The sequence below is a fragment of the Drosophila kikkawai genome, chromosome 2L, assembly GCF_030179895.1.
Source record: "Drosophila kikkawai strain 14028-0561.14 chromosome 2L, DkikHiC1v2, whole genome shotgun sequence".
NCBI classification, from domain to species: Eukaryota; Metazoa; Arthropoda; class Insecta; order Diptera; family Drosophilidae; genus Drosophila; species Drosophila kikkawai.
This window is the reverse complement of record NC_091728.1, coordinates 7,229,663-7,363,803: the sequence shown is the minus strand read 5'-3', so window position 1 is coordinate 7,363,803 and position 134,141 is coordinate 7,229,663. Positions and strand designations below refer to the sequence as shown.

The 134,141-nt window shown below is 42.0% G+C and overlaps 14 protein-coding genes across 20 annotated transcripts in view; 9 read left to right on the top strand and 5 right to left on the bottom strand.

Annotated features, from left to right (window-relative positions):
- Positions 1-35,103: 35,103 nt before the first annotated feature.
- LOC108081967 (mitochondrial sodium/calcium exchanger protein) lies at positions 35,104-37,163 on the bottom strand. Of its 6 annotated transcripts, none has more exons than XM_041775863.2 (5): positions 37,020-37,163; positions 36,709-36,947; positions 36,041-36,642; positions 35,451-35,978; positions 35,104-35,393 (listed from the first exon to the last, which is right to left on the bottom strand). In XM_041775863.2, the coding sequence occupies exons 2-5, from the start codon at positions 36,770-36,772 to the stop codon at positions 35,184-35,186; spliced, it is 1,404 nt and encodes a 467-aa protein (XP_041631797.1). In that variant the 5' UTR covers positions 36,773-36,947; positions 37,020-37,163; the 3' UTR covers positions 35,104-35,183. The 6 variants fall into 6 exon arrangements, with proteins under 6 accessions (XP_041631797.1, XP_041631798.1, XP_070139309.1 ...); XM_041775864.2 differs by having other exon boundaries at positions 36,041-36,669; positions 36,713-36,947; XM_070283208.1 differs by having other exon boundaries at positions 36,041-36,659; positions 36,713-36,947.
- Positions 37,164-38,038: 875 nt separating this feature from the next.
- LOC108081985 (uncharacterized) lies at positions 38,039-39,590 on the top strand. The gene is made up of 2 exons (XM_017177223.3): positions 38,039-38,654; positions 38,851-39,590. The coding sequence occupies exons 1-2, from the start codon at positions 38,231-38,233 to the stop codon at positions 39,516-39,518; spliced, it is 1,092 nt and encodes a 363-aa protein (XP_017032712.1). The 5' UTR covers positions 38,039-38,230; the 3' UTR covers positions 39,519-39,590.
- A 1,960-nt stretch (positions 39,591-41,550) lies between these two features.
- On the top strand, positions 41,551-47,200 carry LOC108082077 (mucin-1). Its single transcript, XM_017177369.2, has 3 exons — positions 41,551-41,630; positions 44,849-45,933; positions 45,996-47,200. The coding sequence occupies exons 2-3, from the start codon at positions 44,850-44,852 to the stop codon at positions 46,943-46,945; spliced, it is 2,034 nt and encodes a 677-aa protein (XP_017032858.1). The 5' UTR covers positions 41,551-41,630; position 44,849; the 3' UTR covers positions 46,946-47,200.
- Positions 47,201-47,301: 101 nt separating this feature from the next.
- LOC108082078 (uncharacterized) lies at positions 47,302-48,193 on the top strand. The gene is made up of 2 exons (XM_017177370.3): positions 47,302-47,559; positions 47,618-48,193. The coding sequence occupies exons 1-2, from the start codon at positions 47,394-47,396 to the stop codon at positions 48,112-48,114; spliced, it is 663 nt and encodes a 220-aa protein (XP_017032859.1). The 5' UTR covers positions 47,302-47,393; the 3' UTR covers positions 48,115-48,193.
- A 175-nt stretch (positions 48,194-48,368) lies between these two features.
- On the bottom strand, positions 48,369-49,558 carry LOC108081994 (serine protease grass-like). The gene is made up of 4 exons (XM_017177238.2): positions 49,217-49,558; positions 49,116-49,158; positions 48,877-49,055; positions 48,369-48,809 (listed from the first exon to the last, which is right to left on the bottom strand). Exons 1-4 carry the CDS (start codon positions 49,428-49,430, stop codon positions 48,382-48,384), a joined length of 864 nt encoding a protein of 287 aa, XP_017032727.1. The 5' UTR covers positions 49,431-49,558; the 3' UTR covers positions 48,369-48,381.
- A 29-nt stretch (positions 49,559-49,587) lies between these two features.
- Positions 49,588-50,078, bottom strand: LOC108081982 (MICOS complex subunit MIC13 homolog QIL1). The gene has a single exon (XM_017177218.3). The coding sequence runs from the start codon at positions 49,994-49,996 to the stop codon at positions 49,637-49,639; it is 360 nt and encodes a 119-aa protein (XP_017032707.1). The 5' UTR covers positions 49,997-50,078; the 3' UTR covers positions 49,588-49,636.
- Positions 50,079-50,097: 19 nt separating this feature from the next.
- On the bottom strand, positions 50,098-52,503 carry LOC108081981 (uveal autoantigen with coiled-coil domains and ankyrin repeats). Its single transcript, XM_017177217.3, has 4 exons — positions 50,902-52,503; positions 50,740-50,844; positions 50,592-50,688; positions 50,098-50,526 (listed from the first exon to the last, which is right to left on the bottom strand). The coding sequence occupies exons 1-4, from the start codon at positions 52,372-52,374 to the stop codon at positions 50,132-50,134; spliced, it is 2,070 nt and encodes a 689-aa protein (XP_017032706.1). The 5' UTR covers positions 52,375-52,503; the 3' UTR covers positions 50,098-50,131.
- A 1,135-nt stretch (positions 52,504-53,638) lies between these two features.
- Positions 53,639-63,079, top strand: Dlg5 (Discs large 5). The gene is made up of 10 exons (XM_017177310.3): positions 53,639-53,958; positions 55,743-55,834; positions 55,889-59,995; positions 60,051-60,422; positions 60,642-60,896; positions 60,957-61,176; positions 61,228-61,466; positions 61,518-61,747; positions 61,809-62,025; positions 62,085-63,079. The coding sequence occupies exons 2-10, from the start codon at positions 55,780-55,782 to the stop codon at positions 62,183-62,185; spliced, it is 5,796 nt and encodes a 1,931-aa protein (XP_017032799.1). The 5' UTR covers positions 53,639-53,958; positions 55,743-55,779; the 3' UTR covers positions 62,186-63,079.
- A 549-nt stretch (positions 63,080-63,628) lies between these two features.
- spz4 (Spaetzle domain-containing protein 4) lies at positions 63,629-69,664 on the bottom strand. Its single transcript, XM_017177311.3, has 3 exons — positions 69,565-69,664; positions 64,149-65,416; positions 63,629-64,088 (listed from the first exon to the last, which is right to left on the bottom strand). The coding sequence occupies exons 1-3, from the start codon at positions 69,613-69,615 to the stop codon at positions 63,629-63,631; spliced, it is 1,779 nt and encodes a 592-aa protein (XP_017032800.1). The 5' UTR covers positions 69,616-69,664.
- Positions 69,665-73,493: 3,829 nt separating this feature from the next.
- Positions 73,494-75,557, top strand: Cog8 (conserved oligomeric Golgi complex subunit 8). The gene is made up of 4 exons (XM_017177381.2): positions 73,494-73,653; positions 73,719-74,191; positions 74,247-74,460; positions 74,519-75,557. The coding sequence occupies exons 1-4, from the start codon at positions 73,581-73,583 to the stop codon at positions 75,457-75,459; spliced, it is 1,701 nt and encodes a 566-aa protein (XP_017032870.1). The 5' UTR covers positions 73,494-73,580; the 3' UTR covers positions 75,460-75,557.
- Positions 75,558-76,168: 611 nt separating this feature from the next.
- Positions 76,169-82,359, top strand: LOC138927879 (uncharacterized). Its single transcript, XM_070283212.1, has 3 exons — positions 76,169-76,307; positions 76,365-76,466; positions 82,179-82,359. Exons 1-3 carry the CDS (start codon positions 76,253-76,255, stop codon positions 82,322-82,324), a joined length of 303 nt encoding a protein of 100 aa, XP_070139313.1. The 5' UTR covers positions 76,169-76,252; the 3' UTR covers positions 82,325-82,359.
- A 13,808-nt stretch (positions 82,360-96,167) lies between these two features.
- Positions 96,168-98,355, top strand: LOC138927999 (uncharacterized). The gene is made up of 3 exons (XM_070283891.1): positions 96,168-96,697; positions 96,871-98,288; positions 98,344-98,355. Exons 1-3 carry the CDS (start codon positions 96,232-96,234, stop codon positions 98,353-98,355), a joined length of 1,896 nt encoding a protein of 631 aa, XP_070139992.1. The 5' UTR covers positions 96,168-96,231.
- Positions 98,356-98,449: 94 nt separating this feature from the next.
- Positions 98,450-100,794, top strand: LOC138929656 (uncharacterized). Of its 2 annotated transcripts, XM_070289086.1 has the most exons (3): positions 98,450-100,031; positions 100,089-100,125; positions 100,211-100,794. In XM_070289086.1, the coding sequence occupies exons 1-3, from the start codon at positions 98,559-98,561 to the stop codon at positions 100,213-100,215; spliced, it is 1,515 nt and encodes a 504-aa protein (XP_070145187.1). In that variant the 5' UTR covers positions 98,450-98,558; the 3' UTR covers positions 100,216-100,794. The 2 variants fall into 2 exon arrangements, with proteins under 2 accessions (XP_070145187.1, XP_070145186.1); XM_070289085.1 differs by lacking the exon at positions 100,211-100,794 and having other exon boundaries at positions 100,089-100,172.
- A 33,280-nt stretch (positions 100,795-134,074) lies between these two features.
- The window catches only part of salm (spalt major), a 14,434-nt gene continuing 14,367 nt past the window's right edge, over positions 134,075-134,141 (top strand). The window contains exon 1 of the mRNA XM_070287314.1: positions 134,075-134,141. This exon is cut by the window's right edge and continues 79 nt beyond it. The gene's annotated coding sequence lies outside the window, so the exon portion shown is untranslated.

Below are 134,141 nucleotides of genomic sequence, written 5' to 3'. Positions count from 1 at the left end.
ATTTGCTTAAGAAATGTCCCTAATAGAGTTCTTAATTCAAGTTTAAAGCCACTTTCATTCTATTAAGAACTCGGCCAAGAGAGCCAAATAAATAATGCCACTAAAGGCAGAGTTGCATTCAGTGCTTGCCGTTCATTAACCCGCTTCGAGGAGTTTATTTACTTGGATAAACTGTTACAATTGTCCCCAGCTCAGGTTCGGTCAATAAACGAACTTTCCATGGACTTTAATTGAAGAAGTGGCAGCATCTGCATGCAAACCAATCTCGGGCAAGGAACTCCATCGTTTGCACTTGAAAAAACATTTAAAACAATGCAAGGATACAGATAATTAGAGTTATGAAACAAATGCTTAAAGCTCTTAGTGCAATAAGAAATGTATTTTGTGTGCATTTTTTAAGATAGAATTAAATTTTTACAACATACATATTCCACAATGGCTTTATTTTTTTTTCAGTACGAAATGATGGCCCCCGCCATGGCCGTTAATTAAAGTCGCCCTTAGCCAGGATTTGACGTGCAACTGTGAGCCAAAGCCCAAGGAACGTACCGATCTAAAGTATAAGCCCGCGGAGGACCAACATTGATTGGCAGTGCGAGACGTAGTTCTTTGATTTGTGTCTAGACCAAGGAGCGCGTGCCTTGGCAGCTCGCGGAAAAGACAACTTGGCTTGGAAAATTCATAGAGGCACGCTCGCGAAAGTTTATTAGATGCTCTCTGCCCTCTTTGTGTTTGGCTGTGCCTTTGTTTTTGTGTTTGTTGCCTTGATGTCGCCTCCGCCATTGAAACGCCGCCAGAATTTTAATTTCCGCCCAGAGCGTGTCGCACGTGGCCGCACTGTCAAGGAAGTTGACAAAGCCGGCAGGTCCTTTGAATTACGGCCAAGTGCTGCCGGTATGCGTAGGCGTTGCGCCCTGCCTGCCTGTAATTATGACCCGCTCTAATCAAAAGTCAAACTAGTTGACCTTGATGTCGGCTTCAATCTCACCATGAAAAAAAATATATAAAATACCGAAAAGTAATAGAAAAACTGGGAAAGCACAAAAAGTGAGCAGTGAAAATATTCATGGGAAATAGTTGGCGATTGTTTTCAACGCATTCGAGCGTTCGATGCACTCCAAATATTTGTTCAAATACCAACACGCTTCAGCTTTTCCGCTGTTCTATTTCACTTCTGTTCCCCTTGTTAATGCTATTGTTGTACAACTTTTGTGCAAAATATTTTACGCCCCACAATTTCCTGGAAATCTACATTTTCGCTCTTGATTTTTTGTTCTCTCCCTCTTTTCGGGGCAGGACACAACACACACATTTAGAATAGAGAGGACTGTAAGGGAGTCCTCAGTCCTGAGACAGACACACATTTATGAGAATGGCTATTGGCATCGAGCCACGGCCGAAAGCCGTGATGCAGTTGGCTCGTTTTGGGCCGGTTCCCCGTTCGGTATTTGCAGCTTTTGTTTCGATTCGCAGGCACCAAAGGACGAATTTCTATTACCGAAACTTTGTCTGTACTCTATAGGGATATAAAAATGGTATCAATCGCTGGCCATATCAATTTCCCAGTCAATGTGTTAAGACCTCTGTGGAGGGGAGTTGGAGTTGGAGTTTTCAAAGTTTTCAAAGGAAACTCTTGCCGAAATGGGGTTTTTGCATGTCTACATTTTAGTTTAAAATTTTATTTAAATCCTACTACTTTTTTTGTGTATTATTTATTATTTAATATTTATTTTCCTAGGACATTTCACTTTGGAAATAAATTAAACTCTATTTAAGCACCATTTCAGTTTAGAGCTTCCCACATTCGTTCGCCTCGTCCTTTCCAGAGATTTGCTCAAATTAATACTTAAAATGCGCTGCGTTGTCAGGCTGGGATTTGTCTGGCTGCTCTGCCTGCCAAATGGGAAAAATGTTCGCTCCGTCGGCTCTATTTGGCACGGATTGCATAACAAATGCAGAGACCTGGAATGGGAAGGAAGGGACATAGTTTCAGGGCACAGGCAACGTGCTGGCTCTGACTGGTTGTTATAACTCAATTTAAGGTTGAAATTCGGGCAATTAAAGAGACTTCAGACTCGAGTGGCAAAGGCAATTGCCATTTGCCTACTTTTGTTGCGTTGCGCACTTCGCAAATGGAATCATTTAGACAAGCAGAAGAAGCCTCAAGTCGAGCACGCATTTAAAAGGCATAAGCCCGACTTGAGTTAGTTGAGTTGGGAAACTCGAAGCGGATGCTCGAGTGCGCAATTAACAGCCCTTTAGCCGAAAAGAAATAAATGCCGGCTAAATAGCTCAGGTAAACGCACAGCTCCAGCCAGGCTAATTGCAGGCCATTGAGACTTTGAGCTGAGCTGGTTAAAAACTTGCAGCCTTCAAAGCCTGAAGTGGCCGGCAAACACAGACCCGACAATCCTGCATGCACAGATATAGATACAAATGTGTATATATAGACCCACTCTCGGGCCGGGATATAATTTGAAGATGTTCGCAAGTGCGCCACAACTGCCAAAAAGACATGAAGGTTAATTGTGGTGCACTATGGCTGGGGGCCCATCTTGTATCTAGTATCTTGCATCTGTATCTGCATCCGTATCTGACTGCACCCGGGGATCTGTGTGAGTGTGTGTATGCGGTGTGTGTATGTGGCAAAATAAATTACATTTGTCCGGGCTGCCAAGAAAATTGAAAAATTCTGCATGGCTGGCAAGCATTTGGCCTGCAGCCTCAGCAGTCACAGTTTCCAGTCGCACAACAAGAAATAAGGTAAGATTGGATGTTACGACCACTAAATACCTGGTGTCTACGTTCTTTTACCTTGAAATACAAGCACATGTTTTAGTTGAGTGAGAAATAACAAGTTAGAAACATCAACATATGAAGTAGTAACTTTGACTCTGTTATTAATGCTAATCGAGGCTGGGTATTTTGGCTAAAATTATAACATTTGATATATATGATAAGCCTTATTGACTCCAGGACTTTACTCCATTCGACCCCAACAGTATTTGGTATAGAAACTGTCGCCCTGGGAAACCTCCTACACTTCAGCGACATACACCTTAATGCACATGTGAAGCAGAATTCCACTTTCATATACATACGGACATAAATGCATTCCCTGGTTTATAAAGGGGCATTTTGGAGGGTGGGAAGATAACTTTGCCATTTTCAGTTGGCTTGAGAAACAATTTGTGAGAAATTCGAAATGTATTTTCATTGTCTGTGCGACAGTTTTCGATGTGAGCCTTTGACACAAAATAGCAAAATTTCACAAATATTCCGTACACAAAACAATTAAAACAAAGCCACTACCCCCCGTATTGTAGAGTCCAAATTAAATATTAATGAAATATATATTACATTGCTTAAAGCTTCTGTAAAGCCAAAACAATTAGTTTTAATTAGTGAACATGCATGCGTCAAAAGCTCTGAGCTGTGCACTTTAAAAATATATATTTTATATGCAGTAAAAGTTACCTTTGTACATTTGGTGTCCCTCTGTAGCTTATGAATTTTTCATTTTACTTTACAAAGACTGAACAAGTTAACATATCATATTACTTTTCAAACTTTTCTGCAGGACTCGCTTAGCAATTTAATTTTAAAATGTGAGCCAGACTTAATAATGCCTCAAGTGTTGGGCAATTTCAACCTTGTATCTTCGAGGCTGTTAATCGATTCTTAAGGATCGCTGGAATTGCCACTCCTGGCCACGTGTGTGGCCATCGAAATGAATGCTCTTTGTTCTTTGAGCTCCTTCCATGCATTCCACGTGCTGCACTATAATTCACACTTAACACTTGCGCTTCAGCTTCTTTTTTTTCGCCAAGGCTTCAGAGGTCGAGGGTTGAGTTGTTGAGGGCCGGAGCCATTCTTGGGGCAACTATTTTGCACTTTGCGGAAAGTTTTTATGCCACTTTTATCTGGCAACGCGTAAATATTCGTTAAAAGTTGAAATTTAATTTTATACCCTTGGCGCATCTTGCAGCTGCATCTTGCAACAGCAGCAGCAACTATATATTTCGCCATTTTCGCTGTTTCGTCAAGTGCGATGGAGGGAAAATCAGCCAAATAAATTTCACTTGCACCTTTTGCCGGGCGTGGCGCGTCTGCTTTGGCTGCTTGTTAGCGCTGAATTTATGTCCGAGCATAAATAAAGCTTTTCCAAACGTGTACTTTGCAGCTCGCCCTAAGAAATACTTGCCGGGCGGAAACGGACCCGGACCCGGATTAGTTTGTTCGGGCGGCGCATCTTCATCGGGCAAATGCTGAATGGAACGAAGAATGCGCGGCGGACTCGCAATTGAATAGCAGATTACGTCGTTTAGATAATTTCATTGAGATAAATCCGAAGCAGCTGTAATGGCATTTAATATTTATTATTATGATTATTATTAATCCGCATGCGCAGGCCGCCGCCCTGGATCGCTTCCTTTGTTTGTCTAGGAAGTTGCGTCGTCATCGGTTCAATGACTTCATCTCTCTGGCCTCTATTTGCGGCCAAATGGCCTTTATTATTGATGTCCTTGGCTGGTTTATGTGTCAACAACAAGCGAATTCGCATAAGCAGAAATTTCATTAAGTTTGCGCTGTGTTCCCGGCTTTGTATAATGATCCCGGGACGAAACAGAAATCAATATATATTTGGCTGGAGGGGCGAAAGAAACTTTTCCAATGTGTGTTCTCATATCGCTTTAATTTGGCATTAAGTTCTCTTCAAATTGTTTTATATTTTTCTTTTATGCACAGCCTGAGGAAGATTGATTGAAAATTCATATCAAAAATGTATATTAAAGGATATTTATAAGTTTATTGCAGCCTTTGATGGCGTCGAAAAAGACTTGTGTGTGCACGTGTATATAAATAATCGGCAAGCTTTTCTTTGTTTCTTGAAATGGTAAATAAAACGGTATTTTAATTGCTTAAGCGAACTAAGAATAAATTGAGTAAAAATAATAATAAAATGTAATTTAATTTCAAAAGACTTCACCACACTTTTTAAAGCCTTAAGTTTATCATATCATACGTAGGTAGTATACAACGTCTTAGCACAAAGTCTTTTCTTCCCAAAGAAATCGCTTTTATATTCCTGTAATTTCCTTTTCAGTTTTTAGCCTCAGTTAGCTGTCCACAATTTCCTTATTATGGCACTCCATTTCAGGTTAATTACCAGCGAGCCACATGCCGTGTTTATCATTTGAGAAATTGTCATAATTGATTGTCATTTCGAGGCTAATGGCGTGCCCGGTCTCTCCTCAGTCAAGTTGTTCATTTCCATTTCGATTCTCCGCTTTTCCCATTAGTCGTTTTCAATTTCACTGGCATTTCAGATGTCACGGCATCATTTCAGGGCAACATCAGTTTTTGTTTCGCCGGCTAATTAATATTGAAACACAAGGCGGGCGTTTGTTGGCCAACTGTTTCAACTGTCAGAACTTGCGCAATTTATATTAAATTACGATCGAGTGAAAATCAATTAGAAAACATTCCATAATAGCGGCTGGCCACAATTTCCCCGCATTCTTGGGGTACCTTCTATATTTGCTGCTTTCTTTCCCAGAACTGAAAAGTGCTTGAATCGAAAGGACGCTGCTTTGCCGGCATTTGTAGTGAATTATTCCGAGCTGTTCGAGGTGCAGGGCGGTGCACAAAATATTTTTATAATTTACAGTTGACAGCCAGGGCACAAACAACAAACAACAATAAGGGGCGCGGGAACAACAAATGTTTCGAAGAAGCTGGATGCCCCAGCACCTCGCCGCTCTAGAAACGGCGGCCAGAATAAATAGTTGTGCAGGTGGTGTTAATTGAAAAACTTTCGCAACACTAATTAAAAGTTTCTAAACAAAATGCCATGCCGAACTCCCGGGATTATACGAGAGGCTCTAGTACGCCATACAGCCAGCCAGCCAGTCAGCCACTCCTCGCCTGTGTTGCCGCTTTCTTTATCGGGCAAATTATGTGAAATGTCGAATGTGACAGGCCAAATTGATTGTGGATTGCTCCGCGTGGGTGTGGGCTAATTAAAAGAGCAAAGCAATACATAATTGATTAGGTGAGAGCACTTGACAAAGTGCACTTTTCCCTGCCCCTCCACGTACGCCATGTTTTTTAATTGCTCTGTAAAGTGGGTATGATTAATACGGAAAGGTTATGCTGGGAAATGGGGACTGAGTCTGGCTTAACTTGATATATAATTCAACAATATTTACCTGTTCAAATCTGTTAATAGCTTATAAATCATATTTACCATCTTATACCTTATTTTTCCACTCTTTTGTTTTAGAAAATTTGCAATACCTGCCATAAAGCCTTGACCAAAGTATTAAGAAGACTTAAAGAGGAAAGTCCAAAGTGCTTGTCGACAATGAGTTTAATTTCCTCTACATCTTTCTGGACTCACCGCAGTTCCTGCTCTGGCTCCTGCTTCTCCTCCTCTTCATCTTGATGGGATTGCGTTGGTCACTTTCTGGCTGAGTTGTCATATTTTTCGCCCGGACAGGCGGTCGTCAGATGAGAGTGAGAAGGCGAAAAAAAAAGAAGTGCCAGCGAAAGCGCAAACTTGGAGCGGAAAAAATGGGAAATATATTTCATATCAAGTGTTGGGGCATTGTCCGAAACGGGCCACGTTTCAAATTTAAAATAACTTAAACGACTTGAAACAAGTGGCTGTTGTTTGTTGCCACGCTGACAGCCGCTGTGTCACGCCGGAAGTCTGGGGCAATAATAGAAAACACACCCAATTTACGTGAAAAGAAGGATAAAAAAAAACAAAAATAATTCACTGGGCACAGCACGAGCGGAGCAACAACAATAGCAACGAATAGCATTTGGAGCAGGTGGCTCTGCTTCCTGGGAGTCCTTTGAGTCCTCTGAGTATTTGAGAGCTGTGGGAGAATTTTACCTTTTGGCCCCCTGTCTCGCTGGTTTTTCAACTGTTGCTGTGGCGCGTGCAAGTCACAAAAATGTGAGTGAAAAAACCCAGAAAATATTTTTATTTTACACGTGTAAACGGGGGCAGGTATATGGTTTCAGTAAAAGAACTGAGATCTCGGCAATCTGAACTTAAGCTGATTTTCTTAGAATAAAGCCTCTTACAGAATTGTTCTTAGAATAAAATTCTTTATTTAAAATCGTTTGAAAATGGAAATGTTAATTATTTGTACATAATAATATTTGTGTTATTAAAAAATTCTATCAAATGTATGTACAAAATCTTTGCCTTAGAAATATTTATGCATTCACTTTTTAGAGGACATCACCTGGTCGTTTCCCAAGCTCAACAACTTCAAGTTTATTTATTTTAGGCTAGTGCCTAAACCTGGCCAACGGGAAAACGTGTCAGGAGTGTGGAGTGGGGGCTCAAAAAAAAAAGAAGGAATTTCCATGCCAGGCTCTGGCTTGAGATGATAATCAAGGTAATGGCTAGGCCGTTTGGCCGGAAATGACTTAGTGTTTTGCTGGGAAATTAAGCGACAGGAAAGCGACAGGCGGCGGAAGAAGGTGTAATGAATTTAATTGAAAAGTTCGTATATGAGCGTCATGTTGGGGAAATGTCCGGCCATTGTTCGAAGCCCCCAAATGAATAATGGAAAATTGCAGGCACGCGCCGCAAATCGACGCTCTGCGCCACAAATCGCGCTAAATAGGCCGCTGGGAGAGATTTTTATTATTTTCGTTGTTGGTTAGAAAATGGTCATAAAACAGTTCAATAATAATTGCTAATATGGTTATACTTGGCCTAAACAAACATACAATTCCGGTTGTTCGGTAATTAATTAGACGACAGACCGATGACAGTTACATGTGCCGATCAACCAACCAACCAACCAGCAGCCAAGAGAGTCCTTCGACACCGATGTAGATACCGATATAGATAGGGACAGCGCTGCTCGTGTGTTAGATAAATGCCCTGGCAGATAGTTCCCACGAGTGCCGTTTAGCATGTGCGATAAATGGGGACACTCGGCCCGTCGGCTGGGGCAAAATACATTTGTGTTAATAATAGACATTGGCAGTGTCATTTTTCATACACCCACCCGAGCAGCGCGAATTTGGGCGGTGGCGGGGCCCCAATTGCCTTTGCCTGGAAGGTAAACAAATGGCGGCGCAGGATAGCTGAAAAATTGAGCCATGAAGCGTCGCTACAAGTTCGCAGACTCGCAGCCAGCTAAATTATGGTTAGATAAATTATACGATTTATTGGCATCACAGCACTTGCCCGAATATTTATGCCGGCTAATCTATGGAATAAAAGAAAACATAACTCAACCGAGTAGGAGGTAGATAACTCATATAGGTTTTCCAAAAATACCCTTTCAATATAAATAAGATGATATTCAAATTTGTAATTTATTTTTTATAATTTCATATTCGAAATTCTGTAAAACTTCATTGCCATGTTCCACAGCCAACCCTTGTTTTTCCCCCCCAACAAGTGGCCAATTAGTTCACTGCAGTTTGCTCATATAAGTATACATGTGCTTGATATGTACCTGCGCAACTGCACACAGGTAATTGAAAGTCATCATCTCCAGCTCTTCCATAGAGACATGCTACGAAAAGAAGCCAAGTCGCCGGGACCAGACATAAATTCAGCCATAAAAGAGCATTTAAGATAAGCTTGCATTTATGGTCGTTAAAATTCAAAATGCCATTTAACCGGAGCCAGAAAGAAATAATAGCCAGGCGGGGAGCCAGCTGGAAGGAGATGAAACCAGCACGACATTGCGCGAGGTGATGCATAAAGCCAACTTGCAGCGGATGCGGCAAGTAAAAAACGCAAGCCATTTACCTAATACGCTAAATATTCAGAGCCACATTGGACGAGGTTCGGTTCGAGAATTGGCTCTTGTGGTTCCCAGACACTCCCAGCGTTTTATGTGCCAAGCCGGGCTCTCTCGCCCACTCACAAACACAATCGCATCCCGGCAAGCTTTACGCTGCCAGTGATAGCAGTTTGGTGTCGTTGATGTTAATTTTTGCAGTCAGCCAAGAGATGGGGTGGAATGGCAGGTGGAAATCCCCGCCAGAGCCAAACATCGTCATCAGGCTGTCTCTTGGATCTGCTGACTTTTCGCTCTGCGCCACGCTCGATTGAGTGCACAATTTCATTAACCATATGTACTATACACATATATGTGCCTTCCAAAGGGGGTCAGGTATGTATATCTGGGCGATCGGGAAGCAGGGGGATCTGGGCTAGCGGGAATCCAGGATCCGGGAATCCGAGGCCAATGCAGTTAGCTGGGTGTCAACAGCTGTGAGATGTGACCCATCACCAGAGGCATTTCAGTCATTCCCTCGCCGGAGATACACACTCGCTGAAAAATAGGGCAGAGTGTTTATCCGTGACTGAGGGTTAACAATATCTCTTTGTTGAAGGGAATATTCTTTAAAACTAGGCTTAAAAATACAGAACTATAAATATTGGTCCTGATTCACAAACATTTAATAGCTTAACGGAAATACAAATTGTTGTGAAGTAATTTCCAAAAAAGCACCAGATGAAATGATGGATTCAGTTACTCGGAAAGAAAAATGCAACTGCAAGCATGCCAAAGATTGATATATTTTTTGCGGCTTCTGCGGTCACATTGCGGAATCGGCTGGTAATTAGTTTCCAGGTCCGGGTTCGACGACCCGTCGACCTGTCACTACTCACTCGACGAGACCCAGACGTAAAAAAACTTCTGTCGCCGGCCGACTGGGCCGGGTTGATAGCCCACAAAAGTATGCCACACTCTCTGAATGCCTTTGAAGTGCTCCTCTCTGAATGCAAGTGTGAATGTGAGTGCGTTATTCATGCCGGCAATGGCTATGGTGTTTTGTGGCTTTTGGCATGCCACAAAAGTTATGCACTTTGCAAATTTATGCTCTGGGCCGGCGACTGGTCTTCTTAAAATGCACTTTTTGGCAGGCCAAAGTTGTCGGCAATTGGAAAGTTGACTTGGCCAGGGCCAATAACTTTTTAAACGCCTTGGCAGGCGCAATTTCGGTTGGAAGTCTTCAAAGTACATGTGTCCAAAATAAATAATCTTGGGCCCCCGGCTCAATTGTCTGTGCCAGGCTCCCTGCTCTCCAGTGTGTGAATCAACACCATTTGTCGTTTGTCAAGTGACAATTGAATGCAATGACTTTTGCCAAATTGATTCCCGACAGCAGCAGCAGGAGGAGCAGAAGGAGCAGCAAAGGCTACAGCAACATCCACATCAGCAGCAGTGAAGGCGACAATGAATTCGACTATCGAATGCAGGACACTCCTTGAGAAAGGATCCTCCAGAAGCGAGTATTTATGTGTGTCGTCTGGAAATGCTGGTCGCATCTGTGTGAATGGGTTTCGTTTCATTTCATCGCAGTGGGTTTCGTTTCGTTCGCTTAGCCTTCACTTCCAGCGAAATAAATGGCATATTAAGTATACGCTCAGTGGCACCTGCGACTCGGCGCCAAACAAACACAGAATGCGCATCATCGCCATGCTAAGTATATATATAGATGCAAAATGGATAATCATATTAAAAGGAAATGGATTACCGGATCTAAAATGGAACGAATTCGAGGAAGTGAATGGATATAAATATCAGGGAAAGTAATGTTAAATTATTTACTATGAGAGGTGTAAAATGTCTATATATCCAAAACTGACGTCAAAGATATCAAGTCTAGCTTCAAAGGGTTTGCATTTATTAGTAAATAATTTATTGTTCCTCGACTTATTACTATTTTATATATTTTAAGAGCTTAAAGTCTGGCTCATTGCCCTCATTGCTCATTTAGTTACCTCTAGAAAACACTATTTACTTTCCCCTTTTTAATGGCTTGACTCATCAACTACGAAAGTAACTTAATTTGCATTTTCTACAGTAAAAGCAAATCTCTTGGCTCCGCATATACATATACATGCACTTGAAACTTTCGTAATGAAGTTAAAGATTCTCAGAGACCAGGAAGTTGCAATTGTCTATCCTCTGCCCGGACACTTGAGAGTTAGTTTACCATAACCATTTCATTAGGGGCATATCATGTGGCCATTGAAGGTTGGCCAGGACCTCGGCAAACACCTCAAGATTTCGAGACAACACTGGCAGCTGAAATGGCAAGCTGCACAGCCTTAAGATTCACCGAGTTGCGACCTTCAAGCAGCCACTTGGCAGTTGGCAACTCGTCATTACAGGTTGCATAAATATTTACAAGGTACACAGCACACACATGCACATGTCAAACCACTCGAAAAAATAATTTAAAATTTAATTAAGTTAAATCTAATTATATTGGTCAATCTCAAATAAAAACGTCTTAGAATTAGTTTAAAAAAACTACAGATAAATTGATATTGAGAGCAAGACACCTTTAAATTAGTTTAAAATGTATTAAATAGTTTACTAACAATTTCTTCGAGTGTAGTGTTAGCAGAGGGAATGGCGAAAGGCTATGCAACCAGGGGGTGGCAGGCACATGGGCTCATAAATTTAGCTAGCTGCAAGGCGTTTGGGCGAAACACAAATACGAGTGCAAACATGGCCTGACATCGACACTGACGTCTCAACGGTTGGCTGAAGCCCCCACTCGGGGAGATTTCCCTGCTCCACTCCCAAGAGATTTCCCCGTAAGACTCTTCCTCCCCCCAGTTGTTTAATCGCGTTAATTGCGAGCAGCTTGTTACCTTGGCCAACTACGAAAATTCGACCCTGCTTAATTGCCGTGCACTGGCTGAGTGGAAAAGTTCGGGCCGAGTCGACTGTCTATTTTCGGCAGCATCTTGAGGCGTAATTGGTGGCGTAATTTCCATCGACTTCTTGACTTTGTCGCGGTTTTTAATTGCACATGTGCTGGCTCTCGGAAAAGTCACCGATTATTAATTAATTTGCGGTTTGTAGAGGTGTGGCGAGGGCAGTTGCCTGGACTTGGATTGACATAAATTATTTAAATCAGAATTATTCTGTTTACTTTCCATTACTTGGCCTTCAGCTTTAAGTGGCCTGAGTCATTGAGGTCACTGAACAAAATATTCTTAATGGGAAAACACTTACAAAGCTAGATGAAAATTATTCAAGTTATATATCCTTAAATTAAATGTTTGCTGAGTTCAAGTTCTTTCTTCTTCTATTATAAATCTAAAATATACATTTTTTGTGCTTCAAATTCACCTTGTATGTTAGCTTTTATATTCAAATATCTTTCAGTGCTGCAGCTTGAGCTGGAGTTTAAGTTTGAGCTCAAGTGGCCGCGACATTAACGAGAGCTGACAGGCAGCAGGAACAGCAGCATTTGCCCTGGGCTTACGTCCCCAGCCCCTCATTAACTTCGCCTGGCCCGCGGCTCAAGGACCAGCCACACTCACCTCCCAGTCCACCAGCAGCAAACCACGTCCACTTATTGTTAATCCTCGGCGGCCTAATGTTCAAATGTTGGAAAATTGAGCCGACAGCCACGGCTGGCTGGCAAAAGTGAAAATAAAGCAGCGCAAAACAAGGAACACGGAGCACGGCAGGGAAAAGAACGCAACTTTTGAGTGATGCTTGCAGCACGATAAGCACCACCAGCTAACCAAATCCCGGACCCGCCTCGGTGGCGCAATGTCCTAAGAAAGGCTTTGCCACTGCCTCACTATACTGCAAGCTATAGGTTTATAAAAATAAGAAATAAATTTGCTTGCTTAATAGATTATTTAACTAAATAAATTGTAACTTTATATAGAGAGTAGGAAATACTTGCTCAATCTGGAAATACCGTCTTTTTCCCACAATTTATATCGAATCAATACATCCTTTAAAAAGTTTTCTATTCAAATAGTCGTTTTCCTTTAAAGCTCTTTCTGCCACAGATCCAAATCCTGGCTGCACAGTGTTATTAGAGCAAGTAAATGTGGCTCAGTTGGGTGGTTAGCTGGAGGGTTAGTGGGGTTGGAAGTTGCGGGGTCAGGCGGCGCTTATGCCGCGGCTTTTGCCTTTGCCGCCGCTTCGTCCAGGACAAGAGAGCACAAAAGTTTGTTTGTTCATTTGATGGTAATTATTGTAAATGGCAGGCAGCGGCGCAGGTGGAAGTGGCGGTGGCAGTGGGAGTTTGTCGGCTCTTTTGATAAAAATGAGAGCCAGGAACGGGTCCCCAAGGTCCACGGGCAGGACGGGCAGGACGGCTGGCACGGAGGAGCATTGAGAGCGAAAGCGCTTTGGGCGCTGATTGAGCAACCAAATAAATGCGCCAAACTTTGACAATGGCTGATGTTGTTGATAATAGCATAAGGATGATGTCCCGCTTCCACCGCCGCTCCTGCTGCCGGATGCCGCCGATGATGGTAATGATGATGACGATGATGCCCCCCGCCGCTCGGTGTTTATGGCATTCGAGTTTGCCGTAGCTGAGCCAAGGTGTCCTCTATGTGCTGTGCCCAGCGGCCAAAATGTGAAAAGTTGTCGCGCCACCAACTAGTTAATGGCATTTGTGTGTTGCTCGGTTTCCCAGCGGAGTCTGCAGCATGTTGCCGTCCCTGTCTGTCTTGGAGTCTGCAGGACTTGATTTTTATATCAGTGCATTGATGAAAAATCAAATATAAAGAAATTAGATTCATAGCTAAAAGTTCAATAAAAAAACACCATCAAATAATGCAACTTAAAGCTGTAAAAACAGACCGGAAAATGCCTCCATTTTTTTTTATAAATTCCTCTTGCAGCAAATCCTCCTTCGCCCCCAGCTAAATGTCCACCTTAATTAGATTATTTCACGGAAAGTGGACAAGGCTTGACAATGTCTTGGGCGTATGTGGAGAAAATGCAATAATAATGACATAATTTAATAAGCAAATAAATTAATAGATTGACCACACAAAACACACACACGCATATGTATATTCTCCCCGAGCTCCTTCGCAAATTGCCATTGATTGGTCCCCAGCCATCGATGGTGGCCCAGGAAAAAGGAAATATTTTTCTAATTTTGCGAACATGCCCTGGAGCAAAACACAAACAGACAACAACTTTTTCCAAGAGGACATAAGAGGGCGGAGTACATATGCAAAGTAAGAAGCTGGAAAATCATGTTAGCATCTCACATTATGGCCAAGGCACAAGATGAACGGAAAACTCGTTCAATTCTCGTAGCAAAATAAGAGAATAAAAAGAATCTTTCACTGGACATTATAATTTTATAAGAAAATTGCAATGTACTTTGTTGGCCATAAAGGAGAATGGCAGAATATAGCATTGAGGAGCATTGAGGCTGCCAAAGGTAGGCCAAAAGGGGTTAACAAGGTGAACAGGAGAAATGGCAGTCAGGCGAAATGGAAAATGGCAGGAATCGGGTTGATCTGTACTCCCAGTGTCAGTCTTATGGTTTTATATTCTCGTTTCCGCCGCCCTCAAACCATAAATGGAATATACGACTTCCGCCGAAAATTTCCACTAAATGCAAAGCCCTCTTTGAAGGTGAAATGAAAGTTTCAGCGGTCATTGCATTGCAGTTGGTCTTCCAACTCCCTTCACCGCTGGTGGCACTGCCAGCTTAGCTTAGGACAGTTGGCCAAAAAGCCAGACACATCATTTTGGCTTAGTAAATGTCCCAGCGAAATGCGTGCAAGTTCAGGTATTTCTTTTTTTTTTTTTTTTTTTGGAGGATTTTGAGTGCATTGTTGTCCGCTTTCATTTTCCGAGCTATTGGCTTTTGAAGGGGTTTCTTTTCGGTTTCTTTTCGGTAATTTTCTCCCTTTTTTTAGGGACTAGTAAAAGCTAAGAGCATCATAATGAGTAGCGCTTCGTTGAGTCTTAGTGGATAAATGCAACCAACTGAATAAATCCCATTTATGATGCACAAAAAATCCAACAGTGAGTTTAATTTAATATTATTTATTTTATGCAATTGATGTCAACAACACAAAAAGCGGAATAAATTGGTGACTAATTAGTTATCGCATTATCCAAACTGTTAGTTTACAAACTAAGTAGACATATTTGCGCAAATTGCAAAATAGTCAGATAACCATTTTTTTCCTGGTAAAATTGTTCAAGATACAAAAAAAAAGTGAAAAGAGTAAAGTTTTCTATAGATTTTTTGAATAAATAATATGAAAATTAGGTAAAATATAATTACTACACCTACCAATATTTATTAAAGCTTCAAAGACTAAAGCCATGACAGGCAAACCTACAAAAAAGCATCACAAATCATGCGAAATAATTAGTGGAATTATTGAAGCTAAAGATAATTATAAAATTATCTATGTTAATCCGTGTGAATTATATAAAATAAATTGGCTTAAATACAATGAGCCTTTTTTTCACACCTGAGGGGAGTACTGCTGTTGTTCAGCAACTCTAGTGGTCATCCCCCAGTCCATCCCCGCCCACTATCCAAGTGGAAAAGGGCAAGTTTTTAATCTGATAAACATCGCCAGCAGCCCGAACACGAAATTAAATTAAAACTTTTTTTTGCTGCTTTTCGGGGACGCAAACAGAGAAATCGAATTGGCCAGGGGAATGGCGACTGCTGAGCAGAAGGGGAAGCCGCAGTCTGTCCGAGTCCACATCCGAATCCGAATTCGAATCCGGGAAGCAAATAAATGTATTAAATCAATACAAGTTACCCAAGGAGGAGAGGACTTGGGATGAAGGACTCGCCGAATCAAAAGTGATAAATCTAAACTGAACGTGTGCGTGTGTGGGTGTGTGGGTGAGGGTGAGTGTGCCCAACACTTACAGAAATTGAAAACGAAGAAAGGCAGCCGAAAGGAATCCCATGTACTTCGGGCCAGCGATTGCTCCTTTGAGCTGCCGAAACTATAAATTTTATTTCCGTTGAGGGGCTGCCAATTCGAATGACACTTTAATTTAAATTCGCTCAAACGCAATTGCTGGCCACGCACCCCAGTGACAATCGAAGGGAGCCACCAGCAGCCAGCCGCCATCCTGTCCACATCCGCACCCGGTTTTCGGGGGGCCATTCCATTGAGCAAGTTGTCAAATTGTTTGAATTTATTTATTGACTTGGTGGAGCGGCATTTGCATTCCAGTCGAGAGACTTTTGACTCACTGCCTCGATGGAGCCTCTTGCAATGCCAGCGGCAGCGGATGTGTAAGCTCACGCACCCAGGCTCCTTTCCGCTTGGCCCTCTTCTATAGAGCTGGGTGTGGATAATGAAAGTTGCAGGACTGCAGCTGATCCTGCTTGGAAATGGTAAGGAAGTCATAGTGGTTCAGATTTTGATTAATTATTATCACTATAATTTTGTAAGATTTAAAATTATTACATTTTATTATAGTTTGCTTAAATAGGATCCATAAGCTCTCTCAACTGCCGCAAAAGTCGCAATTTATAGCATACTTTTCTGCTTACGGCACAAAGTATCGCACACAGATTTTCCAACGATTTTCCACTGTATTGAGTGGCAAGCGGAAAAGCGTGCACTGAGACAAACAAAAAGAAAGGGTATGGGTACGTGTGTAATCATATGTAGGCAAGTGTGTGTATGGGCAAACCTTTTAACTTTATCTCGCATCCAGCGAATTCGACTCACAGACAGGGAGTGCGATTGTGTGTGTTCATATGTCTGTGGGTGGGAGGGAGGTGCTCTCCCGTTAAGTAAGACTCGCCACCGGCATTTGTGTGTGTGTCACGCACGTCTCACTTGGCCACAACCCTGTGTTGGTCTGAGTTCCAGTTGACTATTTAATAAATCCCAGTTTTGTGGTCAGCATACCAAATTAATGCGATTTACTTGGCCAGCACACACACTTACACACAGTCACACAGGGGAAGGGAAAGTGTTACCAATAAAGAAAGAAAGGAAAATTCATTTAATTTATTCTAAAGATTAGCTATTCATTTCACTGTGCTGCCCCCAAAAAGTGCTCAGCTCCGCCGTCGAAGCAGAATTGTTACACCCTGCGGACGCGGCGGCCAGGGCGGAATTTAAATTTGTCCTGGCCAGTTAGCAGGTGTGTGTGTGTGGGTGGGGGTGTTGGAGGGAGTGTGAGTGCGAGGATGGCCAGGAATAAAACTTGGCAACTTCTTCCTGGCACGTGTTTGACTTATGCGCAGGACAAGCACCAAAAGTTTAAACTTTCTCCAACTGAACGCAGCTGAAGAAATATAAATTATATATTGGGCTAGTTGTTACCTAAAAAATAAAGAGTAAAATATATTTCTAATAAACGTGTGTCGAGAATGCTGTATTTTAAATAATAAACATGTCGCTATCATGAGTATAATTCAGCTTTTATTATATCAAACTATATTACAAAAATTTTATATAATTTATATATTTAAACAATCGTTTAAAATTTCAGTTCCTTGGTCTATATTCCACCAAACTCCTTGACCATAATGGCAATAGGGTATGCCAGCAGTCTCGGTTTCGGAATCACAATGCACAATGGTTGAATGGAAAAAAGTTTTTGCGAGTACAATGCCGGGCACCGGACACTAATGCCCGGCAAGTGGCCAGGATCGGGTCGGGTCAGGTCAGGGAGCTGCCGACAGTTGGCCGAAATCGTGGCCCATATGCCAGCGCAATTTCTGGACCAGAAGGGAGCAGCATGGCGGAGGTGAAAGGGACAGAACTCTCGGCGGACATTCGCAACACCAAGAAATTATGCTAATTTCTTCGAATTCCTTACACATTTATATTGTTTATTGTTTTCCTTTTTCTGAGCTCCTTCTTCTTTTCTATTCTCTTCGAGTTGAAAAGAAGTATTCAAAAGTATTTAGAGTCTTGACAGTTTTTTGTTTGCCAAAGAGGGGGAACGTTGGGCCAGGATTTTCGAACTTTTTGTGACTTTCATTTATACTTTTTGGATGGGAAAAGTGCGTGGGGGAGACCCCAAATAAGAGTCACATTTAAGTTAAGTCTCTGAAGAAATAATCTGAAACTGATGTAAATAATAGCATTGATGATTTCCCCCAAAATTACGAATGAAAAATGCATTTTAATCGACAGTTATGGCAACATTTATGTGTATGCTAAATCCTATTTAAATTATAAATACTATTTGTATAAAGTTAAACACTGCTTTGCAAAGTGAACTATATTCATAAAAGTAGCAAGCTCTTTTAAAATGCAAATCCATGTGATTGAAGCCGATTAAGTGATTGGAAATTACGCAATTAACGTTTCAATGATTTCGAAATATATTCTTAAAGCCAGTTAATTAACTAGCCAGTGTGTCCATCACCTATCAAGTGCTCATATTTCAGCCGGATAGAGAAAAGCAATCTCGTGTCTCATCAAGTAGCTCAACCGTTTCGCAATCAGGCTGCGGCTGTGGCTACGACTACGGCTTTGCCACTCAACTAAGCTGTCTGCGAAAAGGAGTTTGGACTCTGGACCGGGCCGAGGCCAGGGCCAGGATAAGACAAGGCCAACCGTAGGCAGCAAAACAAATCAATTAAAATAATACTGGCACACACACACAAAGGAGGCAAAGACAGCTCGCAGCTTAGGCTAAAGTCCACTTCAGTCAAACTATTACATAATTAAATCACAGCAGCGCACGCACGCCCGTACATATACCCGTAATAAATGGAGGATTATGTTAATCAAGCGGAAAAACAGACACGCAACCAAAGAGAGAATAGCAAAATAAATGAATGAATAAATGAAAGATTTTATTAATGGTTTATTTCTCTCAGCCTTCCCCAGAGTCGCATAAAAAGTTTCAAAAAAGTCTAAAGAAAAAAAAATAAATAAGTGGACGCAGCCGGATAAAAAAAGCAAACAAAAAATGTTATAAGCATTTAGCTTTGTTTTCCTTTGCTTAAATAATTCATTAAATTAAGTGTACCGAACAATCAATCAAGTAGCATTTAGTTTTGTCGGCCAACACAACGATAATGAAATCCCGAGAATCCGTTTGACTTTCTCCGCTTCCAAGTAGGAGCCAAGTTTTTCTTAAGAATTTCACTTCACGCTGACATATTCAAGCATATTTTCACAGGGACATTTAGACTGCTGAAATATCTGTCTTATACTTTTTTTGTGGGCAGTGAACGTCTATTCTCCTCTAACTCTAAAATATGACAGTCTTCGGGGAATTGTTGCCTGAAACAGCTACAGGATTGTCACAAAACACAGCTAACATTTTAACTTTTTTAATGTTTTTAATTATATTTCAACCTTTAAAATATGTTGTATTAAAATACCTTATTTTCCTTATTTTACTAGAAAAGTACTTTTCAAGTGCCCAGTGACTTTTACAGGAAATTCTTTCATATAGTGAATCTCATTATTATATTTTTATTTATTATTGTAAGAGAACGTTGTACCTTCAGTTTCTGAACTCCTTTTAAATCGTGCCTCCATCAGTGGGGTCTGTGAGACTGCGGGTCTGAACCGAACATTTTGTGACAACCGGCAGTTGGCACTTTAGGTCCTGGAGCAGACCAAGAGCCGACCTCGGGGCCTGAAACCAACTGGCTCATGTATGCAGTGCAGCTTAGCGCTCGGGGTAGCTCAAAAATGCGCATAAAATCTAGTAAATTTTTGTAGATATTTCCTAAACAATTTTTTACACACAGAAAAAATTAAAAACTCTTAAATGTAGCTCTTTGTTTCTGATTGGTTTTAGTTGGAAAACACTTTAAATAAATATAATAATATTAAAAAAGGCTTCTTATAATCATAAGATATTCACAATTGGCATATCTACTTCCATTTCTAATTTTATTTTGGTTCCGTGCACACAGATCCTTAGATCCACCGCCCACTAGCTCACATGGCTGTCGCGAGGATGTCGAGCTCTCCGGCTCGTCTCATAAGCAGTTGCAAGTTATTGGCGCAAGATTTCCCTCGACAACGCTTCCTGCTGAAAATTCAAGGCGAGCGCCGGCGGCGGCATCATAGTTTTTGGTTCTGCGTCACAGGGAAACACAAAAAAAAACATACATATAAACGAACACACACCGAAACACAGCCAACAAATATGCGAAACAAATGTTTGCCTTGTGCTTGCATTTTTAGCAACATATTTTTATAAAAATAATGTGTTGTAGCGCAACAATTTTGGGGGCCCTGCCTTCGTCTTACTTTCGTTAAGCATCAAGTTTAGGTTAGTTTATAAACGCTGGCAAATAGTTGCCCACGGTCCATGCTCGGTGATTTTTCAGCAAACTTATTTACTGGGCAAATAGTTGCACTCGTTATAAAGTTAGCTTCTCGAGTGCCAAATAAAATGCCATGCCGTGCACTGCTTTCCTTTTCAGGCATTTTACGTCCTTTTTTGTTAGTAACTGTGTTTATTTATTTATTTTTTTTTTTGTTTTACTTTTATTTTTGTGCATTCTGTGTTCTGTTAAATATTTTGCGACTTTGTGGCCTGTGTTGACTTTGAGTGCAAAGGACGTTGGCAAATAAACATGCATATTTTTTAGAGTTGAGCCCTGTGGTGCATTTCTCAAACATGCTTTTTTCGGTCAAGATACATTTTTGTTAAGTGAAAAAGTAAGAATAAAAATTAAGTATTACAGTCTGCAGTTATAAGAAAATGAATGATTTTATTTAATACTCACGGCATTTAATATTTCTAAATCACTAGAACGCATCTATATCGTTGCCAGTTGTTATGTGACATTACCTAAATTCCCTCATTATTTTAAGAATATAAATAATGATGTGAAGTTCGGCAATGTCCCATGCTTAGTTGATAAGTTCACAGTCTTTATCACAAAAAATAAGCAATCTGAAAACTTTCAAAAATTAAACTAAATCGCATCTATGTATATCGTTGCCAGTTGCTATGTGACATTACCTAAACTCACACCATATATTTTAAGAATATATATAATGATGTGAATTGTGGGCAGATGTCCCATGCTTAGTTGATAAGTTCACAGTTTTTATCACAAAAAATAAGCAATCTGAAAACTTTCAAAAATTAAACTAAATCGCATCTATATCGTTGCCAGTTGCTATGTGGCATTACCTAAATTCATGCATTATTTTAAGAATATAAATAATGATGTGAAGTTCGGCAATGTCCCATGCTTAGTTGATAAGTTCACAGTCTTTATCACAAAAAATAAGCAATCTGAAAACTTTCAAAAATTAAACTAAATCGCATCTATGTATATCGTTGCCAGTTGCTATGTGACATTACCTAAACTCACACCATATATTTTAAGAATATATATAATGATGTGAATTGTGGGCAGATGTCCCATGCTTAGTTGATAAGTTCACAGTTTTTATCACAAAAAACAAGCAATCTTAAAACTTTCAAAAATTAAACTTGTTGCGGCCGAAGATCAGCATCTAACTGAATCCAAGTCACGGATTTCTAGCACTTTTATACACGAAAAGTCCATGAAAAAATGAGGAAAAATACACAAGCTAGACCCGCGATAAGGACACGCCTACGCCACGGCTTAGGCGAAAGGCTAGATAAAGAAGTCTGGAATATAATCTACACCAGAAATAAATATCTTAATAGACTGACGTGGGGAAAATTCTAATGACCATATTTGTTAATTAAGATGCTTTCTAACCTGAAAAAAAACTAAACCTGTACATTTAATATTTATGACTCAAGTAGTTTAATTTAAATGAAATGAAATGGTAGTTTCCAAGTTTTAACAATTTCTTTATGTTATATTTTTGTAAACAATTTTTTTCCCGGTGCTGCCAACACTAAACACAACACATACAGCTCAAAAGCACCTATATCAGCTCTATCCTCTGTTCAGTTGACCATACGCAAATCGACTTTCACGAATGCCTTTGTAAAAGAGTATCAACAAAGTGTGTAAAAGCAATGTGGAAACCCCTGAAAAAATGATACTACTGGAATGGATACTGGATGAAGCTACGCCAAAACCATGTTTTCGAAAAATTGGCAAACAATGAGCCTAGCAAAGGGAACAAAGTCGAGCTTAAAACAATTCAAGCACGCCAAAGACTGAACCAAGTGAATGTATTATTCCAAGAGCCAAGATTTTCACAATTTCTTTTGAATATTACTTACCTTAAAGACCAAAAGGAAGAACTGTAAAGACACTTTTAAATATTTAAAACACAACTCGTAGTCCGAAAGTCTTGTTATCTTTTTCCACTTTTAACGCGAACCTCGAATATTTTTATTGGCCTACAGGAATGGGTTGCCTGCAGGCAGGCTTTATTTAAGGTCTTTATAATCGAATAATTAAAAATGAAAAATTAACGCATGAAAAATGCATTCTCGGCTCAAATTTACAGTGCAACATTGGGCGAGGGGAAAATGCCAGTGGAATCATTTTTATTTCTCCTTTATTTTCATGCCTTTTCCCCAAGTCCTTTTTTTTTCCTTTCGGGCTTCTCCTGCTGCCCAAACACTTTGAACTCACACATGGACACGCAACACGAACACATGCACATGCAGTTCACGGGTAAAAATAATTGGAGGATATTTCGCATACTTTATGGTCGCAGTGGGAGGAGCTGAGCAATGCCAGCAGGATGTGCAAGGATGCGGGACCCAAACACATTTAATGAAAACTGCCTGAGTAATTAAATACATGATGACAAAAGTGGGCATACACACGCTTGCACGCGGAGTTTTTTGCAGAGGTTTGTATAACGAGCACATCGAAGGTCTATAAGCGGAAGAAAATACTCTTATTTATACAGGACTTAAAATAATATTAAAGGATTGTAGCTTAAATTAAACAAAAATACTTTGTTTCAAAACAGGAGGATCCAGATAATTTTTATTTCTTTAAGTAAATTCATTATCATTATTTCATTACAAAACAGTACATCGATTAAACGTCCAGAAAATGTTTTATTTGCTTTTTGAAATAAGTAAAATTAGTTTAAAGTCAAAGACAGAAAGATAAAAACTTAAAGAGTACACAAACTTCTCCCACATTTCATCCATTTTATCATTTCGATTTAATTCAACGAAATATACGAATTATTTATGGCATACAGTGGTCATCGGCAAGGATAAGAGATATCCGGGCCGAGTCGCAAGGATGCAGGACGCACAGCCACGGCTGACTTGACCCCGCACACTGTCACCATTTTCACGCCCGCTCCCGTCACATTATCGGTTAGCCATTGACAGAAGATATTAAATTAAAGCCCATTTGCCACCCTAATGAGTTAAAGAGCCGGGCTTAATGAGCCCGCAGCGAGGCCTGGCGAGGGGACAGCTGCAAATGCTGGGAAAACCTGGTGGAAAACCCACAAACGAAAGTCTCACTCACCCCCGAAACTTGAACTATTTACGAGTTGGTACGTGGCCTTTGTTTGCACTTCGGTGGAAATTATTTGCCGAACTGGGAGACAGGGAAATGTAAAATGTGTAAAACTCGCCAAGTAGTGTCCGGCACAAAGGCATAAGAAAAATTCCAAACAAAACTTAATTATTTTGCCAGGGCTGAGGGGGGGGGGGTGAAAGTTAAGGGAGGAGCATTTCCCCAAAATGGGAACAGAAACGGGACAAATTGGCCAAATTTGCTTGACTTGCTGGCAAGTTTGCACTCGTATTTGCCGCTCTTTGTTTATATTAACTGAGCAAGGGTGACATTTTTTTCCTTCCTGCCTTTCATTTGCTCGGTTTTTCGTTTTACTTTTCAGTTTCTTTAATGAGGGTTTAAGTATTATTTGCCCAAGGGTTGCCTTTGGCCTTTGTTTAACTGGCGGGTCTTGGCCTCCATCTCCATCTCCTGGCGTCTTCTAAGCCGAATACCTTGTCGCCGTAATTTGAGTGGGCAATGCCAGGCAAAAAAAAGGTTTGCGTGTAATAATTTTTAATTTTAATTTTTAGTTCGTTGCGGCCAGGAAAAGTTTTCAGTTTCCCGAGTGCCCCCCTATTCTTTCTTAGCCACTTAAGCGGGCTTAGGGTCAGCTGGAGAAGAAGAAGGTCGGGGGCAAATAAATGTGGCAACAACGAGTGAGCGGAGTGCCTGTGCTTGGCGGATCCGAGATAACCAAATGAGATGTCGCTGGCGGAGTAAATAACCGGCCAAACTTATGACAAAGGCCCAGTCCGAGTCTGATGTCATTTGCCAGATTACTTCTGGCAGTTGTGGGGCGATTTCAATACAAATTCACTTAATTGTTCAGGAAATGCTAAGCGGAAGGGCTTTGAGGCCGCCCTCAACTGATGGCCGATCAAGAAGATAAATTTTTTTTGAATTTTGGATACTATTTCGTGCACATTATAGAGGCTGACCCAATTTGTATACCCTCCCAGGGTATTCTAATTTTAGTCCGAAATTTAAAACCCAGTGATTGATACTCTTCCGACCCTTTAACGTGTATATAGTCTTGATCATCAGCCAGAATTATAAAAGCAGATAAATACTCACAACTACTATATATTTTATATGGTTTTCTATGGCTATAACAGAAGAACACCTTTCTAAGTATATATAATAAAAATTGGTTTGTTTTCAATATTCAAAATACAAGTTTAATCCTTAAAACCCAGTTCTGCTTAAATGTTTTAAATTAAGGAAGAAGCTTAACTTCACCTGAATTCTGTTCAATACAACAGCAATCAAACGGAGTTGTAAGACAGTTTGTTTTCCGCTCATTTGCTACTTTTCACCGTATTCTGTTAAAGCAAATAAAGGCCACGCAGTTTGGCAGGATGTTGATCAACAAAGGCTTCAATCAGGCAGTACATTGTGAGCTCTTTTTGTCTCGCAACGGACCTTCCTTTCCGCTGCAGGGAGACGTAATTTGATTGACTGTTTTCCGTATAAATCATGCTCAGACCTCGGTCAATCGATTATTTCAACAATCTTGGCGAAAACATTTTCGCTCTCGACTCTGACACTCACTCCACGTAATTATCATTATGATGAGATGCGGAATAATTTGCCAACAACAACAACAACACGAGTGCACGAAAGGACCAAAAAATTGTTTGACATTGCCATTCGAGGAACTGAGCGAACATAAAAGGAGTGGAGCTCGGGGACGAGACACATAAAAGTAAATTCCATTTTTATTAATTGTCCGCTTTCCTGTTTGCCCTCGGATCGGACTCTCCCATCGACGTCGTCGTCTTTGGCCACGAGCTCGCTCCGAATTGCACTTGACTGGCGGTGGAATCGGTGGAATGCCGCTTCAAGTGGCGTCCATTGAAACACTATTGAGTGGAGAATGGCGGTCCTGTCGATTCCGAGGGTTTGGCCCTCAGTCTGGGGCCTGGTCCTTCAATAATTATAATTTGTGTACTTTAAGGGGCGGCGGCGGCTGGAAGGGATCAGCTGCCGCTTGCACGGAAGCTGCATAAAAATAATTTTAAATCAGCTGGATATTTACCCAAAGCCTTATTTGATTTTAATTGATTTTTTCGCAAGCGATATTTGCTTTTAATTTGCCAGAACGAAGTCGCTGCGAAGCCTCTGCAGACATGTGTGTGTATGTGTGTGTTTGCCCATAATTCGACTGTTTGATCTGGCAAAAAAATATATGTATGTACGAATATACATTTGCACAGCCGCGTGGATGGATGGATGGATTTTAATTTTATTTGCTTTTTAAATGAAGCGTCATTGGCCCAAAGCGAGCGCAACTGATTGTGTCTCCGCCGCAAGCGATTGACAATCAGCTGGCTGGGGCTGCAGTCCACATAATACACACCATCAAGCGAACCCTCGTCGCCTTCTAGAAAAATACAAATGCCCCAATCACAACCCCAGCAAAAAATTAACCTCAATGCAAGTTATGCGTGCGCCAGCAGCAAATAAATAAGAAAGGAGCCAACGTAAAATACAAAGCGGAAATGTAACGCTTTTCCTTGATACACTCTCTGATGATTTACCAATTTGTAAGTACAACAACATTCTTAGTATGTCTAAGAAACATGAATTCAAAATATATTGAACTCTTTTAGAAAATAATCTCAATCTCTTTTGATTTTTAAAAACATTATGTGGAAACAGTTAACTATCAAAGATTTCTCTTAAATAAAGAATAATCTTGCTGATCCCATTATTACAGTCATGGTTACAACCTTCAAGGACTAGTCCATATAGTCGCCATAAATGTTGTACAGCAAAAATAAAGGAAAAATTTTATTTACTTTGTTTCTTTGCGCGCCCGAAGCTACTTAAGTTCTTGGCTTTTCCCTGATTTCCCACTCCTGTAACTCCCCCTATGTTTTTGTTGTTGTTATTGTATATCGTAAAATATTTGCGTTATTATGCTAGTAATTTTTCCTCCTTTTTCTGTTGTTGTTTTCTTGCCTGCGCCAGGACGATGATGCTGATACTTTTGTTGTTGCTGGCTAGTTGGCGGTTGGGTTTTCCTCGTTGTCGTCGCAGTTCGGTAGCTCATTTTTATTTCACTAGCCCCGGGCGGGGATGACAAAATCAGGACTAGCATGTGAGTGCCGAGTCCTGTGGCAGCTTTTCCTGCTCGTCATAAAATGCCAAGCATTTCCCAGAAACACAAAGAGTAACAACGGCAACCAGGGATACTACCATTAAAACTAAATCCAGCACTGTCGACTTTTCCTCCACACTGGATTCCTGTTTCTCCGAAATTTTCAACTTGTAGTTTAACTTTGTTATTTCGGCGAAAAGAAAAAGTCAAAGGAGAAAAGGAGAGCCAAAGCCAATTTGCTTAAGCTGGCAAATCGGATGAGAAACTATGCCCGGACACCGGCATTTTAATGACCTTCAAGTTTGACAACAACGCATAAATGGGCCAACAATTGGGGCGTTAACGGAAATTGGCTTAAAAAGCTATAAAAAAATTGCTCAGCAGCTCGACACAGAGTCTGGCACATTTATTGGTAAATAAAGTTCCGTTCAAGGTATAAAAGTTAATAATAAATTGAAACAATGAGGCGAATTTTGTTGATCTCTGCGCTGGGCCAGACGCAAATCTCGTCCGCTTTTTATGGCTGGCAATAAAATTGGTAATTGGTAGAAGAAGGGCATATGAAATTAGCCCCTGAGAAGGAAGAGGATTTAATTAAACTTCAGAATGCAAGCTGTTGATTAAAATACCTCGATGCCTTTGCATTTGAAGTGAATTTAAATTTAAAGGAGTTTTAAAAAGGTACTTTAAAATCAAAGAGCATTGTTTTGAGTTTAGATAATTGCCTTTAAAAATTATTTTAAAATATTTACTTTCTACTAAAAGACAATTCTTGTATCGTTGTTCATTAAAATTTATTTTATTGTAGTACCCAACATGTGCTTCTTCACTTTGAAATCACTTTTTCATCACTTCAACCCAATTTCGTTAAGAAATGTCACATTAAATTTTTAATTAGCCCACGCTCAGGTTATATGCATAAGTAGAATAGAAACAAAAATTCCAAGAATATCAGACATAATTAAATATTAATAAGGTTTGCCAATTAAGAGGCTATGGCAAAAATTTCCAGCACGAATTTTCACGTCTATTCACGTCACCAAATTATCCCATAAAGTGAAAAAGGTAAAAATTCAACCGAAATTGGCCAAGGATGTGTCGCGGGTCATGGGCAGGGGGATAAGTGGCAGAGGACATTTGCCCCTAATAGATGGCAATCTTAGGCGTGTGTATCGTGATTGTTATGCTCCTCGCCTCGCAGATGAAGACGCACAGTGCGCATGTGACATAATTGAAGGCGACAGGCGGCTGCCACGTATGAGCAGGTGGTTCCTGCTCCTGCTCCTGCTCCTGTCTGTCTGGGCCTCCGTCCAATGGAAGATTATAATGTACGCATTGCTTAATTTGAATGGTGCGTGCTGGGCCCCAAGTGCTGCCTCCTTCCGCCTCCTGTGTCCTGTGTCCTGTGTCCTGTGTCCTGCGTCCTGCCACCTTTGAAATGCTGTCAGAGACGCTAAATGAAATTAAAGGCAGCCCCAGCCAGTCACAGATAACAGGGCACTCATGTTTTCAAAATTAAGCGAAAATAACGAAATTAGCATAAATAAGCGGCGCTAATAGGATTTCCTTTGTAATTATCAAATTGCCAGGCAGCTGCCAGAAAGGGAACCGGGCATAAAACATGAAAATTGTAAAAATAAATTAAAGAATCGACCGGCTTTAAGCGTCACCCACATGCCGCATCCTTTTGTGGTTGAAATAAAAAAAAATATGGCAAAATTTACACACATGTTGGCACCTGCTTTTTTCTCTGTTTGTTTACCGATTTCTGTTTTGACGCCTGCGCTTGTTTTGTGGGTAATTTATTGGCCTGCTCGCCAAAATCGATTTCGCATTATTCGCGTGTATCAATGCACTGGCTAATTTGCTTAAAAGCATAATTAACACGGCGCACCCAGCGAGCACTTTATGGGTGCACGTGAGTCGTAAAAAATTCCCAAACACGCGAGGTGCAAAAGACATGGCAAAAACACGATGCGAATAATAAAAAAAAGAAAGAAAAAACAGCTGTAAATCAGCGCACAGAGCAGACAATGCCAATAACAAAAACAACTTCGACAAAGCTGCACACCACACGGCGTATACGTAATGAGTTTTTCGTATGTTATGCTCGTCGTCGTTTTTTTCGCGTTTTTTGTGTTTCAATTTTAGTTAAAAAAGAAACCACCTTTTGGAATGAGGGTATTAAAAAGCGCTGATGCAGAAATGAATACAAATATTAAATAATTAAGGGTAATATATATAAGTCGTGTAATGTTTTATTAGCAAAATATATAAAAATCCGTACATATTTTATAATTAATAGAATCCCAAATAATTCAAAACTTGGCTTCATACTTCTTGGTCATAAATTCCTCGGTTACCGAAACTTCTTGGCTTTGCTTCAAGCAACACAATTTAATATTTTAATGGCGAACATAACTTTTAAAACTTCTTCTCTTTTGACTTCTTGGCCCCGAAAGTATTTCGCGGGTCGCTTCCATTCGCTTTTGCCTGGCCAATTAAAAGTGATTAGTTTCGAATTGTGTCATTTATATACAACTCGAGTTGTGTACCCTTTCTGATGGCGAAAAGTGCGCAAACCTTTTACACCCAGTACTCAGCGTACTTGTTTAATTCAGTGGTAATTAATTAGCCGACCCGCCCATGCGCCTGGGCCCATTCAAATTGGCCAGCGGTCCTTGTGACCCGGGAAAAAGCTTTTCCGGCAATGCACGTAAGCGTTTACCTATAATTTTATGACTTTATGAGCAGGCCAAGGGGTGGGCGGCTGCTTGAAATGGAAAATGGCAAGCTGGGAAGCTGGAGAGTAGGTACCCGGTGTTGCCTGTAAACAAAGTTTTTGTTGGGGGCCAAAACTTTTCTAATTATAATCTACATAACTTAAATTTGCAAATGAGACGCGAGGGCAAAGGCGCGCACAAGTTCGCGGTGCCGCCAAGGCATGTGAAATTAAATTATGTCTGCGCCATGTATGCGAGTCTGGCAGAAAATAAAAACAGCTGTTGAAACGAAAGGTAAATACCAACTCGGCAATCGGTTTGCAAAAGCCAAAAGTCTGGCATTGGCAATGCAATGCAGCAAAGAAAAATCCAAATTGAAAATTTCCATAGTCGAAATGGAATTTTTGCAGCATTTTATTGATTGCTTCATTTAAATACACATACACGCACATCCCAACGAGCGGGAAAAATATATGGAGGCGGCATTTTCCTTGGAGCCGAAAAGTGCCTACGAACTTTCTGCGTTTATCTTGAAAAATCATCTAATCTTAGCTAGACTTCATATTTTTCCCAACGCTAAGCTGCCTGCCATCTGAATGTGTATCGCTTTTTGGGGTCAGTTCTGAAAAGCATAATCACTGAGAATTCGTAGGAATTAATATAGGAATTTAGTGTTTCTGGAAAGCCACATAATGTGTGTTTTCAATACATAAATATAGGTATATATCATATATAGCTTCTCAGTTTTAAGGATTATATATTTTAAATTGAAATGTACTTAAGTTTCTCATATAACAGTAATTGTTTTCTGTAGCCACCATAAAAATACATTCAATAAATATAAGTTTAAATGTAAAATACATTTCAGAACTTTTCATAAACCCACTACTTTAAGTATATATTTTCCTATGTATTTTTTAAGTGCTGAGTGAAAACCTTTTGATTTTTTAGCGAAATGGGTTTTTAAAACACAATTACTGAGCCGTGCAAAATGTGTGCTGGGTGCGAGTGTGTGTGTGGTTGGAACCTCTTCGTTGGCTTTTCCCAAACACCCTTGGGCATATTTTAGAGGCTCATGTGACAAATTGCCCCAGCACGTGTATCGCATGCTCATTTCTGGAATATGCCTGATTCTGTGGCTCTCTGGTCTCTGTTCTTTTCCCGCTGCCAGGACTTGTTCCCGCTGATATCTTTTAGTTGCGCACACGCTGACAAATCCAATTCATTTTTTGCCGCCTTACGTGGCGTATACGTAATGGGCCAGCAACTAAAGGTAATGCGATGGCAGCTACCTGCCTTCGTTTTCCGTTCTGATTTCATGTTTATGCATGTACACTCCTCAAATTGGCTCCCACTTCAATCATTTTCATTTTCCGTTGCCACGTTGTTCCTTTTTTTTTTTTTTTTTAGTTTTCCGCTGGCATTTTCTGGTTCCATTCGCCGGCGGTCCATCAAGTGGAAGGCAATCGAAAATTGACGCTTCGCAACAAAATGCTCAATGTTCGGCAAGGAATGGCCGGAGTCCACTTTGCCGGAATGATATTGTTGCAACGATGCCGGCGTCATCCAGCAACTGGCAGCAATTACGCGCCGCCTTAATTGCCGCACAAGAAACTGAGCGAAATTTTGCATGAATTCAATAACATTTGGAAGTGCAAAACAGAAAGAAGCCTTTAAAACAAAGAAAGAAACCTATAGATTTCATGTTTACCTCATGATCATTCTTTAATCTATATCTAGTTAATTTTTATTAATATTTTTTTCCAGAAAAACCTCCCTGTTCCCCTCAGTGTGGGCGCACACTCGTTAACATGCCGATGCAACAGCGCTGGGAATGGGGCTGTGGGCATCGGACCTGAAATCAAAATCATTGGTGTGAAAATAAACTAATTGAAGAAAAATTTCATTTGCAACGGCGGCAGCAGCAACAGCATCGCCACTCGACGCACCGCATCTTGTTGCGTTTGACCCTGGGTCAAGTTGCAGGCGGGCCATGGCATTCATGCCATACCATGCCGTGCCCTGCCATGCCTGGAGAGGCCACATCCCCGTCCACGACCCCCACCATCTACATCCACATTCCATTGCCGGAACAGGAGACATTGGATCAGAAGAACGGTGCCATGGCAGGCCAAAGCGACGTGTGCTTACTTATCAGTTCAACCAATCCCCTGCAGTGCAAACACTCGGCTCAGTTTATTGTTCAAATTATGTCGAGAATAAGAATATTTGTTTATTGTTTTTTTTTTTAATTTTACAAACAATTTCACTACTAAAAAATATAAATTACAAAATTTTAAGTCTGTATTTTAAGCCGTGACTTTCAATAGAATTTTTGAGCCACAACACTGCACTGTGCGTAGTGCCTCCTCGGTGCTCTCATCTTGCCGAACAATATATTCCGGGAGTTGCCTGCCGAACGGCTAACTATCGCAATAAATGCATGAAAAACTACATAACGGTAATGTGCAGTTGCCATGCAGCAGTGCACCAGTAGCAGGAGCATTGGCAGCAGCAGGAGTAGCAGGATATAGCAGCAGCAGCAGCAGATGTTGCTGATGATGGCGCCCTGAGTTGTATGCTACACTTTTTGCACGACGCTTTGTATGTCGACGAGGGCGTGGCACATATCCCTCGCTGTTTATTTGCCACTGCCTACAAGCTGCCAGCGGCTTATGGTTCTCGAATGCTGTGGCAAAATCCAATGTAGCTGCCACCGTGCAGTTGTTGCCATCAGCAACTGTTGCGTGAGTGCAGCAGGGTGTTGGGTTCGCCAGATAGATGGACATGCCGACTGGCAGACCGTAGATATTGCAGCTTGTTTCCCTGCGCGTAAGAGCAACAAATGCAGAGGACGAAAAACAATAACAAAAAAAGAAGAAAAATATAACTCGCATGGATTTTGAAAAATGTTCCACTAATTGGAAGCTCAGCGTTTGCACTTCAAATGGAAATTCATCGAGCGAAATTGGTATAATTGATACTTATCAAGGGCCTATTGGTGCTTCATCAATAATGAGGGGATATAGTATTTCCGCATCGGAATCAATGAATAGAAGAGTTCCTTTCTACATACAGGGCCCTCACAATGTTCTCGATCTAGATTGCAATTATTGAAATACTGAAAAAAAAATATATTATTACATTTTTCATATATGTATATCTCTCTCAAAAACTAATTTAAATTGAATACTGTCCCTACACTTTAGCCGGCAGTTTTGCCAATTTTTGGCTGGCCCGGCCACAAATCAAATCTCTGATTCTCGGGCTCGATATGGAAGAGGAGTAGCTCCGCCAACTGAACTAATTTCTTTCACGCTACGGTCTGAGTTATGGAGCTTAAATTGGTTGGCCCCGACCAACACCAGGCCCCTTGGACCACAAAATTTGCATTTGCCGCAGGCCCCCGCCGACGTCTCCTCTACTATGTATATCTTTGCCCTCCTGGAAGTGTGGAGGCATCTACATAAATGTGGCTTTTCATTAAAATCTAAAAGCATAAATCTAAAAAGTGAAACCAACAATGCCAGAGCAGACACAGGCGGACATCTGCGGTGTGAGCTGCTCCCCTCGTCCCCTTCCAGGATACTGATTTCTACAGGATCTGTGGGCTGACTGTTTTATGCCTTTCTTCCTTCCTGTCTGCGTGTCTGTCTGTGTGTGCGTGGCAAAAACTAATTGAATTTTGAAATTCAAGTCGAAATTAAAAAATTACCAACAGCCAGACGGCCGCATTTGGCATTTGCCAGTGGAAATAAACTGTAAAACGGAAATGTATTTGGCAGGTGGAAATTGAAACTGATTGAATTGTAAAGTGAAGCATAAAATGCCTTTGCCTGCGCGCTGTTGTTCCCGTTTTTGTCGCTGTTTTACAGCTGCTATCACGCCCACCGCTTCTCAGTTCCCGTTGGTTCGTTATTTCTCTTTTTTTTTGTTATAATTTATGGTTTTCGATTTTAATTTGCGCACTTGGGCGCGTGTTTTATGAGAGTTTTACTTTATTTTTTTGCATATTCCTGCGTGCCTTCTGCGTTTTGTCACAGTGAAATGTGGAAAAGATTTAGAACGAGAGCTGATTGAGGAGTTGTAAACATTTTAAATAAGTTTCAGGGGTCAAAAGGAATCTTTAATAAATGTTTATTGGACATTAATGCCACGTAAATCATTTTTGTGTGTAAACAAATTTAAAATGTTTATTTACCAATTGATTAGAAAAGAATACGCTTTTTTTATTTGTTAATAAATTTACAAAATTTACTTGCCACCTAAAATCCTTTCACAAAAATCCCAACTAACTACCCTCGCTGAAAACACCAAGGCATATGCATTATGATTAGCGGCCATAATTGAAGTTTAACTGCGCGTGTAATAAAAGCGATTTTTGGCCATTTGCAACGCATTAGCAGCATAAATAATATGGGCCAAAAGTGTGAAAATAAAGACACGCGATATGTATTGTGGCTCCCATTTCTCGGGCAAAAAAAAAGAACCTCACACACGCGAATGAAATCCAAAGACATTTCTCAAAAAAGAAACCCGGACGAGAAGGCGGCCCAATTTTTGATGAGTTGAGGATTTGGAGCACGCGAAATGGGCGCGAGAAAATGTACGAAATGCGATATTGTACAAAGGCATTAAGGACGTGCCGGCATTACCACGGACCTAGACACCGACTTATATGCGTTTATATATATGGCTGGGCCCCAGACCGCAAACAAACGACGGCGACTTATTCATTGCGCTTGCCATTAAGGTGGCTCTCGCTGCCATTTGGCTATGGCCACTGCCATTGCCTCAGTCATTGCCATTGCTCCACCGCTACACCGCCGGGGTGATATATAACACGCTCATAATTGGTCATAAATCTGACAAATGTAATTTGTCATCACTCAAGCAGCTAGCGAACCGGGGCCAGCATCACCCCAATCTCTTTTAGGTCCCAAAAAAAAAAAAAACAAGCCATGAAGAAAATAAGGTTTGCGAATAACGGATACCTGGTGTCAGGTTTTATTATTTATTTTTAAATTTTTTCTTTAAAAACATAATATTATTGGTATTTTATATTTCAGTTGTATCAATATTTTTTTTAGTTTCTATAGACACTTTATTAGACTTTAAGAAATAACTTAATAGATTAAACCCGTATTTTTATATTTTTTCTGAGTATTTTAACGTTTTTCTTGTGGATTCACAACCCTATCTAGACCTCAAATCCTTTGAAGTATTACACAGCACATACCGATTTCCTCGGTTTCTCCCCTAGTCGATCCCCAGACCCATCTCCTCCCCTAGGATAGCCGGACTTGGTCCAAGCTATGCTGAAGTGCCAAAATGAAAAAGGTGCTTGACACAAAATGTCAGCTGGATATTTTTTATTGCACAATCACAACATATACACAAGCGGAGCCCTCACACTCGCACACGTACGCATACTCCGACACCTTTGGATATGCCCAGAAGCAGGCAATGCTTTTGTTTTAGTTTCCGCCCGACACGCACATACCCACACAACCCACACACACATGCAGACAAACAATATTTTCGAGCACTCGACACATAAGCCACAAAGTAGTTACTTTTTACGCACCTCAAGCACACTCCGGAGTCCGGCCTGGAACCCGTGATTGTTTCCTTTGCGCTCACTTGGGCTCGTAAATATTTTACAAGTTTTGCCGGGCAACTAATTTCGGCTCTTATAGATGACATATGACTCACTTTTTCGAGAAGAGAGGGACTGGGGGGGGGGGTGTTGTTGTGGAGGGTCCAAAGGCGATCCAACATCTACATTTCATTATAAATGACTTTCAAAATGGCCCAAGCGTTGTAAATGGAGTAAGTGCGTGTTTCTGGTCAGGGCATCGACTTGGGCATTAGGTTTTAATGGTCGGCAGCAATCAATAGGCCATGATAATTTATGGCGATTATGTTGGCCCAATCCCGAGAAAGTTGTCCATGAATATGACTTAATATCGAGCTCTGATTTTCCTCTGGAGAGAGGTAGGTAAACACATTTTAATCGCCAATCTTTGCTAAGTAAATATTAACCAAATTAATGGGAAAATGAAAAGGCATTATGGCTCCTTTTATAAGTAGTACCAAGTCTTTGCTTCTCACATAAGAAACCTACTTTATTACAAAAATATATATTATTAATAACATCACTTCAAATTATGCAAAAAGGTTAGTGGATACACCGAAGTATGATGCGTCATCCACTGGAATATCACATATACTGAAGCCTCTGCCATCAGGTAGACAAAAAGCGATGTGCGAAGCTCATAACCACTCATGGAAATGTGGAGCAAACTAGTGGTCAGAATGAGGAGCATAAATAGCATACAGGTTTCTGTTGAAGCCGTGGCAATTATCTACAAAGAAAATTTATGAAAATATCATTGGGAAAAGTACAACAATTACATTCTTACTTTGGAATTGGAATTGTAGCAGTCGTGGTAGTACAGAAGCGGAAAGGCCAAAAAGACGCCATACGTCGTCATGCTCATCACGGCCCCGAAGCTGGCGTCCCACATTTTCCTCAGCTGCAGACCCTTGATCAAAATAGCCTCACTGAACATCTCACCCAGTCCGAAGTACATCAGGGCGTTGAGATCGGGCAGCAGATCGAATCGCAGACCGATGTACTGCCAGGTGAGGTTCTCTATCTCGCGACACAGCACACACATTGCCACGGAGCTCATGGCCAGTCCCAGCAGAGAATAGAGCCACACATGGTCGGGCCGCCTCATCGAGTGCGTGGAGATGTAGACCAGCAGAGAGGATGTCCAGCAAACAATGGCCACGACGATGAATTGAACTGCATCGAACTGATGGAAAAGGCACAGCACTGGCAGGGCCAGAAAACAGAGGCAGTTGATGTACTTGACCCATCCAATCAGGTAGCGATCCTTCGATATGACCGGAATAAAGTGGGCTAAGACGAAAAAGATTGGTACCTAGGGAGAGCAGAATTAAAAAAGTAACAAGATAGTGCTCGACGCTGAACGCCCTTACCCACCATTAAGAACCTGTATACCACATGGCTATCCCTCATAATCCTGTTTCCATTCACTGTCTGCAACCAAATGTGACGCCTAGAATAGATTCTTTGCTTCGGATAGCTGCCCAGGATCTCATCATCGCTTTCCATATCGGAAAAGCTCCCATGTTTTTCCTTCTTCGGTAGCTTATTTCTTGCAAAAGTGGAATAAGACACCGCCAGGATCGTAATTAGGACAATGCAAAATATCAATATGAATGCAAGCACTCTGAGCTCCAGAAGAACTAGGTGTTTACTTGACTCCATATTATCGGCGTGGATATGGTGTTTTCGATTGCTCACAAGCGTCAGATAGAGTATTCCCAGCATCATAAATATTATGCAGGACCACAAGGTAACTCCTTCAACCTTATATCCTCGCACGCACAGCACCATAATCCCAGTCAAAAAGTGCCTCATAGCGTCCCCAATCAATTTGGCAAACTGCAAACGACTCAGTTTCTCCACTTTAACACTGCAAGTCGGCCAGGCACTCGTGTAATAGGGCATCAATAGACACGGTGCAAAGAACAGGTAGGAGAAGCCGAACTGGGTCATTGGAGCGAACTCAATGAGCGTTACTAGATTCGGAAAGAAGCTGTGAGAATCTAAACAATAACAGGTACTGCTGTATATTTTATATCTACCCACAAGTACTTGGTCATCATATGCAGCAGACTGAACAGTCCCACCAACATGAATACATTGCATAACCCATAAACTGGCAAAACGGACAGCTTGAATTTGCAGAAGAAAATCTTCATAAAGTCAATGAGATTTACAAACAGTCCACAGCTCAGTGTATTCGTCACTAGACTGCAGTACTCATCGGCATTCGGAGACGTTCCCTTGGGCAGCGAACATTGAGTCTGAAAATAATATTTTTCTAGATATTTAATAGTTAAGGGAGGGAAATCCGAGATGTTATGGGTGAAGATCCCTGTACTCGAGTACTTGCCACATTGGATAGGTCCACAATTTCCATGATTGACTTTTCTTTATTAATTTTAAGTGTTATTTTAACTATTTTTGATTTCCAGAACAAAGCTTGCTGTTTATTAATTTATGTTTAATATAAAAGACAGGTAGGTGGATGAATAGTAACATAGTGTAGGGACATTTACAGTATCTTTAGCGTGCAATTTATAGTTAAATTTATTACTAGCTAAGCATTATTCACTTTCAAAACGTCAGCTTAAATAAATATGTACCTCGCCTCCAAAGCTGGATGACTTCCAAGGTGCAGATGCAAATGCAACGCCTTCGAAATGGGTCAACATAGGGTTCATGAGCGATCGCCGGCGTCATCGCCAACGTGACGAGCCCCAAGTACGCCGTATATCTTGATATTTATCTCCGGCGACTGCCCATGCCCCGACTGGCAACAGCCAAAGATTCGGATTCCAGCCGTAATGAAACTAGATGCGACACATTTGTCAAATTGCCGTCGCATCAACATCAACACAGCTCCAACACATGATATTCTCCCTTTTTATTTCTTGTTTTTTTTTTGTTATTGGACTGCAAGAGAAAATCTGAGAGCTCGAGCTCGAGCTCGTCTCAATTAGCGTCAATTGAATTATTACACGGCGACACTCATTCAATTTTCAGCGATGGGGGGACCAGGCCCACAAGCTAGTGTTGTCAGGTTGTGTGAAAGATGAGAGTGACTGGCCACTGGCTGGGTGAAAGGAGAATGCAAATGCCCTTTTGATGCATTTAAATTTCAACAGGATACCAGGAGTTTATTTAAGGTATCCCTGGAAAATCTATATTTATAAAATTGATTTACCATAAAGTACTCATAATTTACAAACTAAAGTTAAGCTTATTTAAAGAACAAAATGAATGTATTTTTTTAGGATAACCCAAAAGCCATTTCAATTTTAAATAATATTTCGTAAATACCTTTTGGGAACTTATTTCTTAAATTATGCTTATTTATTTTATACATTTTTTTACGTTACAATTTCCTTAACTCTTAAAGCTATTTTTCCCAAAATAAGTCACCAACCTCCATAGATATACCCCACTTCTGAATCGTAAGGCATCGGCCCACGCATTTGTCACTTTCCGCGGATATACGCGTCGCAGTTGCGCCGCATGCCGCCAGTTCGTCCGCGCCACTCGATCAGTTGGGATCAGCTCCGATAAGTTCAGTGATTTATAATGCGATCCTGGTCCTTGGCACTCAGTCTGCTGCTCCTCGCAGCCTCCGCATTACACACCGCCGAGGCACGCGGCGGGAGGGGTCGCGGTGGCGGTTCCTTCGGCGGCCTATTTGGTGGCTGGCGCAAGTACAAGAAGCCCTCGTCGTCGGGCGGCGGTCGACGCGTGGTCAGCGGATCTCCGGTTCACACGGCCATGACGGTACCGAAACCACCGCCTCCGCCTCCACAGCCACCCAAGCAGATGATGATGCCCAAGCAGCAAGTGCCCAGCTATCCGCGCCAGCAAATGCCACCGGGCTACGGCTACGGATCGTATCCAATGGGTCAGGCAAGCGGAACGGTCTATGCAAGTCCGCAAGCCCTGCCCCCGGGAGCTGTGTTCCTCTCCCAGCCGCCGGTGGGAATGAATCGGGGATTGGGAGGTGAGTCTTTGACTTATGAAAACGGTGTAGGGTTTATTCTAGACCTTCCATTTAGATCTAACTTTAATTTTAAACCTAGAAAAAACGGAACTGCGTTTAAATTAATGATTTTTTCTATAGTTTTCTATAGTTAAATAGTTAATGAAAGTTCTATACGTAATAATCGCAAAACAATAAAATTCTCCTTTTCATTTAGGCTCTGGAGACTTCCTTACCGGAATGCTAGCGGGTCACATGATGAACAACCTGCTCTTTGGCCACCGTCACCATGGTTCCCATATTGTCAGAAATCATGGGGAGGAGGAACAGGTCGGTCAGGGAAACGGACGCCAGATCATCATCGTCAACAATGGGCAGCAGCCCAAGGGAGTGGCCCAAAATGAAACTACAATTTCAGGGGAAGCATCCGCTGTAGTTCCTCCCGAAAATCCTTTGACCAATGAAGAGGCAGGGGAGGAGGAGGAGACTGTGGAGGGACACGGGGATGGGGACGAGGAGAGTGCACCCGTGTCCAGCGAGGAATCCCCAGACCCCGAGGCAACCCTACCACCCATGCTCGATGGCGGAATCGTTTGCTTTCCCATCATGCTGAACGAAACAGATCCCGAGAATCCAGAGGTGACGCGACAAGTGGAGCGTGTGGCCTGTTTCCCAGTCCCACCTCACAATTCGGTGAGCCCGTCACTCTGGAACCATCCGACCACTGAACCCCCCATTGTCGCCGGCGATATTGTGGGGGGTATTGAGGCAGGTGGCTCGGTGGGTGGTTCGGAGGGACAACACGATGAGGAAGGAGGTGACGCCGTCGAGATGGCCAGCTTTGTGGCTGGCAGAGCGACCAATGTCAAAACGGACTCCTCTTGAGTTATGTTTCTGCTAGGAACTAAGTGTTATGTAAACAAAAATAAATAAAAGCCAATAAGTAATAAGAAAATATTTTCTAAAACTAATTTTTTCAATTACAATATTTCTGATAAACAAATGGGAAAACTAGCAACCGAATTCTATCAAGTAATAAAAAGGATTAAAGAATTATCCACACGTCCAAATAGGAATCTCCGGATATATTCCAATCCAGCAAGAATAAGGAGAGACTAAAATAGAAAAGTCCAGGAATAGAACCCACGTCAGAGGCACCCCGGTGCCTCATCAACATGCTGACATTTGTGGCGGGACTCGCCCTTCTTCTAACACAGGTAAAAGGTATTGTCAAAAATATACTACGTATTTTGTTTAATAATTATTTATTAATATATATTTAACTAGATAAAATAAAAAGTTTACAAAAAGTTTGGTCATTTATAAAGCCCATATCCTAACGTTTGTTTCCATATTTCAATTAGCAATAAAAATTGAAGGTTTTCTGTGTCTTTTCAGTGTAAGCCCGCTATTACAATTTGTTATGACTTTAATACGTTTAGAACAAAAGCACTAAAAATGTCCACAGTGTAGAAGTAAAAAAAATAGGGCAGCAACTGGGGCTGCGATGTTACGGCGACGTAAACTGTGACGCTGACTTTGACGTTGAAGGCAAATAAAACCATTAAAATAAAAGAGCTAGCTTTTATATAGGGCTTGGATTTGAGCATAGTTGACATGCAAAATAATATTAAAGTATTTCTATTGATTAATATCATTGTTTAAATAGTCTAATAAATTCAACTTGAAACTAAAAATAAGAGAATTTAACCAATAACCAATCAAATATAATTTTAATAATAAAATATAAAAATATATGGTGTGTAATAAATAAGCACACCTCTTTTTTCACAGTTACAGGGTATCAAAATAAATAAAAAAAAGAGACGCAACAACGACACGAGCTCAAAACACCTTCGCTAGAGGGGCAAGTGTGGGTGAGCGATGATCCAACAAAAGCAATGAAGCTCACTTGACGCTCATTAAGGCCCCAACAACAAAGTCGTGGCGATAAACCAAATGAAAAGAGCAACAGAGAGGAAAAAAGCTACAGAGAATGAGAAGAGAATATGACCATTGTTTTTATACTCTTTAGAGCAGGCTCCCACATGCGATATCATTCACACAAGTTAGCCTAAACCTAAAAAAAAAAATAAAAAATCAGTTATTATATGACAAACAAAAATATATAAAAATTGAGAAATCTTTGGCATCTTTGTAAGTTTTTCAGTGTCACTGGTTTTTATCCTTACTTGAAATTACGTCAATCTAGTATCTCTCACAAATTATATCTTAATCTTAGGCACTCATAATTCCAACGTAGATGATTTTACAGCAGCCGAAAGATAAACCTTTTACTGCTTAGATAGCAGATATTCCCTCAGGAGAGGCGCACCAGAAGCTAAAATTAAATAAAAACATTTTTGTCTGAAAAGCCCAAGAGACAATAAAACGATGCCAGATATTGACAAACACACAAACAAGAAGAGCAAGCGAAGGGAACTAAAGATACACTAAGAAAAAATGCCAGACAAAATGGTTATTTATTCAAATGTTAGTATATAGTTTTATTACATTCAAACTCAATAGAACCCAGTATATACCCTTTATAATCTGATATTATTGAATAAACAGTTAATTATAAGATGTTTAATTATTACTTTAGCAATCCAATTATGTTATTAGTTTGTTAATTTAATATAAATATTTATTTAATATATCCATATGTATATAGTTTGGTTATAATTAGGGATAACTATTTTTAAAAATTCGAATAACAAAGTATATTTGAATTAAAAGTGATGTTAATTAAATATATATTATTTTAATACATTTTGTTCTCAGTGCACTGACCACTGGTGACACCAACAACAACAACAACAAGTTGGTTCCACTCTCGCGGTCGCTGCCGCTGCTCTGCCGCCTTCCGCTCCAGAGAAAAACGCAAAACGCGACCGATTTTTCAGCCGCAGTTCAGTTGTTCGAGAAACTTTGCACGAAACAAAAGCTTAAATCGTACGCGGCAGTAACAGCAAGCGGAATAAACAGTAAAACAAAGTAAATATTAAATAAATTAGTGTTTATTACATTTTAAGCCAAGTGTGCTCCGGGTGCTCCATGTCAGGAATACAAATTCCAGTTCTCAAACACAATTGTTCCGGACTTTTTGTACAGTTGAAAGCAGAATTTTTGCATTAATTTAGCCACTAATTGTGGTGGGTTTTGTTTATTTATTTTATGCAATGCTTGGCCGACTTCAAGGTCACTTGAAGCAAAAGGAAACCCATATACTATGAATGCCAGACATATTAAAAGGCAATTCCCAAATTCTTTCAATCCACTTTTGTGTTCCTTTTAATTTTTCCAATTTCTAAATATATTTTAAATTTATTTATTTATATGTCAACAGATGCCTTGTGTAGGTATCTTGCATAGCTTTCATGTTTTGAAATATCCAGAATTTATATTAATTGGTAAGCTTTTGTTTGTTGCACTCAACAGGTTGGTTTAAATATAGCATTTTTAGAGTCCCATTTTTTATGACATTCTATGAAAGAGAAACACTTTGAAAGGGCGGGAATAAATTATATACCAGCTTAAATTTATGCATAGTGCAGTGGAGTGTAAAAAATATCAACTATAAATATACACGAGTCGCACTATTAGATCACCTTTCAGTATAGAAACAGCTGCTTCGTATCATTAACGCTGAGGGTAAATATTACTTTAGGTAATATCAAATAGTTTGAGGCCTGTTGTCTTAATATAGGAAAATAAAAACACATTTCGTGCCAAAAATATTTTGGAGAGTCACCCACTCAAAGCCCAAAAACACACATAACTAACCGGCTTTTAACGCCCAATTAATTTTCATTTTTATACGTATGCGGCATTATGGTCTCTGGCTTTGCATCATTCTTCCCATATATTATGTAAGGCTTGGGCCACGAGCAACTCTCTCCAAGGCTCAGCCAAGTTGTGGGTTAATGAATCATTTGTTGTTATAGTACTCATTTCAACCATAGTATTCATACATTCAATCTTCGATCTGTCGCTAATCTCAAATAGCTTTGATCTGTGACTTTGGCAGGGCGATAAGCAGACAATTTCTAGACCGACTCTTCCAATGAAGCTCCCAATGGGGGCAGTCGTATAATTCCCAGAATCCGAGAAAATTAATAAACAAGCTCGGTGTAAACAGTTTTGTGCTAAACATTTTCATGTCCATTTCCCCATTGACGTCATAGCTGCGCATGCGCTGCAGCTTTTGTCGATTTCGATGACTCACTTGAAAACGGGTTTGTCACGTTTTCATCATCGCTTGCATGTGTGTCAGTCCCAAACAATATAGTCTGTTTGCTATTATTATTACAGTTACAACTGCCGGTAAAAAGGTAGATTTATTTAAATTAGACTGTGTCACTCTCTATTGTTTATTTTGGCGAAATTCCAGGCCAGCAATTTGTAAGCAGTTGTTTAAACAATTACTTGGGACACTTGAAATGTTAATGGTATGAGTCGTAAAAGTATGGCTGGTTTTATAGAACCCCCAATTTGTGATTATAGATTTTATAATCCTAATAACTAGTTTTAATAGTGCTTTTTCAAGACTGCGGGTTTTTGAAATCAAATGTGTTCACAGTTTGAGAATCAACAAGATAACCTACGGGTTAAGTGAAGTATTTAAGACTTTGAATTCCTCTTTACCCGACTGAAGTTATTAACCTGTTTTCTAGAATATTCTTTCTAATGAATATATTAATTAATGTAAACACTAAAAATATCGCTAGAGTACTGATTTCATTATATTATTTACCTAAACAACAATTATTGACCTTTTTGATTACGTCTTAGCATGTCTTATTCAAATTCCACAAAAATCGCAGAATTATTTAATTAAAACACATTTCATTTGAAACCATCTTAGTTCCAATGGATCATGAGTCACATTCGTAATTAGCCTTATCAGAGATGTTTGTTTTGGAAAAAATTACCACAAATATATTTTTTAAGAAATCAACGGGCAACAAGTTCATACACATTAATTTCGTTAGTAGAACATTTCACGCCACTTTTAATTTACGCCAAAGTTTTATTCCAGTTCCTTTCGCTTTCTAGCCTCATAAAGGAGGCTTTTGTTCGCCTTGGTCACACAGACTTGACCTCCAAACTCTCGAGTGTTTATAGTTCAGGGACTCGGAACTTGGGCGCTGGTTGTGGGTGGGGAGCCAAGACCAGAAGTCAATGGAGCGTAGCCACGCGACAGTCGGCCCCAAAATCAGCAAGTTAATTACCATTAGGCGACCGCCCAAGACACGCATAACGCGCTTCTAATTTGGTCGAATAAAAGGGCGGGCCACTGCAGACCTCCTGTAAATTTTTGGCAATCAGGGCGTGACACTTGCGTCACTGTTCAATCGCTGAAGCGGTCGAAATCAGTGTCTGGAAGCTCAAGGGGAAGTAATCATGATATTCTTAAACTTCTGAAGATTATTTTCTACTTAAATCAAAATTTAAAAAAATTAAATACTTTAAAAGTCTTTATGATTACCAGCTGAAATCTTTTTGTTCGAGTTTATTACAACGCAAAAACAAAAATATTTTGTATCCAAAATAATCTGAATTGAATTTTCTACGTAAATAAAATAGGACACTTGAAGCTCTTAAATTTCATGGAATCCCGAGGGGAACCATGTCTCAGTTGGCTTACCATAATTGTGGTTTATTATTAGCGCAAATTGAATAAATTGTTTTTTTACACAAACATAAAAATAAAGCCTCACTGAGAGATATGAAACCGGGGTGCAGCAGAGGGAACTATATCAACATTTTTGATGCTAAGGTCGCAGCCTTAAATACCCTTTGAATGCCATTTTAAATACATTTTATTTCGATGCTATAATAACATATTTATTTCTTTGCCTAAGAGATATTTTCTAATGAAAAACCTGATCGGTTTTTAAACAAAAAAACAATGAAATTTAAATATGAATGAATAAATAATACTCTTTATTACTAACTAAAGAAATACCAATCGCAATACCATAAACAATATTATATAGCTATCAATCTTTAAAGTTTGTTATTCTTTAAAAAGAAAACATATACATATTCATATGTATTTCCCTTCAAACTGATTTAATTATACTCCAGAAATTCGATAAGAGCTACTCAACATTCGCTCTTTGACTTATAAAAATAAATATAAAATATTCCATTAAGACTTGCCTCAAATTGGGATATCCGTGAGTAACTAAGTATTTCTTTTGTTTCAGCATGACCATTATACCCAGGCGGCTTAGTGGCAGCCTGCTGGTGGTGGGGCTCCTGGTGCTGGCCCTGACCACGGAGAATGTGCAAGCCAAGCGTTGGTTTGGCGGTGGCGGCAGCAAAAGCCGTGGCAGTTCAAGTTCCAGTTCCAGTTCCAGTCGGAGGACTTCATACTCTGCTCCTTCGCACTCCTACTCGGCACCTTCCCACTCCTACTCGGCGCCTTCACACTCCCACTCCGACAACGTAAAGCTGAGCTATGGCGGCGGAACCCACTCCCAGCCCAGCAGGGTGAGCAGCTCCCAGTCGCAAAGCAGCCACAGTGTGGTCAAGCCGGCGGCCACAGCCTCACCGATTGGCTGGAATGTGCCTGCTAAGCCGCAAGGCCCACCACCCGCTTATTCCGCTTCGAATCCTGTAGGCGGGGCTCACACAAACATTCACGAGCGCCCGCCGGCCTACAATCCGGCCTACAAGCCGGCACCGCCCAGTTACTCGGCCGCCACCCAGACGCACAGCAACACGAATCTCCAGAGTCCAGCCCGCCCAGCTGCCGGCTCCAGTTCCAGTTCCAGTGGAAGCCACTACTATGGCGGAGCCCATACCGGCACCGGATACAGGGGTCGCAATAACTCCACCGGAGGATACGGCTCTTCGGGCGGATACTCACCGATTACGGCCACCAACGCCCACAATGTGCAGTCGAGCTATCCGCGCCAGCAGTTGCCAGCCGGTGCTACCTACCACCCAGCGGGACAGTTGCCGGCGGGAGCCACCTACCATCCATCGGGTCAGCTGCCAGCAGGTGCCTCGTACCACCCGGCGGGTCAAGTGCCCCACGGAGCCACCTACTATCCCACCGGACACGTTCCAGCGGGTGCCACCTACCATCCTGCAGGTTCTTACCCCATGGGCGCCTCGTACCATCCCGCTGGACAGATTCCCCACGGAGCTACTTACTATCCGCAGGCTCCAGTTGCCGGAGGACTGCCTCCAGGTGCCACCTTCTTGCCCGCCGGAGGAGCCCTGCCCGCAGGAGCCACCTTTTACCCGCAGGCGCCGCAGAAATCTTCATCTGGCTTGGGTCTGGGTAAGTTTCATTTATATTTGTATCTGTAGTTCAAATATAATATCATTATTGTTCTTTTGCAGGCACTGGTCTCATTGCTGGCGCCTTGGGCGGAGCCATCCTGGGTCACGCCCTCACGCCCACTCAGACGCGTGTGATTGATCATTCCTACTCTGGCGGCGGCGGAGGCGGAGGTGGTGGCAGCAGCGGTGGCGACGACAAGATCATTATTATCAACAACGGACCGCCCGGCTCTGTGACCACCACCGATGTGGGATCGGGAACAACAGTAATAAATACCGGAGGAACTCAGGCGGCGGCCTCGCCCTCCTTGCCAGTACCCCCTGCTCCTGCCTATGCAGCTCCTGCATCTGGATCTGCCGCCCTGCCTGTGCCACCTGCTCCAGGAGCAGTCCCACTGGCACCTCTGGGTCCTTTGCCGCCAACCCCTGCTGATCCCAATGCTCCTGCAGGAGCACCGCTTCCACCAACTCCCGGAGCAGCTGCCAATCCCAGTGTCCCAGTTCCGCCGGCACCTGGTGCACCGACAGATCCAAATACTCCACCGGCACCTGGGGCCCCGGCTGATCCAAACGCTCCGCCGGCTGGCGGCATCATTTGTGTGCCCGTTAAAGTGCCCGAACCGGATCCGACGGACTCCACCAAGACGATTGAGGTGGAGAAGATCGCCTGCTATCCGGCACCGCCGCCAGAGGCAGCTCCACCGGCCAACGGAACTGCACCGGCCGCCGTCGAGGGAGCTGTACCTCCTCCCGTGTCCGCTCCTGGATCCGTGAACCTGGCTCCTTTCCAGGTGACAACACCCGTGACCGTTCCCGAGGGATCCGTGCCACTGGCCCCGATTGTGCCTGGAGGCCAGCCGGATATTATGAAGATGCCGGGCCTGACCTCGGCACGTCTCTCCGCAGAATCTGGTCTCAAGGATGCCCACAGTGTGGCCGAGAGTAGCTTCGGTCACTACAGTCTCGTCTCCACGCTGGTGACCCTGCTGGTGGCCTACTGTCTCCACTAGAATCCCATCCCCGATTCCCACCATCTTTCCTCCCTCAAGGACGCTGTGTCATTGGCCACCGGAAAGCTTTAACTAATTTATTGCCAGTCTTTGGACACGAGATTAGGACGGATAAATACATATGTATGTCTAACCCTTGGCCCATCGGTCCCCTTCATATATTTTGTAAACAAATCGAATTTTTGATATATATACTCGTAGTTCTGTCAGACCTCAAAACAAGCCACCAATAAATGTAACGATTGAAAAAAATAATTTAAGGAAATATGTTTTTATGTTTTCAATTCCTTAGCAATAAAATGAAGTGTTGGAGAATGTCGATAACAGAAAAGGTTGTCAAAACGGAAGCACATCAAATGTAATCGCATGCAAAAGTGAATATTTTCAGGCAACTATCAATTAAGTAGAGTTGAATTTCCTGTACAAAAAAAATTAAGTTCTTCCCATAATGGAGTCCGACAAGTACCAAAAGGACCAGAACAAGCCGGACTATAAGCTGGGCGAGCGAAACTTGGATGTTAAGTCCGATATGGAGTTCATAGACATGATTCTAAAGGACCTAAGACTGGAGGCCGAGCCAGGGGTGCGCGGTGTGGTTCTGGATATTGCCTATAGTAAGTTCAATAATTCCAAGTAAAAGCTGGTAAAAATTATAGCAAGTTCCGTGTTCAGCTCTGGCCAGGGACAAGCTCGTCGAGGCTGTGCGCTTCGCCAAGCTCTCGAATCGCATCAATCTCACCGTTGATGACCTAAAAATGGTACACCTGGAGGAGACGGACGAACTGAAGAACTGCGTGCAGACCCTGAAGAACATGGATATTGCCCAGGAAACTTTGCCCAAGCCGAACATGGAAAAGGGACTCATGCTGCCCAACTGGCGCAACTGTCAGGTGGGCGTGATGCCCGAGCTACGGGCTCCCGAGATAAAACCTACACCACGGGTTATCCCCACTCGTCCTCCTATTGTTCGTCGTCTTCCAAAGGGCCAATCGATCATACCGGCGTCTGCATTGGGAAACACTGGTGGACCCCGTATTAAAGTTATTCCATCTACATCTAAAGGTCCTATAACTGTGCGGACTACCCCTATGATGGTGATGCCAAGCTCGAAAGCTTCAGGGCCTTCTGCTATTTCTCCACCGTTCCCTAAGAAATTAAGGTTAACTTAAGGTCTAATACAGGAAAATACAAAATAAAATTATATATAAACGGAATAAATTCACGTTCCCCAAGAATCAATACCTAAGAATACGTCACTGAAATTTCAAATAAATACAATAATTATTGTAATTATTTATACTTATTTTTATAATTTCAAAAATTCACTGATATGCCAGCCAAGGTTTACCTTTAGCCTTCCAAGTTCAATGCCTGCATTACCTATCTTGAATCCATGAACAACTTGACCTCAATGATTCTTTATTTTGTCAAAAATATTATTTATTGGCGACTCTGCCTAATACCAGGTTAATTGTCTTTTCGATCCAGTTTCCGTACCTTAAAAGATTCGGAAAGACAGTAGGTCCCTGGCAATTTTGCCTACCATAACTCACAACGCCAAACTGGACGATGCGCTTTAGATCCCACACAATCCTGGCTGTTAGGGGGCTACCAGAGTCCCCGGAGCAAGTGGAGCTGGACTGGCTTCCAGCACAGAGATGGGCGGAGTCCATAGTTCTGCCAAAGAGCCTGGCGCAATGGCTAACGGGGTAGTTATGCAAGGTGGTCTGCTGAAGGACGACACTGACTTGGCTGGACTTTGTGCGACCCCAGCCGGTGATGTTGAAACGCGAAATAATATTCATGAGATGCGCCTCCATCTTGGGCAAGACCCCCACAAGCAGGCATATTGGCCTGATGTGAACTATGTTTAGAGAGAAATATGTTCTGATTATATCAAATTTAAAATTAGCTGCTAATTTTCGTATTACCGCTGTACTGCACCGTTTTATTTAGCTTGAGGAGAGCCAGGTCATGGAAGTGGAAGTCCGTATAGGGCACATAGGTATACGTGTGGGTCACGGTAAAGTCCTTGGGCCCCGGAATACAGCCGTCCCTAGTGCAATCCGAATTTTTGTGGCTAATGTCGTAATCTCCAAGACGCACTGTTCTATAACGATCGAAAATGAATATAAATTATATGAAAACAACAGTTGTAAAGCATACTCACAAAGTATAATTGCTAGTGCAATGCGCGGCAGTTAGCACAAAACCTTCAAAAGTCTTGCAATATAGCATTGTATAAAATACATTATTTATGTAAATAATTACGAGAGTGAATCAGGGAGCCTCCGCAAATCATCTGCCCGCGTTCAATAATGACTGCCATCCAGGGATTGAACAATATACCAGCATTTTGTCCGTTCACCACCTTAGCTGAGGCCTTTGCGGCAACACACTGCGAATCCAGCAAGTGTGGGACTCCCCAAACGCCCAGAATTTTCAGGACCAGGCAGACCAACAGCACAGCTTCCTTTAACTTCATTCTTCAGGGAGAACGACGAACCAACTGACGGCTTGAGATGAATGCGTTTCAAATAAAATGAATCGAAACCCCAGGCTATCAGCAAGCTTGACCCCGAGGTGTGGCGGCATTATTATATTTTATTTTTCTGGGAAATTGAAGCCATAAAAAAGAATAATATTCCCGATTGTTATTCTAGGCTTTGCTTTATTGAAGCTTTTCTAAAACTAATGATTTTCTGGGCTGCTGACCATATCGTCTAAGCCCTGCGCAAAGTCTTCCGAGAAGCGGTGGTAGTAAGAGGGCAGCTTGACGCCCAAGACACAGAAGCTCCGCTTCACCGTCTCGTTCCAGGCATCAACCATGGACTCCCGCCAGGGCTTGACCTCCGTTTGTTTATCCTCGCAGTCCTTATCGCAACGCCAGCTGCAGAATCTATGCATTAGGTCTTTGGCAAACGGCTGGATCTCCCGCTTGGCATTCTCAAAGAGGATCACCGTGTGATCAGCGCTGTCCCAGATCCCCAGCTCCTGGGTTGCATAGACCGTCCCGGCCACGAGGGCTATTCGAAAAAGCAGGAAAGCCATTAACCTAAATTTTTCAGTTTACCAAATTTTAGTTTTTGATTTTGAGAAATTTTGATAGGACTGGCTTGGCCTTTGTTCTTAAATTTTTACATATATTATTTATTTATATATTTATTGCACATTTATTAAAGTCGCCTACAAGATGTTTGACAGCGATCGTTGAATCGTCGATTCAATCTCCTCGATTTTCTCCAGAAGAATATCATGGTGTGCCCTCAACAGGCTGACCCTCTCCCTTTTATCTGTCACCAGTTTATCCGTTTTATCAAAATCCATCAGCAGCAGTGGATAGTTCATTAGGCCGCCCTTATACCTGACCTCCCGAATTTGGGCCAGCAGTTGGTTGTGCTTCACATGGCTCTGATACACTTTGGCCCGTAAGTCGGAGTGCGTCTTCCTGAGTTGGAACAGCTCGTTCTTGGCCACCCGAACCGTGCGACTCAGCAACTTGCGCCGGCACCTCAGATGCGATATGGTGTGGATTTTGTTGCAAAACAAAGTGTAAAGTCGCTCCAGCTCCGCGGTCTTAGCTGCAATTAAATGATTTCATTGTTTTAAAGACCAAACTATATTTTTTATTTGGATTCCCACTTACCACTCACGCTGCTGGCCAAACTGTTAACCTGCACTGTGGCGGCTTCATATGTGTGCAATGTCAGTCCCTCAGCTATGGTCTCCGTTTCTTCGAGTTTCTTTGGAATGCAGAATTAGTTTCCCCTTTTGCTTCTTGTTTTGTGACTTACCTTCATAACATAGGAATTGATGTGCTGCACTTTGATCAAACTAAGGCGAGTCTCGGATATTTCATTTCGTTTTTTTCTCATTTGACGAAAGACATGGTCTAGTACCTATTAGGTTTCATAGAAATTATACAATTTAACTTAATGATGCTCCAAAGGACTCACAAGCTCTAGGCGTTCCGGCACTGGAGTATGGGGCAAAAGGGTTTCCTGGATGAGATCCTCCATTCGTTTAATCTCCTTTTCATCCTGAGACTGCTTCTTTACCAGTTCAGCCTGCAATCGATCCCTCTCAGTCACGTAAATTTCCTTGGCCTCCTGCTCTTTCTTCATCTGGCAGTCCAACTTGTTGAGGGCGCTCTGGCAACGTTGCCAGTTTCCCTCGTTCATCGAGGAGTTGGGTTCCGGTGTGATCAGGGAGTACTTGAAGCGACGCAAGTGGTGCCCAGTCAGGAGATTAATCAAATATTTGTTCTTACTTCTCTCGCTGAAATCTTCCTCGACTAGAGCACAGAGGCGCTCCAATAGCTTGTGCTTGTCCAGGTTCTTCCTCAGCTGATACTCCACTGCCTCTATGCGCTCCACCACTTGGTCTACGAGTTCGTAAAGGTAGATTTGGATATTTTGACTGCTTAGCAAATCTCGCCGGTGTTGCTCACAAGGCGTTTCGATGTACGATTCCACGGGTTTTACTTTAATGAAATCCTGTATGGGATCCACTCTAACCTGCCGCGGCTGCCTGACCACCTGCCACTTATCAGCCTCGTCATGCGACTCCAATTCCGAGTCTGAGCTCATGTCTGGAATGGGTGCCTGAGAATCTGTTCTGCAACTACTTCTAGGATCTTCTAAGGAAGAAAGCTCCAAGTCCTCGTGATCCGCCTGCAACGATGTATCTTCTATTGGAAAGACAGAGGAGGTGGCATCCAGCGGATCTCGGAACTCGCCCATTAGGCTGCCCGCTTCCGCCGGCGATCCAGCAACAGTGGTCGTGGCACTGAGCTCGTCCCATTCCGGAATATTCCTGATGCCGTTCAGCAGGCCGAAGCGCACCTTTATGTTCCGGTCAGAGTCGGACTTAAGTTTAATCAAGCTCAAATCGTAAGTTTCTCCTTCGCTGAGAACACTGTCATCAGGGAAATCATCATCATCTCTAGCGGATTGCTCTTCCTCGACCTCTTCGCTTTCCAAGGAATTGGTAGCTTCTATTGGCTCTGGCTGTATTTCGACATATCCTTCAACTGGTCGCTTTTTTAGGTTATATATTGTATAGGAGACAGGAGGCCCGCTACGGTGCAAATCCAGGTTTAGTAGCCGGATCTTGCTGTTGATGGCTTCAGTGTGCTTTTCTCGTGTGGAAGGAAGTGATGAAGCCTGCGATATAGAACCCTTGCTCCGAGAGGCAGATGTGTGCATAGACTGGGATGCCGTGCTATCGTCCAAGGTAGGAGTGGATTCGGCTGTCTTAGCGTAATCTACAACATAAATCAACGAGTCTTGATTGCTGACCGGTACTGCCACGACAGTTTCGGGCGCATCCTTGCCGATTTTCGGGATTCCCTTAGCATTCCTTGGGTTTCCCTTGCCGGTATACTGGCCTTGGCTAACAGCTAATTTCGACTTCTTTGACTTTGCCATTTTCCGGAAGATCCCAAAGAAAACAAAAGTGCAACAACAAATAAATTAAAATGTGCAAAGAACATTAAAGCAACAAAACAACGAAACTTTTGTGTGTAATGAGATCATTTTTGATGGGAAACTCCCACAAGGAAAGTATTCATAAGTTTTACGTTATAGTACAAGTAAAAAAGGGAAAACACTGTAAAGATATCCGGCGAGACATTGCGCGAAAAGGACTTGGTGGGGGGATATCAAAAGCGGCTCGTTCTCTTTCGCTTCAGTACTGGACGACTGCGGGGCACTTATCTGGCCCATTGGCTCCAGTCCTTCAGTCATGGGTCATGGGATTCTCTAGCTCCTTGAAGGTGATCTCTGCCAGGGACTGCTGCTCCGGCTGCAGGAGCTCCTCTAAGTGGTCGGGGGCGGAACACTTCCTGAAGAAAAGAGGAAAAGTAAGCAGTTCGCAAGCAGTTCGATCAAGCAGATCATAGTTCCAATAAGCATATCATATTTCCAATAAGCACATCCTAATAAGAGTAAGCAGTTCAAAGTGGTTTTTTCTCAAAGGTGTGGTTACACTGGCAGCTGTTGAGCTCTTAGTCAAGTTCTGAACCCTAGCATGAGCAAACAGCGATGCCAGACTTTTCATCCGGGTGTTGTAGTTGTGGTTCAAGTATCAGATGTGGGTTTTTTAGGGGAAATTTCAACTTTTGCGATTTTTTAGAATGAAAAGCCAAAATTCCGTCTGGTAACACTGAGATTTTATTGTGTAGTCAGTGATGTTATTTTTTTCTGAGGAAAAAAGCTGGATTACCCTAAATTAAAAGCTAAAAAAGCGGAATTTCAAGGGGAAAAAACTAAGAAAAAAGCGGAGTTTTAGAAAGTAATTTATTATTTTTATTTTTTTTTATTTAATTTTATTTATAAAATATTAAATTAAAGTAGTTATGCTGCATTTGTAATGACTGCACCACAATCTGGACTATTTCAAGAATCGCAAATAAGAGTTGTGAGTAAAATAAAAATTGATAAATATTTACAAATTATTATTATTAAACTTAAAAATTAAAGTTGACGAATAATATAATAATTAAATTGCTATACACAATTAAAACAACACTTAAAAAGTAATAAAAGTTAAATTAAATAAAGTCTGCTTTTATTTTCTAAAAAATCTGGAATTCCCGCTGCCCGCTGTTTTACAATTTTTCCCGCAATCACACCTAAAAAAAAAAAAGCTGAATTTGACGGGGAAAAAAGCGGGAGTGACATCACTGTTGTGTAGTTGTTTTTTTTTTCTTCGTTAGTTTTCGTTCGTTTTTGTTGGGTTTTTTTTCGGCTGCCATTCGTCATCGCTTTGGTCCGACCTTTCGCCGCGCTCCAAGAACTTCCGGTCGCCGCTCTGCTTTTCCGCTTTTCCGCCTGTTGCTCCTGCGCGGGGTTCAAATTGGGGTGGAGCTCTCGCCCTCCCTCCCCCGCCCGCACCGACACCGTTCAGCTGTTGCGTTTGCGTGCGTGTATTCGTAGACTTTTGACCGCAAAAGGGAAATTTAAGCAACTTTAATTAGCCAAATTAGTGCCGAAAAGTGCCACCGAGAGACGGTAAGCCACCGCGGACTCTATATGCGATCGTTGCAGTTTATATAATTCGATTTGCTTTCCACCTTTGTGCGTTGTTGTTGTCTCGATTTTCTTCTCCAACTTGTTTTGCTCTCGTTCGTGTGTGTGGCAAGTGTGTGTGTGTGTGTGTGTCGCTGTTCGAGTGTGTGTGTGTGTGCTATTAATTTACGCTTTCTGCTCGGCTGCTTCAATTAATATTATTAGTTCTTTCTCTCCGCTCTTCGCTTAATTACCACACTTTTTTTTTAATTTCGCAAGCACCGAGATTTAAGCCGTTTTCCATTCCCCCTTCTGCATTTTTATTTAAATTTGTTCAATTGTGAAAATCGCGGTTTCACAAAAAAAATTGTGAAAGTTTCGTTTTCCCAATGCGGCGGCGGCTGCCTCGGCTTTTCAAACACACTCACACACACACACGCGATCAGATGGAGATAATTAATGCAGTTTTTTAAACAATAAGCTTATTTTGGATTAGAGTTTCGGTTTTATGCTCACGTCTGCACCATCACGGTGATAATCAAGATTAAAGTCTGTGTAATTATGACTCCCACAAGTAATTTTGCCCCCACAACCAGCCATTGCAACTTGCTTTCGATTTGGGTCTTTAATCTTTAACTCCTATTGGCTCCCAATAAACCCAGGCATCGTTATCTGTCTTTCAAAATACCTGTTAGATAGACGGCCTTGGCAATAAGTACCTGAAAAGAAAAAGATAGATTGAATGCCTTTTAAGGCACTTGTACAAACATTTGGATTCAGTTAAGGTTTATGTTCTGAACTCTAATTTTACAAATTATAATTAAGGCAAACTTTCATTATAAAAGCCAAGAACTTATCAGGATACTTGTTAATTTCAACACTCAACTTATTATATTCGTATCTTGGGAAACTGTCACAAAGAAGTTTAAATATTTATTGTATTTTTACATTTTTAAATTAAAAAGATTTAATAAATATAAAAAGATTTTTATAAATTGTCTAAATCGGTTATAATGATGCTCCTCTTTCTAAATAATTAATTTTTTGATTTAATTGACCTATTTATTATGCTTTTTAATCATTTTCTATATAGTAAAAACATGATGATCTTTCTTTTAAACTCATGAAAATATATTTTCACTACAGAGAACATAAAAACATCTATAGCGCTTTCTAGCCATATCTGGTTAATAGCAGTTTCACTTGGCGACCTTTGCCAATTTTAAATTATCGACAAAAAACGGTATCAATAGAAAAATCGGTTGATTAATTGTTAAACGTACAAATTAGAATAGTCTTTAATTTTCCTTATGATTTCATTAACAAAATTAACGTTTAAGTCAAGTATTTTCTGCTATGTTGATGCAATTTAGACAATCAGCAGACGAGTCTATCTACACATGACAGCTTTAGTCCTTGCAAATCGGTAGCTATGGTATTGTAACTCTTGTAAGTCGAGCAATCAAGAACATTTTAACAAAACAGAGAATCAAATATAGTTTCAACGCTAAAGATTTCCAAATAGAGAGCCACTCACAACCCTCTTTCAAAGTCTGTACCCTTTCCAGGCAGTATTATCTTTACAAAAAAACCTTTTTGTCTTGTATCTTGATTACTCATAGTCAGCAGCCAACTGCAATGTTTGTAAACTGATAGGGTTTTTTAAATAAACAGTTTTATCAGTTTGCTCTGATAAATTATGGAAATTGAATTAAAGTCAGTTCTGACGAACTATCTAATAATGCTATGAAAATACATCAAAATAATAATGTCTTTACTTCCCACAGCTTACCTTGATGTTGGGCAGTGTATGAAGATGTTGTGATGGCGAAGATGGCATCGGGAGATCTTTCCCTGACCAGCACGAGCAGTCAGGAGGGTAAGCCTTCGACCCCTCCCAACCTGAATCTCCATTAATTTCATTACATTTCAGAAGAGAGCTCGGAGTATGTGGGCTACGACAGCACCCTCCGGCCGCCGTCCAACTCCAGTGGCAGCACCACAGCCGCCAATATGGCCAACAACAATGGGCCCTCGAAGGGCGTCAATAGCGGCGTGGGAGTGCCAGGCGTTTCCGGTGGAAACGGAACCAAGTACGACCTACTGCAGTCGCAGTACAAGGCCGCTCTCCACGAGCTGGCCACATTGCGTCACCAGCATGCAAACTCGAAGCGGCGTTGCGACGAGCTGTCCAGTGAGCTGAGTCTCTACCAGGAACACTACATGGCCGACCGCAACAAGTTCACGGACATCGTTGAGGAGAGCGCCCGGCTGAAGCGGTTGCTCCTGGAGACGCAGCAGCAGAACCAGCAGAGCCAGAATGGCAATAGCCAAGCGGCACCCGTGGGCAGTGGCAATCCCTACTATTTTGGCAAGACACAGGGCTGCGACGGCAGCTGCAGCGAGAAGATGGCCGAGCTGAAGAAGGAGCGGAACATGGCCGCCGTGGAGCGGGAGAAGTACAAGAAGTCGTACATTGAGCTGGAGAAGGATCGCAACTACTACAGGGAGCGGGGCGACGAGAATCAAACGCTGAAGGTTTTGCTATCCAAGGAGACCAAGAACGTGGTCTCGCTCACCGAGGAGCTGAACCAACTGCTCTCCGAGAAGGACAATGTGCTGCAGGAGCACCAAAAGATGTCCGACGACCTGGTGCTGGCCAACAAGGAGATTGAGCGCCTCAAGAAGGATGAGCAGCTGGCCAGGGGCGAGATCAAGGCTCTGCAGCTGGCCAACGCTGAGCTGAAGAAGCGCGACCTGCTCAAGTCGCGCGAGAGCTCCTGGTCGAAGGAGTTCCCCAGCGGCAAGGAGCTAGAGAACAGCAAGGAGCTGGAAAAGCTGCGCAAGAGCCTCGAGAAAGCCCTCTCCGAGGTGGAACGCTCCAGTCAGGATGCCGAGGAGGCGAAGCGCGTGAGGGACTGGGCCATCTCGCAGCGCGAGAAGATTGTACAGGAGCGCGACTCGGTGAAGACGCTCTGCGACAAGATGCGCCACGAGCGGGACAAGGCCATCTCGGACTCGCTGATGGCCATCCGTGACAGCGAGAAGATCAAGAAGCAGAAGGACGAGGCCCAGAAGAAGATCGATCTGCTGAAGGAGCAAATGGAGCAGCAGGAGCGCCACAATCTGGACAGCAGTGCCTCTGGCTCGCGACGCAGCTTCCGCCTGAGCAGCTACGAGGGCGAGGATCTCCTGGAGGTGGAGCTGTGCGGCTACGAGCACAACTCCGACCTGGGCATCATCCTGGATGACAGCAACAAGCGGAAGCTGGTTTGCGGGGTGACCAGCAGCTCGCCCGCCTGCGGGAAGCTCAAGATCAACGATGTGATCTGCAAGGTGAATAACCTGGACTGCCAGTCATTATCCAAGCGGATGGTCCTCGACGAGATACGCGCCTGTGCCCCGCGCTCGCTGCTCCTCGTCTCCCGTACGCGTCACAGCAAGCGGCACGCCTACTCCGTCCAGCTGAAGACCAGGGATCGCGACTGCCCGCACGGCCTGCAGCTGGACATGGGCGTGTTCATCGCCAAGATCGAGCAGAACTCGCTGGCCTTCTACGAGCCGGAGCTGGACGTTGGCGATCGCGTGCTGAGCATCAACAACAAGTCCATGGACTCGGTGCAGTCCATCGAGGAGGTGATCCAGCTGCTCAACGACCCGCGCAGCGATGGCCTCAACCTTTTCGCCCTCAAGTATGTGCAGGATCAGCTTCCGCCGGGCATGACCACCTCTTCGGCGCAAACGGATTCCATTGACTCCATGCAGCACGTGTCAAGCAGCGGCGGTGGAGGAGGAGGAAGTGGAGCCAGCAGCGCCACCAAGCATCCGTCCAAGTTCGCCGAGTTCTTTTTCCGCAAACTAAAGTTCAGCAAGCCGGGCACGCCGGAGGACAACTTTGAGCAGGAGCATGACGACGCCATCGCTGCCCTGGACTCGGTGCTGAGCGAAAACAGCTCGGAGAAGAGCAAGGAGAACCTGTTCAACCGCAAGAAGCGCACCAAGAAGGAGAAGGAGGCCTCCAAGAGCATGGGCACCTGGCCGCGCACCAACATCTCGCACGACAATCCCACTGGCACCATGCGCGGCAACGAGAAGAAGCGCGCCCTGATGTCCCTCTTCACTGCGGGACCCATCAACGTGGACAAGGACGATGAGCTGGTGGGCGATGTTGGCGTTCCCGAGAAGCATACGCCGCCGGTGCTGATGCAGGAGCAGCTGCCTCCTCCCCTGCCGCCCCAGATGTCAAAGCCCTTGGCGCACATTCGTGGTGCCAATGGGAGTGCCATCAAGGCTCATCCCAACCGCAACTCCAATCCGGTGAGCTCGGGCGCCTCAGTGCTGTTTCCGCCTGGCTCCTCTGGAGGCATGCCCATGGCGGGATATCCCACGCACCCGCGGCACTCGCTCTACGGCGGAGTCATGAGCCCCGAGGAGCCAAGCCCTCAGAAGCCCTTGCAGAGAGCTGCGCCTTTGATGGGCGCCAACGCCCGGGTAAAGATGCCGTCGCAGGAACGGTACGGCACCCGGCCACACAGCAATCATCGCCTGTCGCTAAATATTACGCCCAGCGGCGACTTCTACCAGCCGAAGACGAGCGGCCAGCAGGCCCAGCAGCAGGTGATGAACGCCTCCTCGGGCTCCACTGGCTTGGCAGGAGTTACGGGTCCGGCGGCCGGCGAGTTTCCGGTGCGCAAGCAGCAAGTCTTCGATGTCTTTCATCCGCCACCACTGCCCAAATCCAGCTCTGGATCCAATCCCAATGCCGTGTTCATGCCCCTGAATCCGCCAAGAGGCAGTCACCCGCTTCCCGGGGGCCAGCATGCCGACGTGGTGTCCCTGAAGTCCCAGAACTCCATTGAGTCGATACTGTCCGCGAAGAGTCCGGCGATTAGCGAGTACGGGGTGTACGCCAAGCGCCATGTGCCCATGCCGCAGGCGGTGAGACACGTGCCCAAGTATCCCAGCGATAGCGAGAGCATCGGTTCCGGTATTCACGGCGGCTACGGCGGCTTCCTTCAGTCCGCCCATCTCCCGGGCAACCGGCACACGCAGCTCTTCCCCAGCTTTGGGCCCGGCGTAAGGAACAACAGGCGATCCAGCCCCCTGACTCTGCCCTCGCCGCCGCCACAGCAGCAGCAGATGCAACAAATGCAGCAGCTGCCGGGCCAACAGCCGCCGCACGACAGCGTGGGAATACCCACTGACCTGGACGGCTACCATCCCCACCACCATGTGCAGCAAGCCAACCAGCTGCCTCATCCCCATCCACACCCGCATGCGCCGTACCTGGACTACAGCCACGGACCCTATCCCTACATGGGCGTGGGTGCCACCGGCGGCGGGGTCTCCGGGGTGGGCGGCGTCATCTACGAGGGTGGCACCTTTCCCCGCAAGAAGGACAACCAGCGGCTGAGGATACCATCCAATCCCAGTGTGGCCAGCAAGAGCAGCAACATGGTAAAGAACAGTTCGGGCAGCATTGACCATCACTATGTGAGCAGCACGGCGCCACCCAGCGGTGGATCCATGTCTGCCTCCTCCTCCGACCGGGCACCCATCTCCCTGATGAGCTCCAGCATCCACAACAGCTTTGGTGGCAATATGGTGGGCGGAAACGGTGGAGCTGGCTCGGCAGTGGGAGTGGCAGGAGGCGGTGGCGGGGGAGGAGGCGGCAGCGGGCGTGGTTCGCCCATGCCGCAGGTCCATGTAGAGGTCCTCAGCCACGGCGGCGGCGGGAGTGGAAAGCGCAACTCCAATGTGCCCGCGGATTTTCTGTGCCCCGGAGACCTTAGAAGAGTCACCATCGACAAGCGCGACAAGTCGCTCGGCATCACCATTCAGTGCAACAACAACGGCGGAGGCATCTTCGTGTCCACCGTTGCCGACAAGAGCACAGCGATGCGTGCCGGTCTCCAGGTGGGCGATCAACTCTTGGAAGTGTGCGGCATCAACATGCGAGCGGCCACGCAGGAGATAGCGGCCAATGTGCTGCGCCAGTGCGGCGATTCCTTTACAATGCTGGTGCAATACAATCCGGAGAGTAAGTCACCGAGCCAGCTATCCCTTCCAAGCTAATCTCTATCACTGCTTTCCAGAGTTCCCTTCAATGGAGTACGAGGGAGCGCACAATCTAGAACCAGAATCTCCCATCAATCACTCTGGCTCGCCAACGCCACGTAACTCGCCGCGTCCGCCGGCTCGCAACTCCCTGTTCCCGCTGCCCCTGCAGCCCCTGCAACCGCCCCAGTCGACGCGCTCCGGCTCAAGGGCTCCGCTCTCACATCAGTCCATCAAGGACCAGAGCTTCGCCGACAGCCTGGAGAATCAATCGGATATCAGCAGCAGCCAGGACATGCCCTCGTCGGCGGCCACCACCACCACCACGACAGCCTCAGCCACGTCGACGGTGTATGATGAGGAGCCAAAGCCGGCCCTGCCGCCGCCGCCTGCCTCGGTGCCGTCAGAGAGTACGTAGTTACCAAAACACTCCAACTTCACTCAACTCCTACTACTAACCACACTCCCCACCACGCTGAGTAAGGTATAAGTTTCGAGGTTGGTTATTTTACCAGACTTTGCCATGTGCATTGTTCCCAATCCTTTTCCAAAGCTTGCTTCCCACTAACCAATATCCCTCCTCAAACTCTGTTCATTTATTTCATTAATTGTGTTATTTATTGCTTCAGCTCTAAGGTATGTGACTCTGCACATGGACAAGTCAAAGAACTTGGGCATCAAGCTGTTCGGGGGCAACAAGGTGGGCATCTATGTGCACGACGTGGCGCCCGGATCACCCTCGGATCATGCAGGAATACGCAAGGGCGACCAGATACTGGAGTACAATGGCGTGGATCTGAGCGCAGTCACCGCCGAGCAGGCGGCCAATGAGATCTCCAAGCTAACGGACACGGTCACCATGCTGGTGCAGAATAAGCTGCACAGTGAGTAGCCATTCGTGTTGATTTCGGATTGAAAGGTAACCTAATCTATTTATCAAACAGCGCTGAAGCAAATCAAGGACGAGCCCGGGGACTCGTTTTACATTCGCGTGGGGTTTGATCGCATTGGTGAGCTGAATGAGGACGACTTGCGTTTTGTCAAGGACGAAGTGCTCTACGTGGACAATACGGTTTTTAATGGCACTTTTGGCCTGTGGCGGGCCTGGAAATTGGACGCTATGGGGCATCGCAAAGAGTGCGGCATTATACCGAGTCAAATGAAGTAAGCTTAAGATTTTTTAATAATATTTTCATTAACATGCTCTCTCTTTAGGGTGGAGGAGGAACTACGATCCGGTGAGGTGGTGGACTGTGATACGGGCACCGCCAGACGCGGCAGCACCTCAGCCAGGCGATCGTTTTTTCGTCGCAAAAAGAACCAGCGCAGCTCGTCCAGGGACTCCACGGAGATTGCCAGCTTCAGCAATACGCAGCTCAGCTTCTTTCCAGACTTAGGCCTGCTCAACGATGACGGCGGTGCCCTGAGCTACCAGCGTGTGGAGCTGCTGGACTGTAAGTTTCCGTCTAAAAACTTGAAGAAATTAGCTAAATATCCTCCCTTAGCGCCCGTTCGTCGGCCCGTGCTTATCATCGGACCGCTTTCCGAGTGTCTGATGGATCGCTTGGTTATCGACTTCTCCAACCTGTTCAAGCTATGCGAGGTGACGGCCATGGACTGCTCGCAGGAGGCCATGGAGGAGGGCCTGAAGGAGAACATCTTTGTGGACTATCGCCGGCGGGGCAACAAGTTTGAGTGCACCACCGTGGAGGCCATTGGCAATGCCTGCAAGAACGTAAATTTTTCCACCAGGATTTTACTTTAAAGTCAGAAAAATAAATCAAATCCCTTTGCAGGATCGACGCCACTGTATCCTGGACGTTTCCATATCCGCCGTTGAGCGTCTGCAGCGCTTGCAAATCTATCCGATTGTCCTACTGTTGCGCTTCAAGTCGGCCAAGCAAATCAGGGACATTCGCGACTTTGGCACCGACAAAATCTCGGCCAAGGCGGCCAAGGAGATGTACGAGCGGGCCATGAAGCTGGAGACCGACTACAAGCAGTACATATCAGGTAAAGAGTCAAAGAGAGTCTGCCCTCAAGCTCCAATTAAAGCGTTTTGTTTATTACAGCCGTCATACCCGGCGTCAGCATCAAGCACATGTGCACCCAAATCAAGGATGCCGTCGACAAGGAGCAGGACAAACTGCTCTGGGTGCCAGTGTCGTCTTGAGCCCCCGTCTAGGGCTTCCTAGTTTTAGTTATTTAGCGCGACACTCACGCCTAGTATTCTTTAAAGCGCAGCAATAGTATCGAGCTCGTTCGTATTCGATTCGTTACGTTTCGTTCAACACAGAGTATTCAATGGGCGTGGCTAGCAACGCACGGTATTTCTACCTGTTTCATGTCTCTGTCTCGTGTCACCTAATTTATGTCTGTAGTTGTAGTGTTTTCTCAAGCTAAAGTTGATCACAAAGCAATTTATATGTCTTATTTATATATATATACATATATACTTCGTCTGGAGCTAGATTTCCGTCTAAAGTCTAAGGTGACAAGCTAAGCCAAAAGTCTGTTTTGTATGCAATTTATTATTATGTATTTATAAGTACATAAATCTATATATGCCTTTTATGCACCCAAACGATTCTAGTTTGGCCTTGAACCCCCCTTCAAGCTGTTCAACTGTTCAACTGTGAATATTAAATAGATTCTTCTTCAAAATCGAGCTTTACTTACCACTACTTCTGGCCGACACTGAAAGTCAGGACGCGGCAGTCTGTTGAGCAACATTAAAATCTTTTATTTAATTAAGTGATTGACAAAATGGAGCTATCACTAGCCTTAGGTGGTAAACGGTTAAACTGATATAAAATGCGTGAAAATGCCTTCTTCAAATTGCAAAACAAATACAAAAACGCAACCTTTTTCTACACGTAAATACAATTTATAAATCTAATTTATCAAAGTACCCTTCTATGCCTTAAAGAGAGTAAACAATATATCAACGTATTAAATACAAATAAAGTCTATTTTATACAAAACGTAAGCATTCTAAATATACAGACTACATACATATATATAAATATATATTTGATTGCGTACAATAAATATTTTTCCAAAAAGCCTTAGCTCTTTGTTCTGGGGATGGATTTTGGGTAAAGTTGACGTTATGGCCACAATTATGGTTATGCTTACAGCTAAAATGTGAATAAATAGATGCTTAACTCTAGTAAATACCATCGGACACAGCTCAGGGGCCGTGGTGCGTTCGCAAGTATTTCAAGGTACATTCGCTCTTCAAGTTTTGTGCTACATTGGGCATTATGTTGGCCTATATTTACATTAACATAATGCCCCACTTAGGTGGTAAGCTTATTGTTATATCTGTTTGAACTTATCATATTTTTAAAAGTAAAGGTTTATACAGGAATCATTTATATACAGGGTTACCTTAGAAATCGGTATGGATTTGAAATTAATTAGAATATGGCTAAAAGTATTCTGTAAAATATTCTGCAGCATACTTTTAGACCGCATTAAAAGTGATCTTAAATCCACAACTATTTCTTAGGCATCCTACATAATATATAAAAGTGGTTTTCAGGAATAAGTTAACTCTATAAAATCTTAATCTACTGTACAATTGATCTTCACGAAGGAATCCCTTCCAGGATTAACCCTCTAAGAAGTCAAAGTCATCGCGTGGACGGTACCACTCATCAGTGGCGTGCTCGTAGATCGCTCTCTGGACCTCCGCCTCGGCCGCTTCGATGGGATCAGACTTCGGAGCTGGACCGTCAAAGCTGCTATCGGACCGCGGACTGCGGGACGTGGCCCGGAACTCCATCGGGATGTTGTAGCACTTGCAGATGCAGCTGGACGGGAACCGGAACCAGTCGGAGAAGATGCCGCGGCACTCGTTGTGCGGATCGTAGGCCAGCAGCCGGTGCAGGCGATACTGCTGTTCGCACCTGCAGCCATCGCGGCAGAACATCTGCTTGAACTCGTGGGTGCATTTCTCCCAGTGCACATACTGCTCGAACGGATACAGGTTAAGCAGGGCCAGCACCTCGCCGCGGGTGTTGTTGGCCCAAAAGGGGGCCACCACCTCATCCTTTACGGGACAGGCGTTACTGCAAATGAGGAAGAAGTATAAATAATAATATTTCTTAGAAGCTTTTGCCAAAACTTACACGCCCCGCAGGTTGCTTGCCACAGCGACGGGCTCCTGCTTCATGGCATCCTGGAACAGTTGCCCCTCCCTCAGCAGGCCCGACTTGGTTCCCGTCTGGAGCCCACCCAGTGGCGCAGCCGGAGCTGGCACAGTGGTGCTGCTGGTGGTCAGCGGCCTGCGCAGCCTCTCCGGACTGAAGGCTCCGCCAGAAGTGCCGGAGAAAAGCGAGGCGAAGCTAACGGGTGTCGTCACGGATGCTGAGGAGGCTGTCGAAGACTTGGTCAGGTTGCGACGGATCAGCAGCATGGGTGTAGTTGTGCTTGGAGCTGTCGTTGAGCTAGGGGAAGTCGTAGGTGCAGCTGTAGTGGTCTCTGCAGGCTTCCTCTTTTTAGCTGGAGAGGCGACAGAGCTCTTGGGTAGCGATGTGGGCTTTAAAGTGGTGGCAACCAGTGGCTCCTGGGAGGACTGAGCCTCTCCGCTGAGGTTACGCAATCCCAGCTGCGGTGAATCGATGATCTGAATATTTTCACCAGCCGGAGTTGAAGGTTTTCCAGTGGTGGTTGACGGAACTGCAGATGGCACTACTTCATAGACGCTATTCGACTCTGGACTGGGCAGGATCTCCACAACGTCTGCCTCTAGTTCAGGTTCCTTGGGAGAAGGTGGAGGCACAGTAGAAGTAGTGGTGGCTTCAGAAATGGTCACATTTCCAGGCGTGGAGGAAGCCACCTCGTTGGTGCTTTTTTCCGTGGTGCTACTACTAGTTGTGGGCGCTGCAGTTGTCGTCGCAGCCTTCGTGGTGCTTGTCGTGCTGGTGGAAACCGGTCGAAAATGAGGTTCCATCAACACATCGTTGTTCTTGAAACTCCCGAAATCATCTCGATCGCGATCCCGATCCCTGCCGCGCATCAAGTACTTGGCACTCCGTCGACCGGCATCCTTGCTGTACCGCTCCGCCGTCTCCTCAATGTCGTCCGCGTCCACCTCGTTGTTCTGGATCTCGTCTCGCAGTATGGAGATGTGGCGCACGTCGCCGTACATGCGCTTCATCAAGCCCTGATTTTCGTGCACGAACCGCCGGACGGCGTGCCACGGATAGGCAGTGCCGGGCAGGTGACAGAAAGCCTGCTTGCCCAGGTCGCAGGGAATCGCCGCCAGCATTTGGGCGCGACCCCGGCGAGACATCTTGCCATTGGGACATGAGTTGGCCGAGTCGAAGCCGAATCCTGCCAAGACTGTCGGTAAAGCTACCACTACGATGAGCAGCAGACTCCAGATGACACGGTTCTGCAATGGTTAAAAAGGGAATATTAATGTTATGCGAATGAAAATGTTATTATTGGGGATTTTAAATCTATAAAAAGCTCTAATGTATCTACAAGAAAAAAGGTTAATTAATAGCTTATGGAATTCACAGGGAAGGGACATGGCTACATCATCTTGGTTGTTGCATGTGAACAATATTCAATGCTAATGCAACTGGGAAGACGGGATAGACTGTAAAGACCGGGCGCTCTCACTCAGTTAAGCAAATTGCCAGAGACTCGGCTGCTGGCAGCCGGTAGAAAATCAAATTTTACTTTCACGCGAAGCCAACTGGACAATCACAAGTCATAAAGATGATCGATGTGCATTTGCATGCCACCTCCAGACTGCAGTGGAGAGACAGGGAGAATGGCCGCAATTGCATCGTCGCCATTACACAGTAAAAGATTTTATGCTTCAAAAATATTCCTAAAATGTTCATTGAAAAATGTTGATATAATAGTAATTAATAGTATTTATTATTATTTATTATTATTACTATTTTGAAAACCTCTTATATTTATAAAATATGCGTATTAAGCTCTCCAGAACCTAACATGCCCGATTTCTCACCGTGCAGTTGCACCGGCAAGCCAGACTGGCCGCCGACCACTGCAGATCACCGTCTCGCCCCGCACGGGAGGTCTCACTCCAGCCGAGTGGTTCACCGGCAACCGGCAGCTGGCCAGCTGGCCATGGATAATGGACGACGGACGACCGACGACGGACAACTGGTCACCGGACAACACAACGGTTACTGGCAGCCGGCAAAGTGAAATGCAAAGAGCAATCAAAAGCGAAATGGGTTACCCAAGTAAAAGTAAATTGCGGCGAGCTGGAAAAGCCGAGGCATTTCCAAGGGCTTTCAACTTTCCTTTTCGGTTGCACAATTGCTGGCGCAGTCCCAGTTCAGTTCACTTTGCTTTGGTCTGCTCCCAAATAGGGTCTCTCGGTCCGTCTCTTTGCGTCTTCTTCGAGGGTCTCTGGTGGCTCTCTGTGGCAAACTGGTTGGCCAAAATTGATATGCATTCGGTGTTCAGTTATCGCCCATCACATATGGCGCACACCTATATGTATGGGGTATCGATCGCGGGTGAATCACTCGCCGCGAGAGTCCGAGAGAAAAGAAAGTGATCGACTCTGATTCGGCTCCCTTGTGGGCTGTTTTGCTGGCGGATGTGTGCCAGAAATGTGAGCTCAACGATGCCGCCATGCGATTAGGTAACGGAGATCTCTGGCCATCAGTGAGTTTCGGGGAAAATTCCCGCCCCGATTAGCATACGTAAGGCAAGGTCAAAGCTATTTCATAATTTTTATCCAGAAATTTCCATGTCAGAGTGGGCTTGGTTTTATGCAAAGCATATAGCGGAGGTATCGTTTAAGTTGTATATTTTATTATAAGAAAGTTTTTATGCATAAAATGATGTATAGGTAAGCAGGTATTAAGCAGAATTTTTAAACCAATTAAATTATAAATTCTTCTTTAAAGTTTTCTCATCAGAACGCACTTCAAGCTTGAATAAGAGATCAAAGAAAGTTTAAGTTGAAATCCATGTACTCAAGTCAACTTTGTATATCAATGACTGCGTGGAATTCCTTTGCCCGCAATAACAACTCCCTTTTCACCGATTTAGACAAGTACTTCAATCAAGTGCTCCAGGGCACCCCGACCATGGCAATTACGTGAAGAAAGTGAGTTATATGAGGTTGAAATCCGAGGATGAGACCGCAACTTGGGTGCGAAACAAATGGCGGCTCTCTGCGAACTAATTTGTGTTGAAAATCAAATCAGGTCACACCGCAAGAGAAGACGCTGCCTGGCCTGAAATGGAAAGCAGAATTACTTTCGCTTTGTTCGGCTAAAAAAAAAAAGAAGATAAATAACGCTGCTGTTTGGCATTAGTGTCGATTGTCATGTGCAGCGAGACAATTAAACCGAATATCATTCATTAACATTGTCATATTTCTTGGAAGCCAAGGAGCCACAGGGAAATTGGAGCAAATGCTGCTGTCAGCGTCCAAAGTTGGCGAAACAAATCAATATGTCCAATCAGCCGTGAGAGCCAGCCACTGGTGCAGTGTCAGTGATGTTGTTCTAACTAGTGGTTAGCTTTAAAATCTTGTTCTAAATGAAATTCTGACATACTGTTCGACATTATAAACATCTTAGATCTAAGTTTATAAAGTAACCATTAACCGAAGTCGCACTATAACCTCTTTTAATCTTTTTCAAAGTCTTAACAATATATAGCTCTCCATTTTTGAACTCTAATACAGCCTTCCTTTTAGTCGCATAACACCTTATCGAACTTTAATCATATAAATATTAATAATTAATTCAATATTCTTAAGTTCAAGAGCCCTAAGGAGTGCCTATAGCTACAAATTCAGCTACTCTTTGCTATCCACAGTGGTCACCACTGAATGGATGGCGGCGGTGCGATGCTGCGGTGCAGTGCAAATGGGCATTAAGTCAACTCGCATCGAGGAAGACATTTGTCAATCGCAGACGATGCCGAGCTGTCGCCAGAGAAACGTATTGCAACACTTTAATGTGTCAGCGACTTTCTACGAAAACCCAGTCCGGCGCGGAGAGGGCGCAATGGATGCGGGAGGATGAGGCAGAGCACGTTCCAGTCTATGTCTTCATTTCCCAAATACAATGTTGCCCGTCCCCGCTCTCGTACCCATTCCCGTTCCCGCCAGGTCCAGCTGCAACTGGCCAACTCTCTTGGCGAGCGCGGCGGCGGCTAGAATGAATTATTTATAAATTCAATTGGCTCTGGAAATGAAGTTGATGTTACACTTAACCAAATTTGGCCAAGTCGCTGATGTTTCTGCTAATTGCCAGATGCAGCATCAGCAGCAGTAGCAGCAGCACCGCCACCAGCTGGCGAATGGTGAAATTTTCACGACCAAAACAAAAGACTTAGGCGACAAACTTGACTCGAGACGAACGCGGCATTTCCTCCGAGCAGAACCCAGCAATGCATATTCATGGCGAAATGGTTAATTAAACGAAAAGTTTCACTGATTTTAAACAGCGCCGGAAAAGGTCGCTTCCTGATTTGGCCAGTCGATATTTTTGGGGCTGCTGATTCGCTTTTGGTTTGGTTGTTTTGCTTTTTTTTTTTGGCTTTGTTATGGACTCTTGTGCTTGTGCTGGGGTTTGGGCCAAATCCAACAAGTCAATCCCAGCCGGCCGTATTTGCTCTCGAAGAAAGTGAAACTTTTCATTTTATTCCGCGTCTCTCTCTCTGTCTCTCTGCTTCTTTATCTTTCTCTTGGGGACCGGCAATGCGAACAACAACAGCACACACAGCGGAAACTTTAAGCATTTTCGTTGTTGGTTATGCTTTTATGATTGCGTGGTCATGCGTTGAAAGAAAGAAAAAATAATAAAAGACAAACACACCTCACAGGGGGAAGGCAGAAGCTGTTAATATGCATAAAACGCTTAGCATTATCGTTTATCGATTTCAACACATTTTGAAAAATTGTTGCGCCAGAGACATGTGACCATTTTTTAATTGCGTTTTCCTTTTTTTTTTTGTCAATGGGAAAATGAAGATTAAAGTGTTTACGGAATTGATTAATGATTTGAGATAATATTATTTAAGGCTGCTGTGATGCTCTTATAGCAGACTAAATATAGATATTATATTAATTGCTATAATAATACAAGCTCTTCCTAAAGTTCATTGTAAAAATCTTAGCTTTTTAAAGAAATATATTAAAAAGTTATCAAGGTAAAAAATTTTAAATATATTTGAAACTCTAAGGAATCTCAAAATATTCTTTATGTGATTGCAATTGTATGCACTCAAGGTTTTCTTTAGAAAATATATAAATATTGCTATGTCCACTTTGGAATTAATGGATATAATCCTACAGTTCTTCTTTTAATCATAATATATTTACGATATTTTCGGTTTGCTATAAACCGTTTTTTTACCATATATTTCCACACCATAAGAGAGCTTATTTATATCAATAAATAATACTTTCGTTTAGCGTTTTACACCTTGCTTTCTGATGCAATTGTCTTTATTTATTTTTTATTTTTTGACACTTTATTATGCAAGACAATCCCCCGAAATTTCAGGCCGTTACACAAGCCCAACACTTACCGTTATTAGTTTAGTGATCCGCGATCGCCTATCCATTTGGGTGCGATCCATTGTTTACTTTCACTCGATCCGACACTCGCCGCGTCGATGGCCAAATGCCAAATGCTGATTGCCGAATGCAAAATAGCTGGCAAATAGAAATCTGTCAAAGGATTTGGCAATGTTTCACTTCGCGACAGCTTACGCGGACTTCACACTCGCACACACACTCTCTTCTCGGGGCTATGAAAATTAGTGGTAAAATCCATATTTCCACACTGCTGCAAATCGTATGCAGTTGCCGCGACCTCTGGGGTCCCGCTTCTGTTGTTTCTATTTGTATTTTCCTTTTTTTTTCGGGTGGGCTTTTCCCACCGAGGAAATCGAGGAGAAGCAGCAGTCAAAATCCGAAAATCACGTTCACACGCTCCGCACTCACGTTTGCAACTGCGACGCCAGCAGTGGCGGCTCGAGCTCCAAGTCCCGCTGTCGAGCCACGGCCTCCCTCTTTCTCTTTCTCTCGTCACACTGGAAAAAAAAATCACTTATTTAGGAGTACTTTTCATTGTTAGTACCAGAGAATATTTTGGAATATATTTTATATTATAAACGACAAGATTTGAAATAAAAACTGTTTTCCGATTAATCATTACTCTTTGTTTTTATTTTAATTAAGAATATTAATGTAGAAAATTTAATTTATAACTAATAAGCACAGCTAAATTTGCCTATTAATATTAATTATTTTACCATAAGTTGTATGATCTTTATAAAGTGTATTTAATATATCTATGAATATATTGATTAATTTTATAAGGTAACTGAATAATAATCGTTAATTATTATATATATATTTATTAACTATTTTTTTGTCAAGTGCAGACACAGACGAATTCTGCAAGAGCAGAAGAGAGAGAAGCTAAGCGATCCATCGATGGGTCTTAGCTCTGCGCGCCAGCGAAAACGCTTTTTATTTTTACGGCTCATGTTGCTTTTGTTTTTGCCTTTTGGTTTGCTTTTGCAGGAAAACTTTTTCTTATTTATTATTCGTCGACGACAAACGCTGAAAAACGACCCATCGCAAAAAAATACAAGAAAAAACAAGAAAGAAAGCTAACTTTGGCCAGTCGAAGTTTTTATACCCTTGCAGGTAACAATTAAAATGTATCATAACTAAGCCAAAAATGCATTAATTTCGATTCGGAAAGCAGTTTTGCGTTAGTTTTTATTAACTTAAAAAAACTGCATACCAAATTTAAAATTTTAAGAAATCAAAATTTTTGGCCATTTTTGCTAATTTTAATGATGTAACCCCTTATAAAATTTTGCAAAAATGGCCAAAATCGATTTCTTCCGGACATATCTAGAAAGATTCGCATGTTAATGCTGATCAAGAATATATATGGTTTATGGGGTTGGAAATGATTCCTTGACTTAGAAAAATATTATTTTGTATTATAAAATCTGATTTTTTATATTAAAAAACGTCTTGATTTTTTTTTTAATTAAAAATATCATAACTCGGCCAAAAGAACATTAATTTTAAATCGGAAAACTGTTCTATGCAAGATTTTTTACAGTTAATAAATCTGCATACTTCATTTAAAAATTTTGAAAATTTAATTTTTTATCAAAATCTAAAATTTTAATGATGTAATGATGTATATAAGGGGTTACCCTTATATAATTTTGCAAAAATGGCCAAAAAATCGATTTCTTCCTGACATATCTAGAAAGATTCCCCTGTTGATGCTGATCAAGAATATATATACTTTATATGGTCGGAAACGTCTTCTTCACTGCGTTGCAAACTTCTGACTGAAATTATAATACCCTGCAAGGGTATAAAAAGCTATAGAGTACCTTGAGTATTCCAATTAAGACAACTCTTCAACTAAGGTTGCTAGATCGACTTGGCTGTTGAGGCTCACCTGGAAAGTACTTTTTACTTTTTAAGATCGCAACCATTTCTTCCTTTCCTTTGCATTTCAAGGTTCTCATATACATTATTATACCCTCTGCAAGGGTATCAAAAAGCAAGACTGAAGAGGAGTACTCGCACACACCGACCAGAAAAAGCGCCACACGCAACGCCAGAGCCGAAGCTGCAACGGTGGCTTCGGGTGCACGAGCCGAACCGAAGCCCCAGCCCCAACCCCTCCTCAACAGCAAGAACAACAACAACTGATGATGGAGCAGAGTGCGTCGCGCCGCAGCTTAGTAGGTCAGTAGTGGACCCGAGCATTTGTTGTTGTTCAGTGCTCTGTTGCTCCATCTGCAGGCGGGGATTAGACGTCGCGACGAGAGCTTGTTTTGGCGCGCATCTTCGAAGCTTGATTGCAGCGGGAGACCAGGATTGCGAGGGTCGACCGAGAGAGTTGTCAGCTGATCGGGCGAAAACTTATTCGCTGTTGCTTGAAAATTAAATTAAAAAAAACAGGAATTATCATTACAACCCTCCTTAAGTTCAAGTATAGTACTTTCTACTGAATCTAAATAATTTATCTGATTTTCTTGTTAATATTAACTCATTAACGTTAAAATTAATTCTTCGTTTTAAAGGGAAAAGTAAAAACGTATACGTAATCAATTAAATAAATAATAAATTACGTATACGCATTTATTTTTTCCTTTTAAAAAGAAGAATTCATTTTAACATTAAATTTTAATTCAATTAAATGACAATTTAAATATTTATTTAAGTACGGCAATGCAATTCCTTTGGCTACCCTCGCCTTACACTCATCAGCGAACTGTTGAAAGCGGCTTGTTGGTCGCCGTTTAATTATCGTTGTGTGTTTATTATGTTCTCGGCCGCCCAACCCCCTCGGCCCCGCCCACTGTCCACCGCCCACCGCCCACTGATGCCTCATCTCCGCCCACGAGACCCGGCACGATCAGTATTGTGTTACTGCAGCTCCTCCGTCGTCCTCTGTTTTTTATTGGCACGAAGTTCTCCATTGAGTAAGTATTGCGCCACCGGAGGAACGACTGGTGGACCGAGTTCGGGTCCAGTTGTGGAGTGGGTGGTCCTCCCCGGTTCCTCCCGCTTCCCATGAACTTTTCTGGACACAAAACGGGTTCTCTGCTGGCGTTTGCCAAATTATTTGGATTGCGAAATCTGTGAAATGGTATACAGAATGTAAGAAGGTAAACAAATATAGTAACTGAATTGTTATTGTTATTATGGCACAAAACGTAAATAATTTAAATGTTTAAATAAGTCAATTTAAAGGAATATTTTAAAGATATTGTGGGTTTCATGGAATATTTTAAGAACTTTTATAAATTTATGGCAAAAGTGTCTAATGTCTGTTCTGCCTTTTTATACATTATGTATAACATAGCTTAAAAGTAATTTTGTAATTATAATAGTTAGCTATAATTTTCCAGTCGCTGTTTTTTTTTGCCATTTACTCTCCCACTTGGTTATTTAGGCCAAAGCAAGTGAAAGTGCCAAAATAATATTAAGAGCGACCACGGTCTGGGAAGCAGGTTTACGCCATTTGAGCGGCTGAATCGGATTTTAACGATTTACTATAGTACCATATAACTTAAGAGCAGTGGGTTAATGTACCATACGCCTGCTCACAATTATACGACACTCCGAAAATGTTCGTAGGAAAATCGGAAAGAAAATAACAACATTATTGAGAGAATTCTGCTTAAAATCTGATTATCTTATCACTGATTCGGTATCGGGGTTTCAAGTTCCGGTAAAAAAAAAGCACAGAAGCCTGATTTTGTAGTAAATATTAGACTAAAAGTTACTTTTGACCCAAAATTTCCCAAAATATTGCGTATCCGCCAACGAAACTCCGTTTTGAAAAAAAAAAGGCCAGTAATTGAAGGTTGCCACCCTGTCGGAAAATTTCCCAATCGGTCGGTAATGAGGAACCCAATTTGAACAAGCAGTTCTGATTCGAATGCTGGATTTTGAAGAGTCCAAGACAAATTTTTATCTGGCCACACTGATCAGCTGTTTAATAAAAACAAAAAGATAAAACAAGCAAACTTCCTTGAAAACACGTAAATCAATGGATTTTCCGGACAAAATGGATCTGGAGAATGAGCGGGTGCTAAAACTGATATTCCCCGACGGGGTGCCAGGTGAGTGAGCCCGAGAATCCAAAGAATCACCAAGAAATCAATATTTTTCGACTTTCGCCCCACAGACAATCTGCGTGGCAATCCGGAGCTGGACAACTATTTGGCCAAACTGGGCACCTGCAAGGTGGAGCAGCTAAAGAAGGAGCAGACCCGTCTGGCGGACGAGGCGCGCACTATCCTGGAGCAGACGCAGGATCTGGCCATTTCCAATTACAAGACCTTCATCACCACCGCGGAGAACTCGCGGTCCATATTCAGCGAGTTCCTGCGCTCGGAGCAGCAGCTGGACACGCTGGTGGGCAAGCTGCCCGACCTGAGCACCCAGTGCGAGCGCTTCTTGGAGGACTCAGCCGAGCTGAACGAGCAGCGGCGCCTCAACTCCATCACGCTGCAGAAGAACGCCCAGTTGCTGGAGGTTCTGGAGCTGCCGCAGCTCATGGAGCGCTGCATCCGCGAGGGCCGCTACGAGGAGGCTCTCGAACTGGCCGCCTATGCCACGCGCCTGGGCCAGCACCAGGGACACATCCCGGTGGTTGAGGTGGGTTTTGGTTTCCAATTTCAGAATTTATTCAAGCAATTTTATGGATTTTCAGAGCATTGTGCGCTCCGTGGAAGCCCTGTGGCACACGATGCTGGTGCAACTGGTGGGTCAGCTGCGCACGGACCTGCAGCTGCCCAAGTGCCTCCAGATTGTGGGATACCTGCGCCGAATGCAGGCCTTTGGGGACAACGAACTGCGCTTGAAGTTCCTGCAGGCCAGGGATGCCTGGCTCACCTCGTGCCTAGAGGCTATTCCTACAGGAGACGGTAAGATGCAAGAAGATTTTCTCAAAAGCTCCTATACAATCCTCCCTTCCCCTTTCAGCCCAACAACACTTGACGAAAACTATCGAGATCACGAGGATAAACCTGTTCAATATCATCACCCAGTACCGGGCCATCTTTCCCGAGGAGGAGGGCTCTGGAAAGGTCAGCCTGAAGCCGCTGCAGGGCGTCAGCTGCAACGGAGATCGCCTGTTTCAGGTCTGGCTTCATAATAAGATCAACGCCTTCTTGGAGACCCTGGAGCGGGACCTGCAGCTGGGAGTGGGTTCCATAGAGACCGTGCTGGGCCAGTGCATGTATTTTGGACTCTCCTTCAGCCGCGTGGGCGCCGATTTTCGAGCTCTCATGGCGCCCATCTTCGTGAACGTTATTCGTCGTCGTTTTGAGACCAGCGTGCAGCAGGTGAACGAGCAGTTCGAACGGGAGCTGGACAAGTTCACGCTGATCAATAAGGGGACTCTGCACTCCCATTCCCGCAAGCATGTGGATCCCGAGCAGGAGTCCTTTGCCCCGCCGGAGACGTTGCTCGACTTTTATCCCCTGGCCGCTCTCTGCAATGGTTACCTGGGTGCCTTGAACGAACTGCGCCTGTGTGCTCCTTTGGCCCTGGCCACCGATGTGACCCATTGCCTGCAGCATTCCCTGCAGCTGGCCGCCCAGCGCGTGCTCGCCTTTTACAGGCAGGAGCAGCAGGCCTTTGCCGGTAGTGAACGGGAGGCGTTTATTCGGCTGTGCTCGTGCCTGGCCTACGACTTGGTGCCCTATATGCAGCGCTGCATCCATGGCGTCTTTCCGCCGCAGTCCCTTACCGTCCATCTAGGCATTAGCCTTCTTCAGTTGGAGCAGCAGCAACTCACCTACCTGGAGCAGGCCCGCATTCTGGAACCGCTGAAGCATCTGCTACCCACCAAGGTGCTGGTGCAGGAGCCGATCGCGGAGGCGAAGTCTAGCGTGGGCGTGGCGGTTCCTGCGGAGGGTTGAGGAAATCGTAGACAAGCAATTTATTGCTGGAAAATATGTAAAAAATTCCAATATTTATAACTTGTAAAGCTTAATTAATAAACTAATTGAAAAAGGTATTTTATTAGAGCTTTCTTACACTTTATAATCTCTGGTAATCGTCAATTATCATTATTTTATAAACAAACTTATAGATGGCGGTGGGAGAAATAAGGGAACAGAACTTCTACCACGCTCTTCGTTCAGAGTCTTATCTTTCCGAAGAGAACCCATTAAAAAAGTGGGAAATGCATTGAAGATAATACTCTCAGTACACATGTTTCAGTCTGAATCGGTACTCCCACTCGGTCGGATCAGTTACGGTCTTCAGGTGGAGTTACCAACAAATTCACCCACGTCGAAATGAATACCACAACAATCTTGGACTTGAATCACTTTTGCTACTTTGAGCTGTTCAAACAAATCAAACTGAGCTGCGAGAAAAATAATGCAAGTGCGACGCAGGAGGAGATGAAATACGTTGACTTGATCAACTTCACAGTGTCCAACAGGTTGTTTCAGTATCTGTTTGGCAAATGGGACTCCGATCTCTCCAAGAGACTCTTTCTGCTCTACGTGGGCTCCGAGGAGGACTTGAGCATTGACTTTGCGGAGTTGTACGAGCGTTTGAAAGGGTTTCCAGAGAAAGTGAAGCAAGTCTATTGGAAGTCTCTCATGCATGCTATCGAAGAGAATGACCGGCTGACCAGCGTCGAGCTGAGATACTATCCAGAGAGCTACCACAGGGAGCACTTTGGACATATTTGAGTCTGTGATGAATCAGTTGCGCAGGAAAAAAAGCTTAAGAGCTTTGCGAATGCATATTACTGGTAGAAACAACAAAAATTAAAAGATATAGATTTTATTCATTGTGCTGTTTATTCCAGGCTACACCTTGGAGGATCTTAGGGGATTCGGCAACCTGGAACAGCTGGCCCTGGATATGAAGACGGATATCGGAGAATTAACCAGATGCTGCCGCGAAAATGGTAACCTTCACGACCTTTCCGTCACTAATAGCGACACGGCGGGACGAAGGTTGACCGAGATCGTACCATTCTGCTGTCAGGTTCGCGTTTTTGCCTTCAAGGTGAAGTGCGACGGCAATGCCGCCGAGTACGCCTCCCTGGCCAAAATGCCCAGGCTGAAGGAGCTAAGGATAGGAGGTGAACACGAGCTGGGAACTCTGCAGCCCCTCCTCACTGGACTGACTAGAAAGGTACCCGAGATCCTCACCAAGTTGTTCATAGACGATGCTCCGTTGAACTGGGAAGAGTCCACGGAGCTGGCTCAGATCGAGACGTTGACCAGAGAGCATCGGGCCCTTGGCTCAGCTGAACTACCTAAACCATCTGGAGATACTGTCCAGCCACGCGTTCTCAAGTATTTCGGAACAAATCTACACCGTTCTGGAGCACTCCATGCGAGGCAAGACAGTTGTTCTGTCAGATTGCTTGATCGACTACGAGCCTGGTCAAAAACTGCATCTTATAGTGAAGAGAGGCAATGCCTCCGAGTACAGTTCCTTGGTTGCGCTGCCCAAGTTGGATTTCCTTAAGATAAGCGGCCACTATAAACGTGGTTCCCTTGTCAAGCTCATCGAAAAGTTGGCTTCCGCTAATGTGTCTACCTTGATAATCGACCAAGATCCCATTAACGACTTCCTAAGTCGGGATAGCGGAAAGAGGCCGTATCAAGAAGCTCTTCTGATCGACTCCGATGAAATCGCAGCTCTGTCGCGGTGCAAGTCTCTCAAAGAAATAGTTTGCGGAATATCGCAGGCCGGAAACGTCGAGCTCCTGGCCCGGCTACCAGATCTGCAGAACTTGATTATTACCCACGTGCCGTTCAGGGGATGCCTGCAGACACTTTTCGAAGAAATGGCTCTAGCGGATGTTAACGTCCTCCAACATTTTGAACTACGACATCGGACCCTGAATTCAAAGGAGATTTCAGCCCTGTCCCTAATAGCCACACTGAAAACCCTGACAGTCTCAGAAGTGGCCAACATTAAGATGTTCGCAAAACTAAAAATAGCTGTAAGCTTTGAAAAACTCAATATTTTCGTATACAAACGGTTTCACGAGGTATGTGAAGATATACTGAAGGTTTTAAGGATTTGTAAGTTTAGAATGTCCATAAATACGCACGACTTCGGTTTCGTGTTTGATCGTTCCGAGAATCATCTGAAAATAACACAATTACCAGGAAACTGCACAGATATGAAGAAGATGATTTCTCTGGCCTCTCTGGAATGGGTGGAAAGCCTTGATATCGACATAAAGAGCCCTTTATGGTTATTTTTCCATACATTGGCCCTGAGAACCGATGGCCGACTCAAACAGATTCGCGTGGAACAGGGCGCTTTGAGCGTCAGGGACACACTAGAGCTGGGAAATATTAAATCTCTCAGGGTGCTCCATGGAAAACTGGCCGACCACCGAAGCCTTGATCACCTGCGTCATTTGAACTTTCTGGGAATTTCGAATTCCATCGGTAACAGATTTCCGGCGTGCGTTGTTGATACCCTTGACTCTATTGAGGACCAATTAACCATCCGCCTGAGGGATAGACAGATAAGTTACAACATTATAACTGGCCACTTAATTATCCACAATAGTTTTCCTGCAATCGTTTACCGAGTTCAAGGACGACGCGCTTATGTGAAAAAACCCACGAACGATGCCAGTGACTTGGCTCCTCTGGCAAGCCTCAAGAACTTGAAATCAGTTCAAATCTTTGGAAATCACACAGAGGGCACTCTTCAACCCTTCTTCGCCCAACTCGCTTCAAGGCCAAGTGAGACTCTTCAAGAACTGGCAATGGAGAAGAAAAACAGAGCCACCAAGTTGGTTTACGTTAGTATCAACTCATCAGAGATTAGAGAAGTGGCCTCTATCAAGTCCCTGCGAAAGTTAAAATGTGGATTCTCTGAATCGCAGCATGTTGAACTCTTGGCAGAGCTTCCGCAGTTAACCGAACTGCTCGTAACCTCCCATCAAGAAGGATCCTTGAGGGGCCTTTTGGAAAAACTGAGCTCGAGGAGATGTCCCACCCTGGAGAATTTGGTTCTGCAGGAGCATCTTCTTACGCCTGAGGAGAAGGCAGAAATGACAGCCATAAGATCTTCGATGAGTCCGAATGCGGCTAGTCCAGCCTAGTAGACATCGAAAAGTATAGCGGCATTGAACATTTTAATGGATATCGCCATGCCTTCAAGACTTACTCTAGGAGATGAAATCAAGAAGCAGATTCTACTGCAAAAAATCGTCATGTGATCTGCTGATAATTAACGCCAAGATGCATATTATTATTATTAACCCACATACCTACCCTTAAAACAATTAAAATATAAACATTACCTCTTTATTAAAGTTTAAAAGTATTAAGAATCAGGATTATACTACTAGTTTTTACATTACAGTTAAAAAGATTCAAATATTCAATTAAATGAATCACCTATTATTTAAAATCACACATATTTACACACATATCCTACTAGTAACATCCATCCAAGGCTCGTTATGGTGAAGCTTACGAGCCCCCAATGGATCTTCCACTCAATCGTTTTGTTAATTTTACAAAATTTCCAGACGACTAAGCTCGCGAGTGGTTTTTGCCAGGGAGAGGGGTAGTCCAGTTTTGGACGGTGTATGTGCTGACCCACTCTGGGGAAACCCCTTTTTTTGGGGGGGGTAGGGCCGCGAGAGTGCAATAATATTTTTACTTTGCCACCCGGCGATCAAAAAGCGGCTCGCTGCGGTCGTCCAACCGCCAAAGCCAAAGCCAACACCAAAGCCAGGGCGTTGCAATCAGGCTCCCCTTGCCATCTGCTCCCTAGTGAGTATCTCCTAACTAAAGCGCCGACATGGCAGGTCAGATTGAGTTCGGTCAGAGGCAGTCCGGAAAACAGGGGAATAACGGCGTCCAGGGCCGCGGCGTTTATAAGCAATTTCGCGAACAATGACTAAATTTCGGGGAAAAAGCCAGCGACGGTTCTCCCTCGCCCTCGTTTCGGTTGCTGTTGCATCTGAACGAATCTGAATGCAACGCAGTGCGCCGAAAATTGGAAAACATGGCAGCTGAATGGACAACTAGTGGACAGAGGCAGGATGCACACCGCATACACTGAAAAGCTATCTGGCAACAAAGGGGGGATAAGCTAACAAAATTTAGATTTTGCCGAAATTAGAAATAAGTGTAAGATCTCTGCAGTATATACTATAAGGGGGTATGTAAGAAATGTATTTTTTAATTATACAGTTATGCAGAATGTTGCTTTAAAATATATATTTTTTCGAGTGCTTGAAGTAGAACTAGGAATAGGACATGGACATAGGCTGGGCATGGGCCGAGTGCGTTCAGCATTCAGCGACGACTCATCGTTCAACGTCAGCGCCGGATGCGTTTGTGGCCACGGCCTTTGTGGGTGCACCACCGCTTTTCATGGCTAGGATCGAAGGGGTGTGCTGGACGGGCAGGACAGGGCAGGCAGTTGTTGTAGGAGCTTTGGATCTGGATTGGGGGACCGCCTCTGTATTTTTAAGTCCACCACTAAATACAAACGAAAGCACTCAAGCACAAGTTGGCCACGATTTCCCAATCGCAGTCTCTCCGGCCTACTCCACACACACACACATACACATACCCTCTGGAGTCCGTTCTCCGTTCTCGGGCATCGTCATAGTACAAATGGAATTTGGGATTTTGATTGCGAATCGAAATAGATTTTGTGGTATTTGGCAAGCAGTGCGAAACAAGCGACTAACAACCTGAGCCTGGGTGTGTGTAGCGTGTGTTTGCGCTGCAGTCCTCGCTGAGTATGTGAATGTGTGTGTGTGTGTTCATTTGTTACTTTGGCCATGGACAACACTGCGTATACGCGCTTTATTCCCGTCCGTTGATTGATTGAGTTTGTGTGAGGCTTTTTACACGCTCGCTGGCTCCGTTTTTGCAAGCCGCCCGTTTATTTTGCATTTTTCCAAAGCCCCCCCCCCTGCTACGCCCACCATTCTGTTTGCATTTCTGTCTGTTTTTGCTAGCCGTTCCCTTTTCAGTTCGTTTTAATTCGCTGGCAAGTTGATTTTGTTAACCTGAAAAGCCGATTTTCCACACCTGCAAAACTACGAAAAAAATGAACATGATAGGGAAAGATTTTTTTTTGTGGCAGTTCCTATACGTGGCAATATAAAATATTGGCTTGCAGTTTTTTCTTTTCAGCTTTTACCTTGAATATCGAGTATCTCTTGGGTTATGGTATTTATATTTTATATATATATTTTAGATAATAAACTGTCAGGCACAAAAAATACTGGATAAATACGGAGATCCTTAATCCCTTATATAGTTTTGAAGGAGACTTACCATTCTAACAATTATAAATACTTCTCATTTACCCACAAATATACGAATTTAATCGGTATAAACACCAAGGTTAAGCCAGTTCACGGACTTGACTGTGCGAACTTCGCTGCAACCCTTGTCCGTTTTGTTCAGAAATAGCCGAGGAGGTGGAATATTAGTGGGTGGGTTTTTGTACTTTTGGCTGGCGACGCGACGCGACTCTGCTGTGCCATTGTCCGGCTGCTAATTTATCGGGATAATTGCCAAATGACCAAATGGGGAGTTTTATTACAGCTCTCGGACTAGAACTTGTACCAGGAGCAGGAGCGGTCACTGATGAGCAAGGCACGAAAATGGCCAGCCGTCAGACGAGGGGAACCACCGCCCAAAAGAAGGGCGAACACATGTGGCCCAGCAGCTCTCCTGATCCCTTGCTCAGTGTGTATTTTTAATTGTAATTCATAAATTACATTATTTACCGACTTCGGGGGCAGGTTAGTTAATGATGCTGCCGTTTGGGGATTTTGCGACCCCTCTTTGCTTGAGGGCAGACCGAAATCGATATGGCCTGCGGGCTAGAGAACACACCGCCACGAAAATGGCTTCTCATAAATGTCAACTTGGAGCTGAAAACTGCCAGCGAAATTGAATTTGCCACTTAACACTGGCTCCTGGCTCCAGGCCCGGGGAGGATTCAATTCGGCACTGATTCAATTTGGATACCTTTACTTATTCAACTTATTCGTTATGCAAAATTATTGCCACAGCGTATTGAGTGGGATAAGTTGGCCAAAAAAGTGGGGAGCCTGCTCAACGAGTTGGAAAACACCCAGGGACAGGGACAGGGACAGGGATTGGGACTGGCGAGGGCGGGGATGATAAAGAGTGTGTATGTAAATTCGCAAACAAATCACTCGAGCTTGCGAAATACCCTTAGGGGAATCCTTTAGTTATCCTTTAGCGATTTTTCAAATAAACATGCAACACATTTTTTAGAAATCCACCCTCCTTCTCCCTTATTGAGCCAGCGGCTGCCAAAAGTTTGACGCGTTTTTCGGGCAAGTATCAGATTTCCCTTTTTCTCTTTTCCATCTCAGTGTTGCCACAGCTTTGGATTGGAAAATGTAGGTAAAGCAAGGATAAGGGATAAAATATATATGTATAAATTGTGTAAAATAAGTGATATAAAAATATATACATATAAAAATATCTCTCAAGGTTTTTCAGTAATCTAAACCAGTATAATATATATAATCGATTTTTATATGTTATTTGTAATATTTATTTAATAACTTTACCTGTATAAAAATATAATTCTACATATAATTTCATAGCCAAAAAAATCTCTGTATTTGCAGCACAGCTTCTGACAGATTCTGGCTTCAGAAATGATGATGATGGTGATACCCTTGTGGATACCGATACCGAAATGCCGATGACAATGTGCCGAGTGCTGCGCCTTGAGGACTTTCACCAGACATGTGTGGGCGCTTTTATAGGCTAATGGCCTGCGCTGGCTGCCGCGGGCCAAACGCTCCTGACTTTGACGGATTTTCTTGGAAAATTTCGTTAGGCTTGCCTGATTAGCTTCTTGGGGAATGCACACTTTCGCTGGGTGAAACATTTCCCATGTCATATGATTCAATGAGATTTACTTTGTGTGTGAAAAGGAAACATCCTTTGGACGGTTTCACCCTTTAATAAAGCCTTGTTTTACCCCATAACTAAGTAATGTCCGCTCTAATAGTTTTATTTATCAAGTTAAGTAGAATTTAGATGGAATTATTGCTTTCAAAATGTTAAAGTTAATTTTTCACCACGATTTATGCAAAGTTTATTAAATATCATTTAGAAATCCTTTATTATAAAGTACAGTTCCTTAAGCTATTACATACCTGAGATTTGCTGCTTTCGCCTGGTTTTCTTTAAGTGCGAGCAGTGGGCTGGGGGGTCGCGACATGCCATGACTTAATTAGCGAATGCCGGGAAGGACACAAAGGATCCGACAATCCATAGCCAAGTGCACCGGAATGCGCGTCATTATGACAATGGCGACTGCCCGTTTTCACCCACTTACCACCCACTTACACCCTGCTTCCACCCACTGCCCTCGGAAAATGTCGCGTTGCAACAAAGTTGAGTTAAAATCTGCACCGCTCGCTCTCTCGCCTTCTCTGTTTCCAATAGTTTTCTATGGCTTTTCCTCAGCTTTTTTCTCAGCTTTTTCCCGTTTTTTCTTTTCATTTCACAATTTTTATTCCACACATCTCCTGGGTGTGTGTGTGTGTGTGTCGGTGAGTGTGTATATTATATTACTGCAACGCGAACCAATAACCATCGAGCGGGCAGCTGGAGACGCTGACGCTTCAGGATGCCATTGGCTCCGGCTGCTCTTTCTCATCCTCCGCCTCGTAGCTTCCCCGATGACCTGATTCACCTGTCCGCACCCGGGTATCTTACGGATACCCACAGCTTCTGGGCTTCCTCTTTTCCTTTTCCCTTTTTATTATATATATTTTTTTTTGTTTGCCCACCCAATTTCTTTGTATTGTGGTTATGATAGCGAAGGTGGCCAGCAAGCCGAACCGGTGGCCACATCCTCCACGAACCTCCTCGAGTCGCTGCCCCCACCTGTGCCTGGCTGTGCTCCAAGCGAGAGAGCAATATAATTTATTGAAGTTCTGGCATTTTTCAAAATGAAATTCTTTTTAACGATGATTGAACCACGTACGTGTGTGTGTGTGTGTGTAAGGATCTCTCTCATCCCCTAGCTGTGTGTAGGTGGTCAGGAGTCGGGGTTGGGGTTGGGGTTGGGGTTCCAGGGTCTGGGGGTGGTCCTTTGTTATGGGTTTAGCACGTTTGGCCTGTCCATTGAACGCCATATTATTGGTCGATTGAAAAGTAAAACATTTTTTATTATCCGCACGTGTTTCAGCTCCCATTTGGTCCTCCTTGCACCCTGCTTTTATGACAACACCGAAACAAATTCAGCTTTGTGTGTAAGCGAATGGGTTTTTTTTATAAAGTTTTCATGTGACTTAAATACTAATTATGATTAAATAGAAATTTAAGTAACTAGGCTAGCAAAAGTCTTAAATAAATAAAGGTTTTTAGTCTATAAACTCGTTGAACTAATTATTATCTAGCATTAAAATTATATTATTAAAAGTTTAGCGAGTAGTACAAGCTTTAACAGTAAGAAATAACAATAACTTAAATCTAAGTTACTTATAATATATTTTCTTCTGTGTAAAAAAAAAAATACTGAAATAAAATATGTGTAAGACCGAAAAAAGGGCAGGTTGGCAGTTTTGCTCTGGATGGGGTTTTTAGTGGGCGTGCTCTGACCACCTGTCGTGGCATCGGGCATCCATAAAACTTTCGACCCAACTACCCTCGGGTGCGACGCCCCCAATGCCACCCTCGATACCCTCGATTTCTTCCCTCCCACCCGCAAGGTGAGCTCATGGCTTTTATGATATCCACCACCCAAAACCTCGACCCACTTTCGGTTCCTTCATATTTGATAAGCAAGTCGGCTCTGCTTTTTCCTTGGGTTCCTTTTACTGTTGCGCCCCATCAATATCCTTCAGCTCAGTCCATCTTTCTCTCTCTCTCTCACTCTGTCTTTCTCCCTTCCTCCTTGTTCCTTATATATATTTTTTCCCTATTTCCTTGCTTTCCGCTATGTGTGTGTGTGTGGTTATAAAAATATTTCATTCAATTTTTTATTTCGTTTGGCTCTCATTCCTTCTCTGTCTTGCTTGGTCAGCTCTGTCTCTATCTCTGTCACTCTTCCTGCAACTTCTTAGTCCTGCCCGTCTGCTGTCTTGCTCCCACTCGCCAGCTTTTATGTCCAGCGATTTATTTTGCCGAGCCAGAGGACCACACGGTTTCTCATTTTTTTCCCAGTGTCGCTGTGTGTGTGCGTCGCTTTTCCTTTTGTTATTCCGTTGTCCTTTGCTCAGGTCGGCGGTGTCCTGTACACTAAGCTGGCCAGGGGAGCCACCCACGGAACGACCCACTACCGACCCAGCCCACTTCCTTCCCCGAAGCACCCCCACGTCTTCAGCTTCATAATTTCTCGCTTTGTTGGCTCGCTCTCTCCTCACGAACAAGAGTTTGCCATCTCTCTCGCTGTTTCTGGATAGTGATGGGCAGTTATCAGTTATTGTAGTTGGTAGGTACCGTTAGGTACTGAGAACCCTATACAATTTTGTTTGAATTTTTAGCATTATTCATTATAAGTTTTGAAAATATTAATAATATTACGGAATAATTCGTATATAATTTTACAAAAATCAAACTTACACTTAAATTAGTACGTGCAAAATCATTGCATACTTTTAGGCAAATCTTAAAAATCCCTAGCGATTTCTGGAGCACCTTAGATAATTTTATTTTAGGTACTCGTTATATTGGTAAATAAAATAATACCTCTCCCATCACTGGTGGGTGGCATTGGACACAGAAAAAAAATCGCGTTTCCTCCTTGAATATTTCTGCGGCCGCTGCTCCTGGTTCCTGGCTCCTCGCTCTGGTCAGTCAGTGGACTCGTTTCTGTTTAGTTTGGTTCGGCTCGGATTGAGCTCGGTTGGATAGAGAATCTGACCACCACCACCCCACGACTCCACCGGCCGGCCGGCCATGTTTGTTTGCACTTTTATAACAATGTTGGCCAGTCCCAAGCTTGGGGCATATTGTGGGTTTTTTTCTTTATAGGAGGTGAAGTAGGAGGGTGGTGTCCTAAAATATGATGTCATTCCTCAACAACTGCCTGTAAATTACTCTTACTTAAGCTACATAGATATCTTAGATATAAATCCTGAAAAATTAATATTTATATTAATATAAAGTTATATTTTGTTTCCGATTTTGTTTAGGAGTAAATGAAAAAGGTAATGGCAAGACAAATCCAACCAATATAGTATAATAACAGACTTTCACTTGAATGAGTTTATCATTGGGATAATCCCTCTTGAAGTTGGCAAGGCATATAAAACTCGAATGAGCCATGAACAGCAACCTGAAACTAATTAAGCTTAGGGCCAAATTGAATCGTGAAAATGGAAGCTAGTCAAATATATACATAAATACATATGTATATGTACATACATATATGTTTATGGCCCACAAGCAAATACAGAAACTTGAACACGAACTCAAGGAACAGGGTGGGAAAGTAGTGGGCTCGTGCTCTAGTAAACCGTCTTGGGTCATTCTCTGCTCTTGGCTAGTTCCTGGCCAATTTATTTGAGCCATTAAAATTGTATGATAAAGCGGGTCCATTAATTGTGTTGCTTAATTTTCGTTTTAACGCATTTTATCAAGCCAAACAGCGAACGTCGTATTGTTTGGCTCCACTCTGCCCTTCGCCACCTCCTACGCCTCCAACTCCTCCTCATAAATGGGGTTCTTAGTTCGTCTAATGTGTTTTCATTTGTGGCTGAAAGAAATCGATGGAGTCCAGTCAAGAAGGCGCTGACATGCCACATGGCTTAAGGACGAACTAGGAAAGTAGGAAGTGACTTTGCTATATTTGTTAGTGTTCCATATGGGATTCGAAAGCTTGATTTAAGAATAATGATTACTAAAATATAGTAATATTAAGTATTTATGAAGAAAAAATAGTATTTTAGTGTCCTAAATTAGGTACAAAAACTTTTAGATTTCTTTTATTCGAATGTAGTCAGCATGATATTTGTCATTCAATTTTTTGAGTTTAGTTTACAAAACAATGAATTTAATTTATTTTTTACCATAAAACAAGTTATTTTCGTCTCAGCTCTTATAGTGACCAAGAAAAGCTGGCTGTTGTCCTGTATTCCTTGTGGACGCTCATATCTTAACGATTTTCGTTTATTTTCATATAAAACCCACACACTTATACACATAAGGCGGGGTGAGTGGGAGGCGGTAAGGGGTGGTGTGTCCTGGCTATGAGTATATATGATTTTTATTGTTATTGTTTTGTCCTTTTTATGATGTTGCACGTATCGCAGTAACTTTTCCAGAACGCTCGTGTGCGTACGTGTATCCTGCGTGAGTGTGTGTATGTCTTGAACTGTATCCCACACAAAACACAAGCGCACGTACATATATATAGAAGTAAAATCGAAGGGAAAACGGGAAAAATGAAACAATAACAAAGGCAGGCCAGCGACGCAGTTGAAATAAGCTCACCCTGGAAGGCACACACGCACACACAGTTATAATTGGGTGGCATTGAGGGTGCCTGCCGCCTCCGACTTTGGATTTCACCCCCAAAAATCGCTTCCTTTTGCGTTTTTTTCCCCCTCTTTGTTGACTTAAGCGAAATAACGTGCTGTGTGTTTGTGTGTGTGCTTCCAAGGGCTGTTTACCTCCCCCCCACCTTCAACCCCGTTTCCGTTGTATTTGTGGTTGTAATTTGAAGCCAACCCAGGTTTTTACTCTTCTTCGGCGGGGGTGTTAGCAGCGTTATGGATTATGATATATACACATAACTTTATGCAACAAGTGCAGGTTTATGGCGGTCCTTTCTGGTTGGTTGGCCAACTTCCTGGCTGTCCTTTCGATTGGCTGGGTGGCAATCGAAAGCGATTCATAATTCCTGCGGTCACTCTCATAATTCCCTCCAGCCAGCCACCCACTGCGTATGCGCAATATGTTCGCTGGGGGGGGAGATGGAACAGGAGCTCTGGGTGGTTTCTAGGTGAGGTCATCCCATTTCCTCTATCATCTGGCTATCTGATCCGCAAGGGGACATAATATTTCCCATTTGACAGACTGCTCTTCCTATTTCCGGAGGTCCCATTTCATTTTTATTGCTTCACTTCGCCTCGGTTTGCTTTGTTTCCTTTTGCGAGCTGCCCCCCCTTCACAGGATTATCTCGGTCGCCCCTGTGTTTTTGTTATTGCTCTTATTGGTTTCCACTTTTTATTCCCTTTGAACTGGACACGGCGCTTCTCCTTCTCACATGTGCATGACTTTTTGTATTAAATTCTGTTCTTTTCCCCTTTTTTATTTGACGAGCTTTCTGTGTTTTACTTTTCTTTTTTAAAGTAGATTTATTATAGATATTTTATAGTAGAAAGATGTACAGAAGGGGCAGAAAAGAGTCCAAGTCCAGTGGCTACGTGCAGGTCTTGGCAATGACACGCCCATTCGAAGGGGGCGACTGCTGGACGTGACCCGATACAGAAATCATTTTCATCTGGCGGAGGAGATAGCTTGTAAGTAAAGTCTAGCAGATAATTTAAAAAATACTTGGTAGTTTTTTTTATTTAAAATTTATTTTTTTAGTTCAATGCAGATTAAAACTTTAAAAATGTTAATGGTCTAAATTATTGCAGCTATAGCTACCTTTTATGTTATTTATAATATAAAATAATAAGTAGATTAAAATCATGTGGGATTATCAGAAATAGAACTGTCTCTTCTTAAGCAAACTGAGATCACTTTCTCAGTCGCGTTCTCAGGTGTGTTAAATATTTGTATGCCATTTTTGTGAGTTTGCAATTTTCTTTTCCTTTTCTTGACTTTTTTTATTTGTTTCATTTTTGTTAGAGATTTTTTTGTTCTCATTTTTATGGCTGAAGAATGAGGATGAAGGAATAAAAAAAAACTGAGCGACGCAAAAACAAATTCGCCGCAAACTAAATGTGTTTGTGGCGCTTGATAGCGTCAGCAATGTTGCCACCCTCTTTTCCCAGCCAAGCAGCAGGTGAAGTAAATCGCAAAAAAAAAATATATATAGAGGATAAAAATTAATTTTATCCTTTCTTTTTCCTCTCCCTGCTTATGTGAGTGGGTGCTGTTCTTTTTTTTAGTCTTCTTCGGTTTTTGCATTATTTTAACGCGTGCTTTTCCCCGCCCTCTGCCACACTCGTATTTTTTTTCTCCTTTTGTTATAAATCTTGAGGTTGAGCACTCGACTGGACGCCATTTTTTATTTTTCACCTTCGACCCCCTTCCTGGGGTCCATTTTCCCGTCGCTTATTTTTCAATTCTGTCAGTTCCCGTCGGTCAGAAAGTGTCGCTTGGGGAGCGGACAACAGAAGCCTTTTCTCCGATTGCAAAAACCTCTCACACGTGGTGGAAGGGAGTATATGTTTTATCTGCGAAATAATTTATAGAAGATTCGACCAGAATGGACAGTGTAAAGGGTTCCGTTTCCCTATTTTTTGTTTGTTTCCTGAGTTTCATGTTCAATACCTTATATTAGATGCTGAAATTTGAGCAGGAAGTTTCGATTGCCGGAAAGTTGGGTCCCTCACAGGTTTCACTTTGTTGTAAATAAGTGGGGATTAGATAGGGGAGAAATGTTATTTATTTTATGAAACAAATCAAAGTGATATACAGCTTATTGTACAGAAAATATCCATGGCCAGAATATTTAAAATGAAAATGTATATAATATTTCGAAATGTTATATTAATTTGCTTATATTTTTTAACATTTGTAAACCCAAAATGAAAGCTCAACCTACAATTGTCTTCATTAACCTTACCAAGCTAAGCATTTTCCCCCACTTTTCCAGCCTCATTCACTCTGGGAAACCCTTTGGATAGAAATAACGAAGTGAAGGCATAAAGTTATGTGCGCAACGCTAAAATTTCAATTTCAAATTTAATTTGCAGCCATTTTCTTAATTTTTCCCCTGATGAGTTTGTCAGAGCGTGTCGCCTTCGGAAACCGCTCGTTGTGGAGGAGGACATGGAGACAGAGACGTCTCGAGGAAGGAAACATTTTTTGGCTTATGCCAAAATTACATCAAAAAGCGCTGCGGGTATGTAGGCATGTAGACAGACGTGGCCGGGCCCATCTCCGGACTTGGATTCGGATTGAGTAAAGTGGCAGAAGGACGAAGGAGGCGTGGGCCTGAAGGATTGCCGATTGCCGAGCTCCTGGAATGGGAAGGTGGGGTGAATGCCTGGGCGTGAAGAAATTTTGGGTCCTCGAGGAAAAGATCCGGGGTTGGTGATTGCTATCTTCATAATGACTTTGAAGTGTCACACAATTTTGGGGAATTATCAACGCCCGCCTCGTCCTTCGCAATAAGGTGAAAATGAAAATTGTACTTTTTGTTTGTCAGAAACTTGATGGAGGGCTCAGCCAAAGATATAATTATAATTTAATTGAAACGAAATTGTCGCTTAAGACGAGCGGAAGATTAAATTGATTGAAGGGGGGAAAGATTAAAATTTTTGTTGCTTCTTGGAAAATATTATTAAGGAAAACCCCAAGTCAACCTGAAAACTAAAAGTAGAGAGTCAATAGATTGTTGGGTCACAAAACTATTTGCACACCAATTTAATATGCGACACAGGCTGCCCAAAGCAGTTTTTTCTTTTCTTTTGAGGAAAATCCATAGGGTTGTCAAAAAGAAAAACGAACTTTAGCCAGGTCCGAACAATGTCCAAGGAAAATCAATTTAATTTTTACTCATGTTCATGGCGTGACCCGACGCAAAGAAGAGGAATGGGGCCGCCTGAGGTGGAAATTTCACTTAAGTCACTTTCAACTTTCGCAAAGATGCCATCAAAGTTGGTTGCAAAGTTACTGGTCAGTTGATTTTTCCGCCTCCTGGGGCGCAGGCCATTACAACCGATATTTACATTTTACCCAAACCCCTGAGGAAAACCTTTTCGGGAACATCCCTCTTATGAAAAGTTTTACTGAATTTCTGATGACACTTTTTTACCAGGTGTTCTTTGTACATATAGCTTAAGGGCACGTGTGTCAAGTTCTTCGTCATCTGATTGTGAAGAGTCATTGGGAAGAACCATTAATTGTAAGCTAAGAATTGGTCAAAATAAATTTAATATTTTTAAGAAATAAAATTAAATCCAGAAGTTAAATGAAATTACAAATTTACAAATTATTTTTTTAGTTCTGGATTGATTAATAAACCCATCTTAAGTTAAACTTGTCGAATTCGTTAATATTTTCCATTTTCTCCTTTCCTTTCATTGTTTTCAGCAGAGGAAAACCCCAAATGGGATGCCTTTTCTGTATGGAAGATGAAATTGGAAAATCCCAACAGAAGATGGCGGGGATGACACTTACATGACATGACAATAACTTTGACTTGACCACTCGACCGTTGCTCATATCTGACCATCCATTCCATCCGAGGCTGCTCTCCTGCTCTCTGTCTCTGAACCAGCTCCTGCTTCTTGTTTGTTTGTGCTGGTGCAGAGGAGCTGTGGGGTGGCTTCCAGACAGGAAAGGCCAGAGATGAGTGCAAAAAGCAGCAAGGATACACAGGTATATATACACACACACATACATCCATCTATGTAATGCTCTTTTTTGGCCCCTGAACAAAGAGAAATATTTATGCGTTGACCAACTTGACCAACTCGGACTCCACTGCCACTTCCACTTTAACTCCGACTCCGATTCTGAATCAGCCTGCGGACCTCCGATGGTCCTTAAAAGCCAAAAATTCCAAATTCAAATCCAATTCGAAATCAAAGCCCGGCCAAGGAGGAAAGTCCCAGAAGGGGTTGAGACTCCCCAAGCTGCAAGCAGGCGTTCTCGGTGCTGTTTATGATGAAAAATGTCCAAAATTACTTTTGCCAACTTCTCTTACACAGGAAAAAATTGTTGAAGGTATTAGAGAACTTAATACACATTAATTAAAATTAATAAATATATTCCCAGTCCAATAAAATGTATAAGTAAGTTCAGAGAACAAGTTTATTATTTCATTATTTCAGATAAATGATTCTCTCCTGGTTTGTTGGCATTTTAGAAACTTAATTATATTATTATATTCTTCTCTGTCTTAAAATATTTATATAAAACTATTTTAAAATCTTATTTTCAGTGTACTCATTCGCATTTGTGTGATTCTGACTCGCAAGCCAGTGTGCTCACAGACACATGATGACCTTTTTGGGTCTGACATCGAAAGGGTCAGTCCGAGACAACTCCACTCGAGTTTTACGTTAATATTTAATATTGCGAATTGTTGATTGAAACATTTAGAATTTTCTATGACGTCCTCTCTCTCTAGTACAACAAATTGCTCATCTCTGCAGATCCCAGCAGACATATGTATATATATACAATATACCATATGTACACATGTCCCATTTCTTTAGTTGGCTGCCTCTGATTTTATTTGGCCATCTGAAATTGAATTGGGAATAATTTAGCAACTGGCTTTCATTGGGGAAATGCACAAAAAATATTTTTTTTTATTAACTTCCAGACGAAGCAGAATGAGAGTAGAGTTTGAATAGAAAACCGCTCAAGATCCCTCAGAACTTCAATACAAGTCTTATAGTTTTGTCAGGTTTTTTATATCTTTATACAAATTCTAGAATTTTTCCTCAAGAAAATTCCTTTTTAATTGAGTTTAAACAAGCTTCTGTAAGAAAGTATAGAGGAACACCTTCTTCGAGCTGGCCATTGTTTTCAAAACACATTAATTCAGCTTACTCGTAGGAATTAAAACACCGTGTAACTTTTATTAGGAAATGAACAGGAGGACGAACAGCAGGAAACCTTACGGTTGCAGGTCACCCATCAGAAGGACATAACGATAATTAATAGAATTTGTTCAGGGAATACATAATGAGGCATCGACTGGGGGACAGCATGTCCTCCAGACAGCAGATAAGTGGGGGACGTTTCGCTTTTATTTTTATTATTTTTCGATTTCCAACGCATTCATTCGGATTTTGTTGTTTTATTATTAACATTTTCATCTGGACTCTGCCGTTTTCTCCGTATTTTCCCTCATTTCCTTTCTTGTTTTTCTTCCTTTTTTGCTCCCTCAGACAAACAAACTTGAATTTAAATGAGGAGACTGAGGAGTTCTGGGGGCAGGGGCGACACTGTAAGTGTAATAAAAATTAACATTAATTCAGAAACAGGAAAATGGGAGAAAATCCATATGACACGAAAGGCGGAGGAGCTGGGGTTACAGAAAGAATGTTAAGGAATTTTAACAAGAAAAATATGTAAATTGTCCCGTAATAAAAATGTCCTGCCCATTCCTTAAGCACACTTATCTGCAAATATAAATTTTATGAAACATTCCCCAAAAGGAAAAATCGCTGCGAAGGAATTAAAATGGGAAAAAATAAAAGAAACACACAAAATACCAAAAAAAAAAAGATATCAAGTGAGGAAAAGTAAAAACTGCAAAGAAACCCGAATGAGGCCCACGGCCTGAGAGGGGGACAAGTTATATCCCTGCAGGACATTATTTTAAATACTAATCCGCATCAGTTTTCATTTGAGTTTTCTTCGCCCCGCCATTCTCCCCGGCAAAACTGTCCCGCTTTTCTCCAGCCATTTTCACGTTTCGTTTCCCGTCTGGCTGCCATCATTGTTTGTGTTTCCGTTCGTGTCGTTACATAAATTCAGATGTTATCCCAAATGCGCAGCATGCACGTTATTAAAACAGCGGCGGGCCAGGCAACTGTCGCTAGCCGAGCGAAAATGAGGCAAGAATTTTTCCACTGGAATGTATCGCCTAGTCAGCAGGATATAGAAGTAGGCATTATAATGGCAGTAGCACTGAAATTTATAATATTTTTATAAACTTTACTGTACAATATTTGCATATATGAAAGTATCTCAGAGTATACAGCTTAAGAGCACGTTCAATTATATCTAAAACCAATTCTCAGGGCTCTGATCAGCCTTCATGGCGTATACGTTATATACAAAAATACAAAATAATTATATATAAAAAAATATCTATGAAAAACGAATACTAGAGAGACTAATACCTCTTGTGACTTTGTTTTTTCTTCTGAGCTCTCCTTGTTTAAGGCAGAGATTAATATTTGAACTCTGCTCTTGCTGGCCTGACTTTTCTTCTGATTTATCTAAGGTTTTTTATTTATTTTTTTAGTTCAACATTAGCTCTTTAGCTTTATTGTATAGTATTTCCAATTTCTGTTGCAGTTCTGCCAGTTCTCCATTCCCGAACCCATCAATGGTTAACAGGGTGGCAGAAGGATACTCGAATTATTCCTTTGTTCAACTGAACACACTGCCTTCTGTAATCCAAATTTGTGGTTCGGTGGGCCAGTTCGGTGGGTTCGTTCGAATTAGCAGGCGATAATTGCATGACCATATTTTGCAGTGAGCAATTTCTAAAAGGCGGCACAAAATGAGCGTTTAACCATGGGAATTTCCCAGGGAAATTGCATAACAATGCTGAGGTTTTTCTGGATCAAAGCCAATGAGTAATAGAAGTCCGCAGCCAAAATTTGGCATCCTTTAAGGAACCTTTACATAATGTAGAGTGCAAAAAATATTTAAATTGTACCGAAAGTACACAAGAAAGTTGTTATTGGTGTTTAAGCCAAAACCAAATTATTTGAAAAAAATAATCTTTTGGAGAATGTAAAGACTTAAAGTCTTAGCCTTTTAATTACTTTCGAATAACAGGCAAATGCCTAGCGATCTTGCTGTGGAACCTTTTTCTCCCTCATGTTTTTCACTTGGCTTTCTTTCGGGAAATATAACAAAGCGCACAAAAGCGGACTAGACCCAAGTAGAACCCAGACCAAAGTCCGACCCAACGAGGGCGAGACCCAAAATGAAAATGCAATTTTATTTATTGTTATGTACAAATGTTTGTTTCTCTCTTATTCTTTTTTTTTTTTTTTTGTCTCAGCTCTGAGCTTATGTAAATTTATTTATTTTGCGTAATTTTTCTTGTTTTTACAGAAGAATAAATTTGCCTTGTTGGGCCGCCATCAGCCCCCTCGCCCCCTTGCTTGGGCAGAAAAAATTTAATTAGAATAAAAAGAACGAGGCGGCGGAACCAAAGGAAAAGTGAGAGAGTAAGGCACAAAATTAAAATAAAATGAGCCAAAGGGAACTGAAACGAAAAAACAACAACGAAAAAATGTTTAAATATATATAGACAAAAAAAAAATGGAGGCAAGCAACGGGGAAGGATTCACGGCTCTTCCGCACATTCTGCTCGTAATAAGGCAAAAGTTGTGCAATTTTCATGTGTAGCTGACAGGCGACGCCAACATTTTGTAATGAGCTCCTGCGAAGGGTCAGCCGGGGGTCAGCGAAGGGTGGCGGGGTCTGAGGAGCTGTCAGTGGACAAAGGTTTGGCACTCGGCCGCCATGTCGTGTCCGCGACTTTGACTTTAGGGAATTTCCACCGCACTGCCTGCTGCCTCGTAAATTATAAACAATAAAATTGTAAAAATAAGCTTAACAGAAAAAGAGAAGTGAATTCCTTTCGGCAAGGGAAGGGGCAAACGGACTGGTTAGACCCTGTCAGCAAACCAGCTTAATTGCTCACTTTGTTTATGACTTCATATGCCCCACAAGATACTGTTCGTTTTAATGCTTCAGTCACTGATACACAGAGAAAATATCCAAAAGAAGTCTATTTTTTCTATGATTTTAGAAAGGAAATAACCTTTGTCATTGAAGTATTCAGGGGCTTATACCTTTCCCTATATGGTATATTGTGTTGGCACACCCATGACAAATTTTGTATATTCAGTGTATTCTCAACTCACATAAAAAACTGAACCTCATAGAACTTAATCCTTTTGCCGCAGTGCTTGCCATGGCATTCATATGATGCCTCTCAATTATGGGGAGCTTTACGTGCGTTAGTTTGACTTAAATTTAATTACACCGTATTATGGAATTTATATGACATCCACATCCACCCAGTTACACATACCCCACTTGAAGCGGGTCCCCAGTTCTAGCCTGGTCTGGTCTGGAATGGGATTAATTATGATGTGCCCTTAGTTGCTCGCTCGGTTTAAATGAAATGTAATAATTTTCGTTGAGGGATTTTAATTTGGAATTTGAACATTGTTCGCACAATAAATTTCTCAGCTCTGCCGGCTGCCATAGAGAGAGGAATGTTTATGCCTCTGTCGTCTAACCAGGACATCATAAACTCGGGTTGCCAGCTTTCAGAGGCAAGCGGAACAGGAACCCTCACAGGTGTGGCGAGGGTTACACATATCTATGAGATAAAGGGATTCCAAATGCGGCAGGTGTTTACATTCATCAGATTACTGGAGACCTTAGCTTTTAAAGAAGCATATACATTTTTTATATATATTAATGTAAAATCATACAATTCATTATTATTCCAGCCACAAACTTGAAATTCATGACTCATTAAACTACATCGAATTCGGGGACTCCAGTAAATGTTTAAAAAGAAGAGAAACATGGCAAAAATAAGAGAAAGCGATCAGTTCTCTTTTTATATTTGCGATAAGAGCTACAAAGCTTTCTGAAATCATAAACAAGCTCTTAAACGCTTTTCAGTTGGATTGTGCTCTCAGTTGTCATGCGAATTCGGAACGCTTATCATCGCTGTGCAGAAAAATAGCAATAACATTAGCAATAATAAATATAAACAACATATACAAGTGAAATTTTTAGCCGGCAAACAAAAGAAAATGATTCAAAGTACGATCTTGGACCTGAATCAGTTCTGCTACTTTGCCTTGTTCAGGCAAATCAGACTGAACTGCGAGCAAACAAATGAATACCAAGCTCTTGACGACTTGAAATATATGGACTTGAAAAATTTCCTCAGCAGCTATCCGCCGTTTCGCCGGCTCTTCTATGAGTGGGACATGGAGCTGAGCAAGAGACTCTTTCTGCTCGATGTGAGTTCGGTGGCAAACATATGTATCGACTTTGCCGAGCTGTACGAACGTTTAAAATGGTTTCCAAAAAAGGTGAAGAAAGACTATTGGAAATCCCTCACCTCCGCCATCGAAGAGAATGATCACTTGACCAGCGTAGAGCTGAGATACTATCCAAAAACTCACTACAGTGAGCACATGGATATATTCGAGACTGTGATGAAGCAGCTGAGGGCTAAGAAAACTATTAAAACGTTAAAATTCCATATTGCAGGTGAGTGTTAATGATATATACACATTCATATATTTTTAAAGATTACTTCCAATCTGAAGACGATTCTTAGATATATCACTTCATAGCATAAATCTATCTATATTCAGGTCAAACTTTGTAAAGCAAGCGAGCTTTGACTTTGTCTTTGTCTTTGTCGGTGTCTTAATTTCCAGGCTATACCTTGGAAGACCTTAACGGATTTGGCAACCTCGAGGAACTCCTACTGGATGTGAACATAGATATTGAAGAGCTAACCGAATGCTGCCGAAAAAACGTAGGCATTAGCTTCCTAACCGTTTGTGATCACCAAAGTGGCGGCAGGAGGTTGGCTGACATCGTGCCATTCTGCTGTCAGATTCGCAAGTTTGCCTTCAAGATGAAGTATGATTGTGATGCCTCGGAATATGCTCCATTGGCCAAGATGCCCAAACTGGAAAAGCTGCACATCTGGGGAGAACACGAGCCGGGCACTCTGCAGGCACTCTTCGGACGACTGGCCAACAGGGAACCCATGCCGATCCTATCCACACTGTTCGTAGATGATGCCTCTCTTGTATCCGCAGAGACCACAGAGCTGGCTCGCATCAAGTCCTTATCCAAATTGAGATACAGGTGTGCCGGGCCGCAGGATATTGGACCCTTGGCCCAGTTGACCAAACTCAAGAATCTAGATATACTTTCCCAACACGATTTTAAACTTATTGCGGATCAAATTTGCGATGTTTTACAGTATTCGCAAAGGCCGAGGAAGGTATTCTTGCCAGGCTGCTTGATAAGGTATAACCCTGCAGAAGACGCTTTGCTGCTGGCCCTGGTGGAAGATCATAATGCAGGTGATTATGGTCCATTGTTGAGGCTGACGAATTTAAAGTGTTTCGAAATTAACGGACATCATAAGCAGGGCTCTTTGGTTGAACTTTTCGATGAGTTGGCCAGAGTAGAAGTGCAGTCTTTGACGATTGGTGCCATGAATGCTTTTGCTTTGCTGGACTTTATCAGAAGAGGCTTTAAGCTGTCCTATCCGGATTATCCTTTAATCAACGCCCAGGAATTTGTGGCTCTTTCGAGGTGTAATTCGCTAAGGAGCGTGATTTGCGGCATTTCGGATACCCAGAACATTGAGCTGCTAGCTAAACTCTCGCAGCTAAGAGCCTTGACCATTACCACCAAGCCTGCAAATGGGTCTCTCGTGAAGCTTTTCAGGGATTTGGGCGCAACTGACTTCCCCACCCTCCGGGACTTTGAGCTGTCAAGTGGAAGAATAGATTGTCAGGAGGCTTCCGCTCTGGCGCAAATAGGATCATTAAAATCCGTGGATTGCAACTTCTACGATGCTGACGACCTTGAGTTCTTTTCTAGTCTTGGTTGGACCAATCTTGAGACTTTGAGTATTTCATCAGAGATCAAGTTTCACGAAATATCAGATGTGATACTCAAGGTATCACAGTTCAGCGGGAAATTGTTCAGAATACATACCCAAGATGTAACTATGGAGATCGATCGCCAGCAAAAGCACCTTCAACTGCGAATGGACTACGAAACAATATATTCGTCGAAGACCATGCTGCATCCCCTGACCAATCTGGATTGGGTTGAAAGCCTGGACTTTAATATTAAGCCATTTAACTTAGCTATGTATTTTAAAGCCATATCAATGAGTGGCAATTGCCAGTTAAAGAAAATTCGTATTCAAGAGGGCTTCCTCGATTCCAATGAGACTGAGGAGCTGGGCAAGCTAAAGTCCCTAAAAGAGTTCCACAGCAAATTGATCAACACACGAAGCTTCGAACACCTCCGCCATTTGAGTTATCTGAAAATCGGAGACTCTTTTGAAAACCTATTGCCCAAATGCATTGTCCCCATGCTTGATTCCATTGAGGAAGAGTTGACCATTATTATGAGGGACAAAGAAATAAGCTACAACATCAATACCGGCCACTTGAACCTGAGTAACACTGCTTCGAATGTCACCTTTAGTTCTTCTAATGATGCATCTGATTTTGCTCCGCTGGCCAGCCTGAAGAACTTGCAGTCAGTTCGAATTGTCGGCAGTCACATGGGGAGTTCCCTTCAACTATTCTTCTCTCAGCTAGCCTCAAGGCAGTGCCACACCCTGCAAGAGCTGGTGGTTGAAAATCAGCAGACAGACACTGAGTTGGACAAACTAACCATTAGCTCATCAGAGCTGGAAGAGATTACCTGTATAAAGTCTCTGCGAAAACTGAAGTGTGGATTCTTAGAGGCTCAGGGTGTCGATCTGATCGCTGGACTTCCCCAGCTAACCGAACTGGTTATAACCACTCATAAAGAGGGCTCTCTGAAAGATCTTTTACGAAGGTTGAACTCAATTGGCTCGCCATGTTTGGAGTACTTGGCTGTCGAGACGGGACAGTTCACAGCCGAGGAGGAGGTGCAAGTGGCGGCCTTGAGATCGCTTAAGAGACTCGAGTGCGGCTACACCAGCACAGTGGTTCTCGATTACCGAGGACAGCCTACGGGAATTGGAGAGATGACAGTAACAAAGGATCGACAGGACATCTCCCTAGTGGAACTCTTTAAGAGCAGACCTTTTTTGAAGAGTTTGATCGTCAAAGGAGCGCCCATCAATCGGGATGAAGCTGATGAAATCCAGAAAATTAAGCCATTGCAGAGACTGATTTACAGGTTTGACCAAGATCCAAGCATCATAAGCGAGCTCGTTAGATTATCGTCCGAGCTGAAAACTCTGGTCATAACCTCAAGGGAACATAGCCTGGCGTGTTTCGAGGATACTACCACTGGAGATACCATTGCCCGACTGCCGCAGGATATCAAGCAGGACCTATTATCATTCGATGGCTTTGAGGGTGTGGTCCAGTACCTAGACCGCCAGCGACTGGTCATTGAACTTCCGCCCGAAATGCACTGTCTTAAATTCCTCCTCGAGGCATTGGCGAAAAATAAGTCGCAGAATTTTGAGCAACTAGTCATAAGGCACCGGTACATTGGTCTAGATGAAGCTGCCAGTATTGCACACATTTCCTCCCTAAAAAAAATGATGTGCGGACTCGAGGATTCCAGCAGCCTTTTGCACCTATCTAACCTTAAGATGCTAGAAATTTTGGAAATCAGATCTCTGGACAACTTCGGAGAACTTTCCCATCATCTCATCAGCCTTCTTCAATCGTGTAATGCTCTAGAGTCGATTGACCTGGACTTCAGTTTTCCCATGCAGTACATCAAAGGCGACTTCTTGCTCCGAGCTGTGAGTGCTTTGAAAGCAGTTAGAAATCCGAGGGTTCAGTCTCCTCTAAAGCTAAGATTCCCCTTCAATAAGAGAATACTCAGGGATCCGGTAAGTCCTGTTAAATAATTATAAAACAAAAAATATATATTTTTATTTTTATTTTAGATGGTTTCAATTGATGAAGAGTACTTACAAGTTGAAGGTGCGAAAGAGCCACATTGATTTTTTTTTATGTTTATCCTATACATGTTTACATATTATAATATTAATTTTTTATTTATATCAAGGTTAACTTTGTTTAAGGTATAGCTTGAAAAGAACACTTCCTTTATTATTGGCGGTCCAATATGCCTGAAACAAGTATTCGCCCTCCGGAAATGGAAGCAAAGTCGTAATTCGGTGGTTGACCATCTCAAGGGAAAGTTTATCCAAAAAAATATCTTCCTGATATGGAACATGTCATAAGGATATATTTAAAAATTAAATATTATTTCCGTTTATAAACAATACTTACGTTGTAGGGACACGAATGATTCAAATTAGTAATGTCTTTGATAAAGCCAAAAAAGTACTGGCTGACAGGATTAGACTTTGGGTTCCTTAAAAATTTGCAACCATCTACGGTCATGTTATACAGGAATGGTTTATAACCATTTGCTCTTTTGTACAGTGCAAAATTAATATTTATATTTGTTAGTGGCTTCTCATAAATAATTAAATTCATTGAAACATATTTATAAGTTCGATTTATTGCTTTTAGAACGCAATAACCAAACTCGGCGAACTTCTTATTCATGGATGTGCAAACGAAGTTTGTAAATTCAGCTCGGGGGGATATCTAGGATCGTATTTAATTTTAAAAATGTTTCATTATTTTATTCCGACACACTAACCTCTTTGAGCACAGACATTGCCAAAAGTAATTGGAACGAAAAATATAGCTGGGAATGCATTACAATTCATCGACAGACGCAGTAAAACTAATCGCAATTCACAATTTATTTGTCGAAAAGTATTATTTGATATAAAACTGTACATTGTATTATGATTAGATTTAAACATAGTGGATGTAAGCACTAAATACAATGAGAAGCAATCTTATGATGGCACCATGCAACATGTGTTTCGACTACTTTCAAAACCAAAAGTAAATCTGTACTTTAAATATACAATATTATTTATAAATAATTAGTAAACATATCAAATATAAGTATTAAGATTATATTCTTATTGATACGTACTGATTGAATATTGCTTTCAATTTTTCATGAATTTATTACAAATGTGTAGCACAGTGTGGTATTCGATTGAGTCTAAATTAAGTTTAGCATTCGACTGTGTATAATTAGTAGGTTGGTATTCAGATAATATAGAAAAACACGAGCCGTTAAATAGCATTATTTTCCGTTCCATTGATCGTACAATTTCACTCTTTCCAAGTTCCTCATAGCTATTTTGAAATAGAGTTATTTTAGCAGTCAAGCGAGGCTAATAACTAGTTTGTTTTTACTTACATTTATCACCTAAAAGAATAAATAATACCGTAAATATCTTTATGTATTGTAAATTTGATAAACACTTTGTTTACGTTAAATTTTCGTTTCAAATGTTCGTAATTTTTCCCAAGGCCCGACCGTCTTCCTAATAGACATGGGCCAAAAATAAAAACTAAGGCACTTTTCCAGCAAGCTCAGCAATAAATGGCATAATGAAGGAATTAATGAATGGACGAGGGCCAAGGCAGGCCGAAAGAGACGGAGGAGCGGGACGAACTTATGCAAATGCAAATGAAAATTAATTTAATCCGCAGTACGAGTAAATTTTCCATTTTAATTTAATTACATGGACACTGCCTACGTGAGCGACAGCTAACCAACGGCAGCAAAAAAGGAAGGAAATCAAATAAAAAACGGACACTTTTAAGCAACCATTTTTTTCTCCTTCAGTTGGGCTTCCATTTCCTTTTTTTTTTTTGTGGGTTGCTGCTGGGCGGAGTCCCAACTATGAAATGCTCGTGTGTCCACTTTAAGCCAACTGGGCAATTATTTTAAGCCGCATTGGCCGGGTACGGAAATTATGAAGGTTCCGGCCTTGGGGATGTTGGCGTTTTATTTGGCCCGAATTTCTGGAGTCTCTGCTTATGAAATTAAAATGCAATTTTCATTAAATCGACGCCACACCCTCCCCTCCCCTCGACCGTGTCCGGTGCTTTATTTAATTATCCATTCTGCCTACCAGAGCTCTTTGCTAATAGCGAAATAAGCCCGGCTCGGACAGGCAAAAAGAAATGAGCCAGTGAGACGGCAGGACTCTGCCAACGGTCAGATGAGGAGCAAGTCAAAATAACAAATTAATTAGGAAAAAAAAGTAATTATTCCTTCGGCTTCCAGTGCGTCTCCAATTCATTTGCATTGAGCCCAATTGAGTGGGGAAATTAAATTCAAAAGCAAGTCTGAAATAAGAGGAAAGCCATTTGTTAAATATAGGATATTATTTTGGGGAATTAAGACATTTGCTATAATTTTAACAAATATTATAATGCTTTCCTAACCTTATTTGTAATGTTATACAAGATTTTTAAGTACAACAGTAGAAGTTTTAAGTCTGATACTAAAAAACGTTCTTCTTTCTCTTGCCTTTTCTGCAGAATGCGATTAAGGTAAGTCGTTGGCCACCCCGTTTACCCACAGAGGGGTTAATGTACTAACGGTAACATAAGCATAAACAGATTAGAAGGCACATAACATTGTCCACTTTTTATGGGTATATAGTATATATATATAAAGAGGGACCCTTCCTCGTGCTGGACATTGCCAAGTGGAAGCGACATTATGTAAGAAAAATGCTAAATAAGCGCTTAATGCATAATCTGTACCGAGGCATTACACACATAAAAAGCAGGGGTTACCCGAGCTCGATTCAGACCCCAGTCCGACCCCATTTCCCACACCCACACCCACACCCACACCCATTTCCATTGCCATTTCCCCGATTTCCACTGACAACGGTTGGTCTGGCGGCGGCCTGCGGACTGGCCCAGGCAGATATGGCCATAATGTATGACTGCCATTTTATATGCGCCTTTGAAAAATGTGCTGACACTTCGAGCACGGCCAGGAGCCTTGCACTGAGAGAAAAGAAACTGGGTTGTGATTAGAACCAAAAAAATTCAAAATTTTGTGTATTGTTTAAATTGTTAAAAGACATTTTTCTTAAATTTTTCAGTTTTGTAACCAAAATAATACTTTCTTATAAAGTACAACCTTTTTTCTCTTAGTGTTTCGTGAGTCGTAGCCTGGGGGAAGGTCTGCAACTGGAGCTGGAGAAAAGGCTGGACAGCAGAATGATGGCGCTGGTGCGAAAGGGTTGACCCCAAACGCAATTGACCACGTGTGCGTGTCCATTTGGGGGCGGTCAGCCTTAGTCCCCGCTGTTCGTGTGCTCCTGTGTGTGTATACAAGCATTTGGGGGAAGGACGAAATCCTTTTATCATTTAAATGGCATATGGCAAAAGGCAGTTTTTATTTTTATAATCCCAGCAAGGAGCAAGCGGCAAGACATCACGGAAGTGGCAAAGTCGGGAACAAATCACACGAAATTTGTAAGCGTCTCACCTCGACAGGAACACCTACTCCATCCCATATTCCACCCACTCACCAACCCCAAGGACACCATTCCCCCGTTGGCCGTTTATTAATTTGCCTCGAATAACTTTGCTGAAACCCCCCCGCGAGGCGAACGTAATCCGTAATCCCTTCGTCGTGTCCCGGCGATTTTGCGTTTTTCAATAAGGCGAAAGGAACAATTTGCCGCACAGCAGGTGGAAATTGCCAGCAGACGGAGGACACCAAGGACATGGGGAAATTCGCTCCCCCGTGGTGGCGGAGATTTTGTGTCACTTTCTGGCGTAATTTCAGCCCGACTTTGATTGGCGGCCATTAAAATTGCGCTCGTGTCCCGCCAGTCATGTGATTGATGGTCCGAACGTGATCTGTTCCCGATATTCCACTAAAGTTTTATGAATTTTAATGAAAAGTTACGACCAGCTGAAAACTAGGTATGGCTAACACTTGGTCTCTCCAGATTTCTCTGTAAATTAATTAAATTATTTCCTTCACGCAGACAAGAAGTATGCTACACTAGGGTAGTATCTTCTTTGTTTGCCATCTTGTAAGTATGCAAACATCAATTTGACTCACAAAGAAAGTGTGATTTGTTGGGATATTGTCACATATTTGTGTTAAACGGGTTTTCCGGACCCCGAAATTTGACTCTAGCTAATGGCAGACATTAAGAATGCCAATCATAAATCAAAAAATGCGCCCAAAGTCCGCCCACTTGGCTCAGTCAATTGTCTGTGGGATGTAACTAACCCTTTCCCTTGGCTCACCCCTCGACAAATATCAAAACAGATGCGGCAGGCAGACAGGATCCTGGCTCGTCCACCTTCATGGCCCTGACTAATGATGTGCCAACAAATTTAACGCAACCGGCTACAAACAACCATAACTGACTCCACTCGACTTGACTCAATAAAAAAGATGACAAAGCGCCCAATTCACTTAACGGAGAACAGCAACAAATTTGACAATGAAAATCATATGTCATCATTATTAACACTGAGATGATTCCATTTTCCGGCACAACGGCCGCACATATGGCCCGCTTCCAGGCCGTGAAGCTAAGCGGATAATTTCGAAATAATATCATAATCATAAGCGCAGGGGTTGAATCAGCGGGAAAACAACCCCTTTGTCCGGGGCCACAGGTCCTGGTGCGGAAGTCAACCTGCTGCCTGCGTGCGAAGCTGCGCACTTCGGGCTCTAAAATCTCCACAATCAAATGCGAAATTATGGTGAGCGGCAAAATGAAAATGTAAATGTAAATGAAAATGAAAATATGTCAAAATGCCGGCTCAACCCTGAGAGAGCGTTCCGTTTCCCCTTTTTGCATATTAAATTAAAGTAATGAAATTTTGAAACGCTTCCGAGATCTCTTGTGGCGATGCCGTTGTTTACATTGTACGGCAATAAAGGAGCGGAGGAGGACTGAGGGGATAACCGGACGGACAAAAGGACACCCCGTAAGTCGCACATAAAACAAAGCAATTGGAAAATTATGCACTTGTCCTCCTCATCATCTCAGCGCCGTCCAGAAGTATGCTTTTAATAATCAGCAAAGTGTTCGAGGGTTGGCCGGGGCTTCCCCGAGGGCGGTTTGCCATTTGTGCCGACAGATTTACATAAAATGGGAAAATATGCGAGTCCCCCACATTAAAAGGTTGAGAAAAAAGTGAGCAAAGTTGAAGATTAAGTACGGTGAGGAAAGGGATCCGGGTTGCCAGGGATTAGATGAGTTGTGAAAAGATGACTTTCGGGTTCTTTGGAGGCGGAAACATTATGTTAAAGCAAAGTTACAGGAAAAGGTATGTGCTAACAGTTATGGAAGTTTAGTTTCTGTACTCAAAGGGCTCGATTGTGAGTTTGTTCCATAATAAAGTGTAATATATATAATATAATATAAACTATATATAAATTTTAATAAATAAAATTAAACATAAATGCTCTCCAGTGAAGGAGTTTCCTTACAATTCCCAAAGGCCACACGAAGGTATATTTGTTCTAATTAAGTTTCCATAATTTCCCATCATTAAACTCAATTTGCAAGCCATGCACCCGTTAAGACCATCTGCGATATATCCGCCATATGAACTACATTTTCAGTCCACTCCCTTTGACCGGACAGATCGAACTCCCGTTTGATTAACTTAAGGCCAGAAATTATTCCATTAGGGCAAGGCGTGGCCCAAGCCTGCGGCCAAAACATCAGGAAAACTGAAACCGCCCCAGGACGCTGGATACCCGGATGAACTTGCTCAAATCTACACTTGACAGAATTCCCAAATGTCTGCTTTTCAATGCGCTTAGCATTTTTAAGCTGCTTTTAATAAATTCGACACAAAATTGAATTTTCATAACGGCTCGCCCGGCACTGGCACTTGTCCTTTTGACACCATCCCTTAGCCTTTTGAACAAGGGAAACTGGGAACGGGAACGGGAACGTGTGCGACACTCACTTAAAAAGTGATTCATGGACACAGTCACCCCAGTAAGGGTGTTGAATGCCCAAGACCTGGGGCACTTTGGTTGTCCTGTTTGTTTTTTCAGGAGCTGTTTTAGAAATTCTTTCAAAACCATTTTTTAAAAATCTATTTAAACACTTTTGATAGAAAAATAAGTATAGTTTGTTAATTTAAAGTAAAGAAATCAAGTTTACTCATAGTCTTTATTACAGTTTTTAATGTTTATTTTCTTCTTGAATGTATAGTAATGTATTTTTTGTTTACTTTTTGGAAGCATGTGAAGTGAAAAAATTATTGTAAAAGATAATAGTAGTTTTCTTTACTCCTTACACAAAAAATCTGTATATATTCCCAAGGTTTAACCGCCTTAACTTTATCAAAGAAGAATTGTTTTTTCCCTTCGTAACCCCAATTAAGCTTTATGCTTTTTGAGCCGCATTAATTTGCCTATCTTGGCCAAATTTTAACTTGGTTTTCTACTCAACTATTCGAAACCTTTAGCATATGATATGCTAGTTATATAATTCATGTGCATAATAAACAGAAAATAAACCTTGCCGACATTCTATATCACAGTTCAAGTACTTTTGGGGCTCCGTGGGTTTAGTGGGCGGGGTCAAAGGGGGAACAAGAGGGTAATTTTATGCATTCAAGTCATAAACAGGGGCAACATTTTATGGCTATTTCTCATAATCAAGTGTCGCCCGAAACGTGCGCCCGGGAAATGCGTGAGTGCCTCGTTTACAAGAAAAGCGATAAAATTATGAAAATTTTATGTCGCACAACAACTGCGCGAACGGCGTTTTGTCTTGGAGTGGGTCTGGGTCTGACATATATGGAGCGGACTCAATGAACATGTCATAAGCGGGGCCCGATCCCATTCCCATTCCCCAACCAAACACGTTCCAAGGCAGTTGGACTTGTTGTTCCAGGAATCACAGTGTAGCTCACGCGTGCCACAAACTGCGGCTGAGATGGTAATAACACTGAGAGAAAGGTAGCTTGACAAATAAGTAGAGATTTTTAAGATTCTAAAATCTAAGCAATAAGCTATTACTTGATTTTCTATCAATGCCGCATATGTTAGCTTTCAAATAACCTTTAAACAACATTTTCTTTTTTATTTAAAATCTTAAAAATTATAAGTTCTCTTTTATTATTTTCTGTGTGAATATATGTAAGTTTTATAGCGCCAAAGGTCTTAAGTTAGGTTTTCTCATACTAGAAAATATGACATTGCCTATCGCGACCAGTAAATCACACGTAGGTGAACGAGGATTGCATTAAAATGTCATTGACGTTCTCAAAATTAAAATGAAATTACATAAACAAAAAAAACGTCACTCGGAAACACATTAAAACGATAGAAATCCAAGAGATGGATACCCACCAACACCTAGCCAAAATTCCTTAATCGAATTTGCATTAAGCGATGAGCAGCTAATAATCTGTAAACCGAATTAAAAACAGCTCAAGGGCGTCCGAGAGGAAACAACAAAGCAGAACCGCCGACCCCAAGGGTCGAAAGAAAGCCAAAATGTAAAAAAAAAAATATAAATAAAAGAAATGCAAAGAGATTAGCCAGGCTAAAAGGAAATCCTGAAAAAAAAAAAACCCAAAATAGGCGGGGAAATATTTCCGGCAAATTAAAGCTAATGAAAGTGCCTCCGACTCCAACTCCAACTCGAACTCCACTTCCAAATTTGACTCTGAGTCCTGGCAGCCACCTCAAGAAAAACTGACAGCCATAATTCATGACCCTCTGCGGTGGGTGGCAACGCCCACGCCCCCTTTGGAGGACACTGAAAAATTCACGAACCCCCGTAACGCCGGCTAATGATAATGATAACAAACATGGCCCAAGTTCTCAAGTCACAAACTTTTTGACATGGCTTCCTTCCCCAGGATTTCAGGATATATTTCCATATAATTCATTCGCCGGCGGATGGGCCCATCCATCCATTTTGAAAATGTGAATTCTTGCGCATCATCATTGTTTGATGGCTCGTGCCTTATATATACGCGTACACACGCCGAAAACTTTACTTTTCATTTCGCTTAGCATTTTCCGGCGAACCTTCGACGGGCGGAAAATCGCTTGATAAATTGGGGTCGAAATCATTATAAGCGTTGTGCTCCATCGCAGGGCCATTAATTCCTTGTGCCTCCCGCCTTTCCGAAAGTACAAGTACAATGCAATAATGTATACAAGTGTCTGAACATCTCAAGTTTCGACTTAATAAATCTAGGCAAATGAAAAATGAAACAAAATTGATGATCAAAAAGTTATTTGAATAGGAATTTGGATATGGAAATTGAACTTTAGCACGAAATTTGTGTTAATTTAGGTATAGTAATACTTAAATACTTAATTAATATTAAAAATTAGCTAATTTTAATAGGGGTTAGAAATTATAATTTACACTTTCAAGTCGTTATGCTGACTTATGAATCTAATAAGCTCAAACACAAATAGGTTGAAATTACTACATTTTTGGCTGAGCTATTTTCAATTTTAAAATTCTTCCCCATTATTGAATTGCAAACTGCAAAGGCATAAAAACTTTAGCTTCCCTAATCTAGTTTGCCTCTCTGTTATATATAAATATGATATGATATAAATCCCTATAATAAAAGTATTGTTTTCAATCGAAACCTCCGCAAACTGTAGAGTTATCCAAAGCCAAAGTTAACTTCCTTTATGGTGTTTACCTTATTTTACTTCCGCTGAAAAATCCAATTATGCGGATAGCCGTATTGAATCGATTACATTTTTTTTCAAACACAATTACATAAATCGACTGGCAATCAAGGAAAAATAAATTATTAATTAATAAATGAATGCACAAATGGAGCGAGCGATGCCAAATTCGAAGCGGCCGCACCAAACGCACCGATCGGACTTCGAATAAGGCCTGAAAAAAGCCTAATTAAAAATTAGTGCAGTTTTTTTAATTAAGAGAAATTCAAAAATGAGACTTCATAACCAGTTGCCAAATGCGGTGCAATAAAACAAAAACAGAGATTAAATAAATAAGCAGAAAAAAGCGAAACCAAACAAAAACAAAAATATATATAAAAAAATAAAAGGAAAAACGAAAAAAATTAGCAAAAAATTGAACTGAATACCGAGGCGACACATAAAGGCATAAGCAACATTGGCAGCAGCAGCAAAAGCACAACATAAACAACAACAAAAACAACAGGCCAGAACATAACGCGTTGACAAAACGCTGTCCGCTGCCATTTATGAAACCCATGTTGACATGCGCCGGGCACAGGCGGCAGCTGCAACTGCCACTGCAGGGCACAGTGGGTAAAAACGATTAAGAAAACTTATAAAATTATAGATTTATTTATTGACTTGGCGGCTAACCCTTTGTTATTGAGCCTTAAGAGAGGTACATTTATAATTGGTTTATTTCTAGATTTTACACATTTTTCTCCACACTTTTTTTGTATAATTTTCCCCACTGTTCATCGTCAATGATTGCAATAATTTCTGACCGAGTCTGGCCGTAGTTTTGGCCAGCAGCGGCATTCTTGCCGCTTGCCGCCAAACCCCCACCGCTGAACGCCGCCGCTTTATGGTCATGCGCTGCGCCAACTCGCTCCAAATTCTTCTCGGCCGGCAGCGGGCGGCGGAACGTGCCATAAATTGGCCAAATCAAATGCCAGCCGACGGACGAATTGCCGCTCGGCGGTATTGGGGGTGATTTGGGTATCGCAACTCCTCCCTTGGGGGCAGGCGCATATTCATTCGCAACTGTCGGCTTTTCAGCCTTTTTTGTTAAAGAATTGGAAGTTGGACTTGCAGTCTCTGTGTGGCCAGCGGCATTAAATTGTGATGCCAAGGAAACACCTGACTGCAAGAAGATATACTCAAATACTTGTCGTATACAAATATCATAGAGATAGAACCACTTCTTGTTAAAATCCTCAGCCGAATATTTATCTGACAATCAATTGGCTGTTGAGTCTCCATTTAAAATACCAAACGCACGCAAAAAATATTACAAATTAAGCAAAATTACTCGAAACGAATTTGGAAATGAGCCGTCATTTGTTTAATGACAGGTCACAATCGCAAATAACAACGAAAAAAATAAATAAAAACTAACCGGCAGAGCTAACAAATTGATTGACGGCTGTCGGTCAGAAAAGGAAATGCCACGGCGACCGAAACATTAAAACAGTGACTGCAAACTGCAACTGCCACCGACCAAAGTGGCAGTGGGGTGCGGATGCCGTGACAATATTGACATAGTTGCGATCACCACAGTGGCATCTTGCGAGGCGTCCACTGGGATATATACATACATATATTGCGATCTGAGCCGATGCAAAGTCGCTGAGTTTGCACTGATTTGACTTTATTGAATTAGGCAACGGCGAGGCGGCTGGCTATAGGCGATCACAGATTGGCAATAAATCAAAAACGAGTTCAAAATTTGTGTCACCTCAGCGTCCAAAAACGGTCGCCATCGATCGCCTCGTACGTGATCATTTTATTGAGCACATTTGACTATTATTAGGGAAATTTAACACATGACGCACTAAATACAGATTGGCGGCGAGACATGGGCATGTATGTATTGGCGGCTTCATGGTTTATGGCAACATGATTTATATCGCGCGAAATCCAAACGAGCAGATTGCGCATACGCAGCGTTGCCGCAATGCGACAAATTTGGTTAAATTACGCGTGCAACCGAAGAACGTGCCACAACGTAATGAGCGCAACACAAGTCGTGATCATCGAATTCATTAGATGAAGATTTTGAGATGGAAATGATTATATCAAGAAACAATAAGATAGTTCTTAGGAATAAGAAATTAAATTAGGAAAATAGCTAAGTATAAAACCAGAACTTGGATACTTTCTTTTATAAATTATTATAATTATTATTATTTGACTTGTAAACTTGTATCCATATTTTAAACTCCTGACGTCCCTCCAATATTTCCCACAGCATTAGTTAAGATAGTTCGGTTCATTTTATTAGCATCGCTAATGCAAATAGATATGACACCCACTCGAAACACGATTGCGGCCAACGGAAGTTGAATTGTTTACGGCCTAATGCTCGTTTAGACAGCTTTTGACTCGGCCAGGGGCTAATCGGACGAATAAAACAAGCCATATCTCTCCCGGCTTGCGCATACCATTAAGACTCGGTCCAGACACCAAAAAACCAGACAAGTCTGGCCAAAAGTCGGCGACGGACTAAAGATTCGATTTGAGTTACGCGTCGATTGGTGTTTGTTTTGTCATTCAAATCGCCATCTACGGCCCATTTGCATTTGCTCGTTGTGAATTTTATATAAATACATATATTTTGTTGCTTTTGTTTTTTGCCTTCTGTGATTCGGTTTTATGAGAGTTATAAAAATTTGCGTGATGGATACACAAAAGCGATTAGGTTTATTTTTAATGTTTCAATTTTTCGATTTGCCTTTTTGGAATTTATTTGATTATTCTCGCATTTGATGCATGCTATTTCTGGTCATAATATTTCTTTGTTTCCTGCATGCAAATAAATTAGATAGCCTTTTATTTTGGTTTTTCATTTTGATTAAATTGATCCATGGATATTCAAATATTTTAATTGTTTCCTAACTCGTTGATGAATTGCCAAATGAGATTTATATCAGCGATTTGATTATGTCGAACATTCCAATATGGGATGGGCTTTTGTCAAGAATAAAAAAGAGAATACGTGGATTTATTGAGTGATAATCTTCTATATCATTAAGAGTCAAGATTAAGCTAGATTTTCTTTTATAAAAATATATATTAATCCCAAGATTTGGGGCATATTTATCATATATTTCCTACCGGGATTTAAATTTAAAGACGACCAGTGGAGCGTGGCTCGGGCCATCGGAATCAAGATAAATCAGTCAGCCGGGAAACAATGTTTCGTCCCCGCGTTATCCTTCCTGGCTTCTCCAAGGCAGACAATGGCGTCTGCGAGGAAATTAATTTTAATTGCCGGAGGTGCGTGCGCAGTGCGCATTGCAATAATTGGCAGAGGCCAGAGGCCAGAGCCCAGGGTCCTGCCTGTCGCTGGAGACAAAGAAAGATGACACTTGAGACACCCGGACTTGGACTTGGACACGATTTACGGATGCAGTGCCTGCTGAATGGAAACTTGCTAAATAATTTAAAAACTTTCCTGCACTCGCTGCATAATTGAATTAGTGGCAGCGGCGGATGGGGCTGGCTCAAAACAAGTGTCAAAGCGGAAACGGAAGCGGTGTCCGGTAGAGGATTTCTATAAGAATTTGATTTGACCAGGCCTTCCGAAGCAAAAGGAAAAGAACCCACTTGAGATGGGAGCCGGGGGGGGAGTTGGGGGAAATCGGAGGCTAACCACAAGGTTTTTCAAACTTTACTCATTTTCAAAATTACAATGTTGCCGCAAGCGTGCCGCTCACCGCACCAGCTGGAAAATAGCTAGAAAAATCTAAACGTAAGCAAAGTCAATGGGCGAAGTTGGCAGCGCGGCGGCAGCTCCTTTGATGATGACAAAGCGCCAGGAGATAACGGCCCAGGCCAAAGGATGCCGAGATATTCCCCCAAACCTCCTCTACTCACAGGATTTTTTGGCACTTGAAGAAAAGTTGTAAGTCTTTAATTCAATGACTTACAAATAATTTTAAGAAATATGAAGCTTATTTATAATTAATTAATATACAAATATTAAAAAAATATACTTTGGTTAATTTAATTTTATTCTTATTCCGAATTTTCATTAATTTTCTTAGAGTGCCCTTTCTGAGCAAGTTCCTGCAGCTTCTTTGCAGCTGTTCGTCCTTAGCAGACATTTTTCTACTGGCAAAAGTTTTGTTGGCTCAACCACTTGACGCTCGGTTACCTCGGCTTCCACTTTTCTCTCCCGCCGGAAAACTGCCTTTGAACAGAAAAATATTGCACGCATTTTCCCGGAAAGCAACGGCAGCGACGAGGAAGGCAAGGAAGGAAGGATTCCTTCTTGGTGCGCTGCGGAGGCTGCGGTAAATCAATTTCTGCAAATGAGATTTTTCAATTATAAATCAATTTTCGATTAAAATTACTTTTACGCATCTTCCTTTCAAGTCGCTCCGGTCCCCCATTCTTTCTCTAAAGCTCCTGAGCCTTTTGTGTGTGATGTTGTGCGGCGAAAAGTTTCTGACATTTGCGGGGATCTCAGCCGGAAATGGTTTTCTATGGAAAGAGTATTAATATGGGGGTGTAATATATAATATATATAAATTTCTATTTATTATTTACAGTACTTTTTCAAATGGTACATATTTGATCAATACTAAACATGCAATAAAAAACAGTTTATAAGCAAGTTAAAAAGCCTCCCAAAGAACCATAGAATTCAGTAAAAAAAATATAGACCAACTTGATTTCTAGAAAACTGAAACACACTCACCTCACTCACCGAGACATTTGATCCATGTTAAGACTTTGATGTGCGGAGACAGGGCGATAAACTGTGGCCAGGAATGCAGCCCGCTTTATTTGCGGCTCTTAATTAAATTGTGAATTATGGCCTTCGATTTGCCAAACGCCATAAAGGCCACAAAAATATGAGTCGCAGTCGCAGAGACTCGCCAGCCTGCCTCCTCAAAAGCGACGTTGGGGAAAAGCTGGCCAGGAACTTTTGCCGGCCATAAACGTGGCAATGGGACTGGCATAAAAGTTTACGATGGCCAGTGCAGCTCCGGTGCAGCAATCGAAGCCCGGCCAACGGACATCCATCAGAGTGAGTCGACACCGATCGATATTAAATTATAAATGAATGAATACAGTTTTATGGCACTGCCCGCTGAGGGGGGCCGAAACTCGAGCTTTGGGCCTGGGGACTTGTCGCCAAGGATCGCAGAAATAGGAGGCAAGGCGAACCCTTTTCCTCTCCACTCTTCACTGAGTTATGAGCGTTGTGCAAAAGATAATGATGCCGTTCGATTTTCATTTTCATTTTGATTCTGATTGCAGCAGGGACACGGCCCATAAATCGCTGCATGTGGCACCAACTCAGTCCTACGTCCGACATTCGTCATAAAGTGGCTGAAACTCCCTCCGAACTCGAGCGTATTTATTGGCCCTGCCAATTAATAAATTTCTGGCTAGTCCCGCATAAATCGGTAACTCGCTCAAAAAGTTTATGGAAGTGCTAAACTCGTTGCAGTTTATGAAGTCACTGAGAAAAAATAAGGGACTGCATGTTGCTCTTAAAAATATCAAGAAAATACTGGGAAATTTAGAATATTTTCTATTCTTGAAATTGAAAATTAATGTTAATATTACACTCTGAATACATTTCCTAAAATGTATTGTTTAATGTGTAATGGAGTTTTTCATTTATGACGACATGTTCCTCAATAATGATTGATTCGCTGCAATAAAATGGGAAAGGGGAACCATAATGGCTTACCGCATTCCTAAAAGGGTTATTCAAGAGGCACACGTGCCAGAGGTCAGCCATAATAGGCACTCCCAAAGCCATCCCAGAACTGAATGAGGAGCACACTTGCCCGCCGATCAATCACAATTCCTGTCTCCGTTTCGGTTTCTGTTTTTTAAGTTATCCGTTTTTTTTTTCTCGGTCTTCTACCTTTTTTGATAAATGTCGCACGCCGCGTGTCAAATGCGTTCCTTTCTCGAAGGGAAAACTGTCGCATTTTCTTGGAATTCTGTGGTGCAGCATTCTCCCAAGGATATGCCGTTACAGGGCGCCAGCGGCGGAAGGGGACTGCTGCCAGAGTCCTGGCAGCCGCTTTTGGGGCCTGTCATTGTCCCAGAGCGATTTTTTGTTGCTCGCCTTTGTGCCGCGCAATGCCAGCACGTGGTTCGAAAGCGGACGGGGGGAGTCCCCCGAACCGCTGCAGATTTTATTTTACTTTTTTTTCTTTTTTTCTCTCGTCAAGGCAAGCCTTTAATTTATGCAGCCCTGGGGAGGTTTTGATTTTCAGACAATTCGTGGATGGAGCTCGGCTCGGCAATTGCCTCTAATTGTGGAGCGGGTGCCAGTCGAGGGGAAAATACATAGGAGGAGAAAGGGCGAGACTGTAACTGAGATCAGTGGGAGTGAAACCATGGAGTATACTCGGGGACTCATAAAGAAGTCCAATGCGAAGAGGGGGCTATACCATTAGGAAGTCATTGTAAGAGGGAAAATACATATTAAATTTAATTAAGTAAAGGAGATATTGGGTATAAAAAAATTTAAGTAATTTAATTTGTGAAAAAATATTTACACATGACCAAAATTACTATTAGCTAAATATCGCTATCAAATATATAGGAAATTTAGATAAACTCCTTTGAAAATTCTGTAACGAAGTTGTAAGGACTCTACAGATGAAATAAAAACTCTACAAGAACCAATAATTTCAACAGTTCAACTAAGAAAACGATAGTGGTTTTGCTTAATTGTAGTTTCCATTATATAATTACCTGCGTTTTCTCGTAAATAAATCTCTTAAAAAAGTATTTTAATAGGAAAAGAAACATTTACAACCGTCTTATGTGTAATAATATGCCACAATGTAATTTTTCCTGGAAAATCGTGACAAATGCTACATAATTTAATGTAAAAATTGTACATTCAGTTGATATTTCATACTATAATCAAACTTTTCATATTACAGCTGCATCACAGAGAGACTTTTTGGTGAATATTCTTTAAAAAACAATCAGGTATAGGCTTAAGGAGTCTGTATTTTTTTACCTACTCTTGATGTAATTTCTAAGATTAATTTAGTTTAATTTCTTACCAAAATTCCCTGACCCTGATTTACGTTACAAAATCTCTTACCGAACAATCTCCAAATCCACTCACTATCCCTCATCCATAAAAAAAAATGTACACAAAAAAAATATCCACCTCCGTCTGTCACATTAGCACATCATTCATAAGGACATGTGCCAATGGTTTTCAAATATGTTTTCCAGCCAACGAAGGCATCAGGTTTTGCGAGAACAAGAAAAAAAAAAGAATCAACGATGACGATGACGACCTCCCTGGCGAATTTGCAGGCTCGGCGAGATTTGCGTTTGCCAAAATGTCAATAAACACCCGAATGGACGGACAGCGGTGAAATTGACATTTATTTTTATATATTTTATTTCTCGCACCGCCAGTCAGCCGCCCAAAACGGGGCAGCGTTACTTTCTTATTTGGTTTTATTTCACATGTCACTTGGTGTGTTGGGTCGGGCCGGGGACCGCTGACAAAATTTTATGCGAATTGGTTTCACATTTTGAAATAGTTTCATAAAAAGCAAATGCCAGGGCTGGGCGGCCATCCCCCCGATAACCATACCCAGGAGCCACCTCAGCCCCGCCAATCACCTCCCACCCAATTCCATTTCATTTCCCGGGGTGCCTGCCAATGCGAGTGATTTCCATTTGACATTGATGATGTTTATTTATTTCGGTGAAAATGGAAAATATACAAAATATATGTGCACTGACAAAAAATAATTTGAGATTTACTGTGTTACAAAATCTTATTAATTTTGGATTATTTTTTGAATAGCTTTATTAGCTTAGAAATGGGTTTATTTTAGATTAAAAATCAAGTTAATCAAATGAATGAATCATTCAATTATAAAATTCTATATAATTAAATGAACAATTGTAATAAAATTATATAATAATAGCTTAAAATAATTTATTGATTTCAGGACGGATGGTTCCGATAGCAAGTGGTTTTTTGGTTTAAGCATTTAATTTAAAGTAATGTTAATTTTATATAATCCTTGGGTTATCTTAACCCCTTTTTGGACAGTGCATCACCAACACGTATTTCCAGAAGTGTGTAAGTTTGTTTGTATTTATATATTTTGTTTGCCATGTGTGGGTGAGTGTGTGTGTGTTCTGGTACTTGTATAATTTTGTTGTTTTTCTTGTTTATTATGCAGCGTTTTTTGCCGTTTTGCGTTTGTCGAGAGTCTATTTTGAAGTCGGTGGACGTTGATGACTGACGGTGATGGGGATACCCAAGTCCCGAAGTCCCGAAGTCCCGAATCCAGGATTCTAGGGCTTTGGTTTCGATTTCATTTTTTGTGCAGGACAAGTTTGACTTTTATATGAAAGCGAGATGGCCGAGATTGATTGCCTCTCGAAAAGAACTTGGCCAGCTTCAGAGGAATTGTGAGTGGCTTTGCATGTTTTGGCAGAAAAAATGTTGGCAAATTCTGCACTTTGTTGGGCCCTGCTTTGTGCCGGGGCCTGTGAAAATATTTAAACACGAAATTGCAACCAATCAAACAATTTTCCAATCAAAAGCTTCTATTTCGGCCAAATTTGAGACGGACTTGTGCCAAATTTTAAGTTGCATAATTCAACAAAGGGAGCTCTTTTTGGCAATTTCCAAAAGCCGAAGCGGACGGGGGCCCCCAGTCACCTGTCCTCCTGTCCAGTGCCCTGTGTAGCCTGTTCACAAACAGACAGGACATCATCGGGCAACCGGCTACGCAATTACCATGAACAACAACGCAGAACCAAGGGGAGGCAGGAGGAGGCTTTCGGTATTGGGTATTGGGCCTGCGCCGGCAAAGTCGTAAATATTCCAAATGTCATTTTGAAATCCTAATTTACGCTTCGACGATCTAAAATGCACATTTGCAGCAGGCGCAGCCAACGCACAAAAGTCCAGCGTCCAGGGCAGCCGAAACAACGGACGCACTGCAATCCGGAGAGCCCAGCAAGCCCACCCACACACCCACCTCCCACCATGCAAACTGACCACTGGCCAGCTCCTGGCCGGAGCGAAAAGAACCCCTCCTGCTCGTCCTCGTCAGGATTGGCATGCCTCATCATCAGTTCGAGTTCGTTTTTGCAGCGCCATTTTGTATCGAAACATGCAATCAAAATTTTCAAATTTTCCCTCTCTGTCTGTGTGATAGAGGGAGAAGGGAGAAAGGAGAAAGGAGGAGGTCCTGCCTGTGTGTACTCTGGCCAAGCACACACACACACACACACATACACATGGAATGAATTACAATCAGCACACAATTCAACGAAAAATGCCGTCCAATTTCTAAAATGTGCGCCGCTGCAGCAAACGGCTCAAAGATACCACCCACCGAATACCGCCCACACAGCCACCCAAACCACCCACTGCACTATGAAAAATTTTAGGATGAATGTGGAAAATAAGAAGCCAGAAAGAAGACTTTCTTTTCCATAGAAATCAAGGCAATATCAAACAAAAATTTAAAAGCCAAATTACAACTTAAAATAGAAAATATTAAAATTAGAATTTAATACATTTTTATTTAATAAATTTAAAAGTATAAGCTTCTCTGTATAGATTTCCAAAATATCATAATTATTATTGTTTACAAAATCTTTTAAAATACATAAAACTATTTCTTTCAGTACCCTCCCCCTCTTGCAGCCTCATGGGGCGCGTTAGGAAAATTAGTGCATTTTCGGGAAGTGGGGGGTCTGAGAGGCAGCCTGAACGGTTGGTGGGGCCCAAAAACAATATGTTTTCCAAACGGCATTTCCATTTATGTTGCATGTTGTGCACACATTTCCGCAAATGCATTCGCCTCCACCGCCAGCCCCACTCCTTTTACCTTTGCGCATATTTGCGCTCCTTTTCGGAACTGTAACTGAGTTGGGATTTCGGCTTTTTCCTAGGATGGAGGTGGCCACGGCATCAGCATAGGTATAGGTATAGGTATAGGTATCGGGTGCATTGTCTATTCCCTTTTTGTGGGGCCCAGATTGGAACGAACGAGACCAGAAAGCTCTAGCTGCAACTTATCGGGTTCCCAATTGAAGCGGACAATCGAATGGTTAATCGGAAGTTGTTTGCCATTTGGCTAAAATTTACCATACAAATCGGGACGAGATCTAGACTTTTTTTTGGAAAGTATTTCTAACTGAAAAATATCTAAATCTGCGGTTAAAATAAGGCTAAGGTTTATAATAATATTTCAAATGTTTGGATTTCTAAAAATAAACTCAATTTATATGAAAATACCTTTAATAACATTTAAATCTTAAATTTCTCCCGTAATTGTTAATCAGCACCCCTTGAGGCCTTATTCATTTCACTCATAAAAGGCTCGAGCATTTAAATCGAAATGTTTATTCAAGAGATTTCCCCACACAAAACCCATTGAGAGGGGCTCGAGTCGTTGAACTCCTCCGAAAGTTCTTCGCAGTCCATAAAATGGAAAAGCTTACGAGGTGTTCGCCATGTGTCATATTGCGATGGCCTCAGACACCCGGCCGTATCTCGATCGAGGGATCTATTCCATTTGGGTGATGGATTTTAACGGCTACGGGCCGAAGCCATATAACGTGCATTCCACTCTTCATCAGATCGGTCAATAATAATCAACGGCAGTAAAATTAAAAATACATTTACCAAATATTGAATTTCAATGTAAATAAATTAAAATTAAACAAAAAAAAAACACACTCACTCACTCCGGCGAACGCACAAAGAAACAGAAATGAAAACATTTCGCCTGAAATCGAATAAAAACCAAACAAATTTTGATGACTGGGAAGATTGACTGTCGCCATGTAACGACAACCCATCCGAGGGGAGCAGGGGAGAAGCCTCGAATAATGATGAATTAATTGAGTATAAAATGTTTCGGGACAGACAAATAAATAAAAGGCCAACGGACAATCGGGCAATATCATAAAAATTATACAGTAACCATTGCTCTCACCCATCCAATCCGATCTGGACCCAATCTCCGCTCTCCGGCTGTAAACGCTGCCAGAGTTTGAGCTTCCGAGAATGGCCATAAGAACTGTTTTATGCTAATGAAGCCGCGGGGTCGCCGCACTAAATCATGCTAATGGTATGCCTCGATCGGGGTCTCTCACAGCCCTGTGCCTTCTATAGCTGCTGGTTAAATTGATTAATTTAATCTAGAGAGCGAGAGAGAGCCCGGCAAAAAAATAAATTTAATCGTGTGTGGTTCGCTGGCCGGGAACATATTTTCGCTTAATTTCATTTCCGCTTTTGCTGAGCCATAGCACAACCCCCTGCTACTGCCGATTTACACTCGAAAAATATGTGACTAAATCAAGTAGAAAATTGTAGAAAATAAAAGTCATTCTAATTTATTTAAGCAAGAATTTTTTTAGTTTTAAGATTTTGAAATATCCTTCAAATTGTATCATTTATAATAGCTTCTAACTTTTTTAAGGCTCTGATTCTTGAACGGAAATATATTTAAATATTGAAAAACTACCATATATTGTATATAAATTCTTATTGAAAAATGTTCTATTTTTGTTCACGTATTCTCTCTATATAATTTTCCCAGTGTACACTGCCCAGCACTTGTTCGTTCCGCCTGCCCTCGAGTAGCGCAATTTTTTATGCCACTCCGCCCAAAAGGGTTGCAAAAATTGTTAACGACAGGCGTCTTTTTTAATGCGAATGTCACCAAATTTCATTTTGGGGGTTGACTCTCGAAGCAGACAGAGCGCGTTATTGATCTGAATGAGGCATTGTCAATCTTGTTTGATGCATCACCGTGTTAACGGGGCCCCGAGATTAATATTACCCCATATTCGATTCGCCAAAAGGGTTCTCCAAGCGTGCAAAAAGCGAATTTCCGTGTCATCTGTCAGTGGATTTGATACGTCCTCTCAGAGCCGCGGGAATTTTGCGATTTGAGTCGGCTAAACAACATTTTACCAAAATTTAAGGTATTTTTGCCATGACAGTTACTTCGTTTTAGATAATATTCACCAGAAAATATGATAGCTTGAGACTTGTAGTATAGCTTAATAAACACTTCCTTAAGCTGGTTCAAAACATAAAACTCATTGGAATTAATAAACCAAAAGGATCTAAGGTTATCTGTTTTTGAAAACCCTTTTTCTTGCAGAACTAATAAAGCCAAAAATAAATATGTTTGACGACTGTTTGGTGTCTGACTATATGTTTTCCCTACTCCTACTCCAAATAATATAGTATATCTTTTGGCCTCCGCCACTCATAACTTGTGCACATTTTTCCGTCAACTATTTGTGTGCTCAAGTAATTCAATTGACTGTCCTTAGAGCCTTCGTCTTTCACAAGATGCATAAATTGCGGGCATCCACTTGAGGACTCCGGCTCCTTTCTCATTAGTTTCCAGTTGTTTGGACTCAACACATTTGTAACAATATTTGGGAACTAATTTTAGACGCGAAGGCGCAGCGAATTGACAGCTCGAAATATTTCAGGACAGATTTTTGACGTGCGCCCGTGATTTGTCATTGACATCATTATATGGATTCGGCGGATCGCTGGATCTCCCCCTAAGGAAAGGCGGCAGACAATCGGGCTGCACCGGGGCACTTCATCTGTGCCGCTTGGATAAACAAAGTGGAACCATCTCCGTCTCTAGTTCGAGGAGGGAGCCCAGTCAGTCGGTGGCAGTTGATTCGTCATGCGCCATGCGTCGCCACATTTTCTAATTGATTTTAAAATGTTTCAGCTTGGATAAATAATTGCGTTTTTGACATTCCCCCCGCACTCGCCGCCGAATATTCCATATTTCGTATTTCGGGACTCACCGAATCCAGAGGGGAACGCCGCCGGCCCATTGAGACTTAACTTAATTGCACGCCACCAGACGCTGGAGGAGTCGCATCGGGGAGCTTACTGGGCGCTCCGATACTCCCCGCTCCAAGTATATTACAATAATTTAATTTATGTTTGCTATTTATTATTTTCTAAATTGTTTTGGAACGTGCCGCCGCCGTTCGTCCCGCGCCTCCAATAAATTTGTCCCTCTAACGATGGATCCTATTTTTGGACAAAGCTTTGCCTTCTCCGCCGCACTGCGTGATCCGTGTTAATGTCCCGATCTGGTTCCCCAAAAAATATTGGGCGACTACTAATCCTTTCTCTCCACTCGAACGGATGGTTTTACGTGCCGGTTAAACCCGTAACACTCTAAATTGCCAAATGAGGGTTTTTATAAATGCTCTCGGATATATGGAAATGAGTAATTAACTGGGCGACCGCGGTTTTATTTTGGGAAACATAATTCAGAGATATTTTTGGGCTAAAACGTAATGAGTTAGCCGTGACCCTGAGATGATTGGGGGGAAATTTACGTAGGTATATCATTTATAAGGGTATTTTTAAAATGTAATTACATTATTTATATATAGTTTATGGGATCACCTGAAATATTATTAAAATTTAAGAAGTTTTGTAATGAGAAATAATATTATTTTTAATATTATTTTTGTAGCATTCTTAAAACAATTTTAATCCATAAGAAACAATTTTAAAATTAAAGTAGACTTAAAGAACTTACTAACCTGATGCTCATACTTAAATATTTGCTAAGAATTCGTGGCGCATCGATTTCGATTCGCTGTCTGGGGGGATGATTCCCGATTCCAAATCCGAACAGAAGACGCCAGGGGCTTGGGGTGGCTGGAGTCGAGCAGTTTGTTGACCCAGGCGCGGGATTCCGGGGAGAAGGCTCAATTGCCACCAGCGACACTTTACACCAGGCTTCCTTGTTTACACGCCAGCCTCGATTTGTTGCAGCCTGCAGCACGGAGAAAGCGGGGGAAAAGGAAAGCGGAGAAAGTGACTCCACTTGAAATGGATTCGAAATGGAAATGGAGCGTCAACAGATGTGGATGCTGCCTTTAGGGAGAGCGATATTTTCATAAATTTCAAGCGGAGGTTATGTTTTTAAAATCACTTTGATTTGTTGGAAAAGCCTGACTACATTCAATGATGGTGAAGAAGCTGAAGAACTTTTGTATAAATTTTTCTAAAAGAAAGAAATAACTATTTGAGATATGTTAAGAGGAAAGAGTACTTAATTGTTAATAAATATTTATAAGAAACTAATTCAGCGCAATTTATTGCCTATTTCCTGGGATTCTCCACTGGAAATGTTTGGGAGAGAGCCTAAAAATGCATTTGTGAGCTCTATTTCTTTACGATATTTGTGAAATGTTGTATTTGTATAGAAAAACATAAGCTTTATTATTCCTTCATGCCAAAAATGTCACCAGAACGAAGTAAATGTATGTGTTTGTAAGAAACTTCTGGAATCAGTGCCGGGAAAAAAGTCTTTAAGAGTTTTATATTGCTTCCGTTCTGAACGACATGCCCTTCATAATTGCACATTAATGTGCAAATCTGCGTGGGCAAATCCCTCGCCTTCGGCTGGACAAATATTTACACTGCAAGCAAATCATTTCATAACATCGCCGGGCGGGGAAATGTAAACATAACGCCTTCCTGCCACGTGGCCTATTTAACCCTGCAACATTGGCTAACATATTAATAAACGAAATCGCTCATAAAATTATAGCAACACCAAGGAGCCACCACCACCACCCTTCTTCGTTCGCACATTGTCAGGCGGCAGTCGGAGGGGTGACAGGCGGAACGCAGCCCGGCAACCCCAGGAATTATGAAATTATTTTCCATAATGAGCCGCTGTTTTTTTCACCCCCCATGGACGAGAAGTCGGCGTTTTGTCCCGACTTTCGATAAAATCATATTCATACTTGCAGGCCGGGAAATGTTGGTCGCGTGCCGCTATTTAGCGTCGATTATCCTGCCAGCATATGCCCCACGTCTGGGTGTCTGTCTGCGCGATGTATCCATGTATCCTTTGCGAGTCCTGTTATCCGCCTGTCAGCGCCGCGTGCCCCGCCAGAAGATGATTTCTAGCTTCCGCCAGAAACGGAAGCGATTCGATCTCTCTTGGGCCGATTGGGTGTCAGTTTGGTTTGCGGAAATGTTGTCCATATTCTTCCGCTGGTAACTTTCGACTCGGTCGAGCATTAGGTCACCCATCGCTCCGGCTTGCAGGCAAGTGAATGCGATTAGCAAGTGAATTCAAACGAAATGGGAAATTCACGCAATGTGATGAGTCAGGCTTATGAATTGAATGGGATAATGGGGATGAGGAGGCTCTTTTTGGGTGAAAAGATGAATTTTCTAAATGTGATTGTTTGCTTTGATTTATGTTATTCATTTACATATTAAATGTATATATTATGGCAGGGTAATCCTTGTAAGAAGGAGATTTATTCAATATTATTTAAAGTAAATACAAAAACCAGTTGCTATCCAAAAATCTATATTTATAAACCTCGATTCGCTTCGCCCAGCAGCATGTCGACTCGGGAACCGCCCCTCAAAACAGCTTCCAATGACGATGACCTCCAGCTATGGCAATTCATCCATCAATTTCCCATTGTCCCGAACAGCCTTGAGGTAAATTTCACCCGCTGCAGCGGCACTCCTTTTGCTTAACCGATCCCATGGAAAAGGATGGCACAATTTCACGCTCAAATATTGAAAAATGATGGGTGTCAATATTTGCATATCATTTCCCAGGGCCAGAGAATGCGCGATCGGTGCGTGACGGATGCGAGTTCCGGGAAGGAACCCAGAAGGATCGGTATCGATACCCCGATAAGCCGGAGGAAAACGCAACGCCCCCCGGGCGAAATCCTTTGCCAACAAAAGGGTAATGGCTGCAAATCCGTCGCGCCATATGCAAATCCTTCGGACTCTTGAGCCCATGCTTAATTAGTACGCAAAATATTTGCCTTAATTGTCGCAAAACAAGGAGGATGCCGAAAAAGGATGTGCCCGGCCAGCTAGGAATTATAATCCCTTCGATCGGATTTTCCGGTCAGATCCTGGCCGGTTGGTTACCGGCTACCTGCTGTGCCCTTCGTTGAGTTTGCACTAATTTTCGCGCATGATCCTGCGGATCAGGGAGCGATTCCGGTGATTGATCCTGTTTGGCCCGATGTGCGGTGACCCGAAAGAAAGAATGGACATCTCCCGTCCATTGTTGTCCCTCCTTTCAAGTTGTCTGATCTCCGATATTCCATCTCCAGCTGGGCGGCTTACAAGGAGACCAGGACAATCGCCGGGGCGTTGCTATTGAGACAGTTTACAGGACACTTAGCTCGGCTTAGTCGCTCTGCACTGCGCCCGCCGAGGATCGCAATACAAAATTGATTTGTCAGCAGGGCCCAAAAATCGACTGAGTCCGGGATGCCAAGGTATTCCATTGACCACCTACCTAAGGAGATGGGTCCAACGGACCGGGAACGGACTACCGCAGAGCGAATGGCATCCCTTTGACAACTCCCCACGTATAAATCAATCAATTAAACTTTTATAATGCTCCGCATGGAAAATATTTGCGATGCCAGCAGCAGGAAAAAGCAAAGAGCCGACTTTGCGGACAGTTTCGAGTGGCGTCAGCAGGACCAGTTTCAGATATACACAGAGAAAAATTGAAAGATTTGAGAAACAAATGAAATAAGAATGGAATTGTATCAAATATATAACATGTAAATAAGTTTAGAATTTTTATATATACTTAATACGATTTGAACATTAACTTCTTTTGATTGCATTTCATATTTGTAATCAGTTTCCTTATTTATATTTTATTTTACTCATTTGTGCGCTATAATTCCCAACTAGTTTAGTATTGCAGGTTGATAAAATCTTTTTTAAACCGTACTAGAACCTAAAAACAAAACTGTATTAAATCATATTCAAGTTTAAAATTGATTTTAAATGTAATTACTCAACAACATTAAGTTAATACAAATTTAAAATAAATAAATGTTTAATATTTTTCTTGCTGTGCCTGCCCGCTTCAAGTCTCAGTTGGTAATTAAAATTTCAGCTAATATATTGAGGTTGAAGCTGGATTTTTTTGGGGGACCAGCGTGCGACAAGCATATGACAGTTTGACAAACGGCAGACAGCCGCTGACGAGCCAGCCTCCTCTGCCTTGTGCCTCGCTCTTAAAAAGATGCTTTCTGGAATCCCGCGTATGTCCATCCGATGGGGACAAAAATCATATTAAGACGGGCACATTATAAAACGACATCGAGCATGGCTAACCAAATGGAGGTAGCCTTACCTCGCATAACTTATTAAAAAGCAGCAGAGCATCGCTTTGCCAAAATGAAAAAATACAAGGAAAACGCCAGAAATTGCTACTGAGAAATGCCCGAAAATTGTCTGGACGAAAGGAACTGTCTAAGCGCCACTTGGAAAACTGGTTTTAAGGAATCTCCCATGAACGATGGGTTCTCAAGGGTTTTGTTTTGTTTTTTGAAGGGAATAAAATAACAAGAAGCCTGCCCTCCTTGGCCGCCATTCATCGGCTGGAGTTTGTTCAACGTTCCGCGAATGGTTTGCCATTGAACTTTTAGCAAATTCCTTTTTAAGTAGATCAAATTCAATTGAATCTTAAGAAGAGGGGTTTCCTGTATGTCATGTCTTTATTTGTTATTAAATTGCATCGAAGAAATGCGAGCAATTAACGAAATAAACTCAGCTGTATTATTAAGAAACCATTAATTTGGATAGCTAGTAATTACCTTTTATATTCTCTTATCTAGAATCTCAATTCCTACTAACTCAATTAATAAAGTTTTCACAAGTCCGCGGACGATTTCCCACTATAACTATGGGATATCAGTTGCCGTTCCCGTTCCCGTTCCCAGAGCAGCGTGATTTGGGGTCGTAAAAGTGCCCTTTGTGGAGCCAGTGTTTCCACACAAATGCCATAAATCGAACAGATGATGATGATGACGACGACTACGATCAGCCGGATGGGGACCGAGTTGGAGACGCCGATGACAGGCACGTTCTGTGGTCCCGCGGTTCAAAATCCCGCCTGGCGTGCAATAAAAATTTTCAAAAATATCATAATTTTTGATTTCCAACGAAGAGCCCAGAGGCAGAGCCAGAGCCATGGCCATTAAAGGGTTAAAATGAAACCGTAAAATGCAACAATAAATTATGGAAAAACTAACATCAATTAAAAGTCGTAAACCCCAGAAGCCAGGCGAAGGAGGTGATAGGGAAATGCGGTAGCCAGCAGGCGGAGGAAAATCACAAGGGGGGAGGCAGGGAGGATAATGAACCGCAATCGGGTGATAGATAATAAAAGGGAAAATTAAAATGTTGTGAGAGCTGGAAATAGACAAATAGATCGAACCGCTGCCTTGCGATCACACAAAAACACTCGTTAATATCGAATACACACAGAGAAATTCGGTGTGAGAGAGAGAGGGATCGGTTGAGGGATGTGGCATTGTTTCAATAGAAATCCCATAAAACTTGGGAAAAATTGAAGCAATTTTGTGCTAAGAAAAACAAATGCACCGGCCATAAAATCATGAAGAAATGAAAACGCAACTAGCAACTAGCGTTTATGGATCAACTATATGCCAAAGGCCATGCATATACACTGTAATGTTCGGGTTGCGACCCCTGGGCCAAGCCATGCACTGGAAAAAGAGACTTGGTGGTGTAATTAAAGTTTAAAGACAATATTTAGGGGTTTTAAATTAAGCTAAGAAGAAACTTATTAGGAATTATACCTTGAGAAATATTCTTGTCTTCAAAGCTCAGGAAAATTTTAATATTTATCTAAGAAAATTATAAATTTTCCTCCCAAATTTCCTCTCCGTGTAGTCATAGGGTTGCACTCGGGAATTTTACGGCTTTTCAAATGTTTCCGCAAGCGCTCGTTGGGCGATCATAAAAATTTGATTTTCCTCCGCGGCTCATCCTTGGCCTTGGACCCGCGTTCTGGGCGGAGGACGAGGGCTGTGTTTACCTACAATAAAAGATAAATCGTCTGGTTTATATATGTAGAGCAGACAGCGCTCTGGCACAATGAGCGCGATCAGCGATCGACAATGGGCGAGTCGTAAACACATACAATGTTGCGCTTCAGTGCGCGACGTGTTTACGGCCAGTTGCTCCTTTATCCTTTCGTCGAACGGAGATCGCTCTCCGTGTACCTGTCTGAGAGTGCTGGGATATATTGATCTGATCCGGGCGATCGGGGCCCGCTTTCACCCCGAGTCCGCCTCTGACACGCGCTCGTAAAACCCCCTTTGCCCCGGATCGATCTGATAGCATTTTTTGTTTATTTTCCTGAGACCTGTGCAATTAAAACCAATTATGTCGTCGCCTTCTGCTTTTTTCGCAGTCTTATCTTTCTGAGGAGTCCACCAAATTCGAGTCTAATTGCGTCTAATTTTCGAGATCTAATTTGGATTCTATTTTATGTTTATGGCTACTGTGAATCTATAGGGAGAGAAAGGTTAATACTTGAAAATTTTCATGTTTTCTGGAAAGAGAGTGCCTGACATCAGGTGACTCTTTGTTACAGGATCAAAATCTCGGCTCGATAAGGAGCAATTAGGAGTTGGCAGCACTTAAAATATAATAATTAGGGCGGCTTTCTTTTAGATATACTCATTGTTGGTCTTATTTATACCCAAACACTTTAATTTTAATTCTTTTCAATCGCATTACCTCTAGCACAATTTGTTTTTCTTTTTTTTATACCCTTGCAGGGTATTATAATTTCAGTCAGAAGTTTGCAACGCAGTGATGGAGACGTTTCCGACCCTATAAAGTATATATATTCTTGATCAGCATCAACAGGGGAATCTTTCTAGATATGTCAGGAAGAAATCGATTTTTTTGGCCATTTTTGCAAAATTTTATAAGGGGTTACATCATTAAAATTTTTGATTTTGATAAAAAATTGAATTTTCAAAATTTTTAAATGAAGTATGCAGATTTATTAACTGTAGAAAATCTTGCACAGAACAGTTTTCCGATTTAAAATTAATGCTCTTTTGGCCGAGTTATGATATTTTTAATTAGAAAAAAAATCTAAAAGTTTTTCAATATAAAAAATCAGATTTTATAATACAAAATAATATTTTTCTAAGTCAAGGAATCATTTCCGACCCCATAAACCATATATATTCTTGATCAGCATTAACAGGCGAATCTTTCTAGACATGTCCGGAAGAAATCGATTTTTTGGCCATTTTTGCGAAATTTGATAAGGGGTCACATCATTAAAATTAGCAAAAATGGCCAAAAATTTTGATTTCTTAAAATTTTAAATTTGGTATGCAGTTTTTTTTAAATTAATAAAAACTAACACAAAACTGCTTTCCAAATCGAAATTAATGCATTTTTGGCTTAGTTATGATATATTTTAATTGTTACCTGCAAGGGTATACAAACTTTGGCTGGCCAAAGTTAGCTTTCTTTCTTGTTTAGGTTTAAAATTGAGTTTTTTAATGAACAGTTTATGTTCTTTGTTTGATTAGCAAGTACCATTAACTTATTTTATTCTTAAATGATTAAGAAAACAGGTTAAAGATAGATTTAATTGAAAACCCTGTTTAAAACATTTCAAAATTATTAAATATTTTAAGTATAATTGTATAATTTGTCCAATTTAACCAATCAAATCCCCTCCCTTTAAGGTTGCCAACCCTAGAAAATTGAAGCTGCGAAAATGTAATAATTTTCAATGATGCACTTCCCCTAATGAAAAGCCCTTAACTTTGCAGACAACTTAATTGACAGCATAATTCGTTTTTCTTTTTTTTTTCCCCCGCTACATATTTGCACTGTAAAAATTGCACACGCGAATGGAAATATACAAAAGATTGTGTCACATTTCCCCTGCCAACATTACGAGCACTGATGTCCTCGACAATTTTTCAAGTGATTTGTGCGGCTGGCCACAAGAAGCAATCGCAATCAAAACGAACGACACTCGAGTGGGCTGGGCAAATATAATTTTCGCAGCATTCAGCAAATAAATAAATAAATGCAACAAATGTATGTATGTATGGTTTAACGTTTAACAGGAGGGAGGAGGAGCGCTCGGAGGGCCACAGAAATCGCGTTAAGTGAGTGCAATTGACAAAGGAAGCCAACAATGAGAGAGCTTGGCTCTCAAATCAGGCGAGAGGAGTGGGAACAGTGATGAGCTGAAGGAGCTCTTCAGAAATTATGCGTGCGTGAGCGCAGCGATGGGGGGATGCACTGCCAGAAAATTTCTTAGGAAATTAAGAGGAGCTTTAAGAGGTATTTAATATAGTGAAATAGTTGTAAAAATATGAATATTAAAAAATATATATAAGAGAAATGTGTAGTCTATATCTAGCATCGTAATTTGACAGAATCATAGCCTACTTTTTGGGAGCTGCGTCAAAATAAATAATCGAGAGATGTTTAAATGCATTCCAGAAGGGTTTTACATATCCTAATGAGTTGATATTTGGTATAGGATAGATTGAGGGTTATAATATTTATAAGAAAGTGCTGAATACTTTTTGGAAGTTCAACCAAAAAGTACAAATAATACGTTAAATTCATACTTAACAAAATGTTTTAAATTGCAAACTTAAATACCATTAGAAGTTACTGTATCCCAACCATAAATATTTTGTATAAATTTTATTGTAAACACTTTTCCCTCTGTATCCTTGAGAGGGTTGTCGAGTTTGCTTCGCCGCTGCCTTGGCAACACTTAGAGACTTCCTCCAAACCATCTGTGGTTTTGCCGGCAATCAAATCAAATTATGTCAAATATTTGATGAGTTTTGATTTGATTCGATTTGCCCAGCCAGTTGTCAGGTTGCCCAAGGATAACAATTGTGGCCGGGACACCTGCTGTTCGATCGCCCAGCTCCCACCACGACAGGACATCCGCAACAAGGACAACGGCGCCATGGCGGGCACCCAATCCTTATCGGAGTCAGTCGCTTGAGAGTTATGAGTGGGCCCAGACTAGAGACGGCGCCTCACGATCACCGCTCGAAGGTCCCCGCCTGTACCTGTCCGAGTTCATAATTTTGTATTTGTCACTTGTTCGATAGTTTTTGTCGCCAATTGCCTGCATTTCATTGACCAGAAAAAATAAAAATAAAAATAAAAACCGAGGCAAAGCGAAACATCAAAAATCAGGGCAGGTAAAAAAAGGTATTCTCCTGTTTCGACTTTTTTAATTATTATTGACCGGCGTTTATGTTTTCGTTTGTATTTTCTTTCGACCTAAGACAAAGGGAAATCCTTTTTTAATATTGCCTAACTGGGAATGGGAATGGGAATAGGATTCGGTTTCGGGGCAAATTTATGGGCAAGTCTCGGAGCTGTTGACATTTTCCTTATCTGTTTTCCTATTTTGCTTTCGCTTTTCCTTTGCCCGCAGTGTCCTCGCCTCCTATCAATGAAATATTGATCGAGTCCGGAGTCCCAGGTCCTATGAAGATATCATTATGCATCTACCTTCCTCTCTCTCTACATTGATTTATATGCAATTATACCTGGGCCGAGGGATGTCGGGAATAATTATTTAAATGTCGCTCTATAAAAATCTTTATCGACTCCGCAGACAGTTGTAAAACTTTGAAGCAACTCTCCTCGGCGGAGATCTCGAGGCTCGGTTTATTAAAGGACTCCATAAATGCATTTTTTTTTTTGTCGGGTTTTATTAGCCAAACCGTAGAGATTTATGGTCTTCGGCACTTCCCGAATGCCTGGTGTCCCCCAAATCAGCATTCGACTACCGATTAACCACATCCCGGTGATTGACATGTGACTGGGCCCTGGAATAATGAACACCGAGAGAGAGAGATACTTGTTAACACAGAATTTATTAACTTATTTTGAGGAAGGGGTTTCTGGGAAAAGGGTTTCATTTGGAATTAGTTTTTACGACTTATTTGATGGGGAAGCTAAATTAAAATAAAGTAAACACAAATCAAGGACTAGGAAGAGATTTATGGATTTATTTAAAAGGGTTTTAATAGGTTTTACATTAAAATTTGATTGATTCTTATAGAATTTCAAACCTTGACTATTTAATATCTTGATTATTTATTTCTTAAAGCTTATTCTAAATTATTTTTTCCAGTTCTTCATTTAAATTCATTTAATATTATTTAAAAACCATTATATTTCCTCTAAATAAAATCCCAGAAGAATTCCTTCTCCTCTTATGTATGCTCAAGCCATGAATCTGCTAATCTAAACTCCAATCTCAGAGAACTCCATTTCTTTCCGACAATAATTCCACTTATAACCCGGACCACAAAAACACATTTAAAGGAGAAATGTGTTTGGGCGAGAGGCTCATAAACCAAACATCAAACGTTTTCAAAGCGATTTAAATGAGTTCGCATTTTGATAGAAAATTTCTCAGCCGAATGCGATCAGAATTTTTAATTGGGACTCATCAAATCCATGGGGGAGGAGAGGAGGGAGGGACAAAGTGTACCGCGAAGGCGGCAAAAATGCTCAACATTAAAATCGAATAAAACTTTTTTTTTTGTCGAATTGTTAAAATTCCAAAACGGTAGCTCGATTCAAGCCATAAAACGCACCCTAAGCCGGGCTGAATCCCCCCTACGATCACGTAGCCTTCCTTCTTTTTTAGATCCCCAAAAAGTGGGCACGTCTCTAAAATGGAGTCACGCATGCGCCGTGGTCTTGTAATAAGAACAGAGCTTTTGATTTAAGAAAGGTTTGTTTGTTAATAATAGCAAAATATTACAAAATATTGGTTCAAGTATCAAAAATTGTATTATTTACTTTTTAAACAATTTTAAATTAACTGTCATGATGCATGTCGTGCTTATAATGATAATTCCCTTTTTTTTATTTTGTAGAATTCCAATATCTCACGACTCTCGCTCATCTCTAGACCCCTTAAGACTTCACATAACCATATATCGTTGTCCGAATATTCTGTGGAAATTAGGGGCTGTGTGGCACTGGTCTGCCATAATTTTTTATGATCGACAAGTGTGAAAAGCGCGATCGGCAGAGAACAAACGGGGCGCACCGAATCCTTTGGCCAGGACACGCAACATGGCATTAAAAGGGGAGAATAAAAGCCGAGAAGGAACGTGCCTGAGGCCCGAAAAAAAAAAACTTTGTTTGGACTCTGCCGAGTGGCCAATAATTATGCCCAAAGATCGGTGGGCATTTGGAATGCTTGCCGCATTTTCATTTTCCCATTCACTTTCAAGACGATTTTCCGGAGGGGTTTTTTTCTTCGTCGCTCTCCTCGGGGACTTTGAGGCGGCCGCGCAAAGGATCCTCTGAGTGGTCTGGCTCATAAATCTGCTGCCCAAGGGGAAACCGATCCGAACGGAAGCAATTCCGTTTTTTATTTTATTTCAGTTGCATTTAATTTCGGCTCGGCAATTGCTGTTGTTTTCGTTTTGGATTTTAAATTAGGGCAACAAAGAGACCGCAAGAGCGTATTTGAAATTCGGCTACAGATTAACGCCCGGCGATAAGGTCGGAGGGGGTCTTGGAAATGGGAATCGGAAACAAAATCGGGGTGACAAAACCCGGGCTGGGCGATTGCATTTTTGATTACTAAGTATTCAATCGATGGATGGCAATGAATAATTAATATCAAGGTAATAACAATGTTAATCCTTTACTTTAAAATTTATGCAGAGTTTTTGAGACTTAAAAAACGAATTAAAATAGAACTTTAAGGCGTAAACAACTATAATATGTGTATTCGCAGCTTTAATTAATTTATTAATATATGTATATTGACCTTAGTTGGTTATTTTCCAAGCTAGGAATATAACTTCAAGACAGTATTAAGCATAGCAAATACTAATCCATCAGACCGCCCCCAAAAAAACTCGTAAACAACTTTTGGGAACCATTTTGGCAGCCATTTCGCGGCTTTTAGCACAAAACTCAACTGTTTTGACAAGTTTCTTCCACAAACAAACAAAAATAAATAAAAGGCTGTCGCGTCGCAAGTTAATTAAGCAATTCAATGGCTGACCTTATTGAGTTTTAGCGAATAAATATAAAATATATCCGTGCCATTGTTTATGGTTATGAAGCTAATGGATTGTGAAGATTGTCTCTATTCATAGCCAGACATCGGACATCCATATATCATGCCTATCGCTAACGTTTAACGATGACTGGCGGCCACCCAATCTGCATAGACATAAAAGATTTTGGATTTTAAATAGGAAGCTCAGAAGAATTCAGTGGAAATGTCCCATGGAAATGGATTATCTTAATTATCTAAGGCAAGATTATAAAGTAAATTAGCAATCAATGCAAGTGCCTTAATTAAATAACAATTAACTCTTCTTTTGTAAAATCAATAAAAGTTACTGAACATTTTAAAAGAATTTCTAAAAATATTTTTTTTGAATTCTAGCATTAAATTAGATCGAAATAATATATAAAGTAGTCTTTGTAATTATGAAAGTAAACTCATTATTTAAAATATAAATCTCATAAAGACTAATAAAT

Bases quoted from the DNA above. Each gene is read 5' to 3' on its own strand.
- LOC108081967 (XM_041775862.2), bottom strand. From the start codon at position 37,046: ATGGAAATTGTGGACCTATCCAATGTG. The intron at 35,979-36,040 runs GTGGGTAAGGGC...TGCTCTCCCTAG, and splicing joins TGGTATACAGGTTCTTAATG to GTACCAATCTTTTTCGTCTT. The intron at 35,394-35,450 runs GTAAGAATGTAA...TTTTCTTTGTAG, and splicing joins GCTACAATTCCAATTCCAAA to ATAATTGCCACGGCTTCAAC.
- LOC108081985 (XM_017177223.3), top strand. From the start codon at position 38,231: ATGCGATCCTGGTCCTTGGCACTCAGTCTGCTGCTCCTCGCAGCCTCC. The intron at 38,655-38,850 runs GTGAGTCTTTGA...CTTTTCATTTAG, and splicing joins AATGAATCGGGGATTGGGAG to GCTCTGGAGACTTCCTTACC.
- LOC108082077 (XM_017177369.2), top strand. From the start codon at position 44,850: ATGACCATTATACCCAGGCGGCTTAGTGGCAGCCTGCTGGTGGTGGGG. The intron at 45,934-45,995 runs GTAAGTTTCATT...GTTCTTTTGCAG, and splicing joins TTCATCTGGCTTGGGTCTGG to GCACTGGTCTCATTGCTGGC.
- LOC108082078 (XM_017177370.3), top strand. From the start codon at position 47,394: ATGGAGTCCGACAAGTACCAAAAGGACCAGAACAAGCCGGACTATAAG. The intron at 47,560-47,617 runs GTAAGTTCAATA...TTCCGTGTTCAG, and splicing joins GGTTCTGGATATTGCCTATA to CTCTGGCCAGGGACAAGCTC.
- LOC108081994 (XM_017177238.2), bottom strand. From the start codon at position 49,430: ATGAAGTTAAAGGAAGCTGTGCTGTTGGTCTGCCTGGTCCTGAAAATT. The intron at 49,159-49,216 runs GTAATTATTTAC...AGACTTTTGAAG, and splicing joins AGGCTCCCTGATTCACTCTC to GTTTTGTGCTAACTGCCGCG. The intron at 49,056-49,115 runs GTGAGTATGCTT...CGATCGTTATAG, and splicing joins TGCACTAGCAATTATACTTT to AACAGTGCGTCTTGGAGATT.
- LOC108081982 (XM_017177218.3), bottom strand. From the start codon at position 49,996: ATGGCTTTCCTGCTTTTTCGAATAGCCCTCGTGGCCGGGACGGTCTAT.
- LOC108081981 (XM_017177217.3), bottom strand. From the start codon at position 52,374: ATGGCAAAGTCAAAGAAGTCGAAATTAGCTGTTAGCCAAGGCCAGTAT. The intron at 50,845-50,901 runs GTGAGTCCTTTG...GAAACCTAATAG, and splicing joins TGCCGGAACGCCTAGAGCTT to GTACTAGACCATGTCTTTCG. The intron at 50,527-50,591 runs GTAAGTGGGAAT...ATTTAATTGCAG, and splicing joins TTTGGCCAGCAGCGTGAGTG to CTAAGACCGCGGAGCTGGAG.
- Dlg5 (XM_017177310.3), top strand. From the start codon at position 55,780: ATGGCGAAGATGGCATCGGGAGATCTTTCCCTGACCAGCACGAGCAGT. The intron at 55,835-55,888 runs GTAAGCCTTCGA...ATTACATTTCAG, and splicing joins CAGCACGAGCAGTCAGGAGG to AAGAGAGCTCGGAGTATGTG. The intron at 61,748-61,808 runs GTAAATTTTTCC...ATCCCTTTGCAG, and splicing joins TTGGCAATGCCTGCAAGAAC to GATCGACGCCACTGTATCCT.
- spz4 (XM_017177311.3), bottom strand. From the start codon at position 69,615: ATGGATCGCACCCAAATGGATAGGCGATCGCGGATCACTAAACTAATA. The intron at 65,417-69,564 runs GTAAGTGTTGGG...TAACCATTGCAG, and splicing joins GGATCACTAAACTAATAACG to AACCGTGTCATCTGGAGTCT. The intron at 64,089-64,148 runs GTAAGTTTTGGC...CCTCATTTGCAG, and splicing joins GCAAGCAACCTGCGGGGCGT to TAACGCCTGTCCCGTAAAGG.
- Cog8 (XM_017177381.2), top strand. From the start codon at position 73,581: ATGGATTTTCCGGACAAAATGGATCTGGAGAATGAGCGGGTGCTAAAA. The intron at 73,654-73,718 runs GTGAGTGAGCCC...TTCGCCCCACAG, and splicing joins ATTCCCCGACGGGGTGCCAG to ACAATCTGCGTGGCAATCCG. The intron at 74,461-74,518 runs GTAAGATGCAAG...TTCCCCTTTCAG, and splicing joins GGCTATTCCTACAGGAGACG to CCCAACAACACTTGACGAAA.
- LOC138927879 (XM_070283212.1), top strand. From the start codon at position 76,253: ATGAATCAGTTGCGCAGGAAAAAAAGCTTAAGAGCTTTGCGAATGCAT. The intron at 76,308-76,364 runs GTAGAAACAACA...TGTTTATTCCAG, and splicing joins TTTGCGAATGCATATTACTG to GCTACACCTTGGAGGATCTT. The intron at 76,467-82,178 runs GTAACCTTCACG...CTGTATTTGCAG, and splicing joins CAGATGCTGCCGCGAAAATG to CACAGCTTCTGACAGATTCT.
- LOC138927999 (XM_070283891.1), top strand. From the start codon at position 96,232: ATGATTCAAAGTACGATCTTGGACCTGAATCAGTTCTGCTACTTTGCC. The intron at 96,698-96,870 runs GTGAGTGTTAAT...CTTAATTTCCAG, and splicing joins GTTAAAATTCCATATTGCAG to GCTATACCTTGGAAGACCTT.
- LOC138929656 (XM_070289085.1), top strand. From the start codon at position 98,559: ATGCTTGATTCCATTGAGGAAGAGTTGACCATTATTATGAGGGACAAA. The intron at 100,032-100,088 runs GTAAGTCCTGTT...TTTTTATTTTAG, and splicing joins AGAGAATACTCAGGGATCCG to ATGGTTTCAATTGATGAAGA.